General features: G+C 34.4%; 14 protein-coding genes, 1 non-coding gene and 2 pseudogenes across 19 annotated transcripts; 10 read left to right on the forward strand and 7 right to left on the reverse strand.

Annotated features, from left to right (window-relative positions):
• Window positions 1-23,436: 23,436 nt before the first annotated feature.
• Window positions 23,437-28,491, forward strand: LOC106346043 (transcription factor bHLH123). 2 transcript variants are annotated; one of them, XM_013785295.3, is made up of 7 exons: window positions 23,437-23,849; window positions 23,959-24,589; window positions 24,663-24,776; window positions 27,158-27,223; window positions 27,677-27,742; window positions 27,859-27,909; window positions 28,100-28,491. In XM_013785295.3, the coding sequence occupies exons 1-7, from the start codon at window positions 23,623-23,625 to the stop codon at window positions 28,247-28,249; spliced, it is 1,305 nt and encodes a 434-aa protein (XP_013640749.2). In that variant the 5' UTR covers window positions 23,437-23,622; the 3' UTR covers window positions 28,250-28,491. The 2 variants fall into 2 exon arrangements, with proteins under 2 accessions (XP_013640749.2, XP_013640744.2); XM_013785290.3 differs by having other exon boundaries at window positions 23,448-23,849; window positions 23,956-24,589.
• Window positions 28,492-46,420: 17,929 nt separating this feature from the next.
• On the reverse strand, window positions 46,421-47,293 carry LOC106379501 (protein NDR1-like). Its single transcript, XM_013819439.3, has one exon. The coding sequence runs from the start codon at window positions 47,176-47,178 to the stop codon at window positions 46,540-46,542; it is 639 nt and encodes a 212-aa protein (XP_013674893.1). The 5' UTR covers window positions 47,179-47,293; the 3' UTR covers window positions 46,421-46,539.
• A 2,801-nt stretch (window positions 47,294-50,094) lies between these two features.
• LOC106346098 (COBRA-like protein 10) lies at window positions 50,095-53,398 on the forward strand. The gene is made up of 3 exons (XM_013785352.3): window positions 50,095-50,903; window positions 51,309-51,787; window positions 52,306-53,398. Exons 1-3 carry the CDS (start codon window positions 50,306-50,308, stop codon window positions 53,245-53,247), a joined length of 2,019 nt encoding a protein of 672 aa, XP_013640806.2. The 5' UTR covers window positions 50,095-50,305; the 3' UTR covers window positions 53,248-53,398.
• A 288-nt stretch (window positions 53,399-53,686) lies between these two features.
• On the forward strand, window positions 53,687-54,570 carry LOC106346106 (early nodulin-like protein 3). The gene is made up of 2 exons (XM_013785363.3): window positions 53,687-53,913; window positions 54,001-54,570. The coding sequence occupies exons 1-2, from the start codon at window positions 53,748-53,750 to the stop codon at window positions 54,417-54,419; spliced, it is 585 nt and encodes a 194-aa protein (XP_013640817.2). The 5' UTR covers window positions 53,687-53,747; the 3' UTR covers window positions 54,420-54,570.
• Window positions 54,571-62,830: 8,260 nt separating this feature from the next.
• LOC106379522 (probable serine/threonine-protein kinase PBL23) lies at window positions 62,831-65,336 on the reverse strand. Its single transcript, XM_048737704.1, has 6 exons — window positions 64,705-65,336; window positions 64,459-64,640; window positions 64,195-64,384; window positions 63,729-64,123; window positions 63,299-63,648; window positions 62,831-63,208 (listed from the first exon to the last, which is right to left on the reverse strand). Exons 1-5 carry the CDS (start codon window positions 64,838-64,840, stop codon window positions 63,391-63,393), a joined length of 1,161 nt encoding a protein of 386 aa, XP_048593661.1. The 5' UTR covers window positions 64,841-65,336; the 3' UTR covers window positions 62,831-63,208; window positions 63,299-63,390.
• A 3,657-nt stretch (window positions 65,337-68,993) lies between these two features.
• LOC125577648 lies at window positions 68,994-70,442 on the forward strand. Its single transcript, XM_048739190.1, has one exon. The coding sequence runs from the start codon at window positions 68,994-68,996 to the stop codon at window positions 70,440-70,442; it is 1,449 nt and encodes a 482-aa protein (XP_048595147.1).
• Window positions 69,597-69,703, reverse strand: LOC125579314. Its single transcript, XR_007317300.1, has one exon. It is a non-coding gene; the product is annotated as a small nucleolar RNA R71 (small nucleolar RNA).
• A 13,922-nt stretch (window positions 70,443-84,364) lies between the features above and the next one.
• LOC125577051 lies at window positions 84,365-85,513 on the reverse strand. Its single transcript, XM_048737713.1, has 3 exons — window positions 84,876-85,513; window positions 84,753-84,811; window positions 84,365-84,690 (listed from the first exon to the last, which is right to left on the reverse strand). Exons 1-3 carry the CDS (start codon window positions 85,098-85,100, stop codon window positions 84,630-84,632), a joined length of 345 nt encoding a protein of 114 aa, XP_048593670.1. The 5' UTR covers window positions 85,101-85,513; the 3' UTR covers window positions 84,365-84,629.
• Window positions 85,514-89,432: 3,919 nt separating this feature from the next.
• LOC106379534 (reactive Intermediate Deaminase A, chloroplastic-like) lies at window positions 89,433-95,533 on the forward strand. 3 transcript variants are annotated; one of them, XM_048737723.1, is made up of 6 exons: window positions 89,433-90,224; window positions 90,470-90,585; window positions 90,686-90,730; window positions 91,106-91,179; window positions 91,270-91,319; window positions 91,431-91,747. In XM_048737723.1, exons 1-6 carry the CDS (start codon window positions 90,017-90,019, stop codon window positions 91,523-91,525), a joined length of 588 nt encoding a protein of 195 aa, XP_048593680.1. In that variant the 5' UTR covers window positions 89,433-90,016; the 3' UTR covers window positions 91,526-91,747. The 3 variants fall into 3 exon arrangements, with proteins under 3 accessions (XP_048593680.1, XP_048593681.1, XP_048593686.1); XM_048737724.1 differs by lacking the exons at window positions 91,270-91,319; window positions 91,431-91,747 and adding exons at window positions 95,080-95,129; window positions 95,218-95,533 and having other exon boundaries at window positions 89,434-90,224; XM_048737729.1 differs by lacking the exons at window positions 89,433-90,224; window positions 90,470-90,585; window positions 90,686-90,730; ... (1 more) ...; window positions 91,270-91,319; window positions 91,431-91,747 and adding exons at window positions 93,798-94,269; window positions 94,409-94,524; window positions 94,608-94,652; ... (1 more) ...; window positions 95,080-95,129; window positions 95,218-95,533.
• A 381-nt stretch (window positions 95,534-95,914) lies between these two features.
• On the reverse strand, window positions 95,915-97,968 carry LOC106346131 (probable inactive serine/threonine-protein kinase fnkC). Its single transcript, XM_013785388.3, has 6 exons — window positions 97,795-97,968; window positions 97,443-97,674; window positions 97,043-97,212; window positions 96,624-96,906; window positions 96,363-96,529; window positions 95,915-96,278 (listed from the first exon to the last, which is right to left on the reverse strand). The coding sequence occupies exons 1-6, from the start codon at window positions 97,919-97,921 to the stop codon at window positions 96,109-96,111; spliced, it is 1,149 nt and encodes a 382-aa protein (XP_013640842.2). The 5' UTR covers window positions 97,922-97,968; the 3' UTR covers window positions 95,915-96,108.
• Window positions 97,969-98,484: 516 nt separating this feature from the next.
• Window positions 98,485-100,579, reverse strand: LOC106346142 (probable inactive serine/threonine-protein kinase fnkC). The gene is made up of 6 exons (XM_013785400.3): window positions 100,411-100,579; window positions 100,019-100,253; window positions 99,772-99,938; window positions 99,225-99,507; window positions 98,963-99,129; window positions 98,485-98,853 (listed from the first exon to the last, which is right to left on the reverse strand). Exons 1-6 carry the CDS (start codon window positions 100,532-100,534, stop codon window positions 98,681-98,683), a joined length of 1,149 nt encoding a protein of 382 aa, XP_013640854.2. The 5' UTR covers window positions 100,535-100,579; the 3' UTR covers window positions 98,485-98,680.
• A 5,806-nt stretch (window positions 100,580-106,385) lies between these two features.
• LOC106366387 lies at window positions 106,386-106,715 on the forward strand. Its single transcript, XM_013805990.2, has one exon. It carries the CDS (start codon window positions 106,386-106,388, stop codon window positions 106,713-106,715), a length of 330 nt encoding a protein of 109 aa, XP_013661444.2.
• Window positions 106,716-107,732: 1,017 nt separating this feature from the next.
• Window positions 107,733-109,716, forward strand: LOC106379552 (annotated as a pseudogene).
• Window positions 108,669-114,524, forward strand: LOC106366393 (annotated as a pseudogene).
• Window positions 114,525-114,779: 255 nt separating this feature from the next.
• Window positions 114,780-124,205, forward strand: LOC125577055 (ethylene-responsive transcription factor 7-like). 2 transcript variants are annotated; one of them, XM_048737740.1, is made up of 2 exons: window positions 114,780-115,758; window positions 124,011-124,205. In XM_048737740.1, exon 1 carries the CDS (start codon window positions 114,993-114,995, stop codon window positions 115,665-115,667), a length of 675 nt encoding a protein of 224 aa, XP_048593697.1. In that variant the 5' UTR covers window positions 114,780-114,992; the 3' UTR covers window positions 115,668-115,758; window positions 124,011-124,205. The 2 variants fall into 2 exon arrangements, with proteins under 2 accessions (XP_048593697.1, XP_048593694.1); XM_048737737.1 differs by having other exon boundaries at window positions 124,015-124,205.
• On the forward strand, window positions 115,766-119,805 carry LOC106367936 (uncharacterized protein At3g43530-like). The gene is made up of 6 exons (XM_048737735.1): window positions 115,766-116,667; window positions 116,741-116,821; window positions 117,389-118,147; window positions 118,221-118,382; window positions 118,475-119,354; window positions 119,436-119,805. Exons 1-6 carry the CDS (start codon window positions 116,131-116,133, stop codon window positions 119,699-119,701), a joined length of 2,685 nt encoding a protein of 894 aa, XP_048593692.1. The 5' UTR covers window positions 115,766-116,130; the 3' UTR covers window positions 119,702-119,805.
• LOC125577688 lies at window positions 120,795-124,003 on the reverse strand. Its single transcript, XM_048739323.1, has 2 exons — window positions 123,603-124,003; window positions 120,795-123,112 (listed from the first exon to the last, which is right to left on the reverse strand). Exon 2 carries the CDS (start codon window positions 123,105-123,107, stop codon window positions 120,795-120,797), a length of 2,313 nt encoding a protein of 770 aa, XP_048595280.1. The 5' UTR covers window positions 123,108-123,112; window positions 123,603-124,003.
• Window positions 124,206-129,029: the final 4,824 nt, after the last annotated feature.

A 129,029-nucleotide genomic window follows, 5' to 3' on the forward strand; every position in this document is an offset into this window, starting at 1 on the left:
ACTTCGGACTTTCTGATTGGACGATTTTTTGTGCCTACGTGGACACTCTAAGGGGCGCTTATATCCTCCTTTTAGTATAGTATAGATTAATATGTAAGTATCAGTTTAGCAAAAAAAAAAAAGATAAGAAAATATGTATGAAAAACTACTTTGTATGTAATATCTTTCTGCAACTTAAAATATATATGCGATATCAAGTGATGGCCCAGTGCAATAAACTTTAGCCTAGATGTAAGATTATCTTCACTGGGAAGTTTTCAATTATTTCTTAAATAATAAAAATATTTTAAGATATGTATTTTTATCAGTTAAAAATTACATCCAAGAATATTTTTAAATATATCATTTAAAATATTTTTGAATAATATGAAATCCTTATCAAATAAAGTAATATTTATATTGTGTGATGGATGCTTCAAAGATGTTTATTTGAAAACACTAAGAGTGTGATTGGTAAAAATAGAATAAAATAGAGTATAAAAATTTGGTGAAAAGAAATGAAAATAATTAGAGTAATATGGTGAGAGAGAGAGAAAAAAAAGTGGAGTAAATGCTTTTACTCTGATAAATTATGGAGTAAAATTGAGTGTGTTTTTCTTTGCTTGAATAGTAATTAGAGAAGAAAAAAGTGGAGTAAATGCTTTTACTCTGATAAATTATACAGTCAAAGCCTAATAGAAAATAAGCAAAGTAATATGTCGACTCCTAAAAAGGATATGTTATCACATATTTATCTGCTGAATTGTAAGTTGTAAACCTGTTATGTGATTTTCAAATTAAAATAAGTGGATGTTTTTTTTTTTGATGAAATGTTTAATTTATTGATCAGAGCAAAAGAATGTATATGTACAAAAAAAATGATCCTCAAGACTTCATACTACTTCAAACTAGTGTACTAAACTGTAAAAGAATTAAGGCATGTGAGCTTCAAACCAGCGGCACATCAGACCTTGCAGCTTTTGTTTCTGATAATACTTGGTCGACATTATCCGGCTTCTCATTGTCCTGTCTATAATGCGGCCAAGCTGGTCCACAGTCTTAACAGAGTTGTTGTGTCTCCTATCATTTCTTTCCCTCCAGATGTAGTATATGGCTACTTGCAAAACCAGTCTCAACAATATGAAAGTAAGACGATCATATGTACCTGTGATCAGCCGCGATATAGTGATGCCCCAATCCGGATCAGGCTCAGCACCAAATAGATTCCCCACAACTTTCAACCACAGAGTGTAAGTATACGAACAAGCAAAATATAGATGATCTCTCGTCTCATCTGGCTCGCCACAGAATATACAAACTTGCGGTTGACCCCATCTGCGCATTCGATGACCTGTTGAGAGCCTATCACAGAGAGTTAGCCAAGTGATGAAAGAGAACCGAGGTACCCCTTGGGAAAACCAGACAATCGTGCTCCACTGAACTTCATCTTTACTCTGTCTGATCTGTTGCCAAGTACCAGAAGCGATGAACTTATCCCCATAGTCGTCAGGGCCGTTCCTCCACATGACTCCATCAGGGACATTTACAGTCAGCGATAAAGGGAACTGGCGAATTACCTGCACCAGCTGCTGTATGTGCTGATCGCGTGATGCCCTTAGGTTCCAAACCTCCCCATCGAAAACCTCACAAATTTTCGCATTTCTCGGAATGCCTAACTTTTGAGTTCCAATCTCACCAGCAAGGTCAATCAGTCTCCCTGCAGGGAGCCACACATCAGTCCAGAACTTCACTGTTTGGCCATTCTTAATGTCCATACGCAGGAATTGCTTCGCGAGCGTACGGAACTTGAGGATTTTACGCCAGACCCAAGAACCCAACCCTGTGTCCTTCACATCCCATAAAGTCTCACCTCGCAGTAGATATTGTCTCACCCACTTTCCCCAGAGCGAATATGAGTGAGCAGAGAGCCTCCATATAAGTTTCAAAACAAAGACGGTACCTACTTCCTGAATACGGCGCAGCCCCAGGCCACCTTCTTTAAAAGGGCAACAAACTTCAGCCCACGCAACCTTCGCCATAGACGTGTTGTTCGGGGATCCACTCCATAAGAAAGCAGAGCACATACTTTCTATCTCATCCATACAAGCTTGGGGGAGACAGAAAGCAGCGCACCAAAAATTAGTGATGCTCGCGATTACTGATTTTATGAGCTGCAACCTGCCTGCGTAAGAAAGAGCCTTGCTCGTCCAAGACAGGAACCTCTTCCTGATTTTTGTGATCAAGGGCTAATAGTCAGTCTTATTCATAAGCTTCGTGGTGAGGGGCAATCCAAGATACTTGATGGGTAGCGCAGAGATGGGGAGACCGGAGACCCCTGCTGCAGCTTCAAGTGCTTGTTTCCCTCTACCCGCAGCAAAAACAGTTGACTTTGCTACATTGATAGCAAGCCCCGACATACTTGCAAACTTATCAAACACCTCCAGTGTGTTCCTGAGCGATTCCGGGGATCCATTGGTAAAGACAACAATATCATCCGCAAAACTCAAGTGCGACAGGTTAATCTCTTTGCAGTGAGGATGAGGACCAATAAGACCATCTGTGGTCGCTTTGTCTAGGAGCTTTGAGAGAACGTTGCTGACAATAACATAGATATACGGAGACAGCGAGCACCCTTGTCGTATACCTCTGCTACTGGAGAAAAACCCTGCTAACTCCCCATTAACGAGACCGGAAACGCTGCAGTATCAATACATCGCATAATCCAAGTAACAAACAGATCCGGATAGCCCATTGCTCTCAAAGTCTTCTCAATAAACTCCCAACTGACAGTGTCAAATGCCTTTGAGATATCCAGTTTAATGGCTGATCTGGAGGTAACTGAGCTCTTGTGGTAGTCTTTGACAAGCTCAGTGGCTAGAAGGACATTTTCCAGGAGAAGCCTGCCCTCAACAAAAGCACATTGATTTAATTCAATAGCCTCAGGGAGTGTAGCCTTTAGTCTCCTAGCAATTAACTTTGAAACAACTTTGTAGATGACATTGCCGCATGCAATAGGCCTGAAATCAGTCATTTTCTCCGCATCAGTAGTTTTGGGGACCAGAGAGAGCAGAGTCGCATTAATACTACGAGGCATGAAACCGAAGATAAAAAATGATTGCACAGCTGTAACAAAGTCTCTTCCTACAACTGACCAAGCTGCCTTATAAAACTCCATAGGATAACCGTCTGATCCAGGAGCCTTGTTCGCTGGTATTGAGAAGAGGATCTCTTTTATTTCCGCAGCTTGGACCGGAGCTTGCAACTTCGCTACCATCTCTACTGGGCAGCGATACTCAATGAGCTCACTGATTTCTTCTTGAGAAACATGCTGCCCTGGAGGAGTAGAGCAGTTTAGGAAGGACTCAAAATGAGTTTCGGCCTCCATCTTGATATCTGCTGGGGCAGTGAGGATCCGACCATCCCCAGTGACAATCCTCCTTATCGTGTTCCTGATATTTCGACTTTGTGTGATCTTGTGGAAGAATCTGGAGTTCCTGTCCCCGAGTCCAAGCCACTGTACTCGTGACTTTTGATAGAAAAACTGCTCCTCAATCCCAGATATGTGATGCCAGTGTTCCCAAGCGTCTGAAGCAGCTTCAAACGTTAATGTTTGTGGATTCTGCATAGCTTCAGTTTGTCTAGCACAAAGCTCCTCATAAGCCAGCTTCACACGTCCTGGTAAGTCCCCATATAGATCTCTGTTTAGTCCTCTCATATCAAATTTCAGAGCCTTCAACTTCTCCTGAAACATACCAAGTGCCGACCGGGAGTGGAAAAGAGGTGGTGATTCATTCCAGACCCATTCGACCACCTCAAGAAACTTAGGATGGCCAGTGAGATGATTAAAAAACTTGAAAGGCTTCATATTAACCGGAGGAACATTTCGCAACTGTGTGTGCATCCGCATGTGATCAGAAACTCCCCCAGACTCAAAAGTAACGAAAGAGTGGGGAAACTCATTTATCCATACACTGTTTATCATCACACGATCAAGCTTTTTACTAATGGGATTGTCGTTCTGACAATTTGACCATGTAAAAGAGGGCCCCACTTGCGCTAAATCCATCATGTCACACTTCTCCACCACATCCTGGAACTCCCTGATCGCATTCATATCCATTCTAGAAGCCGTGGCACGGGAGTGTTCTTGCGTTGATAGAGCAACGTTGAAATCCCTTGTATAACCCAAGGGTTGTTACCCACCGATGAGCCTATCACCTCCATTTCCCTCCATAGCTCTCTTCTCTCATTTGCATAATTAGAAGCATACACAAATGAGCAGAGAAAAGTATCACCGAAGCCTTATACTTCACCCATACTGTGATCATCTGCATACTAGTGGACACACCTCAACCTCATCTGACCAGCATACCCAAATGCGTCCCAGTCTATGGTTTGCGTAGTTATGCACACAACTCCATCCCGGGAACGTCGCATCAAACACTTTTTGAAAATTTTCTTCCTTCACTTTAGTCTCAATCAAACATCCAATAGATAATTTAGCAGCTTTAACCCAATACCTAACTGCCCTTTGTTTGCATGGTTTATTGAACCCACGCATGTTCCAAGCAAAGATCGACGACATCAGTGCTTCCTGGAGGAAGTTTTTTTGCTTGAATTCTGCACCTTCTGTTGATGTACCACAGCATGTACCAAGCCCCTTGAGCTCACTATCAGACGTTTTGATCCTCTGCCTCGACCTCTGATAGAAGAAGAATTCTTCGGAGGGATTTTCGAGCCTATTGCCTCCTCTACCTCAGTTTGAGCTGCGGTGACAGTAGTGTTGCCAGCATCCTGACCTCCTATTCCCCGAGCACCATCCTCCTCCACTACAACAACTGCGCCAACCTCATCCACAGACTCATCATCATCCTCGTCATCCACATCATCCTCATTAATCTCACCTTCCTCTCTCAAGTCCTGCAGTATTTGGAAGCCGTTCAAAGAGGTGCAGCCCTGAACCGCTTTGACAACCTTCCCAGGTGATGCCATTCCCCCACTCTTCAGTGTCACTAAAGCCCATTCCTTCTCTTTAATTTCCTCTACCTGCTGCTCACTGTTCCGCAGATCCACAGCCTCTACCGGTGGGGTCTTACTAGACAGGTTCTCCCTTCCAGAAATTGACTCCAGTTCTGTGAGAAGCTTTGTTACAATCTCAGAGCTAGACCTCTCCACATTATCTTTAGAAGAAAAACCTTCCAGTTCTACTATGTCAGTTTCGCAGCCTGTAGTCGCATCTTCGGTCGGAGGCTGAACATGGGGAAGTGGCCTCTGCACTCTACAGCCCGTAGCAGAATGGCCCCATTTCGAACAAGTAAGACACCGAGGGGGAAGCCACGGGTAGCTGATCGGTACCAAGACAGGGAGGCCCTCCCTACTCTGGAAACTGATCTTGTTTGGTAACGGCTTGGTTAGGTCAACTTCCACCAAAACTCTAGCAACATCCATACGAATACAGCGCTCCGTGTTTGGGTGAAGCTTAATGAATTTACCAGAAGTTCTGGCAAGAAACTTTAGACCTTCCTTCGAATATAGGTATCCAGGAACATTCAGCAAATCAACCCATAGAGGCATAGCAGAGAGATCAGGAGGGGAGTGAGCCGTTTCCGGAGTCCACTCGCCCAACATCAACGGAACCTCAGAGATATGCCAGAACTTCCTGTTAAGGATTCTGTTTCTAACCGCCGCATCCTCAATTCTGAAGAGTACTGTCGTCTTCCCGATGAACTGGACATCAATTTTAGCTTTCTTCCCAGGTGGATTCCAAATCCTGTTCACTGTTGCGTGGATCGATCCAATATGTGGAGCATCATTCATAAAGTAACCAACAACAAAACACTTCCATAAAGGCTCAACATCTGCAAACACCTCCTTCGGAATCGAAACCTCCGCGACTCCCTCCTTAACAACAAAATCGGGTTGTAGATCCAACCCTAACTTCCCGTCTACCAGCGCAGCAGAGTACGAGACCTTTTCGGGTCCGATATCACCCGCTTCACTTCTCCGAACGGGAGATTCTCCTCTTCCCCCCTCTTTACTCTGAGAAACATCGAGATCTGTAATCTCCAGTAGTCCCCCATCTCCTTTCGCTATCGCGATTTCCGTAGAACCAGAGTCGCCGTCGCCTTCGTTATCGCCAATCATTCAGTCCTTAAAAGTTTATGTTCAATAAGTGGATGTTAATATGTTACTAGATTATAACCAGCACGTCTGTGCAGATATTTTTATTTTATAAATGTATTTGATATTATTATAAATATTTTAAATATATAATTTTTATTTTAATATTATATATTATGTAACTCTATAATATTATTATTTTTATTTCTTATTCGGCATTATTAATATATAGTGATTTGTTTAATACATTTTATTTAGTTATTAATTTTTATTATTTAATAATTTAATTTCTAGTTATGTACAATAAAATAAAAATATGAAATAATAAAATAGATAACCTCCTTTAAAATATGTTATTTCTTTAATTTATACATTTTGTTATACTGAATTTTTAAATTTTATTTATTTATATTATAGATAAGAAATATGTTTAAGATAATTTATATTTACATGTTGTGTTTAAAAATATACTTTAACATATATTATTTTAGTATTTTACGGGATTTATAAGTAAAAATACTATTTTGTTTAAATAATATAGCCCTAATATTTTAGTAAATATTATTGATATAGGATATTTTTATATGTTATGATATTAAGTTTTCTTTTTTTTTAATGAAGATTTTAAAAATATTAAAATGCTTTAAATTTTACAAAATATCTAGTTTCTTTTGTAAAATTTGAAATATTATCATTTTGAGTTTGAATATTTATTTTCAAAATTTTATATTTTTTCAAGAAAACTTTGAAAAATTACACTATAATTTTTAAGTTTGGAAGATTACATGAATTTTGAATTTGTTTTTGTTACTAAATTAATACATTTATTTTATAAAAATATTTGATTTTTTGGTAACTGTTTCTAAACATATTTTGTTATACTTAAAAATAAAAAAATATAATTAAAATGTATTTGTTATTAATATTTCAAATGAATTACTAAATTTTCATAGTTTTCTCATAACATATTTTTTTAAATAGTACTCCATCTGTTTCATAATAATTGTCATTCTAACATTTTTTTTCTTGTTACACCAAAAGTGTCATTTTACAATTACAATGCAAATTATACTTAATTTCTGCTGAAAATTAATTACAATCTGCATTGATTTTATAAATAATTTTATTTATCTCAAATAGTATTGGTTGGAGAGGTGTAATTTATAATAACTTACATATATTTCAACAACTTTCTTAATGTATGTGAAAAATGTCATATTGACACTTATTACAGATGGAGTATATGAACTAAAGGTTATTATATACTATTATATTTTGTATATAAACATTTAAAACAATATATTGTTGAGAGTTTCAAAATAAATAAAAAGATAATATATAGTTATAGATATAATAGTATAACCTATATTCATAAAATTATTTTTTATAATAATATTGTATAATTTACGAATTTTAACCCATTTTAATGATGAGTGATAATTTACTTAAATGAAACAATTAAAAAAATTCTTAATTTACCTATTTAATATATTTTTTTCATATTTAATTCATATAGCACTTTTGTTTCAATATAATACATAATATAATTATAGAATTTATAAAAACATTTATTTCTTATTTTATAATAAATTTTTAGTTAGCATTGGTTTATAACATATTATATTACTAATTACGAAACTAATTAATATGTTATAAAAATATTTAAATTTTTAAGTAAGATTTTGTTAGATTCTTTATCAACAGATTTTGTTATAATTAAAAAAATAAAATTCGAATTTATAATTAATATAAATAATCAAATGTATTAATTAATTCTTTAAGTGGTCCTACTATAACTTGTTAATGGTAGATAAAAATGAACTCTAATTTAATAGATTAGATATATTAACTAATTCTTTAAGTGATCCTACTATAACTTGTTAATGGTAGCTAAAAATAAAACTATAAATTAACAGATTAGATGTTAAATAAAACTCCTATAAAAATACATCGTGGACAGTAATTAAATATGTCCTAAATCACTTCAAAATAACTAAACTAGAGTCTCTATAAATTAATACTCGATAAATTAATCTATACTATTAAAGCAGAATCCTTCTTAGGATTATGCCCCTGGCTTTTTTAAAAAATTACAAAACATACCACTACTATTTTTAATATCTTTAATGATCTACAAAAATTTAAAGTCCTTTTGATAGGTCCAAATTGAACCATTATTAACCCATTAGGCCCATTTTGTTTAAAATATATTTAGTGAAAATCATTAAAAAGATTGTTTTATTTTTTTATATAGGGATTATACATTTAAGAGATAAACAAATATATTAACCCATTATGCCAATTTGTGTAAAATATCTATACTTAGAATCATAAAAAGCCAGTTTTATTTTTAAGCTGAGATTTTACATTTAAGAAATAAACAAATTAATATATGTGATATATTTAAGAATTAAACAAACGACAGATTTGCAGTCCTATATGTGTAAACACAATTTTACTAATAACACATAAATTGCATTACAATTTATAAAAATAAAACCATATTAGATAATAAACTATTCAAACACATACTCACACTAATTAGAATTACAATTTATAAAAATAAAACCATATTAGATAATAAAATATTGAAACACATCCTCATCTAATTAGAAATAATATTAAAATTGAAAAATGACATTTTAATAGATAAAATACCCGCCCTTTGAAAGGGCGGATCAATATCTAGTCTATACTATTAAAGCAGAATCCTTCTCATGATTATACCCCTGATTTTTCAAATTAATTACAAAAGGTTCCATTACCTTTTTCAATTAATTTAATTAATTACATAAATTTCCATTCTTTTTTCAATTGTTTTCAGAAATTAAAAGCCCAACACATTTGTTTCTGTCCAACTAAATAAAACAGCCAAATAATTTAAATAATTTATCCATCATTTTTTAACCCCATTTCGTGTATGTTTACTAAGTTAGTAATACTAACATATCCATATTCGTTTGTGTTTTAACCCCATACCCTAAAATTCTATTCAAACCCTAACTCTATTCAAGCCCTATTAACACCATCAAAACCCGTTGTCCAAAAAACACAAACCAAATATATAGATGTTCATTATAATGCTTGTGTCTTATATGGAATTCGCCTTTCAATAATATAGGGTTAGCATATTTTGAAATCATTGGTTCTCAATGTTATTGACCTTTTAAACAACAAATAATATTTAACACATTTTAATATTAATATTTATCAAAGTTGGTATATAAATATAAAACATAATAAATAGAAACTCACAAATTTTCGGATTCAAAACAAATAAATTCCAAGAATATTCTCTATAACATCCATTTTCGTAATTGCTAAATACAATAAATTCAAAAGATAATATATAGAAATAAAAAGTTTTGATTTAACTAAATTAACTTGATGACTACGCATAGAATATATTCTGTTTGACATGTTAACTGAAATTATATTAGTAATAAATAGAAACTCATAAATTTTCGGATTCAAAATAAATTAATTCCAAGAATATTCTCTATAACATCCATTTTTGTAACTGAATTTATATTAGTTGCCATATATTATGTTTGACATGGTAATTGAATTTATATTAGTTACCATATATTCTGTAAATCATATTAACTGTATTTAGTGATTAGTTTCATAAAATAAAAACTGACTATAAAAAAATATAAAATCTATTAAAATATAGATTAAACAAATATTTATTAATTTAAATAACATTTTAAAAAGAAACGATCCCGCGCTTTGAAAGCGCGGGTCAAATTCTAGTAATCTCTATAAATTAATAAATTTTGTCGGTCCCAACTTGGGCCGGATCAAAATTCGATACAAATCGATAAAATAATAAGATTTTTTTTAGAAAATTCTATGTAAATATATGGTCCTATTAAAATTATAAATTAATAATTTATATGTATATATATTTTATATAAGTAAGAACCTATTATTATATTGTTTGTTTTATATTCACAATGAAATTATCTTTATATTTTCTTAACACTTAATATATGTTTTAAGAGATTTAGTAATATTATTTCTAAAACACATTTAAGTTCTATGCAATATATATTACATACACCAAATAATATAATAAAATTAATATAAATGTCAAATTTCAAAAAAATAACAATTAATGTCTATACACTAAAATCAAATATTTTTCTTATCTTAGAATAAATATATTTTAAAATATAAAATCTAAACAAAGAAAGTTTTGTAAATTTATATCTCTATAAATTAATAAAATTTTGAAGTCCCGACATTATTAATTTATAGAGATTCTAGTGTATGTGTATTTCAATTTATCAGTATCAGAGTCAATAATATATTATTTACGAGGTGGTGAACATTTATTACTCAAATCGTTAATCAGCTCTACGAAGAAGAACTATGGTTTGGTCTACATGGCTTGGGCGGTGTGAAAGTTGGTGACGATGAATGCATTATAGTTTATTGATAAATTACAACTCGATTATTACTTGATCAATTAATTATTGATAAAAATATGCTAAATTCATAATTCTGATCATATTTAGGCTTAACTAGAAACCTCAATTAGATTTTATAGTCATCAGAAAAAGTTATGATACATAACATTATATTTTTATTATAAAACGTTTTGAACATTCAGTTATAAAATGTTTCAACATAGTTTTAAATAGTATTTAAAAGCAAAAGTGGCCAAGCCGAAGACAGTCATATATGCATAGGGTTTGTTTAGATTTTTATATAAACAAAAATAAAGGAATGGGGTTGGGTTTGTTTTCTTGTAGATTATTAAATTTGTTTTTAAAATATCAAATTAAAGGAAAAAATAAAAACAGTTATTTATAATTTATAAATGTGAGAAAACACCTTTTTAATATCTACCAACAAATCAGAACTAATATTGAATTATCCAAAGGTAGAAGTCATCAATCAAGATATGAACTCTAACACTAGCTGACCTAAATATAACTTTTACATATTATCTAATTCGTATACATTTAAATGTATTTATAACAGAATAATCAATTAATCATTACATTTATGTGGGGGAAGAACTAGAATAAGCAATAGGTAAAAACGAAGAGCTTCTCTCTCTACTCCGTTCTCTCACCTTTATCTTTCACGGAATTAGAGATCTGATGAAGCCTTTGTTTATATCGTCGGTTTGTTTCCAGCGTTTTTCAACCGGCTTCGGCTTTTCCGACCGGTCATCGCCTCCGAAGTCGCACCTTATCTCTTGGTGGACTTTTGGCTTTTGTCTCTGGCGCCTATCCCTTCTCCTCCGGTGATAGACGGCCGGCTTTTGACTCCGCGTCAAGCTCCCATGGTGTTTGGCGGCGGCTTATCACCGGGATCATCCCGGTTATGTTCGATTGGCGTTTTCTGCTTATTCTACTCTCAATCGTCTCTCTTCTATTATCTTCGATGGCTTCTTCCTCCCCTTTGTTAGGGCCGATTCATCTTCGAGCTTTCTTTTATCATTAAAGATGACCGCTTGTCATGCAGGAAGATTGAAGATTGTAGAGTTGATTGAAGACGATTGTATTTTCTTCTCGAGACGTCGATCTGGTGATCGATTTGGATCTGGTTGAAGACTGCTCCGAGTGAGCATTTCTTCTTCATCCTGTCTCCGCCGACGGCGGGGATCCGTCGCATCTCCTCTTTGGTACCGGCGGAAGCAAGCTGACTCCCAGCCTGACCCGTGTCTTCTGATCGCCGGGCGATCGAACACGTGGTGGTGACCTGTCGGCTTCCTTCTGCAACGGTTTATACATTTGGGCTGACAGCCCAAAGTCTGTTTGTTTCGGTTGGGCTTTTGAGCCCCTTTGTCTTTTAAGTTGTGGGCTTGGTTCTGTTTAGGGCTTTGACCCATTAATAAAACTCAGTTGACAAAAAAAGAACTAGAATAAGCAAGTACGGCAGAGATATGTCTGACAGAAAGAAAGAAAGAAAAAACAAAACTACAATAATACTCTATCCGTTCCTAAAAGATGTATGTTTTGGAAAAAAAAATTGTTTCAAAAAGATACATTTTTTACTTTTTCAGTGTATGATTTTATGAAAAATTGTAAGTTTCAAAAAAATTAATGGTGTTTATTAAATTTCTATTGGCTAAAAGTTATAAAAATTTGTTATTCACAAAAAACAATGCATATTTAATGAGTTTTTTTAGGCTCCGAATGGTAACAGCGGTTTGAACGGTGCGGGACAAGCGGATTGGATACTGCGGTGCGGTTTAGCTGCGGTTTGTATAAGAGAAACGCATGCTGCGGAATAACTGCGGTTCGTCTAAAAAAATGGTTCAAAACAAAGTATGAATGGTGACATATACCATAAATAGTGCAACTGCGAGATACATATGATATATTTATATTTTACAAACTAAAATCAGTGATACTAGTATAATTATTAAAAATATAAATTTTCTTTTAAAAATATTTTATATATCTCAAATATAAAATTTAATATGCTATAAATGAGATTTATAGGCATTTATTTTATGTTTAAAAAATTATAATTGTGCTAGTTGTCTTTAAACAAAATTAAATTAAAATATCCAAAAATATTTTATTAATTTATTAAAAGATTATAAATTTAGATACCAGTGATGCTGGTAGAATTTAAACAACTGTTATTTAATTTATAAAAATCTTTATATATCTGAAAAACTTTACAAATCATATCCACATATTTCTTCATCTAAATATTGTATTTCAAATTTTAAAATTGTAGCTAGTCATTGGCACATTTATCTGAAACAAAATCAAACCAAACCAAAAACTAGGTTTGGTTTGGGTATGGATTCTATCAATTATACTAGTTGATCCTATATTTCTAAAACTGAAAAACCGAAACCAAACCGAGAACCGAATAAGTACTTGAATTTATATAATATAGTTTATATATATAAAAATATTAACTATATTTAGATTTAAAATAATAAAATATTATTTAAACTGAACATGTATTTTCGTATTGGTTCCGGTGCAGGTTTTCGAGTTCGGATAAAATGTCTAAGTCTAATGTAAATAACAGAGAAATGTACGCATTAGCATTCATATTTTGTAAAGTTGATATTAGTTTTCTTTAGAAATACAATGATACATAATACAAGAGAGTATAGAGAAATTTGGTTTTATGAACATTTTTAATATAGAAACAAAAAATGAAAAATATTTAAACCACCTACAGTATAGCTAACCACACCTTATACATACATATTGACCACACCCTGCGTTTTACCTTGACAAGACTATAAAGTAATATTTTGTTTTGTTTATTATTTTACTTTGCCCATTACCCAAGAAAACAAAATGCATATGAATGGTAACACATAATTGCGGACCGCTTCGTCCCGCTACGGAACGCGTTCAACATTCATAACCTTAATATATGTGAAAAATCTAGAATATTCATCTTTTAAAAACAGAGGAAGTAATAATAATGAAGCAATCGATGAATTAAGTGCGCGAAATTATGATTAATTAACTAAGATCTTTAATATCCTAAGGTAGTTGGAAGAATTAAGAAATTAATAGTATTATACTATAAGAAAAGGGGTGGAAGTTTCCATTGCTTCACCGTCGTCGGCTCAAGTCCCCGGGAAGTGAAGGCTACCTCAGCTTCTCGTCGCCGGTTTCAGGTTTTTTAGTTGTCGTTATTTTGGTTTGGGGTTTGTTGTTGGATCGGGTTGGTCTTGGTTGGGGTTCTAGTTCTGATGCGGTGAAGCGTACGCCTTGTCGGAGAAGCTCTCGAAGAGTGATGATGCTCTCCGACGGGTAGATGGAGTTTCGAAGAACTGAGATGGGATCGGAGGATGCTCTACCGTTTCGGAGCTCCGACGAAAGTAAGTTGTGGTGAGGTGATTCCGGTGGTGTTTCGAGACGGCGGCGGTCGAGTCGAGGCAGATGCGACGCGTGTCGGGCTGATGGTTGAGATGCATCCACGTGTCCCGCAGTCGGCCTCCTTGACGAGTGGGTCGAGTCGTCGATTCACCGGTCGCGTGTTTGGGCCTCTGGCCCGTTTAATGTCTTCGGTTGTAGTTTGTTGTTTGTGGGCCTCGTTTAGCCGTTTATGTATTTGGGCTGTTTATCCGTGTACTCTGGGCTTGGCCCATTCCTTTTATTAAAAATCAACCAGTTGGGAAAAAAAAAAGGGGTTTTGTCACATTATGACCTTTATAAGACATATTAAGATAGACAACAATTATATTTGATCTGCCCAAGTGGAAGTCTTAGCTGTTTCTATTTCGGTCAGCTCTCATTTTGTTTTCTTCTTCTTTCGTCTAACTAGTGCTTATGGGCGGCTTATATTACTAATTTACTGTGTACTATATACATATATAATTTTGTATACATACATACTCTACATATATATATATTCTGAACAACTCCCTCGTACATGCACTTACTACGATTTGTTTTGATAGCGACGAGTTTAATGACAAACAAAAACAATAACAATAACATAAAGCTACAAACGATTTAATTGTATAATCATTCTATGCCTACATTTCCGTCAATATTTAATTTAGTACCTATAGAAAATGTTATTGTTAGGGCATCTCCAATTAAATACTATTTTTCTATATTTTATATTAAAATAGAATAATTTTATAATAGAGTTAAATTTATTTCAATAGTTTACTTTATAATAAAGTGAAATATATATTAATATTGCTTTTTATACTCCAAATATAAATTGAAAAAACAACACTCTTCTATATTTCTTCACTCTATTATAGAGTGTGATTGACAAACACTGGAGTAAATGAAAGTAATTAAAGTAAACTAACTTGGAATAAAAGTTATAGAGTAAATAAGATGTATAATGTATAATAAAAATAAAAAGTTAGCGTAACTGACATTTCCACTTCTAAAACCAAGAGAAAAATAGTTGGTGTCTTACAATCTGTTAAATAGTAACCGGAGTAAAAGAATAAACTAATGATTAAATTTTTATAAAGTAAACCATTGGAGTAAATCCAATTTTATAATATTATCGTTCTAAGTGACTTACAGTTACATTCATAGTGTAACCCTGTTATAAAGTAAACCATTGGAGTAACTCCAATTTTATAACAGAATTACTCTATTTTAGTATAAAATATAAAGTAAAAAATAGTATTTCATTGGAGATGGGTCTTAATCGCTGAATATATCTGACATTCACATATTTTTGTTTCTATGGATTAATTCATGTATTAATGATGAATGGACATTATAATCTTCAAATCGCTTCTTATGTGGAACTTAAAAGTTAGCCGTAATGAATTACAAATATTTTAATCTACATTGATTTAGTGTCAATAAGCTTTGTATACCGTTCTAATGAAATAAAAATCGTAGAAGTTTAATACTCTTACCCAAATTTTTCAGGCCAAGATCGTATTAGCTCAATGTTGTAAGAAAGTGATCATAAACATGTATTTACTGATTTGAAATCATTTTTTCACATTTCTGGGAAAAGGTAGTTAATTAGTTGAATAAAGTCACTTAAATTTTATATATGTATCTAATGATTTTTGGTTTTATATATAACTCCTAGTTAGAAAAGAAGTCGTATGGCTGTTTTGTATGTGCATATAAATGGCTATTTATAGAATAATATATATATGTATATAGCGAAATCATGGTGAGAGGAGAAACTAAAATTCGTGAAAGCAAAGATGTGAGTTTTTCTTTGATCTAATGATTAACGGAAGCATATATATATATATAACCTTTGACGACGACAATATGAATGGTGGTGCGACTTTGCTTCTTCGTGTCAATCAAATATTTACCTCTAAGTTATGAAATTTTACTAATCTTATTTAAATTTTACAAAAAAATATTTGGTTAACTATAATAAGACCTTTTGATCTATAGGCTCATAAATATATTTAAAATGCAGTTAACTCTATGTATATGTAAAAATAGTTACAGATATATGAGGACAAGTCACTTCACATGACATGCGTATCTAACCTTCACTTGGAATAATTTATCGTCGACGTCGAACTGATTTGCACCATGCACCATATTTTAAGTTCGGTAACATCCAAGAGCACTATATGAATTTGATTTCTAATTTCTATAATATCTATATATACATTTGAAGCACAACTAGAAATACTCCTGCCAAATATGTATCTACAACTAAAGTAGAAATTAAAGTCAAAAGAATAAAATACTAAAGCGAAACACAGAACGTGTAAACGATTAAATCACTCAGAGGTTGACTTCAAAAGAAGAATTTTGAGATTAACGTCAAACCGAGGCGACAAGAATGGTTGAGACTTGAGAGCATAAGTGTGTGTGTACACAAATTTTACAAACCAAAAAATGATGACGGTCGAGATCTGATTAATTTATATTGTTTCCTCGTGGAGTAATGATGATGATCGTTTTGGACTGTATATAACCATTTACTTTTATCTTACTACTTATTACTTTATATCTTTATGAAATTTCATCGACTGTGTTCTAATATGAAAACATGTGATGAACTGTATATTTATTATCTAATAACGTTAGTTTATATTTAAATTACAAAATCATGGGCGATTAGGTATGGAAACACAAACTCACATAATGATGTGTATATATATATATTTAACGTGCAAGATTTTATGCTGGTGTATCATATATATATATACATATATATGCATGATTTAGAAATAAGATTTTTTTTGAAAGATTAATTTTAAAGAGAGAAATATCTTCTCCAATTACTGCATAATATTTGTATATGTTACACGTTATACTCTTTATCATCATTATGTATAGTCTTTCTTATGGTAACTGAATTTTTGAAAACCTGATTTCATTCTTTTACTAAGGAAATGGTTAAACTCATGTTTATTAAAAAAACAGACATAATTTTTGGGTGGAAAGTACATCTTAAAGATGAATTTTCTCCCAGGTATTTAAATGGACCGTAAGAAATTTCACATGAAAATCTATCCATGATGTAATTCAACATAGCAACTCTTACTCTAGTAAAAACAACTAGACCACCGCGATACTGATTTCATTTCGGTCCTAAAAGAGTGGAAGCTAGACTAATAAAAGTGAACTGTTCTTTCTTTTTAAAAAAGGATAAAATGAAATAGAAGTAGTCGATGATCGGATGATGGAAGGCCATGAGGGAGGCCGTGTGGGTTGTCTCCGCGATATTCTCTTTCTCTCAGCTTTTTCTTTGCTTTCTCAAATGCTCTGTGTACAATTTTCATATGTTAAAATATTATTTCTCTGTATATTTAGTCTTTTTATTACACCGCATGCTTACGACATTCTGACGTTTTCCTCTACCTCATTCTAGCTCCCTACGTGTAATGTAAAAATTCAGACCAATTTTAATTGTTTGTATTTCTGAATATATAAAACTTAAATACGTTATACCAACGGATATTGCTACGAGTATAGTTGGACTGCCAAAAAGGAACTAATTAGCATTTCGTATGACACAAGCTGGTATATGTAACTATAACTTATGGAGTGATGATCGATATCAGCACAATTTAACAAGTTTAGTTTATATTCCATTGCGACCCGTCTCTTTTTCTCCATAAGCAGTAATACTAGTTTCTGTAGTGCCGTTGTCAATGTATAGCGAACAAAGTTGTATACAATGCAATGGGTGTTAATATAATTCTCAGAAAATAGTAGTATGTATACATCAAGATGAGTTGATCTATAATAAATAGTATAGCTAAGCAGTAAATTTCTAATGGTCATATGACTCATGACTTCAAGTTTCATGGCTTGGTGCTGTAAATTTAATTATCATATTTCCACTAGACTTTTTTTTCCAATATAAATAAATATATCATAGTATTTTATTCATGGTAGTATTTTTGTAAAACTTGTTTTCTAAATATCTACCTATCTTTTTGAGTTATGCCCTAACCAAATACTATAATGTTTAACACTAAAAATTCGATTATACGTAAAACATGAAAGATAAAAAGAAAGAGTTTGGAAAGGTCTTTCACCAAAGAAAATTATATATGTGAAAATGTTTCGTCTCAATAATCTTAGACGGTAAAATCAAGTGGAAATCAAAACCAAAACAATGCTAAAAAGCCGTCGAATGAAGTAGGATTAAATGGAATACAACTGTGGATCTCTTTTTTATTCTTCTAAAAGCATTTCCAATGTAAAATTTCATTTTCTTTCTCCAAAATAGAGTAAGAAAATGGAATAAAATTGCTTTAACCCAACTCCATATTCCACTCCATAATGAATAAATAAAAAATAGATTACTCTATTTATGAAATAAACTCTATTATGGAGTAAGATATAGAGTTGGATTGGAGCATTTCTTACTCAATTCTCTATTTCATTCTATTTTAGAATAAAAATGGAGAAGAGTTGGAGATACCCTAAGGCTATAATGTTGTAATAAGTAATAACTAGTACTTCAATCTTAGTAACTCTAGTAATTTTAATATAGTTATCTTAGAAAAACTAAACTTTTATTGAATGCCATGAGTCAAAAGAAGAAGAAGATATTTTAACACTTTTAAAATAAGGTAAATAAATAATCGGCGTTTGCTTAAGTTTTATACTCTTATGTGTTTGTTTTACATAAACCCTAAAATATTTAACCAAGATTATTAGCATAGCAGAATCATAAAAAAAAACTATCAGCAGCTAGCCTCTATTTATTATGGTGCAAAGATTTTATTTTGAACAGTATCCTAAATGAAAAACAAAAAGATTAAGATAAAAGTTTAGACTTCTCTTATATTACCTATGAATTTATGTATATATTATGGTTTTTGGATAGTTTTATAGTTGACTAAAGACATGTATATATATAGGTAGAGAGAGACTCGAATCTTTCTTTACTTTTTTTATCAATTTTAATTATCCATCAAACTAAAAGAAGTATTGCAAATTATTTCTTAATTTTGATGTAATTGGAAATATTCCTTGTACATGAATATGATTTTTTAACGCTGATTTATTATGATATTACAATTATGATATGAGAAAGATTATATAGACGACTCAACAACCGACAATACTACATGCCTTATGAGGATCTACGCCTAACTGCATCACATGAGCCGTCCTATGAAGATCCACGTCTGACCAGATTTACTTGCACCATGTTGAAGATCCCTTATAAGCTTTTTCGTAGTCTGCATAATTGTTTTTAATAAATCGTTTTTTCCGGGACTTGAAACCTGAATTTCCTGTAATGTACAAGAAATTGCGTAAAATGAGATTCGAACCCCAAAACTAGGTGTAGAAGTGTTTAAACCTTAACCACTAGACTACGGTGTTTCCACTACATGAATAGGATTTGCTGTGAATAATTGTTTGTTCTTGTATTGGAAATATTTATTCAAATACTTTAATGGACAAAATATGGACATGCCCTAAATAAATTTTAGTGTAAACAAAACAATGGAATCTAATTTAATTTTCAAAAAATAATGTGTTTACAAAAGAAAAAGTTAATTTTCTTACCGAATGTAATTTTTTAGATAGAACAGGATCATGCAAATAGCAAACATACTAGTAATATTTAGCGGCTGTAAAAGAATGTGATATATTTCGACACTGTTCCACTATAATCCAAAAACGGATGCCTAAAACCACAGCAGAATTCAATATTCGTGTGACTTTCAATTTTCTGTCGGACTCGTTGAGAATTGGAAACGTAAGAATTTGCGTAGAGAGACCAAAGTAATTAGGCCAATGAAAATGATTAGAGAGGTGGCCAGTGAAAAAACTAAAGATCTTATAAATCAGATTTAAATATTAATACAATTTTGTTAATTAGTAAACGTATAAGAAAATGATGAAGTGTCATATTCGGGCTCTGACTCTGAGAATGAACAAGTAGGGTCCAGATGTTACAGCACGCGCGCACGCCACGTGGAGCCCACTAGTTGACTTAACATGACTGGAAAAAGAAAGAGAAGATAACGGTGAAGGTCATAGCCAAAGAGGCAAATACTGATAAAAAATCATCGCAGTGGTCTGTGACTCTGATCGTGACGGTGACTGTGACACGTTCCTCTGGTCTAGTCAATCCGTTTCAAACCTCTTTCTTCCTTTTCAATTTATTTTATATATTTATTAAGAAAGTCAATTTGTAACTACATGAACAGTGTGATCGGTGAAGAAAGGCTGAACTGAGAACAAATGAGAGGAACAACTATTAAACCTTGAATGACTTTAACCCTCCATAAACAAATTCGTCTTTTCTGAACGGGAATCCCTTTAAATTGAAACGCAATATTTTGTTTAATCACTGGAAAATGACAAGAGATGCTTAAAACCCCATTTATCAATGGGCAGAGACAATCACAATTCAATCCAAAAAAAAAGAGGGTTTTTCTTCCTTTTCAAAAACCATGACGGTGATATAAATCATAAACTCAGTTGTTTCTAATCCTAATGCTTTATCTCTTGTTTATTTATTTATCAAAACGATGAATTTTGGAATGTTAAGTAACCTAGGTTATCCACATTTCCACACTTATCCCATCTCTCCACACTCCAAATTTTACCAAGAATTTATCAGGAAAATGAATTATAGATAAGATTTTACTGTGCAGTGAACATGAAAGAAGTGAACATACCTAGTTGTTGAAAGAAAGAAGAACCCTAATTTTGAGTGTGAAATGAATATAGATAAATGAGAGATCTTTTTGACTTATTTCACCTTCGATAGTTCTTGAAAGAAAGAAGAAGCCTAATTTTCATGACTGTCTCTCTGCCCATTGAAAAAATAGGGTTTAAGCATCTTGTGTTGTTTTATGTGATTAAATGAAACATTACGTTTCAATTTAACGGGTCCCCGTTCAGAAAAGATGATTTTTTTATAAAAGGTTAAAAGTATTACAGGTTTAATAGTTGAGGGTTTAAAAACATAAAATTTTAGTTTGAAGTTTTTCATCCGATTTAGAAAACAATTCGAGGTTTAAATCTAGTAAAATATATGTTGATTGTAAGCATCTCGTGTCGTTTCTGTAATTGCATAAAATTTCGCGTTTCAGTTTAACCGATCTCCGTTCATAATAGACAATTTTGTTAATGGAGGGTTAGAAATAGTTTAATAATTAATGGTTTAAAAACATAAAATTTTAGTTGAAGATTTTTCATCCGATTTAAAAATAGTTGGAGGTTTAAATCACTAAATACCAATATCCTAAAACCTCTCTCATATGTAGCGTAACTTTATTATTTTAAATTGTTTTTTTCTACTTGATTGGTGTCAAATGAGCGTAACCGAGGGTTAATTTTAGTTACTCTATTTTTCTTGCGCTAAATATGTTATACAGTCAAGTCCCTATAATTCATCACATGTTAAAATTTATTACTTTTTATATAATTCTTTTCGGCTATTCTATCGACTCCAAAGTAAAACACTAGTTATCTAATTTGAATTGGAAATGTTTACAGATTAATATCATCTATTATTAAGGTATCATGTAAACTGCATGAACCGAAATCCAAAATCTATTAATCAAACATCAACTTTGTTCTTAACATCGTGAATCAAAGAAAAAAAAAAAACTAACGCCGAGTCCTAAATTAACCCTTATCACTAAAATATTACTATTTAGTTATCTTTATTACTTGTTATATCCTTGTACCGAAGTTGATAGTGTTAAATAAAAGAATTGGTATTTGGTGAACGTAATATATATAGAAGTGAGTGTCTATTACAAATCTTTATGATGCTTATGGAAATACAAGTTTATTACAAATCTTTTTTATCTATGTTTTGTAATTAAAAAATTAAAAAACGTAATTACATTAATTCCAAAATTTTAAAACATAATTACATTAAAAAGCGTCTATTACAAATCGTTGGTCAAAAGAAAAAATCTCCAAGGGGGTGAATTGAATCTAAAATTTAAAGTGATTTGATTTTTAATGAGATTTTAGATGATTTCAATGAATTTCAGATATAAAATTAAATAATTTTTGTTAAATCACTCTAAAATATCACCTAAAAGTTCTGTTCGGGAACGCGCTAGGCACTAGTCGGGCAGTCAGGTAAAAAGAAAATCGGAGATTAATCGGAAATTATTGGGACAAAATTTTTAGATTGTTTACTATGTTATCAAACATGTTAATCTTTAATTGTGTATAATATTAATACATTTTCATGTTTAAGACTGTATAAAACACACAAATATAATATATAAACTTAATATAGTGTAATTTTCATCAAAATTATGAATATAAATGATATTTATAAAATTTTAGACCAAAAAAATAAATAAAAATATTATTAAAAATAAAATTAAAAAAATAAAATAATAAAAATAGATTAGGCGGCCGCCTAGGCGGTCTAGGCGGAAAAAATCGGATATCCGATTTTTTAAACCGATATGGCATAAATCGGGGTGGAAGAGTGACGCGTAGCGCCCAGGCGGCCGATTTTTTGAACAAGGCCTAAAACCATGGGATTTGGGTTTTTTTTTTTAACTAAGAAACTCCACCAAAACATTCTAAAGTCACTTAAAAACTTTAAATGGCGGGGGTGTATTCAATATAAAATTTAAGGTGATTTGATTTTTAGTGAAATTTTAGATGATTTTAATGAATTACAGAGATTAAAGTGATTTTTGTTAACGCATTCTAGAATAATATCACTTAAAACCATGGAATTTGAGTTTTATTTTTTTTGTAAACTAAGAAACTTCACCCAAATACTCTATAATCATTTGAAAACTTTAAAACTCTACAAGTTAAAATATTTTTTAATAAAAGTGGATTTTAAAGTACTATATGAAATGTCAAGTTCAATAAGAGTATATTTTAAATGAGTTTTTAAAATTTTTGTTTGAATAGCAATGAATTTGTAATTTTGATACAAATCACCTAAAACTCTTAGTTTAGTACGCCTCTTAAAACTCGACAACTTTAAAATATTTTCAGTAACAATAGATTTTAGAATACTTTATAAAATGTCAATTTCTGTAACACTGGATTTTAAATGAGGTTTTAAAATTTATGTTCGAATAACAGTAGAATTGTCATTTTGATACAAATCACCTAAAACTCTCTATTGAATACACTCCCCCTAGCTAGTGTTTCAAGTAATTACGTTAATTCAAACATGAATTAATCTGATCAAATGATGCTGTAAGAAGACAAAACCTAGTAAATATATAAAGAGTCGAAGGTCAGTATGAAAATAAAAATATATAACTTTACCAAAAAAATGACAAATGAAGAAAACTAGAAATGTATAGGAGAAATGAAATACTGGTATTCTTTGACAAAAAAAAGAAGAAGAAGTAGTAGTTGGGCATGACGTCTGCAGAAGAGTCAGCGAGAGCCACCTGAAAATATGTCAACCTAACATTAATCAGATGTCTTGGTAAATAGTTAACGAAAACCCTACCACAAACTTAACAAAAAAAAACTAAAAATATAAATTGATAAAATTTATAAGTATCTCTCTCGTGTGGCTCCTCATCATTTCATGTGAAGCACAATCTGAGAAGACACAGCAAATTAAGATCCATCATCCATCTCACCAACAACATATATATAGTATACACACATAGTGATAACAAAAAATACCATGGGAGATCATCATGATTTCATCAACTCAGGAAGCTGGTGGAAAGTATCTTCTTCTTCCTCAATATCTTCTTCCTCTTCCATGAGAGCAAACTCAATTGAATCTGGTGGTTCTGCTGCTTTCCATGATAAGCTTCATCATTCATTAGCTACTGATCATCATCTGCAGATGATTGGTTTAGGGCTCTCTTCACAATCACATGTAGATCAATGGAACCAATCTCTCTTGTGAGTATTCAATTTGTTTCCTTATTTTTTGGTTTCAAATCATAAAATTTATAAGCGTTAAGATTGTGTATTTTGTGTGTTTGTTTTACTTTGTGGGGAACAAAAGAAGAGGAGATAGTAAAGCGGAGACAGGCTTTGGAGTGATGCTTCAAGAGAATCTCAATTTAGATGCGACCTCAAACGCAAACGCTAACACAACGTCTTACCAGTTGCAAGAATCTGATCCCTCTCACCACCAAGCTTTGTGGCGAGACCCACACATCAATAACATCGATTTCAAACCGCAGCTAAACATGACGAGTAGCAACAACCGCGGGTTCTTCTTGGATCATCAGTTCAGCCCTCACGGGAGCTCAAGCACCGACAGTAGTACAGTGACATGTCAAGGTTTCTCTTCTGACAATCCGTCAAACACTTTGTACGGACCAACGGCAACAACTCCTAACTCCTCTTCAGCTATGTTTCATCATCATCAAGCAGCTGGCTTCAACATGCCTGGCTCATCCGATCAGCAGCCGTCTAGGACTCATCAGGCATCAAATCTTGGTTACTCTCAGTTCGGTTCATCCACCGGAAACTACGACCAGACGGCGTTGAGATTCTCTAACAACGCAACGTTTTGGAACCCTACTGCGACGGCGGGAAACGTGGGTCCTACTCATCATGACGCGTCGTCGAACTATTTTCCGGCGTTACAGCCGCCGCAGATTCACGCGCCGAGTTTTGACGAACAACCTAAGGTATGTATATATAGCTGCACGTGCTCGTTTGGGTAAGTATATGGATGTTTTATATGTGTTGTTATCGTCGCAGGGTATGTCGGAGATTAAAGATTTGAGTAGCAGTGAAGTAAAAAGAGCCGGAGGAGATCAGCCGGCGGCGAAAAGGGCTAAGAGCGAAGCAGCGTCTCCGTCACCACCTTTCAAGGTATATTTTTTGCTTTTATTATTAAAAATAAAATAATTAAGGCATATTTATTTATTTTGATATTTATCTTTATAATATTATTTGAGAAGTCAGTTTCTTATGTGTCGCGCTCACGTTAACTCTCACGATGGCTGATTACACTGATACCCTTAATGAATTAAAAATATTAGATTTAAATAATATTATTAAATTTTTTATTTAGTTTCCTTTTTCAAAATTTCCAAATAACATCTATAATAAAAAGGAAACATTTATAAAGTTTTTAAAAAAATTAAAAACGAAAATATATGTATATATTTAATACTAATATTATTTCATTAAAATGGAAAGTTCACAAAATAGAAATATTCCATTTAAAAATATTTTTAAATAACATAAAATATACTTTTGAAGTAATAAAATATTTCCTTATATCTATATTTTCTTAGATGAATATATATTTTTGCATATAATGTGATTTCATAAAACAAGATTCACACACATAATCTTGATATTAGGAAAAGAAATATTATTTCTTTTCAAACATAATTTTAAACAATACAAAAATATATATTTTCAAAGTAATAGAAATAATTTTTATATATCTATCTATTTTCTTAGATAATTACATAAAATAATTAAGTAATATAAACTAATCTATGTTTAATTGACTAAAAATAGTTTATAATTAGTATTACTGAAATGTTTTATTTATTTTTCATATATTTAGTTGCCTATAATATCTTTAAATTACGGTAAAAAATGTATACATTATATTTTACTGATATAATATAATTTTGCAAATACAATCACACAATTGTTTTTAACTGCTTATTTTTTAAGAGATGTTAAAAAATAAAAAGAATTAACAACAAATATCTTTTGATCAAATAATTACAAAATAATTTAAAATAACATAACGAGCTAGATATATTTTATTTTATCATTATTAAAATTATTTGTTTTCATAATATTAAATTTACTTTTAAAATATATGTTTTTATGTTTGTGGAATTTTATATGACTATAATTAAAATACCAAAGCAAATCTGAATCTCATTTTAAGATTCTTTAAAATAAATCTCAGTTTATCGGGTAATAAATCTAAGGCATAAAATTATTTAAAATTTATAAAATAATTTAATTATTGTAAAATATTGATATGTGTACACGAGCTTCCAAATTATTCTTTCAAATTCAAAAAATGTATTAGTTACTTATGTATGTAACTTCATATAAATTGATCATCACTTTAGTTTCTGATTTTTTTTTTAAACAAATAACACATAATTTGATAAATATTATGAAACTACATTCATATTTAAACGATAAATAAAATTAATTTGCTTTTACTAAATTATAATAAAAAATATTTATACTGTAGTTTCAATTTCAAAGAATATATGTCACTCAATATACTCACAATATGAGTGACTCGACTAATCCAACTTATATCTAAAAGCATAGATTTAACTACAATCAGAATATATAATTTTATAATAATAATTTACTTTATAAATGTAAACAATAGGATGACTCAAAACATATCAACAAATGAAAATAAAATATTAATCAATTGTTATAATTTAGTTCTTTTGTAAAATTTATATATATGAATGAGACTGTAGAATATTATCGTTATATTAATTTACGTAATTTAGAATCAGACACTTTACTTTATTTTATATTTCATTGTAAGCACAATATATCTTAAGTTATACATAATCTTCCTCAAATATATTTACAAATCTAAGACAACAATCAACGTAAATGCAAATAAGAAAATTAATCATAATTTTAGTATATTTAAAATAAAAAATATTATAATTGAATTTAGAGAAAAATATGCAATCTAATATACCCAAATGATAACTAAATCAACTATAAAAATAACAAAACCGACTAGATATAACATATCTAAAATCATATGTCTAATTAAAGTAATATAATATTATTAATATAAATTATGCAAACAAATTATAAATTAATTTAAAATTAAAAATAGATAACAATCAATTATTATAATATATTTATTTTATAAATATTTATACCCGTGCATGAGCACGGGAAAATCACCTAGTAATGTAGTTAAATGAACAAAACTTTCCATGTTTTTTTTTTGGTGCAAAACTTTTTTTTTTTGTAAACTTTTGGTGTAAAACTTTCCATGGTTTCATCCCAAAACAAACGAAAAACGAATCTTTTTACTCTTTATTTAAGCGAATAAATTAGTATCATTTGTATAATTACAAGTTTTAAGACATTCCAATTTCATGCTAAGTTGTATTTTTTTCGGTATTAACAATTCATTCTTCCATAAGTTCCTCCATAAGTTCTTGCATGATTCTTATGTTTTTTCTCCTGAATTTTTAATAGAAATATTAATTTTTTTCTGAAATTAGGTGAAGAAGGAGAAAATGAGTGACAGAATCGCTGCTCTCCAACAATTGGTTTCACCTTTCGGAAAGGTACTATCTCTTTTTAGCTTTCAGAAAGATGATGAGTGTATATTAGTATATTTGTCTACTGTCATTATTACTTATCATATTATTATATCTTTATTTATTTATTTTATTTATTTTTATTTATTTATACATGTAAAGTCTATTCTATAGATAATTTTTTTGGGGATAAATGATTCAAATACAACTCTAAGACCATGATTAAACCCCAGTCTCTTAACTAGAGTTTTTTAGTTTTGGCTAAGAGACGGTTTTTATCTTTTCTTAGATTTTAATTAAAAAAGCTAAGAATCGTCTCTTAAATAAGAGATATAAGAGCCGTCTCTTAGCCGGAAAATGTAAAAAACAAACAAAAACAAAAAAAATGTCAAATCATGAGTTAAAAACCTCTTCTAAGTGACTGTGGTTAATCATGCCCTTAGATTTTGTTTCACTGAGCCTCATGTGGTTTTGTGTCAGACTGATCAAGCCTCAGTGCTCTCTGAAGCCATTGAATACATTAAGTTCTTACACCAACAAGTTTCAGTAAGTTAGCCCATCCTTTATTTCTAGTAAATTACTTTTTTTGTTGCTACATCTCTAATAGTAGTTATTGTATTTCTACTGATCGATGTACAAACCTGCAAATGATTGTAATTCAGGCTCTGAGTAACCCATACATGAATAGTGGAGCTTCTTTACAGCATCAACAGGTAAAATTATTATACGACTGAAATACCGTGCGGCTCGTATTCTTTATTACATGTATATATATATATATTTATTTAATGGTTGCTTCATCTTCAAGATTTGACAAAGCATTATTCCAAGAAACAATGTAGCGAGACGGTGTGCAGTTATCAAAAAACTATATTTATGTTTTGTCTTTTTACAATGATGCAGAGTGATCATCCGAAAGAGCTAGAAGTATCCAAAGAACCAGATCTTAGAAGTCAAGGTTTATGTTTAGTACCAGTTTCGAGCACATTTCCAGTGACACACGATACTACAGTAGATTTCTGGACTCCTACCTTTGGTGGGACTTTTAGATAGATCGATATATAGATGAAAAGGTTGCATTAGATCTTGGTCGACATATTTTAACCTATATACATGAAAATTTGTTGATAAGAAAATCACCGCATTTTAAACGAAGAAGCAAAATAAGTCAATGGACAAGTGAAACGTGTTTGTCCAGTTATTTATATTTTGATTTACAACTAATCTTCAAATTAATGTGTAACTGAAGAATTATATAGAGGATATATATAAGAGTTACTGAAATTTGAGAGGTATGTTTTTTTTTCTTTTCACACGATAACGTCTCTAAACACATTTCGAAACACATCTAGAGGAGTCTTCTTTTATTGCTGTTATACGAAAATATAAATGATAGATATTAAGTTTCTCGTTATAGCAGAATGTATGGATCTATATAGCTCAAGTAGACTTCATTGCTTCAGAGAAGGAGAAAGAGCCATTTAATTATGGCGGAAAGGAGCTTTTGTTTCTTCCTTTTTTAGTATTTTATTTATTGGAAAGGAATATTAGATTCCATGATTAAAAGAGAATAATTGCTGATATGCATATTTTGATTGGTCAAGGGAGAAAATAAATCTTTAAGTAAGATATTTATAACTTTAGAATAATGTTAGTGGAAGTAAGATGATGGGCCAACGCCGGTTTTCATTTCTATTTCTATCAATAAGTTAAATTACTTGAGATATTAAATTGTTGTAGGAAAAACTAGTTCATACTAAATCTTATCAGTTAAAATATACGTCATAACTTATTTCATGTGTAATTTTTTTAATTTATACCATCATTTATAAATTATATTAAATTTATTTTATTAACACTATTTTAATCTTTGAACTATTTTAATCATAATATCTTTTGATATATTTTCATTTTTAAATATAAATATATTTATTTAGAAAATTTTAACAAATATGCTTAAAATTTTTTTTACAAGATCTTCATTTTCAAAAATTGCATTTAAATATCTTCACTAATTTTGAAATTAGTTTTAAAATATTATTATACATTAATATATTTAGTTATCATTTATAAAATGAAAAATAAAATTCTATCATATTTTTATCTATTATATAATCATAATCAAATTAAAATTAAATTATTATATAGAGATAAATATGATAAAATTGTATTAAATTGATAAATTTTATATTTTATTTTTATAAATATAAAATAAATAAAAATATAATACGTTGGTAAGACATATTAACATTAGCAAACTATACATGTATAAATATTAACATGTATTTCATTAAAGCTAATAATATAAAATCCTTGTAACTATTTTGATGATGATATATTTTCATAGATAAGATATATATATATATATATATATATATATATATATATATTTATTTATACTATATTTTAAATACTCTAATAAATCTGTTGAAAAATATTTTTAAAATATCTTAATTTTCAAAAATGTTTATGTAAATATTTTCACTAATTTCCTAATTAAAAATGAAATATTATAATGCATTAATATATATATTAAATTATGACTTATAAAATGAAAAATTAAAATTATATCCTTATTTTATCTACTTTATAATCATAATCAACCTGTTAAAATACAATTATTATTTTGAAAAAATATATTTAATTGATAAATTTATAAATTTATTTTCATAAATATAAACTATTTATGTTAAAAATATAATGTGATGAAAAAACGGCTTAAAATTAGTAAACTATATAATACATAACTAAAATTAACACATCTTATACTTTTGTATATACAACTATATATTATCTAAAATGCATAAGCATAAAATATATTGGTAGAAAGAAATCTCGCTTTGAAGTGCAGATTTCAAATTAGCATAAATTAAATACAAAATAATATTTAAATATATTTTTTCATGAGTATATTAATTTGTTTGATAACTAAATGCAAATATAATAATATAAATATATAATAAGAAGTGACAAATACATGTGACGTTTTAAATAGTTTACAAATTTAGCATCTATATTATAAAATTATTATATTTCAAATAGTTATATAAATATTTAAGTATATGATTAACATTTCTAAAACAAATATCTATATATATATAAACTTGTTATTATTTAAGCGGACGAAGATTTAGTTGTTATTTAAAATTGTGAGATATAGCGACGGATGTTATAGCACTGCCACTGACCCATCAATTTCATTTCGATCATAATATATTTTATCCTAAGAGTATCTGAAATTCAAAAATAAGATTATTAAATGGTACGTGGCTTCTTTTAGCAATAGTATTCATCGAAGTAGTATTAACTCAAATTCTGTGATGATAAAATTGAAAAATCCAAACTTCAAAACCGAATACAATATAAGATAAATGATGAAAGTTGCTATTCACATTGGACTTAACTTTACAATTGTGTTCGTGTAACATTTTTCTGTTTAGGATTGGGCAAATATACAAAAGTTGCTGTTGGATAAATACTAAACTCTATTGGGCCGTACAGTATTCTCGTATATATTATTATCCCAACTCTATCCAACGATTCCGTGACGTCAATTATGCTAATGTTTCTTAATTCTCCATGCATTTGTTCTCTTGACAATATGCAGGGCCGGGCCTGAATAGAAGCCCATCAAGCATGTGCTTGGGGCCCTAAATATATATATATATGTTTTAAGGGCCAATAATGAACAAAGAAACCATATAGCTCTACTGGTAACTTTGCTCTCAATGTGGAACTGGACCCGGGATCAAATCTCCCAGCTGCATTTTCAATATTTTCACTGTTTTTATTAAACAAAAAGGCCAAAAATATTTTCTTGCTTGTGGGCCAATATTTTTCAGGCCCGGCCCTGACAATATGCTTTGGTAATTTTATGACTTCGCTATTGCTCGGCTTTAGATTTACTGTCATTGGGGAATTTATTCATCAGGTTCAGTTCACCGTATTGTTAGTCCACGCAAAGGTCTACAAGTTGGTTTCTTTAAACGATCTAGGTGAAATCCGCTGTTGCAAGAGAGAATATTATGTTGATGTAAGATAATCAAGTTACACTAATTAGAACACACAGTAGCACATGGATATTTCTTTTCAATGAATTCAACTAGATTAATCCTTTTAAAAGTAACTACAAGTTCTTCTTAAAAGTAATCCTTCAAGCAAGCTCAAGACAAACCTTGACTCGTTGACTAGTCTTACTCGTTCACAAACTTCACGTAGTCTATGAACCACTCAAACCCTTAACCCCTAGTGGCTTTGCTTTTCCTTATTCGGACTTACAAACCTCCTATTGCTAAAAGCTCTCTATGTGTGTTAACCGGCTACACAGTGCCAAGCCTCCTCTTTATATTTTTTAGAGGATAAACTCTAGACATAAAATCTATTTAATGGAAACTTTCCATATGTTCCTCTTCAGCGAATAAGCCAATTTTCCTTTCTTCTGAGTTCAATTGCTTTTTCTCCAATTCTTCATTTAAACTGACTCCTTCAGTAATTCTTCCTTGAATGCTCATTAACTCATTCGACCAGCTTCTTGTATCCTCATCTGATGTCGTAGTTCATGTCGTGCTTCATGAACTACTACAGCTCCGTCTTGATTATACATCTTCATATTATACTTCATTGCTTTCTCATGAGAAGAGTTTGCCGGTGGGGACCATATGATATACCAAATAAGAATCATCAACTAAGTCAAGAGGAGGAAGAGATGTGGCCTTAGACCACTTCTAATGGGGGTTCTTCCCAATGAAGTTCTTAAAATATGTATCATGTATGTATATATATATGTTTTTTTTTTTTTTTTTTTTGTCGTCTACCCATCTAAAACTAGATCAAGTGGAGAACAGACGTGCCGATTCTCCGAAGAGCATCTCCATCTGTCCGGGTCTGATCTATATGGGAAAAAGCATAGCCTCTCGTTCTTGCTTCTTTTGCTAGCGCGTCTGCTTGGCCATTTCTACTCCGAGGAATATGAGACAGACTCACATCCTCGAAGTTTTCCTGTAACCTCTGGAACACCTCAATCTTTGTTGCGAATGCTGGCCAGTCCACCGGGTTTGTTGTCATGTCCACTAAATCTGAGCAGTCCGTCTCGAACCGTATCGAGGTTATTCCTCTGTCTCGCATACATGAAGCTGCCCAAAGTAAACCTTCCATCTCAGCATGCAAAGCTGAGAGGCTCCGGTTACACGCTCGTAATCCGCAATACTCCGAGCCCATTTCATCCCTAAGACTCCACCCTAAGCCACTAACGCTGCCATTATTGATCCATGATGCATCAATTTGACAGGTAGGGATTCGGGGTATCCAGGAGGGCTGTATCTCAACCTCTATAGTAAGAGGAACATCATGATCCTCATATGTTTCCTCCTTCTCATTAGCCTTCTTCCAACATTCTGCCTCGAGAGACGCATGTTGGAGAGTAGCCAATGGAGATACGTCTTTACCATTAAAGAGTTTGTCGTTCCTCGCCTTCCAAATGTACCAACAGATCCATGGGAAGGTATCGAATTGTGGTCTCAGCGGAGCCACCTCTTTTCTCTTCCAAAACAGATTGTTCATGTTTTGGTATACTGATGTACTCGGGAAGTAACCCGGAAGGGACGGATAGTCCGATAAAGCCCAAACCTGTAGAGCAGGGGGACATTCAAAAAGAAGATGATTAATCGACTCCACTGGGCCAGCACATCTAGGACAACTCCTATCGGTGCCCAGGTGTCTATACATGAGCCTTTCGGCAGTCGCCACACAACCCGAGATAACCTGCCACAAAAAATGCTTCATCTTACTTGGGGCCTTTATCTTCCACACATGACTCTGTAGGCTCGTGATACTTGGTTCCAAAACCCCTTCCTGTGAAAGACTCAACTTGGTCATCCGGAGTAGGTTATAGCCGGTTTTAACTGAATAAACTCCTGATTTTGTGTGGTTCCAAACATATCCATCCGGAACACGAGAGCGAGGAAGTTTCAGCCCAAGTATCAAATGGATATCATCTGGGTGAAAGAACTCACGTAAAAGTTGTATATCCCACTCCTTGGTATCATTCCTAATAAAGGACTGAACAAGAAGTTGGGGTAGTCTGTATACAATGTGGTCGGCGGGTCTAGGTGGTCGAGCCACTGTATCTGGAACCCAAGACTCACTCCAAACCCTCGTATCTTGACCTGTGCCGATCGTTTTCCGTAAGCCAGATATGAGTAGAGGTTTTGCTGCCATGATACTACGCCATCCATATGATGGTGAGTATGTACGTCTATCTTCCAAAGGAGAAGTGTGATTATAGTACCTTCCTTTTAGCACACGCGCTAATAAGGAGTTCGGGTAATGAATTAGTCTCCACAATTGTTTTGCAAGAAGCGCTATATTGAAATCATGAAGATCGCGAAAACCTAATCCCCCCAAATCCTTAGGGGTACAGATCTCGTCCCATGCTATCCAATGTAAACCTCTGCTGTTTTGTTTTGAACTCCACCAAAAATTAGACGTTGTGCTCCTTAGTTTATTGGTAATGCCTTGTGGAAGCAAGTAGCACGACATAACAAAAGTCGGGGCTGCTTGAGCCACAGACTTGACTTGAACTTCTTTTCCTCCTTTGGAAAGGAGTCTCGATGACCAAGTGGTGACTCGCCCATTGAACCGATCTTGTACAAAGGAGAATACTTTCATCTTCGAGCCACCGATTTGTTCTGGTAATCCAAGGTACATCCCCATGCCTCCTTCTGAAGAGAAACCTAAGACATGTTTTATATCTTGCTTCCGAGAATACTCCACTCGGTTTCCAAAAAACATCGATGATTTAGACGCATTTAGCCGTTGTCCTGATGCCTTCCCATATATATCTAGAATGTCCATGATCTCCTTGCATTGGCTTAATTCCGCCTTACAGAAGAAAAGACTGTCATCTGCAAAAAGAAGGTGAGAGATCCTTGGGCTCGCCCTAGCAACCCGGAGACCTACAATCTTTTTTTCTGCTTCCGCTCCATTCAAAAGTGAGATCAACGCCTCTGTACACAGGATGAACAAAAAGGGGGAGAGGGGGTCTCCTTGTCTTAAACCTCTCTTTGGTAGGATTCTCCCTCTTGGTTGCCCGTTGACTAAGACTTGATATGAGACCGACGTGACACAACACATAATGAGGTCAACCAGTCTTTCATCAAAGCCCATCTTCAGCATCAAAGCTGTTAAGAAACTCCACTCCACTCTATCATAAGCTTTGCTCATATCTGTTTTAATAGCCATGAAGTCTTCCCTACATCGATGGTTTGTCCGTAGGGCATGGAAGTTTTCTTGTGCTATCAGAATGTTATCAGTAATTAAACGTTTTGCCACAAAGGCAGATTGTGTCTCTGAGATCAATCGCGGGATAACTCTCTTAAGTCTCTTGCATAAAAGCTTAGATATAATCTTGTAGCTAACATTACAAAGACTAATAGGTCTGAACTCAGACATGTCTCGAGGTTTCTTCTTCTTCGGAATGAGACAGATATTGGTTTGGTTCAATAATGGGTCAAAACTACCCGTCGCAAAGAAATCTCGGACAAGTCTAATAATGTCTTGCCGCATCTCCCGCCAAAATTTTTGAAATAATTTACTAGTCATGCCATCTGGACCGGGTGCTTTATCCGGGTTAATGTCGAATAGAGCTCTTCTAATTTCTTGTTCCGACGGTTCCTCTAAAAGTAACCTATTGTCGGTATCAGACACCTTTTCCGACATAAAACGGAGGGAGGTATCTAGCTCTGTTGGCGAGGAGGTAGAGAAAAGATCTCGAAAGTATTGAACAGCCACGTTCTCCACTTCGATTTCACTCTCTACCAGCTTCCCATGTTTGTCTTTGATACTAACTATCCGATTTTGAGCTCTTCGTTGTTTTGTAGTGGCATGATGAAATTTTGTGTTCCTGTCCCCATCTTTGTGCCACTGATTCCTGCTTTTTTGTTCCCAGAAATAATTTTCTTCTTGAAAAGCCAAAATCAGTTGTCTCCTCAAATCCTCCAGTTCTTCTGTTGTGGTGAATTCATCGTCTTGTGCCAAGTCTATCTTATCCTTTAACTCCTTAATCAAAATAGAAGAGTTTGAAGGATTTTGCTTTTTCCACGAACTAATTTTTTTCCGACATGAGGTAACTTTTTGATGAAAATTCCTCATTGGAATTTCATCAAATTGTCCCCATCCCGAGATTACCGCTTCCTTGAATCCTGGTTTTCCGATCCATCTCTTGTCAAAGCGGAAATTTTTTCGTGTCCTCCTAACACTAGACTGAATCCGTGCTACGACCGGTCTGTGGTCAGATCCCCACAGTTGTAGAAATTCTACAACAGAATGAGTAAATAAAGCATGCCATTCTTCATTTGCCACTGCTCTATCGAGTTTACATTTAACTTTTCCGGATCGTCTTTTTCCTACCCACGAGAATGAGTTTCCTTTGTAAGGAAAGTCAAGCATTCCACAATTTTCTAACATGGTTCGGAAAGGGAGAAAAGAGCTCTCTAAACGACGTCTTCCTCCCCTCTTCTCATGGTTTCCAGTGATCTCATTGAAATCTCCAATCATAAACCAAGCTTTACTACGTGTTGTACTCATGCGTGACAATCGTTCCCAAACCAGGTCTCGATGCCTAACAACAGGGTCACCATACACAAAAGTCATGAAAATATCATGTCCTTCAAATCTTGTTTCAATATCAATCATGTGAGCATCCGCATACAAGATAGTAACCGAAGGATCATCCATATAAAAAAGTGCTAGACCACCACTTCGTCCACGAGGCTCAACGGTATAAACTTGATCATAACCATAAGATACTTGCAAATTTTGCAGAACATGTCGATTATTTTTTGTCTCTGATAGAAATAAAAATCTAGGAAGAAAACAATGATACAACTCATCAAGATGTTCCTTCGTTAGATCAGCTCCCACTCCTTGACAATTCCATGCCACCGCATTCATTTTAAAATTATTGGTTTCAAGAGATTTATATGTATACTGGACACATCAACATCGGTTAAAAAACTAATGTGATGAGCCAGAATAAACTACTTGTTGATATGGAAGCAAGCCTGTATGGACTTTATCACCGGGATGTAAGACCTGCAAGCTTTGTTGCTGCAACCGTAGTTTTTATCGTAGCTCCACGAAGATTCAATCACCACCAGGAAAAGAAATCTTGAGCGAAGAGATAGTAATTTCTTTTTCTTTTTTTTTTTTAAAACTACAAATCAGCTTTTGAGAATCAAAAAACTGAGAAAATCAAGTCATCATCTTCTTCCTCTTGCCCGTGAGACTGATTGGTTTGCATTATTATTCTTCTTTAGAATAAGATTCACCATGGCTACTCATTAACGAGAGTTTGGAATTACGAAGAGATCTTTGAAGTTTGATAAACTTTGTTCAGATCGAAGAAAGCAAAACGTTTTAGTCACCCACGACTTATAAACGTTGCTTTTTTAACAGTAAAATCAAATGATTCCCGAGCAGAACGGCGGAGCTCCGGCGAAGACCACCGTCCTTTTTAAGAGCTCAGACTTAACTTTTTTAGGAAAGCCAATTACTCTAACTTGAAAAGGACCTCGCTAGATCTGGATTAAGACAATGGAGAGAGTGAAGATGGAGGCGGTGGCTTTCACGGAGTTGGTTTCCAGCAAGATGGCCACCAGTGACAAAATGAGGATTTTGGTGTCCAAGCTTCACAGATCTCCGCCAAACTCTTCAGCTGCTAAGAGCGAGAGATGATGGGGAAGAATCAGTGAGGCAGAGACTATCCAGATCTGCTGTTTTCAGGCCAAAAAAGAGCCGGCACGGAGGAGCCGTACACTCGGTCCGTACTGTCGCCATTTACATCGCACGGAGGAGCCGTACACTCGCACCAAATATAAGTTAGTTAATAACTCCTGTATATATATATGTATATATTATATAAGTATAAGTATTTGTGGGGTCTACAATTTTTGTGGAACCCCATAGACAAAGGCTCCTAAAATTCTATTTTAAGAACCTTTGCTTATAGGGTTCCACAAAAATTGTGGACCCTACAAATATTTATACCTATATAATATATACATACATATATACATACATGATACATATTTTAAGAGTTCCAATGAGAAAAATTCTTATTGGAGGTGCTCTTATCAGTGCAGTTCTTGGAAATGAGTTCTAATTAAATAAATATTAATATTTTTATTATAATTTATTTATTTAACTACAATTTGTTTTACTTTAAATACTGTAATGAATGGAAACATGACACATGTCCCTAAAACTATCATAAGAGATTTTTAGAGCATCTCCAAAAAACACTATAGAACTTCAAATATGAAGTTTTTTGCTTTGAGCAGTTAAACTCTATATTTGAAATTTCATTACTCAAAACTTCAAATTTGAAGTTTCATATTTTTATTTGCATTTTGGTCCCTACAATTACACACACATTTATGACTCATAAATATTTTCTCGTTTATTGTTTTAATCCATATCTCATAAATACGTTAAATTTTGTTTACAGAATTTAACTTTTGCACATAAAGTTAAATAAAAATTTAAAATAAGATTTAAAATATTTTAAACTAGATTTAGACAACAATAATATAAAAATAAACTTAACAAACAAACTTAAAAAATGACATAAAGACATAACTATTACACAAATTTAAATATTACAACAACACTAATAGTCATATAACTTTGATCCGGATCCTTCAAAATTTTCAAATATTGTCTAAATTTTTGTTTGTTTAACTGAAGCTGGTTGTTGTTGTTGTTGTTTTTATGTCTTCTTCGTACACTTATTTCTTGTCCATATCGAATATATTCAGGAGTATTAATATCATCGATAAAAATTAGTTTTTTAGTAATATTTTATGTTTCTCTTTTACTTTCTTGTTATGATTTAATATATTTACAAGTATTAATATCATCCGATTTCAACAATTTTTACCTTGTAATCTACAAAGTAAAAATGAGGAGAGCCCTTTTTACTTCGAAATGCACTAGTAGATCATATGCATTACGAAAATCGTTTTATGGAATAATATGTATTTTGTTAATAGTTTAATATTAATTAAGATATTTTATTAAAAATTTATATTTTAATATAATATTTTATTAATTAATATTATTGTAATATATTTATATATGCGCTAGTTATTTATAAAAGTTTTATGAATTCGAATTAGTTATGACAAATAGAAAGACCATATTATCAAATACAAATAGTTTTAAAGTTGAATTTGAAGTTGCTTTTGAAGAAAAATACTGTTAAACTTCAAATATATAGTTTTAGAAACTTCAAAATAGAGTTTATTTTTGGAGATGTTTTACAAAGTCTGTTTTTAAAACTTTTCTTTTCATCTCTCTTCTGCTTTTTCCTTTTTGTAACTAATTTTCGACTAAGATATTCAATTAACACCTATTAATGGACATGCTCTAAATTGACATGTAATAGTTGTACGTAGGATTGACAGTTTTTTTTTTCTTGTGTACTTCCATACGTCATTGTTAATTAACAGAATCGATAAAGAGAAAATTGTTGAAAACTAGCTGCAAACAAATATTGTATAATTTAAATTGTATCACTAAACCAACTTACAATCTAGTAACAAGCAAAACAGAGGAAAGAGTACAAATAAAGAAATGGGAATCTTAAAGTCAACAAGGAATGAGTCACCAAGTAATTACTAATTTTCGGAGGGTTGGTATTTGGTTGGCTTGTTCAAGTAATTGTATTTTAGTATTTGGACTTAGAATTTGATAACGCAAGTATTTACAATATCAAGTACTCGACATAAAAGTTAATACTTACAAACTATTTGACCCGACTTGTTATTTGTCAAAATCAAGTACTTGTTTTTAAATTACTTATCACTTGCAAATAACTAAAATAAAAATACAGCTTCTTACCAGAATAATAATATGACTAGATTTTGATTTGCACGTCCGTGCGTAGGGGTGTCAAAATGGGTCATGACTCATGGATTGATCCAACCCAATTTGATCCATTAACCCAAATGAACTGTTTATTTTTGATCCAATGGGTTAATGGGTTAAAAGGTTAATGGGTTAACACGTTAATGGGTTAACAAGTTAATAGGTTAACAAGTTAATGGGTTTATTGGGTTGAGTCAACTCTGACCCATTTTGTTTTCAATTAAAAAAAACCATGAGTAAACTCAATTCTAAGGTTTGATAAAATTGGAAAATCATGAGTTTCTCTAAAGTCCAATCATTTATTCGGTGGTAAAATGCGTTTCCCGCCAAAACCGCAAAATACGTTTTTCCGCCAAAACGTGTTTTCCTGCAAAAACTACAAAACAAGTTTTCCCGCCAAAACTGCAAAACTCGTTTTCCCGCAAAAACGCAATTTCCCGCCAAAACTGAAAAACTAATTTTCCCGCAAAAACGCATTTTCCCGCCAAAACCGCATAAACCCATTTTCCCGCCAAAACTGCAAAAACGCATTTTCCCGCCAAAACCGCAAAAATCCCATTTTACCGCCAAAACCGCAAAAACCCATTTTACCGCCAAAACCGCAAAAACGCATTTTCCCACCAAAACCGCAAAAACTCATTTTTCCGCCAAAACCGCAAAAACGCATTTTTCCGCCAAAACCGCAAAAATGCATTTTCCCGCGAAAACCACAAAAACCCATTTTCCCGCCAAAACCGCAAAAACGCATTTTCCCGCCAAAACCGCAAAAACGTATTTTCCCGCCAAAACCGCAAAAACCCATTTTCCCGTCAAAAACGCATTTTTCCGCCAAAACCGCAAAAACGCATTTTCCCGTCAAAACCGCAAAACATATTTTCCCGCCAAAACCGCTAAAATGCATTTTCCCGCCAAAACTGGGAAAACCCACTTTCCTGCAAAAATGCAATTTTCCGCTAAACCACAAAAAACATTTTATCATTTTGATCAACTTGGTCTTAACTTAAAAATAATTTATTATAAAGATATTGGGTTGATGGGTCAACCATTAACCCATCTAACCTATTTAATTTAATGGGTCATGGATCAACCCAACCTATTTAATAAATGGGTTGGATTGACCCATGACCCATTAACAGTGAACCCATTTGGGTTTTGGGTTGGGTTGACCCATTTGACCTATTTTGACACCCCTATCCGTGCGGTAAATATATAATTGTTATATTATCACATTTAAAAAAAATATGATTTATATTTTGGTGTTATATATTGTGTAACTCTATAATAGTATTGGTTATGTTTTTTATTTGATATTATTTTGGTATTATATATTGTGTAACTCTATAATGATTTATTTTATAGATTTTACTTTGTTATTAATTGTTATACATACTAATATATTATCGAGTTCAGTAAAATAAATTTATATTGTGTAACACCAAAATACATATTTAAAAAAAAATATGATTTATATTTTGGTGTTATATATTGTGTAACTCTATAATCTTATTGGTTATGTTTCTTATTCGATTTATATTTTGGTGATATATATTGTGTAACTCTATAATGATTTATTTTATACATTTTACTTTGTTATTAATTGTTATACATACTAATATATTATCGAGTTCAATACAATAAATTTATAATATGAAATAATCAAACAAAAATCTCCTTCATTTTTTTAACAAATGATTTTGGAGTTATAGTCTTAATTGATTTTTATTAATATCTTCAATGAATTATTGAAATTTTAAAGTTTTCAAATAGCATATTTTGTAATAACACTTAAATTAAAGGTTAGTTACATAATATTATATTTTGTATATAATAATTTTTAGATAATGTATTGTTGTGATTTTCAAAATAAATATATAGATAATATGTAGTTGTAGATATAAAAATTTAACATATGTTAATAGCTTTTTTTTTGTATAAAAAATTACATAATTTACGAATTTTAATTCTTATAAAAGGTGAATTATATCATATTTATTTATTTAAATGAAAGAAATGTTTAAAATATGTTAATTTACCAATTTAATATCAATTTATAATTAAATCATACATTTCTTCTAATTTAATATAAGATATACTAAAATTATAAATATTATTAAGTAGTATATAGTTTTTTTTTGTTTTATAATTAAAATTTATTTAGTGTTAATTTATAATAATATTATATTATAAATTACGAAATTAATCAGTACATTAAATAAAAAGAGATTTTAAATTTTTAGTAAAATTTTGTTAGATTTTTTTCTAAACTGATTTTGTTATAACTAAAAGTAAAATTTAAATTTATTGTTAAAATTGATTTATTATTAATATATCTATAATAATTAAGAGTTTTAGAAATGATATATATTTAATAGATTAATGTAAATAACAAAATATATGTAATAATGAAATAGACCTATTATGACTTTTTGTAGTAGATAAAAATGGTACTTCTCTTTTAATAGAGAAGATTTTGTTATCTTTTTCTATAATGAACTTATTATCAAATCTAATACTCTTATCAATTTTTATTTACAATATAAAGTAAAAGATAAATATTTTTAGCAGATAATGATTTTTTAACGGATAAAAATAATTTTTAGAACAAATATTAGCAAATAATATATACCAAGTAAGTAACGAGAAAGTGAATGATATAAAAATACTTGATGCTTAACTTACACTTGCAAATAATAATATTTATCGGCTTATTACCCAATTTGATAATGTCGAATACTTGATTTTTCAAGGAGTAACGAGGGAAATAACATGTATAAGCCAAGCAAAGAACAATCATGGGCAACTAATTTAAATCTTAAGTGGACCAAGATTTTGAGACTTAAAAACTCATACCAATGTTGTTTAAAAAAAAATTGAACAAATAAGAAGTCCAAACAAGCCGAGTAGTTTTTTTTTTGTTTTTAATTGGTATTTGATTTGTACTTGTAAGTTTTCAGTTTAGTGCACTTGGTACCTGGCTTGATCGTTGCAAGTACATGATTTTACTAGATAAGTACAAGACGAGTAGAGGTTACAAACCGATTATCGAAAATCAGTGCCTACCCTTAAAAACAAGGGAAATTAGGTGAGATTATGCTATGAAAAAACATAATTCATTGAGTAGCTATTGCCCTAACTTTTAACTGTTTCACTTGTCTTTTATATAATATTGATGTATTACCGGGAAAACCTGCTGAAAAAAATGAAATTAATAATTACTATTTTGCAAAATATGTCGTGTCTCTTCCAGATTCACACTCTTTTGAATAGTTTCACCTCAGATTATCTCCGCCGCGTTTTCTATGATGACAATCCCGATGCTAATTCGACTAAGAAAAGGCGTTTGCGAAGAGGATTCAGTTGTCTGAGTTGCCAGTCAGAAGAGACGAGAAAGTAACATGCCCAACGGTATTTGCGTTGACTTCGCATTCACATCCCAATTTTTCTGACCATTGTCGACAAGACTTATGCAGTGGCGATTACTTCCATCTAAACCAACGGCACCATCATCACAATCGATTATTTCATCGTCACCACCGTATGTTCTTTTCTGTTTACTGTATCAACAACAAAATCCGTCTCTCTGATGCGGTTACATGTACTATCTCCATTGATGTTGTCAGATACACTTATATTTTGTCGCCGTGAATGACCTAAGTTGATCGGAGAAGATGAAAAGTTTTTTTTTTAATTTTTTTTCTATTCTATTCGCATAAAGAATAGAAATGTAAAACAATATGTATTAGGTTTGTTTTACTCCTATTATGTAATGTGATATATTTTGCTATTGTTCTATTTTATCATGTTCCATTATATTTGATGATTACTAAATAGTGTTTTATTTTGTTTAAAAATATAATTTTTGAACAAGTAAATATACTATGATCTAAATTGTATAGTTTAATATTACATAATATAATTTAATTTTACATAATTGTATAGTTTAATATTACATAATTTTATTTAATTTTACATAATATATGTAATTTTTTAGACTTTGATATGTGGGTTTAAGGTTTAGTGAATATAGTTTAGGGTTTATTATTTAGAAGGTGATGAGATATGGTTGAGATCAGCATTAACTTATTCCATGAAATCATAGACATTTTATTATTTCACCATTATATACATGCTATTTATTTTGTTCCATTCTATTTGAGTTTAGGATTTAGTGAATATGATTTAGGGTTTAGTATTTAGAAGGTCAGGAGGTATGGTTTGAATCATCATTAACTTCTTCCATGAAATCATAGATATTTCATAATCTTACCAATATATCATGCTATTTATTTTGTTTTATTCTATTTGGGCTTATGGTTTATATTTGGGTTTAGAATTTAGTGAATATAGTTTAAAGTTTAGTATTTAAAAGGTGAGGGAGTATGGTTGGGGTCATCATCAACTTCTTCCATGAAATTATAGACATTTCATAGTTTCACCAATATATATCATGCTATTTATTTTGTTCTATTTTATTTGGGTTTATTGTTTATATTTGGGTTTACGGTTTAGTGAATAGGGTTTAGGGTTTAGTATCTAGAAGATGAAGGGGTATGGTTGGGGTCATCATCAACTTCTTCCATGAAATCATAGACATTTTAATATTTCACCAATATATACCATACTATTTATTTTGTTCCATTCTATTTTGGTTTTGAAATTTATATTTGGCTTTAGAATTTGTATTTGAGTTTAAAGTTTATTGATTAGGGTTTAGGGTTTAATTTTAAGGGATTGGGGTGAGGTTGGGATAATGTTTAGTATATAGGGATTGGAGTTGAGGTAATGTTTAGTATTAGAGTATGTGAGTGAAGTTAGAAATTTGTATTATTTAGACGATATAGAATAGAACACTCAGTGCATATATATATGGTCATAAACGTATGACATGGTTCTTTATATTCTTTCAGATGTGAATTAAATATTAGTCATACCTCAATTTGTCTATGTCATCTAACATTCTATCCTTCACCTGCTACTTGTACAAGAAATGGTTAAAACCGATTCACTTGATGCATAATTGTTAGTTGTCTAATTATGTCAAAATCAATAAAATACATCTAATTTCTTCTTCAAACATAGCTATCTCACAAATTCTTCCTAAAAACAACGAAATTGACAACATCTATCAGAGTTAGCAAATAGCAATAAATACGAGGAAACTAATTAAAACACACAAAAATTCAAAGAGGTTAACTGCGTTGAAGAATACCATTTCTTCACTGTTTGACTTTGGTGGCTCATTCTTTATTGACTTCAAGATTCACAGTAGCCTCTTATCTGAACCTTCTTGTTTGTTTTTTTTTTTGAACAACAACCTTCTTGTTTCTTCAAAACATAAACTTGTACCAACTGCGTCTTCAAAGGGCCGAACCATGAGGCAAAACCACCCGAAAACGCCTGGTTGACATACTTTAGCTGATATGTCAAGTTAAGTCGTTGACACGACTATGTTACGCATACGTGTTGGAAAATAATTAAACAAAATAAATGTAAAAAGCGAAGGAAAAAAAATCAATCAATTTTACTTTATTAAAAGTCTATAGAGTTTTTCGAATTTAAGTTTTTCGAATTTAAGTATATAAAACTAGGGTTGACAAAGAAAATGTACATATGAAACTTGGAATATCTGATGATAATCGGTACCAAACCAGATAATGCGATTTTATATCGTAGTATTAAACCAAAACAATTAAATACGACCAACTATCTTTTTTTTTTTCTTTTTTGAGAAACAAAATATGACCAACTATCTAACCTACATATATAATACTACTACCACATGCTCATTGAAAAATTCGTCTGGGAAAAAGATTAAAAAGAGTTTATTTTTAGCAACTTTTATAGTAATCAATGACAACTTTCACAACCATCGAAACAATAAAGTTTAAAATATAAAAACACTAGTACAAAAGACGCCGTTAACAGACGAGTGGTATAGCATCACATTACTAAAATATAAGCATGATTACAATACAATATGCGATTGGTTATATAATAATACAACTCAAAGTTAAGATATTGTCGTACTGACAAAAACAAGTAAGACGACAGAGGAAGACAACTTGTTCTTCTATGGCGGCGCCACATTTTCGACTTGGCATAAATTTTTTTTTCTTTTCTTTTTTTTTCGTTATGGATATAAAATAATACTTTTAAAAGAATTTTATTTCAAACTGATAATTCATAAACTCACATTTTTCTTTTTATGGATTTAAATAGTTTATTTTGATACTTATAATACTTTAAACAGTTTTTAATGGATTTAAACAGACACTATTGACAAAAAAAAACAGACACTATTTATCTAATCACGTATTTAAATTCTATGGTATGGATATGAGTGGCATGTAAACTATTTACCATCAAATCATTAGCAAAAAGTAACGTCACCAATTTATTTACCATATGCAGAAAAAGACAACATATTTGTCAAACAGAATGGAAAACAAATATTCAGTATAATAAGTAACTTCAAATAGAACATAATCCTATAGATAATGCAAATATAATATAAATGTAACACAACATACGTAAATAATGAACCACCGAACCCTCCTATATCCAAACCCCTACTTAGTAAATCTAAACCCTAGGTAGGATCCTATAAACCCAAATACAATCTATAAATTACATTTGAAATCACATTTACTTGTTCAATAAATAATACCTAGTATGGATTTTATATAAAATAGTATATAAATATAAGTTCTATTTAGTATTTACATCAGTTGAACATCATATGTAAAATAGTATAAAAAGAAATAAGAGCATTTGTTGATGAAAATATCATCTTCTTCATCTCTTTTTTTTAGATACATCGACACTCTTCTGAAATCACAACAGAGTACAAACACGAGACACATGTAACATTAATCATTAATGATGATAATCAATCATAAAATCTTATTGGTAACGATGGTGATAATCTAGCAAAAAAAAATATTATGATTTATGTTTTCGTTGATATCAAGACACACAGATATCTGTAAAAGAAAAAATAAGAAGAAAATAAAATAAAACAAAAAACAAAATAGAAAAAGGTTATACCGGTCGATTGAAAGAGCATTTTGGAATATATGATAGAAAATATGTTGAATATTGTGGTCAACTTTTTTTTTTGGTTAAATAGTTAATTATAATTTGTTTGATGTATACCAGTGCAATTTCCCATATTAGTATGTACTTTTTGTCATGTGTTCTCTGTTCCTTCGTTTGAATCCCAATATATGATTGTCTTGTATAAGAATAATTGAATTTCAAAAAAGAATTTTGTTGATAGAGAAACTAATTAATACATCGTTGAAACAATAGGAATAAATAATTCAATGAGTAACTGGTCGAATTTATAAACAAACACACGACAAAACTCATAAGAATGAGTCAACAATATCGAAAAACTAGTAAGAATCAAGAATCAGTTAACGAATCACAAACAACACGAGCAGATTCATCAAAACACAAATCGGAAAATAGCTTCTTAATCTAGTAGAAGAATCAGATTTCTTCATCTTAAGCCCTTTCTTATGAGCTTTAACTCCATCTCCGTTGACTTCAACATCAGCACCAACTTCAATACCATACTTCTTTGTTTTCCAGAAAAGAATCTTGAACCTCACCTGCGTCTTCAGATCCATCCGGAAAACCACCGATCCATTAGTCAAAACGGCTCGTGAAACCGTCTGGTTGTTCACAGGAAGAGTCTGACCCCACTTCTTGGCTTTCTTCTTGTGCCCTTGGTAGAATCTTGGCACTGTGTAGTTAGCAACAGAGGAGTTGGTGTTGGAGAAAGAAAGGTGGACATCGTCGTAGTAGATGCCTTGGTCTCTGTTTGGATTAGCGAGACGAACCATAAAGTTGAGAGTGGTGTTGAGACGTGAATGTGCATCTAAGGATTTGTTGAGGGCAGGAACGTAAAAGTATTCGATGGAGCATTTGGGTTTGTCGGGACGGAGGCTAAGCCATAAGAAGAGAGAAGTGAGACCAGCAGTGAAGATGAAGCTGAGGCAGCAGCTGCAACAGCTTCTTCCACCATTGTCTGTGTCTTGATCTAGATCCATTGAGTTTGAGAATTTTTATGTTTATTTTTGTTTGAATGATTTGAAGCGGTTTTATAGATTAGATTACTCGGTCTGCTGGTTGGGGATTTCTTTAGCTGATATTTCAAGTTGACTCCAAGAGACGACTAAGTGACACACTCACGCGGTTAGCCCAAATAAAAACAAATTATTTGACGTAAGAAACTAAGAATTAAAATGCCAACGACTTTTAAATTATATTAAACTAAAAACAACTAGGTATGTTAAATAACAGAAACCCGATTCTTATTACATTTTTAATATTTTCGAAGGAAAAAACACTAATGAATTAAGCTTTAACACAACAAATATAAGAGCACAATCATTTGGAGGTTCTCAACATGGATATTAAACAAAAGATACTTTATTGAGTAGATGTCCACTCAAAAATATCTCAAAATTTTAAATGGGATATTCTTTTTTTTTTTTTTTTTGAATGAATGTTAAATTTTATTCATCAAAAAAGCCTTTTTACATCAAAGTGTAGACCTTAGTAAAAATATTCCTATATTTAAACTTTGTAACTACTAACCCACCTAAGTCTCCAAAATGTTCCCAAACCTCCAAACTTTCGAAACTCAAGTCCTAGTGCTAAACTAATATTGAAGGCCAGTCTCCATGCCCTTAGCTCCTCCTTTTCTCAGTAGACATAACTTGTTTCTAATACCCTTATCAATAAGCTTCTTCACTGCAGTCACAGGCATTGGGCTTTCTCCATGCTTAATCTTATTCCTTTCACGCTATATTACATAGATGGCGATTTGAAACCCATATCTCAAACAAAAGGATCTCTTCTTATCTCTATCAGACTGTTTAAGCAAATCCACAGTTGCATTCCAGTCAGTAGTATATGAACCCCTAAGGATGCCAAGCATAAGATACTCCCATATTTGAGAAGAGTAAGAGCACTCAAAATACAGATGACTTCGGGACTCTGCAGCATTCTTACAAAGAGCGCAAGTAACATCAACTCCACTATTCCATCTCGTAACCCTGTCCATAGTAGTTAGCCTATCCAGCATGGCTAACCAAGTAATAAAAGCATATTTAGGTATAATCTGCGAGAACCAGACAGCATGTACCCAATCAATATGATCATAAGAGGTACGAGTTAAAAACCAAGTCTCTTGGGTAGAGAACTTGTCTTTAAAACCCGATCTTCTCCTCCAGAGACTGACATCTTCCACATTAACCCGTAACCTCTCTTTAACAGCAACCATCTCAGACTCAATGGCATTTAACAACTCAGTACGATGCCTTCTTCTACGTCTAACACAGAGAACAGCTTCAGCTACTGTAGCTTCATTACTAATCCTCAAATCAATAACGCCTCTTGGCCCCAAAATCTCAACCAGGACACCCTTAGTAGACCAATTTTCATACCAAAAAGAAGTATTACATCCATTCCCAACTTCTTTTTTATAAAAACCCTTTGCAATATTTCGAAGTTTAATCATTTTTCTCCACATCCAAGAACCAGCCTGAGTGTCTTCTTTCACTTCCCAAAAACACTTCTTCTTCAGTAGGTTACGTTGTAACCATTGCCCCCATAATGAAACCCCAGACAGCAACCTCCAAATTATTTTCAACCCATAGACTCTATTCACTTCTTTTAATGATCTGATCCCCAAGCCACCCTCAGACTTTAGCTTACAGACATCCTTCCAAGCAACCTTAGCTCCTGAGGATTTAAGTGCCGGTCCCGACCAAAGAAACGAGGCACATAGCTGCTCAACCTCCTTAATACACTTACTTGGTAATCTGAAGACAGTAGCCCAAAAGTTTGCTATACTCACCAACACTGCCTTGATCAATTGTAGACGACCCGCGTAGGAAAGGAATCTACAAGTCCACATATTGATCTTGCTACGAATTTTTTCCACCAGAGGTAAATAGTCCTGCCTTCTCATAGACTTAGTCATAAGCGGTAAGCCCAAATACCTAACAGAGAGACTTCCTATAGCAAAAGGGAAATCCAACAAAATTCTACTACGCTCATCTGCTGAAACACCTGCCATATAGAGAGTCGACTTCTCAATGCTAATCTTTAGCCCTGACCATTTGGAAAATTCATCAAAGACTGATAAAGCCCCCTCAATAGAATGCTTAGACCCCTCCACAAAGACCATGAGGTCATCGGCAAAGCAGAGATGAGTTAATGAGATAGACTTACAACGCGGATATTCAAGACTTATCTAAAGAGTGTTTTATCTATTTATGAGATATATAAATTAAGAATCTATGAGATATATAAGTTAATATTTTTCAATGGGTGTATTTTAGAAAACCCTTTACAGATTAAGGCTTTGAATAGCAAGCAAATGAATGAAGACGAATATTAAATTTTGTATCATTCTTAAAAAATTACACCATTTATGAAAATCAAATTTTATATCCATTCTTATCATTCTTTTTTTTTTAAGTTTTAAGTATTACAGAACAAATCTGTTTTTCACTAAATTTGAAAACAAAAAAAAACATTCATAATTTTCGTTTCTATTAGTTTATTCTTATTCATTCTTTTTGTTCGTTTTAGTGTTTCTATTATAGTTTCCGGTTAGACCTTAAAGTCTAAAAAACGATGAAATTGTATAAAGATAATAAATGTCATATTTCTTAAAGCATAGGGTACAAACATCAGGTCATCACAACACATTTTCTTGTCCTGTTCGAGTCGACAAATCATTAGAGGTTTTCATTTCGTAAGTAAAATAACAAAAACAGAAAACAAAGTTTGTTTCATTTCGAAAACAAGCGAAGCGGTTTTTAGTTAACAAACAAATAAGAAGCTATGTTCCAAAATTAGCAATTGTCCTAAACACACATTCTTACATGTCCTCTCCGCGGGACCACCAAATAAAACCAGAGGCTCATATCAAAGCTACCTATTAAGAACCTCTTCTTGTCCAACCTTTTTCCCTTCTTTGAGTTAAAATCTTTTGGATTTTCAATCTTTTTTACAGGTTTCTTCACACTGAAACCTTCATCGTTTGATTCTATCATCACCCTTGTTAAAGGCTTGGTTAATTCCTTGTTTCTTTTTCTCTCGCTGCCTTGCGGTTGAAGTTTAATCACAAGGCGGTGAGGAAGAAAGAGTAAAATTCAAACGATGAAGGTTTTCGAAGTTAAAACGGGAATGAAGATACCTTGGAAGGCACGCTATTCATTAACTCTGTTGATTTTGTTATCATCAGTTCTTCTTCTTTGCAACGGCCAAGATTATGGAACACCGACCGAAGATGGAGCAGGAGGAGGTGAGCCACCACCTGAGATGGCGCGTTGCAACGGTATTTTCATGAGCTACAGCTTCGGTAGCCGCGAAAGAGAGTACCCTCACGTTAAGAACGTGACGGCGCAATCGTGGGCATTTAAATCGTCTGCGATGATTGTAAACGCGGGGAAAGAAGAGCTCACGGGATGGCAAATGTTTATAGGGTTTCGTCACAAGGAGCTGATCGTTTCTGCGACTGGTGCGTCTCCATTGGACGGAGATTATCCCCTGGATGCTAGCAACGGAACCACGTTCGTTGGTTCTCCAAACACGGATTTGAAAACCTCGATTTTAACCGCTGGTGATTTCACTCAGATATCGACCAATATCGAAATCACCGGGACTCTTTTCGGGGTTGCAAAGGGGGTCACACCCATGCCAAGAACACTTAAGCTCATCAACGACGGTTGGGAATGTCCTGCCGCCAAGAGAAAAGGTAAAAGATCATACTAACCTAGATTTCTTGAAACACAAGAAACTTATGTGTGCATTTTGTAGGATGTGTTTAACAACACAACGTTTAACTTTTATTTTATTTATTTCATTTCATCAATTATAATTTGGAAGTTCTTAATGCAAAGCAAAACATAATCTTCCGTTCTTTTTTTTTTTGAAACACTCTTCCGTTCACATTTGTAATTTATAAAGATGTTCTTATAAAAATTGAATGTGATTTTCAAAATGCTGGGTTTTATTGCAATGCAATGAAAAACTTAATCTTCCGTTTGCATTTGTAGTTTTAATTTTTTTTTTGAACACCATTGTAATTTTAATTTATAAAGATGTTTTGAACAAATTGAATGTGATTTTCAAAACGGTGGGTTTGTTTTTTCTTGCACAGGAGGCAGTATGAACGTTTGTTGCAAGAGAAACCCTAAGTTCAAGGTTAAGACAGGGCCAAAGACAAAGTTTGCACCGAGAAGACACGGTGATCTGAACATAGTCTACGATGTGCTGCAATCATTTGGCAGTAACTACTTAGCCCAAGTGACCATCGACAACGAGAACCCGCTCGGGCGTTTAGACCGTTGGAACCTAACATGGGAATGGACGCGAGGAGAGATTATAAACACGATGCGAGGAGCTTACACTTACAAAAGAGATCCATCTGAATGTCTTTACAGCAGAGCTGGACAATATTACAAAGACTTAGATTTCTCTCAGGTCATGAATTGTCAGAAGAAGCCAGCCATTTCTGATTTGCCTCCTGAGAGGAAGGATGATAACGTGACGGGCAAGTTACCTTTCTGTTGCAAAAACGGAACTCTTTTGCCACCTCTTATGGATCCGTCGAAATCCCGATCTATGTTTCAATTGCAGGTAAATAATCTCTTTGGTTGAAAATATATGTCCTGAATCGCATATAGTTAGGGTTGTGAAATTTTACTTTTTGTTCAATGTTTTTAAACCACTTTCTTGGTCACTGAGTTACTGAATAAATTTCTAAATTAAAATAAGCAAAAAAATATCAAAATAATAATAAGTTATCAATGAAAAAACTAATAAATATTTGAACAAAAAGATTAATAACTAATCGCAATTTTAGGTTTTTGATTATCATTTTTTTTCAGGCGGTTAACAAAAATTTCATCAAAATCCAAAAATCACAAATTCAAAAGATTTTTTTAGTTATTTAAATGATATTTTTACAAAATTGTTTTATAAGGTTACCTACCAGTAACTCAATATACTTGTCGTATTTTTTAAGTTTTTCGGTTTTCTAATTAGTGGTTTTTATTTAAATCTGAACAGAATTATACATCGCATAATCAGATTTATGTGTTTATTCGCGGGTTTTAGTTGGGTCTGAAAAAATGTTTTTTTGGTTCTTGTACTAGGTTTTCAAGCTACCTCCGGATCTAAACAGAACAGCTCTATATCCACCTCAACACTGGAAAATCGATGGAGTTCTAAATCCTCAGTACAAATGCGGGCCACCGGTTCGGGTTGATCCGTCACAGTTCCCTGATTCTAGCGGTCTGCCGGCAGTAACCTATGCCATCGCCAGTTGGCAAGTTGTCTGCAACATAACCAAACCCAAAGCTCAGGCTTCAAGATGTTGTGTCTCTTTCTCAGCATTTTACAACAGTTCTGCTATTCCTTGCAACACTTGTGCTTGCGGATGCAATGACATTGATACAACCACTTGCAATGCTGACCGTAACCCACTTCTCCTCCCTCCAGACGCGCTCCTTGTTCCATTCGATAACCGAACCCTAAAAGCCAAAGCTTGGGCCAAACAAAACCACATGCCAATACCCAAGAAACTCCCTTGTCCGGATAACTGCGGAGTCAGCATTAACTGGCACGTTAACACGGACTACAGAGACGGTTGGACGGCTAGGTTAACCGTTTTCAACTGGAGAGACTTCGCATTTGAGGATTGGTTTGTAGCGGTTGAGATGGGAAAAGCAGGTCCCGGGTATGAAAACGTTTACTCCTTTAATGGCACACGTGTTCCACCAAACAACAGAACCGTTATGTTCCAAGGGCTACGTGATATGAACTATCTTGTGGGTCAAGTTAACGGAACCCATCCACTAAGAGACCCTCCCGTGCCGGGCAAGCAACAATCTGTTATCTCCTTTAAAAAGAAGAACATCAAAGGACTGAATATACCAGAAGGTGACGGTTTCCCAACCAAACTTTTCTTCAATGGAGAAGAATGTGCGCTTCCAAAACATTTCCCAAAGAAGAGCTCAGGACATAGACACGGTATCAGTGTCTTGATGTCACTTGTTCTCGCTATGGCGGCGGCTTTTGCACTAATGATGGATTAATTACTAAAGACATAACTAAAGTTAGCATTATTGGTCAGTTTGGTGTTTTGATGCTGTTGCTGAATGAAGAATCAGAAGGAGCAGATGTGGAAAGATCTTTGTAATATGATTGATCTATATTGAAAAAATGGATATGTTGTATTATACTTTTGTTTGATCTTAGTCTTTTAATTTGGAGTTTATTTTTTGAAATATCTCTTTGTTCTTTGATATCTTTATCTGGAATAGTATTAAAATACAAAATCAAAAATGCAGAAGCAAGGAACAAAAGCTATATATGGACAGAAGAAACAAGTCACACAGGATTCCAAAATAAAAAACATTTCTTGAAAGCATGCATTTATGCTTTGCTTAGAATCTGAGAAAGACAAGGAAAAGCTTCTCTAAAACATTTCCTCAAAAGCCTCATCTTTATATATATAAACTCACTAACCTTTCATCATATCTCAACAACAACTATACCACACTAAGTCCACATACATCTCTCTAGCACAAAGAAAATGATGCTTCGTGGGTTAACTCTCGTGTGTTTACTCATGATTGTTAACAAAGCCTACGCTAGAGAGTTTATGGTCGGTGGTGCAAAAGGTTGGACCGTTCCTTCGGGATCTCAAGTTTACAGTCAATGGGCAGAAGAGAGCAGATTCCAAGTCGGCGACTCTCTGCGTAAGTTTCCACACTGTACTAACCAAACAATAACCGTAGTTTTTTTCTTTTTCATATATAACCCAAACAACATGTATATAATCGCAGTGTTCGTCTACCAACCAAACCAAGATTCAGTGTTCCAAGTCACAAGAGACGCTTACGACAGCTGCAACACTGATGCACCAACCGCTAAATTCGCTGATGGCAAAACATCCTTCGCACTAACCCACTCCGGACCATACTATTTCATCAGCGGAAACAAAAACAACTGCAACAAAAACGAGAAGCTCGTGGTCATTGTCATGGCTGACAGAAACGGCAAGACCACATCATCATCATCACCACCGTCTCAAGCCCCGGCTCCCTCAGGAGAAGCCGCTCCTTCTCCGCCTATCACAAGTAACCTTGAGCCCCCAGCAACTACGCCTACTCGAGAAACTCCAAACAACGCAGCTTCCTCATTTTCTTCCTTTGTCTCTGCTCTTCTCGGGGCTGCTCTTGCTTCCACTCTATTCCTACACTAAGAAGTTCATGTTTTTTCTTCCGTTCACACTCTGTAACGAGTCTTTTCCCATTTTCTTTTCACGTGAGTTTGTGTCAATTGGTGTTTGTTGTTTTGATTGTTTTCCCCTTTTGTTTCTCATGTATATGAATAAAAAGTTATACTTGTGTGCATAGTACTGAGACGTCATCTCTATTGCATATAGAGAAATGGAAAGATCAAGAAACTAAGATAGTGTCATACAAAACTTTCTTTCTATTCTGTGGTTTTCTCTGTAGAAAAGCTGTTTCAAATCAACACAGTCTGAGGTTTTCTTTCTATTCTCTGAGGTTTAATTACGTATATTTATTTTTGCAAGATATATAAGAAATAGTTTCTTATCTTATTCAATTTGAAGAATTTTTTAAATTATGGAATGTATGATTGATTGTAAACTGAAATCTACAATTAATTTTTATAATAGTTTTTGTTCAGAGTTGGAAAGTATAATGTCTAAACCATTTGAATGATTTTTTTTCCTCAATTCACTTAATAAAAATTTAAGATTTGTGAAGAGTTTTTTAACACATTTTCTATCTTACTTATTCCATACACAATCAATACAAAAATTCCTACCAAAAAAAAAAAATCAATACAAAAATTGATAAGCTATATCACAGAGTATTGAAGTGAAACCGTCAGTTTATCTAGACTTTTATCACCAATTTGATTTTAGAATGGTTGTATACTCTTTATATAATTAATTCTCACTTTGTAATGAGTAATGACGACGATCGTACCACTAAAATAAACCGGATATTTTTTAATAAAATGGACACTTCAATCATTAGACATCAGGGCTTATCAACGTACATATATGTACCTGATTGTACCAAGCGACACACACGGAAACAAGTTAACTTTTTTATTTTATTTTTTTTTGCTAAAAAGTTAACTTTTTTATTACACATGTTCGGAAATGTTTACAAATCTTACACTCTTGCTAGTGCATTTAATTTGTACATAAAGTACATGTACATCATCCAGCATTGATTCGACTTTCACTACATTTACTAGTCCATTCTATAGATTTTACAGACAAAAATAATTCACGATAAAAATTAAAAGATTATGACTGAAAAAACAATCAAAGTATCAACCAATATAGTTGGACAACATGGACAAAGGAACTAAGCAAAGTCCTCGCTTCTTCAATTCTGCGCAATAATCTTCATTTATTATCCCTTTCTTATTCAATCCCTTCTCCTATAAAACCCGTGAGAATATTTTTGTAGCTCGTCAGAAAAATTGTGTCAGAAAAATTGTGTCAGAAATTATGACTGAAAAAACATGTTGAAAGTTTCTTACCTCAGTTTTAGTATTGCTCATGCTTTTTTCTTCTGTGGTATTGTCTTCCATTTCACTGTAACCCTAAACGAACAGGCATAGCCAAGATTAATATACATATATATAACGCATAAATCATCACACAAAAGCACATATATATGTGCATTGCTGTTTAGGCCTATGTCTGGATCAATGTATGTATTGTCTTCTCTTTGGACTTACCTTGGTTCTTTTGGAAGGAGATGAAGCCGTGTCTTCTTCGACATAGGCCATAGGGGACGCAGCGTCTGAGATCATGGAAGAATCATCATATTGGCATGTACGATCTTCGGTTTCAAAGTACATTGTCCAACTACTCTCTTCTAGACCCTCTTGTATTGTTCTCTGTTGAGTAGAGAATATCGTACGCCTCACGCAGTTGCTCAGTGCTGAGTTTTCCATTTGAACTTTCTTAGAGAAAAGCTTGATGAAGAGTGGTTGGATATTGTAGAAATGAAATATGTGAGAAGCTAAAAATGGGATTTAGACTTTTGTTTGCCCAAATAATTCTTTCAAATGTGACAACTATATAGTAAGGGAGGTAGAGGTCATGAAACTTGTAGGTTTAGCACAATTTGGCCCTTTAGTCTAATTATTGTTTATTTTATTGCTTAACGATATAATATTATTTGTTGCTGGCAGTTGAGTAGTTTTATTTCTTTGTGTGCAAGAACAAAGAAAGATATACAATGGAAGTGGAGCACCTTCTGGTTGAGTTAGTGGAGAATAGAAATGTACACATCAACTTTGAGACTTGCTAGTAGCTACATTAATTAGTTTCATTAGTTAAAAGTTAAGACAAAATTGACATTAAATATATAAATAAAGAAGGTACTTTTAACAGGTGAACGCGAATACAGTTTTTGGTTGTTGATTTTCCAATAAAAGTGAAGCAACTAAAATTTAAAAGAACTTTCCTAATGACAATCATCACACATTAATTTCGTATATTGTCAGTTAAGAAAGTAATTTCAATAACATGATAAATTATATTAATTTGAGCTTAAATATTCCGTTTAATAATACTTTTCTTACTCTATATATGTGTAATCCAATATATTGTACTGTGCTTGGTATCAAACTTAGAAGTATATATGCAAAATGTACAACAATTTTTGATATAGAGAAAGTGTTCTTCAAATATGTATATATAATGCAGTCAACGATGAATACATGTAGTTCGTGGGGAACTGATACTAAGTGTTTAGCGATAATATGGTTTATAACGTGACAAGCAGATTTAATCTTCGCTTACTTGAAAAAAAAACTCAAACAGAAAACAGAAAACGTGATGAAGGCAACACTACACCCTAGGCTAAAACTCCAAATAGCTAATTATAAATAAAACGATAAATGTATATAATATATGGCCCTACATAAAGTCGGTCCATGTTCTTGAACCTTTATAGTCCGGCAAGATAATTATTTTATTATCATATTGGTATTTTGGTTATAAAGTATGTACAAACATATCTGAGAGGCATGAAGTGTGCGAGTTTGCAAGTGTTGAACCGAATCTTTGATGGGTGTTGTTAGTGTTACAATGATCGTGTCCCTTCTCCATCAGCCATGTATGACGTAAGAGGTTCCGTAAGCTTTAGATTTTTGACGACTTTATCGTGGTAAATGTTTGACACGATGTATTACTATGATGGTGATATATTTATAAGTAAAGGCTATCCAAGATTTTGCAGATCCAAGTTTTGTTTCGCATGATGCACAGCGAAAATATAAACAAAGCCAACATTTTTGTTTTAGTTGTCATTTGTCAATGAAGTTTGTTGACAATTTAGATATCATCGTTTAATAGTTGGTATTAGAACGTTTGTAAATGTCAATTTTATATTTTGGAAAGTATCGTTTCTAAATCAACAAAAAATTGCATTCTTTTACGATTATTCAAAATCTCGTGAAAGGACGAAGTAAGAGATGTTATTAGCAAAGTTCAGAAAAAATGAGATGTTATTAGCAAATTTATGACGATGATGGTATGACTGAGAATCATGATGACCATTATACGTCTATAATCGATGGTTTCTTAATTACAAAAACCGTTTTGTCAAACAAATTACTCTTCTTTAATGTGGTCAAACAGATTTACTTAAACTAATACCTTCGGTAGTGGATGTAAAAGTTACTTCTTCGTGTGCTCGATCGCCAAATATCTTGTCACGTTGAATGCATATGTCATTCATTCACACACATATCTCATGACATGTAATTCATTCACACAGGATTCTAACATTATGTTTTCTGTAAATTGTTTTGAAAACCGGACCAGATACCGATTTGGTATACCAACTAGTTGATTGAATTGACTAATTCAACCAGTTGAACCGGGTTTTCTGTTTTTCTTTTTTAAAGAAACTATATATATATAATTATATATTTACACTATATGCACAAAATAGTTCTATATAAGATATTTTTTCTATTTTTTCATTAATTGGAAAAATAAACAATAAACATAAATCTAGATATTTATATATATACAGTTAACAAGTGAAAACTATGTAAACTGAAACTGATAAAAAAAACAAATGATTAATTGTTCAAATTATCATATTTATTTATTCTTATAACTAAAATCCTAAATTTTATGAATATAACAAAAATGAAAATCTATACTATTATTTGCGAAGTAAATTTTTGGAATCGAGCTCTCACGTTAGAAGTTCAAGTGGTTAATATCATTTATACCCTTAATGAATAAAATATATAATTAAATTAAAAAATAAAAACGAAATTTTAATTGATTTGATTAGATATTGATTAATATTAATAATAGTAAGAATTATCCAAAATCTGAAAATATAATTTAAGAAAGTGATAATTTCTGTATATATTGTATTGTTATCTGAAAAAAGTCTTTTATTAAAACTTAAAAACATAAATTATATAACTAAATATTAATCAAATAAAATTCTTAATTATATAAAATAAAATATTAAATTATCCAAAATCTAAAATATAATTAAAAAATATAATTTCTATATATATATTGTATTGTTATCTGAAAAAAGTATTTTAGTAAAACGTTAAAAATATAAATTATATAATTAAATATTAATTAAATAAAGTAATTTTTGGAATCGAGCTCTCACGTTCAAAGTTAGAGTGGTTAATATTGTTTATACCCTCACTGAATAAAATGTATAAATAAATTAAAAAAAATAAAAAATTTTTTTTATTGATTTGATTCGATAATTGATTAATATTAATAATAGTAAGAATTATCCAAAATCTGAAAATATAATTTAAAAAGGAGATAATTTATGTATATATTGTATTCTTATCTGAAAAAGTTTTTTAGTAAAAAGTTAAAAACATAAATTATAAAACAAAATATTAATTAAATAAAATTCTTGATTATATAATTAAAATAGAATATTGAATTATCCGAAATCTAAAAATATAATTAAAAAAGAAGATAATTTCTATATATATACAGTATTGTTATCTGAAAAAGTATTTTAGTAAAACGTTAAAAGCATAAATTATATAACTAAATATTAATCAAATAAAAGTTTTTAATTATATAATAAAAATATAATATTGAGTTATTTTAAGATTTATTTTAGTAATGAATATAGTGTACAAAAAACTTTTCAAAAATTTATGAAAATGTTTAAGCCCGCATCGCACCTAGTAGTATATAAGAGACAAAGAGAGTTTTTACGTTATTCTTTTGAAAAGTAGAATTAACTAGAAACCAATTAAATAATGATAATTAAACATTGATTGTGAAGTACTAAAGTTTAATAATAACTGAAAATACATTAATTATGTGTTGATTATTTAGAACCAGATTTCCAAGCTGACATGGATCACCAATTTTACCGACTTTTAGCTGGTTTTATCATCTATCTTATTAAATAGTAGTTAAAAAAAATAGTACTGTTTGGAAACATGGATAGTAGTAAGTTAGAAAAAAATAATAATGGGCTTATGCTACTAAAAAAATTAAAAGTCCATTACATTATATTAAAAAGTAATGGGTCTATGTTACTTGATATATATATTCAAATCAAAATAATAATTTAAAATTGATTTATATCAAAAATTTATTCAAAAATATACATATATTCAAAATTTGATTTTTACTAACATATTTTCCAATAACTATTATAAAAATGTTTTCAATATATATAATAAAAATACAATACAAAGCCCAATTTCAAACACACACTTAAATTATGGTTTTTATATTTCACATTAAATTTTAAAATATAATATATGTGATTATTTATATTATTGTACTTATAAAATATTATTAATTATAAGAAAACTTATTTGATGGTACGTATAAAATACGATTAATTATATGATAACACAAATTTTGTAACCTATGATAACATATATATGGATATATATAATAGTGATTATGGGTAGGCGTTCGGGTTTGTTTTCGGGTCTTTTTGGGATTTCGTGTTCAGTTCAGATTTTTGAGGATTTGGTTCTGATTTGGAATAACCAATTTAAATAGGTTTGGTTTAAATATTTGGATACAGAATTAATAATTATTTAAGTATTTTTGAAGTTTTGAATATTTTTTAACTATTTAAGATATTTACGTTTAATTATTTGTATATATTTTCAAGCATTTATGCGAACTTAAATGTATTATATATATTAAATCTAAAAATAATTAATATATATAAGTATATAAATCTATTTTGGATACCCAAAATAATTCGGTTCGGATCGGATTAGGTTTCAATTCTTCAAATACCAAAATTTTGAATAATTCGGATATTTAATCAATTATGGTTCCGATTTAGTACTACTTATTCGGATTGAGATCGGTTCGATTCTTCGAATTCGAGTTTTTTGCCCAATCCTAAATAGTGACATAAAAAGCAAGTAGCATCATATTTTTGTAAAGAATACATCCGCACGGGCGTGCGTGTCAAAATCTAAGTCTTTCTTTAAATCTGAGTTTTAAATTAACCTAAACCTAACTTTTCCGATATGTCACTGTTTAACTAGTTCCACCGGCCAATTCGCTCTGGGTTTTTAAAATATTGGCTACTACACTAAAAAATCAGTATTTCACAGAAAAGTGTTGATTATTAATAAGTGACTTCAAAGTTTCTAAACATGTTGAAAGTTTCACAAATAAAAGTTTTTATTCTTTTTAACATTTTTTGATAATATCTTTTATTTTAATTTTTGTCTTTTTCTAATTTTTTTGTTTTTAAAATGAGTCTTAATTAAGATATTCACCGATAACAATATTCTAAAAACATAAATAAACTATAGTGTTTTTACTTGCTATGTCAGCAGCACATGAAATGTGTTAGAAAAACGAAGACCGCATGTAAATCTTAACTTCTCCGTTTAGTATTTTTTTTACAACGAACGAATATTCTATTAGAGGTGGTCTACGTAAACAGACCGGAATTTTCTCCGTTTAGGTACTTAAGTTGATACATTATCAACCAATTTTATTATTGAACCCTCATTCTCCTTTTATTTTATTTTTTGGTAAAATCATTCTTCTTTTATTCGCAGTAAGCACCCTATTATTTTTTCTTATTATTGTTTTTGGCTCTTTTATCTTTGATTATTATTATTCATTCACACTCTCCTTCCACGCTGCTCTCCGCCAGTGCAGGCCGACCAGGTTTTATTAAACGTCACCTTCTTTTTCCGAAGTGTTAGATTCTCCAAGCCCTAAATTACACTGGTGGTCGAATCCTGTAGCTTACGTTTCTAGAGAAGACGCTCACGGACAGGGAGAGAGACGATGAGAGACAAGCTAGAGGAAGACGTGAGAGGTCTACTTCACCGTTAGATAGGAGTCACAAGAGTAGGCCTTCACAAGACAGAGCTACTACTGCCTCAAGGAATGATGAGGTATCTGGTCTGTACTTTTGTCTGCTTGAAATGATTATGTGACTGAAAACTTTTTAGCTTTATTGTATGCTAGTAAAGGTTGTCCTTTGCTGCTGATGATGCTCTCATGTTTCACATAATATATAGTTTGGATCCTGTAATTTAGCCTTTCTATCGCCTTGGTCTGTAACTAGAACCTAAGTTTATCCATTTCTTGCTGAGTTTGCTGTTAAATGACTTGAGAATTGAGATAGTTTCTTTTATGCCCTTTTCAATTCCCATGGTTTCTCTTCTGTTAATGAAAGCTCATTATTTAGACTATGTTTGCTTTGAAGTTTTCATTATTTTCCTGTTATATTTTTAGTGCATAGTGATCTTATTTTCTTCCTATCATGCTATCCATAACCAAAAACCCTTCATAATTTTCTGTGAGCCATAAGTCACTTCTTCAGTCATTTTGATCTTTTTCTCTTTATCTTTTCAGGGATCTAATGCAAGAGGGAGCGGTGCGGAGCCGTGAGTTTTTTTCTTATTATTAGGTTAGCCTTTTACAATATTGCAGTATTTTGTTTAACCATGTTAGGGGTTTTCTTTAACAGCAATGATGAGGTAGGTTCAATTGCGAGAATAAGAGCAGCTGAAGAAGTTTTGGCAGCAAATAAAAAGCTATCCATTGATTTTAGATTTCCATTGTCGTTTTAGTCTCTTGGCTCATCCATGTCAGCTTCAGAGCTAACTTTGCTAAATTTTTCAGGAAGAACCATCTTTTGAGCTATCAGGGAAACTTGCGGAAGAAACCAACAGATACAGAGGTGATGTTTCAATCTTTGCATTTCAATTGCTAGCATCCCCTTGTCATGTTGAACTTTTGCTACAGTGATCTTCGTGTATGTGTGAAACATGTCCCTTTATTATTAAGGGTGCCCCTTTTCTTTAATTTCACATGCGTCCCTAATTTTGTTGAACCCTTTGCAGGTATCGCTTTTCCCTAATTTAATTTCTATTAATGTCACCTTGCAGGCCTTACATTATGGATCTTGGCAGCACCAACAAGACTTACATCAATGTTTCTGCTATTCCATAGCTACTGTGCTGGAGCAATCTCAACATTTTTATACTAACATGTAGAAAACACTTTCTTATTGATCGAATGTTTATAGAGATTTTAGTTTCTATTGTTGGATTTCTTAGGTGACCCTTTGCTAAGAGAAAGAGGTTGGCTTTTTGGTAATGAGATCAATCTTTATTTTAAAGCTGCAGCATCTTTAGACATTAGACCAAACTTAAAAGTAACACATAGAGACAGAACTGAGATTTATCAAGTAGGTACCAAAAACAGACATGACTTCTCTGTAAGAATAACCTATTGAAGATTTTGTCAAGCCTTTTGAGTGAGTCATCCAAGAATCATATCATGGATCTACTCGCTGCAGTTCTTCCATCAGCGTCTAGAACTGTGAAGTCAACGCCGCGCTCTAAGAAGCTCCTCGAGCTTAGGCTTGTCTTCTTACGCTACTAACTTCAAAAGTATATCTACAGGATGAATGTTTTGGTCTCCATCTTATCGTAGGTCCCCTCAACCGCAAGCATCCCCATGTAGTTGGAATACTGCAAAGTACCAAGTAGCAACAAAGTTATTTACTCTGTTTCGAAGTGTTAAGAAGCAGCAAACTCTTCAAGAAATGTCACAAGCCTAACATTTTGTGTATGATAATGCTTGTTGTAACTCTAAAACCTAACTCCATGATGATGAGTTACAGATTTGTGCAACGTATCAAGACAAAAAATGCTTAAAGGTTAGATCTTTCATCTTCTCCTCCTTCTTTGTTGTTGTTATCTGTTTCATTATTTTCTTCGACTTTGGTCACTCCTAAGTACTCAAGCGCGGTGACTACATCGCTCATCGTTGGTCTTGTTTCTGCTTCTTCTTGTAGACACATCGCTGCAACTGCAAGCGCTTGATACAATCCCTTTGTCGGATACTTCCCTTCAAGCAACGGATCCGCCATTAACGTGAACTTTCTCTTATCTTTAAACAATGGACTTGCCTGCGCATTTTAGCAAACCATATGAGAAAAACCAAACAAGAAATCTTAAAGCTGATGAACAACTTTGCATTACTTATTACCCAAGTCACTAGATTCTGTTCTTGAGTTGGTTTCTTGGTGTCGATGACTCTTCGCCCTGTGATCATCTCCAAGAACACGACTCCGAAGCTGTAAACATCGGATTTCACAGTGAGCTGTCCCGTGAGAGCATACTCAGGCGCACAGTAGCCGTACGTTCCCATCACTCTCGTCGACACATGAGTCTCTCCACCGGTCGGACCAACTTTAGCTAAGCCAAAATCCGAAAGTTTTGGGTTGAATTCTTCGTCAAGTAATATGTTTGAGGCCTTGAAGTCTCTGTAGATCACAGGAGGATCAGCCGTCTCGTGTAGATACTCGAGCCCTCTCGCTGCACCTGCTGCAACTTTCATCCTTGTGTCCCAATCCAACGGTTTCTTCTTGTTCCGCACCAATTCTGAAATAGTAAAGAGGTGATTTTCTTACAAAAACTATATAATCTATGATGTTTTGTAATGTTATGTATACCGAGAAGATGATCTTCTAATGAGCCATTTTGCATATATTCATAGACAAGAATCCGTTGATCACCGTCTGCGCAATATCCAACCAAATTGACAAGGTTTTGATGATGTAAGAGACTCAGCATCATGACTTCAACAAGGAACTCTCTGTTCCCTTGGTAGCCGTTCCTGTCTAGCTGCTTAACCGCAACAACCTAAATAATGCAAGAATCATAATCAAACCGCTTTAACAAGAATGTGAAGGAGATGTTGCAAAAGTTATATATACCTTTTCAGGGGTTTCTATGTGCCCTTTGTAAACCCTTCCGAAACCGCCTTCACCGAGCTGATTCTCAGGGTTAAAGTTCTTGGTGGCGACGCGGAGCTCTCTGAATGTAAAAATATGAGCACTGATGTTCCCTTTCCCAAGTTTTGCTATCTCTTCGGATATGTATCTTCGCCTACTGCTATCTACAAGTATATATGTCAGCTTCTTCTAGATAGAAAAGTTTAAAAAATATGTAACAAATGAGACCTGTTTTAAAAGAAATGTTGTCAAATCTAGAAAGATTGTTATTTGCATGAATGCAGTCTTTGATGCTTGGTATCGATGATGAACGTCTGGTAAATCGTCTCTCAGACATACAACAAAAAAAGCAATTCAGTTTCATTTTATAATGTATATGTTTTTTGTATCTTTCTGATTGTTACTACAAGAAGATTATTGGTTACTCCAGTTTCATGGATGATTTTTGAACTTGGAATCCAAGATGGCAAAAGGGTTTCCTGAAAAAAAAAAAAAGATCAAAATGCTTGGCCTTTGAAGAAACCAAAATTGAATCTGGTCTCTTTTGGCCCCAAAAGAAGAAGAAACAACAAAAATTAGAATTAATTTTTCCTACTAAGAACTTTTATATGTTGGATTGTTTATTTTATGTTTACTTGTTATTTTTATTGAGAAAGGCAAAATAAATTGATGGTGAAGAATCCATTGAAGATAATTAAGATCAAATAATCTAATTTTGATTATATATATATATGTTTATCCATTTCCTTTTTCCTATTAATACCCTTTCTTCTAAATTTGATATTTCAGATGTCTTGTAGGAATTTAAAAAAAAAAGAATTAATCTTCATGGATATAGTACCCGATTTAAAGTCAGTTACAAACATTTACACCAAAATGGGATATAAAGGTTCACAAAAACACCATGGTTCTAACCACTAAGGAAACATATATTGCTTTTGCCATCACCTTTTTTGGAATAGAGGCAGGAAGCTATCTGAGTCAAATTCATAACCACCATTGCCTAAATATTATCTCAGACTGGCTCAAGAAATTTTAGAGTAGCAAAGAGAGAAGAAAATCCTTTTTTACTACAACACAAAATACAAGTTTACTAAATTTGATTACTCCTAAGTTTAATCAAGATAGCTAATATCTAATGAAGTGTTTTATCATGTGGTTACTCCTGCTAAAGCTAGGTATATACCCTTTATGCATGTTTTAATGAGGTGATGAATATCATTTCCCAGAGCTTTAAAGCTCCCATAATCCAGAGTTTATGTTGTATTTGTGAAAATCATTGCGAAATAAACACTTGATATATGATTATTTTGTAAAATTTACCATATAAACTTTAAATATATTATAAGTATTATTGTATTAAATGTAATATTTAAAGTGAAAGTATGAACATGGTATAAAATTATCAAGAATTTTTTTTATCTATTTTAGGTTAACTTTCATAAGATGATATTGAAAAATCTAATAGTTAATAATGATAAATACTCATATTAAAGATGCTACTTGATTAACATAGGAATGTTAATTGTATATCAGAAACATTTCATTATAATATTGTGTGTACTAGTGTGTTCTTCAAACTGATCTGAGTTTTAAAACTTCTTTATCAGAAACAAAAATAATTAATTAAAGAGAGAGTGTTTTGTATAGAGGATTGCAATAGACATTACAAAAAGGTAAAATAGATAACTATGATACAAGTTGCTCTAGCTAATTCAATAATATTTCAAATTACATATGATATCTTCTATTTTGGCAATCAAAACCTCAATAATTTTATACTATATTGGATATTCTAGGAAGATATGAAAATTTCTTGTTAAGAAATTAATTTTAATAAACCTTTAGTTATGTTTGCTAAAAAGATATCTAAATCAACATAGAAAGTACACTTAAGAAATACAAGAGCCATAAGTTAAGTTTGGAAGGGATAAATAGGTTAAGTTTGGCAAGGATATAGTTATGTTATGTGGTGTACAATGATTGTGCAATTGAGAATGAAACATGTGCTGTATTTTTATTAGCTATTGTGATTCTTGATATTTTCATCCCAAAACAAACACATATATGCATATTTTGTTAAATTTCTCATATGAACTTCACATAAATCTCTTATAAGTTTTATTGTATTAAATGTAATAATTAAATGGAACATATTACAATGATCTAATTATTAAGAACCTAGGAACATCATATGTTCTGCATTAACAGTTAAGAAAAGTATGGATGAGTAACAACTAATCATGGTCAATAATAAGTACACAGCAAATAGTTCAGCTTACCAAGAAAATGGGCTAGCCCCTGTGCTTCCGGAGGATCAAGGAAGTTGCGAGCCCTTACGGCCGTAGATACAACTGCTGGCGAACCATTTCATTCTAAGTCTGGATCAGAGACGAGCAGAGCACAAAGTCTGTTCTTTAATTCTATCGATCTGAACAGTTTTTTACTGTTGGGAAGAGGAATTACGTCCTGAACATTCATGTTTGAGTTATGTCTCCTAACAGGGAGAAGAAAATAGAGGTAACAAAAACAAATCAGAAATAATAAAAATAATTAATTATTTTCCTTATTAAAAAAAAAGATGATAGGGAACAGAGAAGACAAGTGGAGCAAATTTCGCAATTTTGTTTGTTCGTTACTTTGATGGTCCACAGAGTTAAAAGTAGACGAATAGAATATACTAAACGTGATTTTTCTTCGTCAATAGCTTCGACATCTTTGATAATTACCGAAACCCCCAAAACCCTAGTCAATCTATCGAACAAAGGAAATCAAAATCCATCACGCAAATGCTAGAAACCAACGCATTTAACCCTACTTAATTACAGCTCTCTCTATAAAACAAATGTTAGGTTAGGATATAGAAATATAACCTCAAAAATCGTAAGAGATAGTCCGATCGTAGTCGTCACTTCTCGACAGAGACGCCCTGAAGAGAAGAAACCCCTTACCCTCAGTTCTTTTTTTGGTCCGACGCGTTTCTTTTTTTATGAGATCAGCTTGTTTCTAATTTAATTTAGCTTTAGAAATACTTTAAATATAATTAGAAATATCTACAGTCTTACAATTTTTCTTTTTAGTTATAAATGGAAACTTAATACTAGGGATGGTCATAAGTATTTGCTAGACGCTACATACCTACTACTTACAATTATTTGGTTTGATCAAATCAAATATAAAATATTATTTTTAAATTACTAAAACGCTACTAATGGAATGGCTTCCACCTTCTTTGGGTCGGTACTAGGGGTGGGACGGTGATATATGGTGTTTTTCACATCATTGTATAGGTGTTTTTGTATTGATTCGAGTCCTTAATCCGAGTCAGTCTAGTCCTTTTTGATCTTTTACAGGTCTGGAGTTGGTAGAAGAATGAAGAGAGCGTGCTTGAAGAGAAGCTGTCCTTTTGGAGCATTTTGCGGAGAACACTCAAGACGAACAGTCCCGAGACTGTTCTCAAGCAGAACAAGCAGACGGAGTGATCCCGAGGTTGTTCCCGACAAATAAGGAAGCTTCTATTTTTGGGAATTAAGGCCTTGTTGCCCTAATTTCTTTTCTACCTATTGGCGCCTCCATATAAAGACGCCACCTATCCTATTTTATTTCTTACGCTAGTTTTTACAAGAGAACTATTAGCTTTTGCGATCTGCAACTTGTAAGGGAGAAGAATCAATTCTCTCATAGAGAAGACCTTCTGAACCCTTGTTTACTACTCTTATTATTATGCAATTTCATTCAGTATCTATGTGTTTGATTGATTACATCATGATTGAGTAGTGATCTAGCTCGCCTAGGGTTTTTAGGGTGTTGAAATATGAGCTAAACATAGATAAGCTATTCTTGATTATTCTTCATCCATACTATTCTTAAGGCTTCCATTAATCTGATCACTTGATGTTAGATCCTAAGTTTATCGCCTAGCTAACCGCTTAGGAGATAGCTTGACATGTATTGAATGAGCTTAGTATCCCTAATCAGCGAAAGTAGATATTAGGGTAGTAAGTGAACTGATCGGACCTGACCTCTAAGGCTTGCAGTCGTTTCTCATCTCAACGACAGTTAGATGATGGGATCGACCAGCAAAGAGATCACCACCACGACAGTGGGGTGTTCCAGCTGAGTGATCCGAGTTCTAGAAAAGCACTGCACCGCGCTTGAATAATTGTTTGGCTCTCGCTCAACACCCAATGAAATACCCTAGGCTAGCCGCTTGTTAAATTGAATCAATCTCTAGTTTACTTGTTTTCCGCGTCACCAATTGAATTAAAAACCATTTTCTTCTTAGCTTGATATTGAAATTTATAAGAGTAAAGTGTAGACTGGTCCTCTGGATTGAATCTTAAGTACTATAATCACAACTGTTAACTTGGCAGTAGCAAGGATTCATATTTAGTGTATCAAGTTTTGGCGCCGTTGCGAGGGGACCAGATTTTTTTTACCTCTACTTTTCGGTTTCATTTTAAGTCTAAGATATCTAACTCGCCTCTGTTTCTTGTTACAGCTAATGATCCAGGTGCATGACCAGTAGACATACTCGGAGCAACGCACAAGGACCATTGCATCAGCTCACCAACGAAGAACTAGCGAGATTAGAACGTCAGAACCGTCAACTGCCTAGACCTACAAGCACCAACATGGGTGATCATCAGGATGATCTTACTGCTGCATTTGCACTCATGCAACAACAGATGCAGCAGATGCAGAAAACTATCCAAGCGAACGCTGCAAACCAACGGAATGCACCGGAGGAAGTTGATCAGATTGGCCAAAGGAATCTATTGCGTAATCTACCTGCTACACGATCCGCCATCAACCCTCCACCTTGCACTAGACAAGACTTTGAGATCAAGCCCGCCTTGATAGGTCTGGTGCAGAGGAAGATCTTCAACGGACTTCCTGCAGAAATACCGATGGACCACATTGAAAACTTTGAGAAGATGTGTGGGTTCACTAAGGCGAATGGAGTACCACCAGATTACATCAAGTGTACCTTGTTCCCTTTTTCTCTCGATGGGAAGGCTGCTCGCTGGCTAGATTCCCTACCAACTGGATCGCTCACCACATGGGAACAAGTCAGATCCGCTTTCTTGAGCCACTTCTACACGAAATCAAAGACGGCAGCTCTGAGACAGAAGATCGCCACCTTTAAACAGCTGGTAGATGAGCCGTTCTGCGACGCATGGGAGCGATTCAACGTCTACCGCAGAGAGTGCCCACATCACGGTTTTGAAGAAGATTATCTACTCGGAGTTTTCTACGATGGAGTAGGTTGGGAATACAGGAATGCTTTAAACTCAGCCAGTAATGGAGATTTCATGACCCAATCCACTCAAGGCGCTTTCGCGCTGATTGAGAACATGGCCTCAAGCTCAGCTGACAGCAACCGAGAGACAGACCGTACCCAAAAGGTGAACAGCATCGACAATAGCAAAATATATGAGCTCTCTGCCAAGGTCGATCAGCTGATTAAGAGTAATCAGAACCATGTCTTCATCATGGAAGAGTCTCCTCAGGATAAAGGAACCACGGATACTACATCAGAAGCGGACCAGGCGACTGAGGACCACCATGAGGTTAGCTATGTGAATGGGCAAGGATGGCAGTTTAAGAACTATCACCCGAACCCTAACGTGAGGAACAACCCCCACCTGTTCAACAACCCTAAACCCGATGGTAACACAGAAAATGCTCAAGGCAACCAGGTTCAGAACAGTGGCTACCAACGGGGGTATGGAAATCAAGGAAGAACCTTTGTCCTCAGCCCAGCTCAGAATACTCAGTTCCACAACCAGAAACAACCGACTAACCAGCAGCCTGCACAGCCTGCTCAAACTGCTCCACAGGACGAGATGAAAAGTCTCGCCAATATGATGAGCCAGCTGCTCCAAGGACAGCAGATTCAGGGAAAAAGCACTGAATCAGGTCACAAACGACATCAATACTCGAATGAATCACATGTTCAATGACCTGAGTGCCAAATATGATAATGTCTTGAGCCATATGAGGCAGATGGATATTCAGATTGCTCAGACTGCTGAGAGTGTGAAGAGACAGCAAGGCACTCTTCCTGGAAAAACAGATAAAAATCCCAAGGAGTGTAATGCAGTCACGCTTAGGAGTGGGAAGCAGTTAACTGATCTGGCACCCAAGAGATTCACAACAGCTGAAAAGGGGAAGCAGAAAGAATCAGAACAGCCACCTGTAACCGCACCAGCAGACGAGGAAGAAGCAGAGCTTCCTGCTAAACATACTCCGACCACTACAGAGCAGCCTACTGTGGTTGTTCGCCCAGCGGCATAACCTGTTCCCACCCGTGACTATGTGCCTAAGGTTCCGTACCCTGTTCCTGCTAAGGCCACACGCAAGGACAAGGAGGAGATGAAATGTAGGAAGATGCTGGAGGACTTAACAGTCAGACTACCTCTCATGAGTGCAATCCAGATGATGCCATCCATGAGTAGCTTTGTGAAAAGACTGATTTCTGGAAAGATAACCGATGACAGTGAGTTCATGGTGGTCTCTAAAGAGTGCAGCGCTGTTCTCCAGAACAAAAGGATCAAGAAGCTAGGTGATCCTGGAAAATTTGTCCTATCCATCCAAATAGGGAGAACAGTCTTCTCGTGTTCGCTAGTCGATCTGGGATCAAGCATCAACCTCATGCCATACTCTGTGGCTAAGCGCCTAGGATTCACGGATTTCAAACCTACCAGGATGTCCCTAGTGTTTGCTGATCGATCAGTGAAATCTCCAGTCGGAATTATCGAGGATATCCAAGTTCTGGTTGGGAACACCCTTGTCCCTGCCGATTTCGTTGTTCTGGAACTCGAGGAAGAATCAAAGGATCCTCTGATCCTAGGCAGACCATTCCTATGCACTGTCGGAGCTATCATAGATGTGCGACAAGGAAAAATCGATCTCCACCTAGGAGACATTGTGATGAGGTTCGAGATGAATCAGATGCTCAAGAAACCTATGCTGGATGGACAAACCTTCACTGTCCAAGAGGAGGGTGATCCGCTGGAACCGAATGACCAGATTATTGAAGAGATCCTTACTGATGATCCACTGGAACTAGCCTTGACTAGAGCTGAAGCAGAACAGAATGTCCAGAACATCGACGCTGATGGGTACGCTAAGATGTTGGACTCCGCCAGAACCATGGAAAGATTAGTGGCATATCTCAGTCTGGGGGAGAACAATGCTCCAGACTCATCGAGCTCGCCTGTTCCACCAAGTAGGAACAATGACCCGTGGAGTGAATCCAAAGCTCCAAAAGTCGAGCTCAAAACACTCCCTAAGGGGCTCAGGTACGCATTTCTTGGACCAAATTCTACATACCCAGTAATCGTAAATGCTGATCTGAACAATGCTGAAACTGCTCTTCTCTTATGCGAACTTAGGAAATATCGAAAGGCATTAGGATATTCTCTAGCTGATATACCTGGCATTTCACCTGATCTGTGCATGCATAGAATACACCTAGAAGATGAATCAATGACTTCTGTAGAACATCAGAGGAGGTTAAACCCAAATCTGAAAGATGTTGTAAAGAAGGAGATAATGAAACTTCTAGAAGCTGGTGTAATTTATGCGATCTCTGATAGTAAGTGGGTTAGCCCTGTTCATGTAGTACCTAAGAAAGGAGGGATCACTGTTATAACAAATGAAAAGAATGAATTAATCCCTACTAGAACAGTAACTGGTCATCGCATGTGCATTGATTTCCGTAAATTGAATGCTGCGACTCGCAAGGATCACTTTCCACTACCCTTCATTGATCAAATGCTTGAAAGATTGGCTAACCACCCTTACTATTGCTTTTTAGATGGTTATTCAGGTTTCTTTCAGATTCCCATCCACCCAGACGATCAAGAAAAGACGACGTTCACATGTCCTTACGGAACATACGCCTACAGGAGAATGCCTTTCGGGCTGTGCAATGCTCCAGCGACCTTTCAACGCTGCATGATGTCAATTTTCACTGATCTAATTGAAGACATAATGGAAGTTTTCATGGACGATTTCAGCGTCTATGGGAGCTCCTTTAGTGTCTGTTTGTCAAACTTGTGCAGGGTTCTGAAGCGATGCGAGGAGAAGCATCTCGTGCTAATTGGGAAAAATGCCATTTCATGGTCAGAGATGGGATTGTTCTAGGACATAAGATTTCAGAAAAAGGCATCGAAGTGGACAAGGCAAAGATCGATATCATGATGAGTCTGCAACCCCCAACTTCAGTGAGGGGAATAAAAAGCTTTTTGGGACATGCTGGTTTTTACAGAAGATTCATCCAGGACTTCTCGAGAATCGCAAGACCACTCACTAGACTGCTCTGCAAGGAAACAAAGTTCGATTTCGACAACGAGTGCTTAGCTTCATTTCACACGATCAAGGGAGCTCTTGTCAGTGCACCGGTTGTCCAACCCCCAGACTGGGACCTCCCTTTCGAGATCATGACGGACGCGAGTGACTTTGCAGTGGGAGCAGTGCTTGGACAGCGGAAGGATAAGAAGCTCCATGTGATCTACTACGCGAGCAAGACACTGGATGAAGCTCAATGTAGGTATGCCACCACAGAGAAGGAGCTCCTGGCCATCGTCTATGCTTTTGAAAAGTTCCGATCATATCTAGTTGGGTCTAAGGTAATAGTCCACACAGATCATGCAGCTCTCAAGTACCTGCTCACGAAAAAAGATGCCAAACCGCGACTCCTGAGATGGATTCTCCTCCTTCAGGAATTTGACCTGGAAATAAGAGACAAGAAGGGGGTAGAAAATGGAGTAGCGGACCACCTTTCCAGAATGAAAATAAACGATGACACAGTAATTGACGAAGAACAACCAGTGGAACACGTCAATGCGATTGGTCTTTGCTACGCGGAACAACCAATGCGCATAGAAACAGCTTGTTCTTCGCAACTAGAGCAGTTTGTGGCAGCAATCCAGAAGCAATATCCTGATCTACCGTGGTTTGCTGAGATTGCAAATTTCTTAGCTGCTGAAAAGGAGCCTCAGAAGTTCACGGGGAACGAGAAGAGGAAATTCTTAAGAGAGGCAAGGCACTACTTCTGGGATGAGCCTTATCTATACCGACAATGCAAGGATGGGATATTCAGACGATGTGTTTCGGAAGCTGAAATTCCAGGGATCCTACACCACTGCCACGGATCTTCCTACGCTGGACACTTCGCCACATTCAAAACAGTCTCCAAAATTCTCCAAGCGGGATTCTGGTGGCCAACAATGTTCAGAGATGCTCACGCTTTCATATCCAAATGCAATGCATGCCAGCGAATGGGCAGTATCAGCAAAAGGAATGAGATGCCTCAGAACTACATATTGGAAGTTGAGGTGTTCGACTGCTGGGGGATAGACTTTATGGGACCTTTCCCACCTTCTCACAAGAACGAGTACATCCTGGTTGCAGTCGACTATGTCTCCAAGTGGGTAGAAGCAATTGCTAGTCCGACCAACGACGCACGAGTTGTAACCAAGATGTTCACCTCCATCATCTTTCGAAGATTTGGAGTACCTAGAGTGGTTATCAGCGATGGTGGAACTCACTTCATCAACAGAGTGTTCCAAGGATTACTGAGCAAGAACGGCGTGAAACACAAGGTTGCAACCGCCTATCATCCCCAAACGAGTGGCCAAGTGGAAATTTCCAACAGAGAGATCAAGAACATTCTGCAGAAAACAGTCAATACCACGCGTAAGGATTGGTCCATCAAGCTTGACGACGCTCTCTGGGCTTACAGAACAGCCTATAAAACCCCATTAGGGACAATTCCCTATCATCTGGTCTACGGCAAGGCATGTCACCTACCTGTGGAGCTAGAGTATAAGGCAGCTTGGGCTGTCAAGCTGCTTAACTTCGATATCAAACCTGCTAAGGAGAGGCGAACAATTCAGATCCATGAGTTGGAGGAGATTAGGCATCTGGCCTATGAGAGCTCCAAAATCTACAAAGAAAAAAACCAAGGCATTCCATGACAAACGGATCATCAGCAGAAGCTTTTCTCCGAATGATCAGGTCTTACTCTTCAACTCAAGGATTAAGCTATTCCCTGGAAAGCTAAAATCCAGATGGTCAGGACCTTTCACCATCAAGGAGGTTCGCCCCTATGGAGCTGTCGTGTTGCTGGATACAAGAGGAGGAGAATTTGTTGTTAATGGGCAGCGCCTCAAGCCTTACCTTGCTGATACAACAATCGCTGAAGGTGTAGAAATACCCTTAAGTGATCCCCTTCAAGCCTAATCGGCTCACAAAAGTCAAGCTAGTGACTGAAAAGAAGCGCTTGGTGGGAGGCAACCCACTGGTGAGTGTAAATATTTCTTTTATTTCTAAAAAAAAAAAAAAAAAAAACTAACTTGCAGGAAGAAAATCAAGAAAATCGAGCACTTCTCAGCAGAACACTCCGGCGCTTGTTCCACTGATTGTTCCCAGGTAAGTGCTCGAACAAAAAAAAAAAAAAAAAGGAGGAAATGGGAAATGGCCTATTTAAAGCCCACTAACTTACCCCCCCCCCCCCCCCCCCCCCCCCCCCTTATATCTAGAGCCGCAAACCAACCTCAAAGAACCCTAAATCGAAAACTCTCATTTCCTATTCTTCTTCATCGATTTTGCTCTAATCTCTTGGATCCTCTAGAGATCGGTTTGGTTTTGCAGGAACACCAATCCAATCAAGGTAACCGCTCAGATCCCCTTCCCCTTCGCGCATCCAAAACGCGGTTTGGAAGTGTATCCTCGAATCCTCCTTACCTTTTGCTTAGCGATTGGATCTTAGATTGTAGCTATAGATTTCACACTTGCTACTAAGGTCTAAATTGTGCTTGTTAGGAACATATTTGTTGATTGCGGTTCTTGAGTAATTGCGATTGTGTCGGGAATTGATGGAAGTTGTAGGTTGTTTAGGAATTGATGGACTTGGGCCAAATTGAGAGATTGGAATGTCCCATCGTTTCTGAACAACCGTTGAGCATGGCTAATTTGGAAAATTGACTTTGTTTTGCAGATGCCTCCAAGAACAAGGAACCCTAAAGCACTCAAGGCCTCTCGCGGAGCAGCCACGCCTTCTCACTCCGCGAACGTCCCAACCTCCTACCCATGGCCGAACAAGGCTGAGGGTCAACCGATCAACATCAATGACCCACTACTCCTTGACTACAATTGTGAGGGGTGGGACAAGGAGTCCGCAGCAAGGTACAACAGGCTTCTCGCAGCAGAGATCCTGCCCACACGATTTGCTCACGCGGAGACCTTAGCTGCTCTTGGTCTCGAGTCTGATGTGTTCGAGACGCTCGACGTCATGGGCCTCGCTCCTCTCTGCTACCAAGCCCAAGTTCTCTATCCAGATTTGGTTCGCCAAGTGCTCGCAACAGCTCAGATTACTTACCAGAACCCAACTGCGCCAACGTACGAGAACTGCTACTTCTCCATCATGGCTGACGGCAAGTTCTGCTCCATCTCTCTCCACGATCTAAACGAACTACTCGAGATCGAAGACACGCCAAGAGAGGTCTCAGTTGACAAAAAGTTCGCGCCAGCAAACGCATTTTGGGATCTCATTGCGACAGGGAAGTTCACTTCTCGCAAGGCTTATCAATCACAAATCCGTAACCCCACTCTGCAAATCATTGCCAAGATCGTCTCGAACATCCTATTCGCAAAGGAACACACCTCCAAGGTCACAAACGGAGAGCTACAGGTTCTATACACCGGCCTCGAGGATGAGATCCGTAGAGACAGAGTCATACCGATACAGACTGTGAAAACAAACCCTGGATTCCTTCTCATCACGATGCTCTCTGAGCGCAAGGATTCCATGGTCCGAACGGAAGACAAGAAAGACCGCTGCAGCAGTGTTCTCACACCCTTGTTCAAACGCTTCAACATCGACCTGGATTCCTACACGGTTGTTCCTGAGCTTGAGTACATTGACACCGCCTACTTGATCACGTGCCACATCCTGCGCGACGAAAGCACATACAAGTTCGCAGACAAGGACGGGATCACTCTCTACTGCAAGCTCCCTCTTCCAGGGTTAACAGACTTCACAACCTTGGAAAACATAGTGTTCTTGCCCAACGCAGAACACTTGTGCGACGACCCCCGTGCGCCAATTCCAGATGGGAATGCGGCCAAGGATGATGTGGAGGACATGGCTCCACCTGCTGATGGTGCTTACGACCTAGAGGACCTCACGGATGTTACAGATGACCACGCCTACAGACGTTGGATGGTGGACTCCCAGAAGAAAAACAACAGCCTCATGAAGAGGATCCTCAGAGCACTCACTGGAGGCTGCATCAGAAGTCAGGTTGAGCAGATGACGCAAGGAACAAGGCGCCCAGGCAAAGAACCAGCGGGCACTTCAACTAGAGAAGAGAGACTTCCGAGGAACCGGAGAACAGCCGGCCACTCCAGCAGCGGCGATTCAGACTGAGTCCGAACGGACTATTCCTATTCCCTTGTTTTATCCATCTGAACAATTTATTTCCCTGCTATTTGTTTTCGGTTTGGTGTGTTTTAGCCTCCTCCGATTTATTTTCACAACCAGGGATGGTGTGAAGTAAGTCTGGGGGAGAAACTCTGTACGATTTCCATGTTTTTTTTATTGAGTCAGTCCCTAGGATCGAGTCAGTCCAGTCAAACTTATTGTGGTAATCAGGACCTTATTTTGTGATGATTTCTTAACCACCTCGTGCTTTAACCTTCTTATTCAGTGACCTTAGCAGTAATGAAAGACCCACACATGGACCTGGAACACCCTGACTTATCTCATTTGACACTCCAGAAGTTCTCCACCGATCAGGTTACACTGGGTAGACTCAACCCCACTATATCTGAACCTAATTTGGACTTTAATTCTTCTTGTTATGGGTACTAGATCAGGGAAACGAGACCTATACTCAGGACTTCTTATCCTTTATATCCATCTTGCTGTTCCTGAGTAGCTAGCTCATCTTTAGCTAGTTCCCACCTTGTACCTTAGCCTTCATTCCAACTTCAGGCATTTGTTTTTCAGTGTTATATGTGCAGATATGTGCAAAAAGGTTGGAGAGGAAAGGATAAACGCAGCCTCTTACTCGTTACTGCTGCAGAAATTCAATCAGAAAGGAGAACAAACAGATCAAGGGACCAACTGCTCCATGACCAATGAATCGTGCAAGTATAGCAGAATGATGCGAATCAGATCCACCAGTGGCCTTCTCAAAATCACATGCTACCTCCTTCTTCGTCACCTCATCTCTATTTTCATGCTATGCAGTATTAAAAAAAAAAAAAAAAAAAAATATTTTACCTTTCATTTTTAGCATTTGACGATGGAGAAGAAGATGAGTTCAAGGGAACATGAGCCACTGGGAAAGCCAAGAAAGAGTTTAGGCTAATTTTCGGAGAACATAGAAGGGGGCGAGCAGAGCAGTCTGATGACTGTTCCAGAACAGAGAGCAACCGTTCGAGAGAGGGCAAAAACGAGTAGAGGCTGTGGACATCAATGGATCCGTTCTCTCTTGCCATTTTGTGCGATAGCCTGCATCCTCTAAGAAATCGGTAACCCCTAAACACTCTTAACTCCACCATTAAAAAGCCTGTTCCATACCTAGACCGTCCACCCTGAGTAGCGCCCATGACAAGAAGCTCACGAAAATTCTAATTGAACAAATGGAGCTTGGTCTCGAAAGTGTCGCTTTTTCAGGTCAAGATGTAGAGTAAGGAGCCGATCTGTGAACAGCGATCAGGGGTTTCCAGTAAGTGTGTGTGGTTCTAATCTACTTCTTGTATGGTTCAGAGATTTGTGGTAAGAGTATGGTTGCTGAGAATAAGCGAGTTCCCGCACTTTCAAACTTTTCTCCTGTTCTTGATACTTGCCTTGTTCGAGGACAAACAAGGATCTAAGTCTGGGGGAATTGATATATGGTGTTTTCACATCATTGTATAGGTGTTTTTGTATTGATTCGAGTCCTTAATCCGAGTCAGTCTAGTCCTTTTTGATCTTTTACAGGTCTGGAGTTGGTAGAAGAATGAAGAGAGCGTGCTTGAAGAGAAGCTGTCCTTTTGGAGCATTTTGCGGAGAACACTCAAGACGAACAGTCCCGAGACTGTTCTCAAGCAGAACAAGCAGACGGAGTGATCTCGAGGTTGTTCCCGACAAATAAGGAAGCTTCTATTTTTGGGAATTAGACGGATCGGATATCCGGGGTATTTTAGGATATCCGGATCCGGATTCGTCGGATCCGTAAAATTGTCATTCGGATCCGGATTCGGGCTTCCCGGATATCTGGGGTTCGGATATCCGGACAAAAACTCGAATATCCGCGGATATCCAGATCCGTTTAAAAATAATTAAAATAAATTAAAAAAATAAAATAAATAAAATAAATTAAATTAAAAATTAACAAAATTAAGCATTTATTTATCTAATAAAAATTATTTTTTCGTAAAAAAAGTTAAAATTTTAATAAAAACTAATTTTTTTGTTATTTTTAATAGAAATATATATAATATACCTATATAAATAAAATTATATTTTAAATATTTTTAAAATATTAGTGGGCCCGGATCCGGATATCCGGACTAAAAATTTCACTATCCGGATTCGCCGGATCGGTAAAATCAATATCCAGATCCGGATCGGACCCCCCGGATATCCGTTTTGTCGGAGCGGATCGGAGCGGATCTGGGATCAGATAGCGGATATTAAGTCTCAGCCCTAGTCGGTACTAACGCCTCAGCTGATATTAAGTGTACAAGATACTCATTGCGTTATATAATAGTACTTATTGGATTAGCGTTTGATTATTAAACGACTTTGAAAGATTAACTAATTTAAAAGTTGTTTTGTAACTCATTTATCATTTAAATATCATACAAAACTATAAGTAATAGTATCAAACTAATGAATTTAATAAAAATTGCATTTTATGACAATTTCATAATATTTAAATAAACTAATTTGAAAAAATAGTATTAATTATTTATATTATTAAAACATAGTTAAAATTACCATTAAATTAGGTCTGAGATGTTGAACCGAACAAAAACCGCCAAACCAAAAATTTGGTGAGATTCGGTTCAGTTTGTCAAATTTATTTTAAAATTTGGTTTCGGGTCAGTTCAGTTCGGCAATTGGTTAGTTTCGAAAAAATATATTTGAAATTACCCGAGTTTAACTAATTTTTAACCGAAATATAATTGAAATTAAAACAATTCGGTTAGTTTCGGTAAAAATTATATTTTCTATACTAAAATATTATATAACAATATTACATAACAATACTATTTTACATAAATTTTTTTTGTATTTTTCAGAAAAGAATTGTTTTGTAAACATTATTATGTAACAATACTATTTTACATAATTTTATGTTTTATTTCTAAAATTTGGAATTTATATGGAAATTAAATTAAACTGAACCTATATAATAGAGATGATGTGCGTGTTTTATTCTTTCTATACTAAAATATTCTATAACAATACTATTTTACCTATTTTTTGTATTTTGCAACAAAAAAAATGTTTTGTAAACATTATTATGTAACAATACTATTTTACATAATTTAATGTCTCATTTTTAAAATTTGGAATTTATATGGAAACTAAGTTAAACTGAACCTATATAATAGAGATGATTTTTTTTGAGATACTATTAAAAAGAACAAAACTTATTAAAAACTATAATATTTTGTACTTGCAAAGTAATTTTGTAATAAAGATCCCATTTGAAAAAAAAAACTCAATTAAAGATATTCTAACATATGAGTTTAGGGTTTAACAATTATTGTTTACGATTTATTATTTAGGTGGTGAAGTTGAGTTTATAATCTTCTGTAACTAATTCTTATATATCTATAAATGTTTTGTGAGGGTTAATTTTGTCTTTCAATAATAAATTTAAGATATTTATGAAAAATGATAATAGTTTAAAGGTAAATTTGAAAAATAGTATCAAATCTGAAGTAAAATTAAAATTTGTTGGAATTATGTTATATACACATTAAACCAATTTGATCAATATGTATTCTCTTCATATAGAATAGTGTTGGAATATTAATCTTTTTTGATATATATAAGTCATTCATGCTATGATATTAGTATGCATATAGATGATAAAAGTGTGTTCGTGTTTAATGTATTCGTCCATGTATATATTCATTTTGTATGTATATTGATTGAAGAATGCAAACCCATTAGGACCAAGTAGTCTATTAGGTGAAGTGGTTGTCCTTGCTCGGGTTTGAATCCCTATCATAACAGTTTAGAGATTGTTTTTTCCAAACACAAAACGACGTTGTTTTTATCTATTTTAGGTTAACTTTCATAAGATGATATTGAAAAATCTAATAGTTAATAATGATAAATACTCATATTAAAGATGTTACTTGATTAACATAGGAATGTAAATTGTATATCAGAAACATTTCATTATAATATTGTGTGTACTAGTGTTTTCTTCAAACTGATAGATTGACATTGACTCTTAAGAAAAAAATACTTATCTATTTTACAAAAAAAAAACTGTAGAAATTTCAAAATATCTGAGTTTTAAAACTTCTTTATCAGAAACAAAAATAATTAATTAAAGAGAGAGTGTTTTGTATAGAGGATTGCAATAGACATTAGAAAAATGTAAAATAGATAACTATGACACAAGTTGCTCTAGCTAATTCAATAATATTTCAAATTACATATGATATCTTCTATTTTGGCAATCAAAACCTCAATAATTTTATACTATATTGGATATTCTAGGAATATATGAAATTTTTTTGTTAAGAAATTAATTTTAATAAACCTTTAGTTATGTTTGCTAAAAAGATATCTAAATCAACATAGAGAGTACACTTAAGAAGTCCAAGAGCCATAAGTTAAGTTTGGAAGGGATAAATAGGTTAAGTTTGGCAAGGATATAGTTATGTTATGTGGTGTACAATGATTGTGCAATAGAGAATGAAACATGTGCTGTATTTTTATTAGCTATTGTGAGTCTTGATATTTTCACCCCAAAACAAACACATATATGCATAATTTGTTAAATTTATCATATGAACTTCACATAAATATCTTATAAGTTTTATTGTATTAAATGTAATAATTAAATGGAACATATTACAATGATCTAAATAAACAAACGTTAGGTTAGGATATAGAAATAGAACCTCAAAAATCGTAAGAGATAGTCCGATCGTAGTCGTCACTTCTCGACAGAGACCCCCTGAAGAGAATAAACCTCTTACCCTCAATTCTTTTTTTGGTCCGACGCGTTTCCTTTTTATGAGATCAGCTTGTTTCTAATTTAATTTAGTTTTAGAAATACTTTAAATATAATTAGAAATATATACAGTCTTACAATTTTTCTTTTTAGTTATAAATGGAAACTTAACACTAGGGATGGTCATAATTATTTGCTACACGCTACATACCTACTACTTACAATTATTTGGTTTGATCAAATCAAATATAAAATATTATTTTTAAATTACTATAACGCTACTAATGGAATGGCTTCCACCTTCTTTGGTCGGTACTAGGGGTGGGACGGATCGGATATTCGGAGTATTTTAGGATATCCGGATCCGGATTCGTCGGATCCGTAAAATTGCTATGCGGATCCGGATTCAGGCTTCCCGGATATCCGGGGTTCGGATATCCGGACAAAAACTCGAATATCCGCGGATATCCGGATCCGTTTAAAAAAAAACTAAAATAACTTTTAAAAAAATAAAAAAAAAATTAAAAGAAAATAAATTAAATTGAATTAAAAATTAACAAAATGAAGCATTTATTTATCTAATAAAAATTATTTTTTCGTAAAAAAAGGTAAAAGTTTAATAAAAACTAAATTTTTAGTTATTTTTAATAGATAATATATATAATATACCTATATAAATATAATTATATTTTTAATATTTTTAAAATATTAGTGGGCCTGGATCCGGATTCGGACTAAAAATTTCACTATCCGGATCCGAATTCGCCGGATCCGTAAAATCACTATCCAAATCCGGATCGGACCTCCCGGATATCCGTTTTTTTGGAGCGGATCTCGGATCGGATAGCGGATATTAAGTCTCAGCCCTAGTCGGTACTAACGCCTCAGCTGATATTAAGTGTACAAGATACTCATCGCGTTATATAATAGCACTTATTGGATTAGCGTTTGATTATTAGACGACTTTGAAAGATTAACTAATTTAAAAGTTGTTTTGTAACTCATTTATCATTTAAATATCATACAAAACTATAAGTAATAGTATCAATCTAATGAATTTAATAAAAATTGCATTTTTTGACAATTTCATAATATTTAAATAAACTAATTTGTAAAAATAGTTTTAATTATTTATATTATTAAAACATAGTTAAAATTACCATTTAAATTAGGTCTGAGATGTTGAACCGAACAAAAACCGCCAAACCAAAAATTTGGTGAGATTCGGTTCAGTTTGTCAAATTTATTTTAAAATTTGGTTTCGGTTCAGTTCAGTTCGGCAATTGGTTAGTTTCGAAAAAATATATTTGAAATTACCCGAGTTTAACTAAATTTTAACCGAAATATAATTGAAATTAAAACAATTCGGTTAGTTTCGGTAATAAAAATTAAAAACCAAATTAAATTCCTACTAGATCTTGATCCGCACATCCGTGCGGATTTTATTTTTTCTATACTAAAATATAGGGCTGGGCAAATAAACCGAACCCAAAAACCCGAACCGAATCCGATCCGATAAAAATGAATCTGAACCGATCCGAATCCGACGTAAATACCGAATGGATCTTGTTTTGTGGTATTTCGGGTTATGGGTATTATCCGAACCGAACCTGAATCTAAATGGATATCCGATAGAATCCGAAACATTCAAAACCTCGAAAAGATCATGTATCAAACATGATCTCAATTCCTAATATGTATCCAAAATACACTAAGAAATATTAAACATTGAAAATACTTATCTATTACATGAAGGTTGGTGGTTCTATTACATGAAGGTTGATGGTTAAAGATGGCCGTTGAATCTTGAAGTATTTATATTTTGATTTTGTTTTCGTTAAACAATGTTTCTCATTTCATGAGAACTTGGTTTTTGTTTTATGCTTTTATTTATTTGGTTTTCTTTTTATCAGTAAATATGTTTACTTTTCGTTTGATTTTGAATGATCACGGTTGATGTTCCTTATTTTTGAATCGATTTTTACTTAAGTTTTGGTTACAAAATAGGTACAAACCAGGTATTTTAAAACTGAAGAACAAATTTTACTCATATTTTGGTTATAAAATAGGTAAAAATCAGGTATTTTTAAACCGAAAACCGATTGGGACCCGAATCCGAAAGTATATTAGGTTGTACCGGTTCTTTGAAGAGTTACTAACCCCGACCCGAACCCGATAGAACCCGAACCGGTCCCGAACCGAGCTTTCATATAATCCGAATGGGGCTGATTTTGATAAACCCGAAAAACCATAACCCGATTGGTTAAAACCGAAACCCGTTTGGGACCCCGAATGCCCAGGCCTACTAAAATATTCTATAACAATATTACATAACAATACTATTTTACATAATTTTTTTTGTATTTTTCAGAAAAAATTGTTTTGTAAACATTATTATGTAACAATACTATTTTACATAATTTTATGTTTTATTTCTAAAATTTAGAATTTATATGGAAATTAAATTAAACTGAACCTATATAATAGAGATGATGTGCGGGTTTTATTCTTTCTATTCTAAAATATTCTATAACAATACTATTTTACATATTTTTTTTGTATTTTGCAAAAAAAGAATGTTTTGTAAATATTATTATGTAACAATACTATTTTACATAATTTAATGTCTCATTTTTAAAATTTGGAATTTATATGGAAATTAAATTAAACTGAACCTATATAATAGAGATGAATTTTTTTTGGGATATTATTCTAACAGTTTAGAGATCACCTTCACATAAGTCCAGACGAGAACATTTCGGATAACTAACACAAGACCCTGAGAATCCAACTCGTACATTTATTTCTGGTTGTAAGTTTACAAAGCACTAGGAAATTAGAAAGCGACGGTAGTTCTGGTGATTATAGGATAAACGGAAGCCTTAGGTGCTGGATTTGCTCTCGAATGCCTTAAGCGTTGGTGTCTTCTTCGTGTTCCTCATCTTAATGTGATTCTTCTTTTCCAAAGCCAAAATCAGCCATGCGGATGGATTGGTCGTGCACGCTGAGTCATATAACACACAAAATATGAAAGCTCTACATCAATCCCAATAATCATCACCATACCTTGACCTTGACAGAGGTGGTGGAGGCGTGGAGGCAGTAGCCTCAGAGATCTTCTCATCCTGTTATATAGAGAGATTAGTGAATAAACCAGAATTGACTGAAGAAATTACAAGAATTACAAACCCGAGTTTCTGTTTCAGATTCAGATTCAGGTAAGTTGCTTAGCTCATCAGAATTTCCAATCTGAAGCTCCTCCTTTGGCCTAGAAATGTCAATTGGACACACTGTCCATTGGTTACCGATGTCCAAGCCCATTTGGACTAACCAAATTAGACCAATAAATAAAGCTGTCCAGTTGGTCGAAACCAAATAAACTCCAAATCCAATGGGCTTAAACCAAATGGACATGGGGGCCCAATGGGTTTCCAATGGAAATCACTCTATTTTTCGGCTCTCGTCTCTGCGATTCTCATCTCTGATTCCCGTTCTCTCTCGATGAAGTCGACTCACGGCGACTCTCCGTTCTCTCTCCCCTTGGCGTCTTAATCCTCGACTCTCTCTCTCTCTCGGCGTCTCGATCCGCCTCTCTCTCTCTCGGCGTCTCGATCATCTCTCTCTCTTTCTCGCGAGTCGCGACTCTCGATCCGATCTGCCTCTCTCGTATGTCTCTTCTCTCTGTCGCTCTGTGTAAACTGATTGTGCATGTTGATGAATTTTCTCTTCTCTGATTGTGTACAGCTTCTCAGTGACTCTCTCTCTCTCGGCGTCTCGATCCGCCTCTCTCTCTCTCGGCGTCTCGATCATCTCTCTCTCTCTCTCTCGGCGTCTTGATCATCTCTCTCTCTCGGCGTCTCGGTATGATGGGTTTCTCTGATTTGTTTCTCTGATGCGTTTGATTCAGTTTAGTTTTGATGGGTTTCTCTATATAGCTTGCGTTTGTATATAGCTTGATGGGTTTCTCTGATTTGTTTGATGGGTTTCTCTATATAGCTTGCGTTTGTATATAGCTTGATGGGTTTCTCTGATTTGTTTGATGGGTTTCTCTATATAGCTTGCGTTTGTATATAGCTTGATGGGTTTCATCTGTTTATTTGGTTTCTGATTGTTACATCTCTGATTGGGTTTGTGTATTTAGTTCACTTGATGGGTTTGTGTATTTGGTTTCTGATTGTTACATACTTACTCGCTTTAGTTGTTTGTTCTCTTTTGTACTGTTTCTAGACCTCTAGTATCTAATGAATCTCCTTTGTCTTGTTTGCTTTCAGATGGATTTATTGAGTTTGAACAATGATGATGAGTATGCGAGTGAAGATGCAGGTTCAGAACAGGAAATGGACGAGAACAATCCTATTGTGGACGAGTCTCTCATGAGCACAGCCGAAGGGAAAGGTAAACACAAGCGTAGACACTCTAAGTGCTGGAACCACTTTACTATAGAAGGAGATAGGATGCCTGATGGGAAATTCAAATGTGTCTGCAACCACTGTAGCCAGTTTTACTACCTAAACTTGCATAAAAGTGGAACCAATACTATGCTTCGCCACTCTGAACGCTGCCCCAAAACCCTTAGTAGTACTGTAGGTTGTAAGAAGATCGATCAGTTGGTGTTTCGAGATATGATTGTTGTGGCTATTGTTGAGCATGATCTCCCTTACGCCTTTGTAGAGTTTAGAAGGGTTAGGGAAGCCTTGAAGTATGCCAACCCCACCATAGAATTCTGGTGTAGGAACACAGCAGTAGCCGATGTACTTAAGATATTTGAGGGGGAGAAAAGGAGACTTAAACAGGTGTTAAATGAGCTTCCGGGTAGAGTTTGTCTAACCACCGATCTGTGGAGAGCTATAACCATCGAGGGTTATCTCTGTCTCACTGTCCATTATATAGATGCTGAATGGAACCTTAGAGCTAAGATCCTTTCTTTTTGCGCCTTCCCTCCACCGCACACTGGTACTGCCATTACCATGAAGCTATTGGAGTTGCTAAAAGAATGGGGTCTGCTAAAGAAGGTCTTCACTATAACCGTGGACAATGCCTCTTCCAATGATAATATGCAAGGAGTAATCAAGAGGCAGCTTAAGAAAGATTTAGTCTGTGGTGGAGAGTTCTTTCACATCAGGTGTGTTGCTCATATTTTAAACCTCATTGTACAAGATGGTTTAGCGGTGATAGGTGAGGCGTTAGAGAAGATCAGAGACAGTGTTAAGTATGTCCAGATAACTGAGTCTAGAGAGATATTGTTTCAAGGCTGTGTGGAGTCGGTTGGAGTTCGGAAGAAAGGGGATTTACTTTTGGATTGTCCCACGCGGTGGAACTCTACCTATCTCATGTTAATTAGAGCTCTTCACTATAAAGAGGCATTCAAGAATCTTGCAGAGATTGAGACAAGCTACCAGAGCTTACCTACAGAATCTGAGTGGTTAAGCGATGTCCTATCCATCCCAATAACAACGGTATCATCAGAGTCATCATTCAGTGCCGGAAGTAAGGTTCTCAGCAAATACAGGAACAGACTTCTCCCTTCAAATGTTCAAGCTTTAATCTGCACTAGAAACTGGCTCAGAGGTTTTGAAGTGATTGGTGAGTCTGTTGCATTTATAATCTGATGGATTTGTGTATCTGATATGTGAAATTATTGATTGAACTTCTTGTTTTTGATAGCTGGATGCGATTTAGATGAGGAAGGTAAAGAAGATAAGCAAGATACCAATGTGGAAGCAGAAGGAAGTGGAAGGAAGAAGAGGACCCGACTCAACTAAACCCTAAAGGTATAATCATTAATCTCACTTGAACTGATGTCTGTGATTAAATTTACTGTCATGTTACTTTGTGTGATATGAATCTATAAAATGTTTGATGCCTTGTTGAGTAGTGTTTTATACATTGAACTGATGTTTGTGTGATATGTACTGTCATGTTACTTTGTTTGAACTGATGTTACTGTCATGTTTAAACCAATGTATTTTACTATCTGCTTGTGTGATAACTTATGTGTTTTAATTTGATAGGAGAGGCTGAGAAGATAAAGAAGAGAAGGGCAATCAAAACTTATGCTTTGGATTTTTTATTTTTATGTATGAACCATTATGTATGAACTAATATATGAATTTTCTATGCTTTGGATATGTAAAACTTATGAAACTTAAGGTGTAAAACTTGAAATTTATGTTTTTTATGGATGTTTCAAAAAAAAAAAAGTTTTTTTTATGGATTTAGCATATTAAAGCAGAAATTGTATTTGGGCTTTGTGGAATGCCCATTTGGACTTGGGCCAATTTGGTCTGGACAATTTGGTCTAGTACACTTTGGGCTTAAAAAAATAATATCCATTTGGACTGTTGTGTCCATTTGGACAACCCATTTGGACTTGGGCAGCCCAATTGACATCTCTACTTTGGCCTGACCACCCTCTTCCGTTGCGCCAAAGGAGTTTCACAGATGTCGTATGGACGACGTGGGAGACTACGGCCATGACCAAAATAAGGATTGAGGAAAGAGGTAGGTTTAGGGCTGGGCAAATAAACCGAACCCGAAAACCCGAACCGAATCCGATCCGATAAAAATAAATCCGAACCGATCCGAACCCGATGTAAATACCGAATGGGTCTTGTTTTGTGGTATTTCGGGTTATGGGTATTATCCGAACCGAATCCGAATCTAAATGGATATCCGATAGAACCCGAAACATTCAAAACCTCAAAAAAATCTTGTACCAAACATGATCTCAATTCCTAATATGTATCCAAAATACACTAAGAAATATTGAACATCTAAAATACTTATTTAAAATACACTAAGAAATATTGAACATCTAATACACTAAGAAATACACTAAGAAATATTGAACATTCAAAACCTCAAAAAAATCGTGTACCAAACATGATCTCAATTCCTAATATGTATCCAAAATACACTAAGAAATATTGAACATCTAAAATACTTATCTATTACATGAAGGTTGGTGGTTCTATTACATGAAGGTTGATGGTCAAAGATGGCCGTTGAATCTTGAAGTATTTAGATTTAGATTTTGTTTTCGTTAAACAATGCTTCTCATTTCATGAGAACTTGGTTTTTGTTTTATGCTTTTATTTATTTGGTTTTCTTTTTATCAGTAAATATGTTTACTTTTCGTTTGATTTTGAATGATCACGGTTGATGTTCCTTATTTTTGAATCGATTTTACTTAAGTTTTGGTTACAAAATAGGTACAAATCAGATATTTTAAAACTGAAGAACCGATTTTACTCATGGTAAAAATCAGGTACTTTTAAACCGAAAAACCGATTGGGACCCGAACCCGAAAGTATATTGGGTTGTACCGGTTCTTTAGAGATTTACTAACCTCGACCCGAACCCGATAGAACCCGAACCGGTCCTGAACCGAACTTTCATATAATCTGAATGGGGCTGATTTTGATAAACCCGAAAAACCGAAACCCGATTGGATAAAACCGAAAACCGATTGGGACCTCGAATGCGCATGCCTAGGTAGGTTTAATTCTCATTATTGCTTGCCAAAAAAAAATATCAAAGCCGATTCAGGGACGATGATGGATGGAAGCCCAAGCAATCTCAAATATGTATATATAGTCTGATGGGCTTTTCACCTCCTCATTCGGCCCATACTGTTATAAACTCGGATATAACTCGATAAACCGGCGTTGAAAATTGAAACCTTTCTTTTCTACTCCCTGTAGTTTAAGATTAAACCGGTTTTTGTTTGCCCTCGTAGAGAATAAAATGGACATGTTATGGATAAACTCATGGGCTGTATGGCCCAGTGGGTCTGATGACTATAATTAATTTTTAACTGTAAAATGAAAAATCCGATCGCATCGGTCATATAATCGGGGACGGAAATGTCAAAAACGTTTCCAACAAAGAGTTGGGAGAAGACAAAGGAGGAGTAAAAGATACGACACAAGAACATGTGCGCTAAATCCGAGATCCTCATCCCATCAAGTCTTATAGTAGTACTAAAATGTTTCGAACAAAGAGTTGGGAAGAAGACAAAAGAAGGAGTAAAAGACACGACACGAGAATCATGAGCGTTAAACCCGAGATCCCATCGCGTCTTATAATAATATTAAAACGTTTCGAACAAAGAGTTGGGAAGTTGACAAAGGAGGAGTAAAAGACACGACACGAGAATCATGTGCGTTAAATCCAATATCCCATCGAGTCTTCTAATAATAATAAGTACGAACTATTCTTCTTCGTCTTCAGTCTTCACCTACATTTCTCTCTAAATCTGTCTCTATATACTACTAATTTGCTCCGAGTCCTTTTTGTAACTCTTGACGCTGCCTGAGAGAGAAAGTGAAATGACTTGGTCCGTCATGAGATCCATAAACGCTCCAACACTCGACCTCTCCGCCTCACTTCTTCGCTCTTCCACTCGTACCCCATTGGTCGCCGCTGGTGCAACGTCCACTGGTGTTTCCATTTTCCGAATGTCTTCGAGCTCTCTTCGTTTCGCTTCACTCTCTGTCTCAGCTTCTGCTTCTGATGATAACCACTTACCTATCATTTGTACGTCCTTATAGTTTTGATAGAATGCGTTGACTTTTTTTAAAAGAAATTTTATAAATTAACCCAAAGGAATTAGGATTAGATTACAAACTGACTCGAACAAAATAACCCGATCCTAAAGATTCTTGAACTAGTTTCGCTAAACCCCGGCGTTGACTTTTCTTTTATCTCGTTTATCTTCAATGCATCAAGTTATTATTAGTCTTGGGTCAGTGTGAGAAAGTGTTGAATCTAAAAATGTTCAGGTAAGAAGGAAGTTGTGTCTACAGATAAAGCACCACCTGCTGTAGGACCATACTCTCAGGCCATCAAAGCCAACGGTTTCGTTTTCGTTTCAGGTGTTCTTGGACTTGTGCCTGAGGTTTGTTTCACGTCTTTTTAGTTTATTATGTAACATGCATAGAGTAAATTCACCATTACTCTCCGGCTTCTTAATTTCTCATTTTGTTTCGTGTGTGTAGACTGGAGAGTTTATTTCGGACGACGTTGAAGATCAGACTTACCAGGTGAAGTAGCTTTTAAACTGTCACCATGGTCTTTTTAAAGACTACTTTTGCTTACACAGTACTTTCCCATGCACTTTCAACTTTGTTGTGTTTAGTGATTTTTATCCAAAGTAAATGGGTTCTTAGATTTGCCATAGATGTTGTTTGACCAGTGAAAGGTTAATATGTAATGGATAATATAACTAATGTGCCTAACTCAAGCTGAGTTTAGTCTCTGGAAATTATGAGGTTTTACTTTTGAACTGCTGATTTGGTAAATATTAGTTTTCAAAATAAAGTTCTAGTGTACGTAGCTATATAGCAAGGTTTAATTGCTTCTGTGAGTGCAAAAAAAAAAAAAATATTGCTTCTGTGATTGTTTTTGGAATATCGAAGGTACTCAAGAACATGGGGCAGATATTGAAAGCTGGTGGTGCTAAGTACTGCTCCGTGGTGAAGACAACCATCATGTACGTTTTGTTTCAACAAAGATCATTTATTCACATGATTTTTGAATCTAAAAATACAAAATTTATATCTTTGTTTTTTTTTGGTCACAGGCTTGCTGACTTGGCTGACTTCAAAAAAGTGAACGAAATATATGGCAAATGTGAGTTGTTTAACAAGATACATTAGTCTTCAAATTTTGTTCAAAATGCATAGTTGTAATGGTTTTAAAGTTGGTGGGAAACATTTTGAACTATTTTTCTTTCTGGTGCAGACTTCCCAGATGCTCCTCCAGCAAGATCCACATATCAAGTGGCGGCTTTGCCACTAAACGCCAAGATCGAGATCGATTGTATTGCAGTACTCTAGAACAGCATCAATCTCTGTCAGAACAAATAAGATGAAAGCATGGTTTAGGGGCTTATCTTATCAATTCATCTTAACGTACTTTTCAACCATTAGGTTGTTGCAAAACCTAAAGCCCCTTGGCTTAATCAAGAATAAGTGATTTCCTGTTGACTTGATATGTATTGAGTACAATATTTGATAAGAAACCGTTTAAGATTTAAGGTTCTTATATGGTTTTTTTAATTTAGAATTATATCTCCGTTCGTTTTGAAAGTGAGAGGACAAAAACCGTAACCACGCCAAATGTGACTAAATAGTTTTGATTGTGTTCCCAATCGGAGCTGGTTAAGGAGCTGATTAAGAAGTGATCTCGGTCAAAAACGGATCACGGTTTGAAGTCAGCTCGGTAAGAGGAGATTAAATTCTGTTTAGAGTAAACAAGATTGTTACTTAAAATGCTCAGATTTTTAATATTAGCATTTTCACCAAAAATTATAATTTTTATATATATTCAAAAATATCATTTAATCATAAATTTTCAAATTTGGTTGAAATAAAACAACAATTTTTATATAAACTAAACAAACACTTTTTATTTATTAAAATTTTCTTTTTAATTTATATTATAAATTTATTTATTTTTTAAATCAACGCTTTTTCTAAAAAGTTAGATTTTAACTTTTAGAATAAATTAATTAACAACTATAACATTTTATAAATAAAAACATTGAATAAATAAAAATACTATCATCATTATTATTCAAAATAAAATTTATATAATTTTCATTCATATTATAAATTTTTTATTTAAGTATCATTAGTTTACTAATTATTTACGATAACCATGAATCACTTTTGTAAATATTCATATAGTACTAATTGGATTATGTTTCATAATTTTATTGTCAAAATTTTAAATTTGCTTGTAAAATAATATTCTATTTATTGATTCTCATACAAAGAAAATTAATAGTAGATGCCTACATGGATTCTTCATGATTCTGTTGATGTAGTAACACTTTGGACCTTACAGTTTTTTGGTGAAATTATTCTTCTTAAACAGCTTTTGGTGAAACTTCTTCTTCATTAAAACAGAAGGAATCATGTAATACACTTATCAAAATTAAATAATTTTTTTTTGGAAGATTTTTCTTAGAAATAGAAAGAATCATGAATAATCCATCACCAATGACTCTTTTCGTTTGGGAATCATTAACATTTCAAAAAAATAAAATAGTAAAACTATAAAACATATCCAATTGGATTAAATAAATAGTTATGGAAATTGATCATAAATAATTAGAAACTTCTTCAAAATAATTTCACAACTAATTACTTAACTAATGGCATGTTAACTAATTATTTTAGAATATAAATAAAAATTATAAAAATTTGCTTTTGATTTTTTTTTAAATTATATTTTGGTTTGAATAGTTTCTATTTTTTATTAGTTTTATAGTTATGAAAAAATTTATTTCAAAATTTAAAATTCATTTTATGAGAAAAGTGTTGATTTATATTTTTGCCAAGAAAAACATCAAATTTAAAAGCCATTTTAAGCTTACTATTGTTAGTCAATTGATTTACGTCATGACTAGAATGGTACGACCAACAAAAGAATTATGATTAATATGACTCATTAACAAATGTTGAATATATTTCTTTTTGTTTTCGGGTTTTATTTCAAGAAAATTTGAAAGTTCATGATTTGAATGATATAGTTGATCAAGTCATTGAACATTTTTTAGTTGTTCGATTTGCTTACATGTGATTAATTTTCACCAAATTCATCTCTGAATCACACGACATAATTATAATTTCATCATCACATTTGTAACCTTAATGCATATCAGGGGTGGAAGCGTGTTTAAGGAGTGGGTCAGCTGACGCCATTATTTTTTAAAAAAATATTTATTTTTATTTAAGAAAATTTAAATATTTACTTTTACTTAAATTTTCATTTATCCCATTAAAAATGAAAATATGACCCCATAAAAAAAATTTGACCCACTGCAAAAAGTTTTTGGTTTCACCACTAATTAATATACATTTCTTGGGTGCCAAGGACTGGAAAGAAAGACAAGCAAGAAGAAAGCTAGAGATATGTAGCCACATACCACATACTCCATATGATTTTGCAAAGATGAGTGGTTGCTTAGGCAAGCGACTTTCATAACACACTTGTACATATTCCATATCGATGAGGAATCAAACATGTATTTGTCCCTAGGAATTCACATATCGATGAGAATAAAATGGACATGGCATGGATAAACTCATGGCCCCGTGGGTCAAGAGACTGTTTTATATATAACCTAACTAATGGTGGTAAACTCAGAAATAAATAAAAAACTTTTCGAACAGCCAGGAAGAAGACATAGGAGTAAAAGACACGACACGAGAATCATCTGCGTAAATTCCGATCGGCATAAAGTCTTATAATAATAATACTATTCTTCTTCTTCGTCTTCACCTACCTTTTTCTCTCTCTAAATCTCTCTCTCTTGTACTATTTGGCGTGAGTCCTTTTTGTACCTCTTGACGCAGAGAAAGTTAAATAATTTGGTCGCTCTTCAGATCAATAAACGCTCCAACTCTCGACCTCTCCGTCGCACTTCGCTCTTCTACTCGTACCCCATTGGTCGCCGCAGGTGCAACACTCGCTGGTGTTTCCCTTTTCAGAATGTCTTCTTCGAGCTCTTCTTCTTTCGCTTCACTCTCTATCTCAGCTTCTGCTTCTGATGATAACCACTTACCCATCATTCGTACGTTCTTGAAGTTTGATTTTTTTGAATGCCCGGATCAAAAGCGTTGACTTTTTTTTATCTCGTTTATTGTGAATTCATCTGGTTATTATTAGTCTTGGGTCTGTGTTTGATAGTTTTGAATGTAAAAAATGTTCAGGTAAGAAGGAAGTTGTGTCTACAGATAAAGCACCACCTGCTGTAGGACCGTACTCTCAGGCCATCAAAGCCAACGGTTTCGTTTTTGTTTCAGGTGTTCTTGGACTTATACCTGAGGTTTGTTACTCGCTCGGCTTTAGTTTATCACTTTATTGTATAACCTGCATAAAGAAAATCTTTTTTTTTTTCTGTGAGCGTAGACTGGAGAGTTTATATCGGACGACGTTGAAGATCAGACTTACCAGGTAAAGTAGCTTTTAAACTGTCACATTGGTCTCTTTAAAGATTGATTTTGTATACAGTACTTTCTCACTTGCAGCTGATCTGTTGTGTTTAGTAATGTTGTCTGACAAATGAAGGGTGAAAATATAATAAATGAATAATATAACTAATGTGCCTAACTCAAGTTGGGATTAGTTTCTGGAACTTATGAGGTTTTACTTTTGAACTGCTTGGTTTGGTAATATTAGTCTTCAAATTGCATTTGTTTTTGGAATATTGAAGCTACTCAAGAACATGGGGGAGATATTGAAAGCTGGTGGTGCTAGTTACTGCGCCGTGGTAAAGACAACCATCATGTACGTTTTTGTTTCAACAAAGATCATTTATCCATTTGAGTTTTGAATCTAAATACTTACAGTTATTGATATCTTTTGTTTTTTTCTGTCATAGGCTTGCTGACTTGGCTGACTTCAAGAAAGTGAACGACATATACGGCAAATGTGAGTTGTTTTAAAAAGATACTTTAGTGTTACATGCGTAGTTACTGGTTGTGTAGTGGTTTCTGAACTATTTTTCATTCTGGTGCAGACTTCCGAAATGATCCTCCAGCAAGATCCACATATCAAGTGGCGGCTTTGCCACTAAAAGCCAAGATCGAGATCGATTGTATTGCAGTACTCTAAAACAGCCTCAATCTCTGTCAAAATAAATAAAGAGGAAACCATGGTTTGGGAGGCTTATCTTCATCAGTTCATTCTTAACGTACTTTTTATTTTGTTGCGGATTATAAACCATTAGGTTGGTTGCAAAATCTAAAGCCCCATTGGCTTAATCAAGAATAAGTGATTTCCTGTTGACTTGATATGTATTGAGTACATTATTTGATAAGAAACCCTTTACATGATTTTCAGTTCTTAGATGGTTTTTAATTTAGAATTGTAACATCCTCTTCGATTAGAAATTGACGTATACCTAACCACGCCAAGGTGCTGATTTAAGCTCATTGATGAGCTGGTTAAGTGGTGATCTCGGTCAAAAGGAATCACGGTTTGAAGTCAGCTCGGTAAGAGGAGGTTAAAATCTGTATAGAGTTAAACCAGTTTGTTAGGAAGGTGGACTAATGGTTTGTTTTGTTTTATAATTCTTAAAAAGGTGACTTCTCTGTATGCTTGATGAGACAAGATACTCAACAGAGTTGACATGATCATGAATGACTTTGTATCCTTTCTAATAAAAAAAAGAAAAAGAAAAAAGAAATAAAACTTCATTTCGTTTTCAAGTCAAAGGTGAAAAGGACTAGCCTGTGCTTAAATCTTCAATATTTTGAGATAATTAAGAATAATAACTGACCGGTGATGTTTTGATATTTCTATGAGAACAACAACAAAACAAAACAAAACAAACACTCTTTTTATTATTAGATGGCTCATGAGAAAGCAAAAACATGGAGGCACAACATGTTCCTCGGCTAGAGACAATCTAGTTAGGTAAGTACTTGGTTGAAGAAATGTCCTCGAGTTCGGCCTGAACCATCAACACGTCGTTCACAACAAAACCCTTAGCTGAATCTCTGAGATCGGAGAAAGAGATAAACTCATGGTAACCCCAGCTGTATTCTCCATAACCTGGACCCTGGTACCAGATATCCACTGGCCCAAAAATAAAAAGAAACAATTAGTTATCGCCATGACATGGTATGTCTACATATCGATATACATATATCATTTGCTTACGTTGCCTTTCGATGTTATTGAGTCCACGTTGGTTAAGAACTCGAAGCTTGCCTCGAACATAAATCTTCTCGTAGGGTCTGAATTTCTCATTCACATCAAGGTTAAGATACATGGACAAGGCTTTTCCTGCTCCCGTGCCACGACCACTTGGATTCACTTGTATAGTCCTGATCATCACATTTAATACTTGTTAACTACTACACGTGCCGCTACTCAAGGATCTAAAACAGAGCTTTTCTTTTTGAAATGATGAACACTCACCAAGTTCTCCCTCCAATGGAGAACAGATCTGAGTAGTAAGTATCTTTGAACAGCGTGGAGAATCCCCTAATGGTCCAGGTGAACTTGGGGTTATAGAAGTTGTCAGCAATAGAGAAAAGTTCTGATATTTGATACGTAGTGGGAATGGTCACATCAACACCAAACTCGCAGTGGTCTCCATCGTAGAGGTATCCGTTTGCCGGGTCTTTGAATGTAGCAACAGGGAGGACTTGAGAGAATCCCCACATCGTTTTGAAGACATTAAAACGCCACACATTGGTATCTGAAGTAACATAGCATCATTGTTTTTATACCCGACCCGGACCGCAGTTGAATCAGTAGACCAAATTGATCATGTATAATCCGGTTCCAATGTAAAGAAAATAATTTTTGTTGGTAAAAAGATTTACATTATTTACCTTGGATAGTAAAGTACTTCCTCTCGTTGTTGTTGAATACGTAAAATCTGAGATCTGCGTAAACCTCTTGCTGTCCAGCGACGAGAGTTGAATTGTCTATGGCTACGTAAAGTGAAAGGTACCCTGAACCACTATCCTTCTTGTTACCATTGGGGTACACCATAAGTGTCCTGTATGCATATTGCATTTTGAGATCCATCAGTATATAAGTAGGGACAGTTCCAAGATTTTATAGGTTATAAACATTTTAGTATAGATTTCAATAATTTTTAATATAATTTGGAGGTTATGTTTATTAATTTTTTAAAATTTAGGGATTAAAATGAATGTTTTATTTGGTTATGCCCAGACCAGTCCTGTTTATAAGATGTGATTCAAGCAAATTAAAATATTGAATTACCAGTTGTATCCACCAACTGTAAAAGGACGAGATTGGTATCTCTCTGTGTAAGGTGAGTTAAGGAGCTTGTTGAAAGACTCCATCTTGAGAGAGTATGAAGATGGAATACGATCTCTTAGACCATTCACCGTACTTGAAACTGAGACTTTGTGATCACGTGATGAGATCTCTTGATGTTGATGTAAGTGATCTGCTTCACCCACGTTTGGATTTGGTCCTGCTCCATTCTCCTCTGTTTGGAGACAGAAAATAGAGGATGTTACTTTAAAATGTTTCAATACAGAATCAAAATGACATAAATGGATTTTCTTGAAAAATTGATCAAAATCCAAGAGCAAAGAAGATTGCATACGCTGAAGATTTGTGTTGAAGTCATCTGTGAATTGTCGTAGGAAGGAACTTGCAGAAGAAGATGTAATGAAGATACAACAAACCAAGAGATAAACAACAGAAATGGTGTTTCTGTAGTGACTTATCATCTTTTAAGGTTTTGTTGTGAAAGAGGTGTGCAGAACAGAGACTAGGGACACTTGTATATATAGTGAGAGGTCGATGCTTCGAGATGCAATAAGAACCTAAAAGCTAATCAATGAAAGTTTCACATGATAATGTTAACAAATTTTATTATTTTGACCTAGTTTGCAATGGCAAAATCAACGTCTCTCTCTCACGTTTCATTAAATAGATGTTTATACAGATAAGCCTTTGGATGTAATTATTTTATTCCTCACTAAAACAAATCATTCAGATTTTGTAGAATCAAGTTCGAGTTGTTGTGTTTCAAAGAAAAAAAAGTTTCACATGATAATGTTATTAAATTATATTTCTTTGACCTAGTTTGCAATGGCAAATGCAAAGTGTCTCTCTCACGTTTCATAAAATAGATGTTTATACAGATAAGCCTTTGGATATTATTATTTTATTCCTCACTAAAACAAATCATTCAGATTTTGTAGAATCAAATTCGAGTTGTTGTTTTCACCATTGTTTATATAATATTACACGATCTTTCCATGAACACAAGTAATATTTAAAAAGCATATATTAAATTTTCTTTTATATAGTAAAACGTCTTTTAAAATTATTGGTACATGGAAGAGAAGAGATGATGTTTTGATATATGCATAAGAATACAAACTTCATTTATTGAAGCAAACACAAACTTCTTATTTTAGGTGGTTTTGATGACAAAGCAAACGCACATGTAGTTGAAAGTTCCATCCATGGTTAGATAAAATCTAACTAGGGAAATACTTGGTTGAAGAAATGGCTTCAATTTCGACTTGAACCATCAACACATCATTCACAAGAAAACCCTTTGATGAATCTTTGAGATCAGAGAATGGAATAAATTCATAATAACCCCAACCAGATCCATCTCCATATCCCGGACCATTGTACCAATTATCAACTGCCAAAAAAAAAGAGAAAAAGATCACAAGAAATTAAACAATTAGTCATCCCTCATGTATCTATCTATAGTCATGAATATGTGTAGATAATACATATCATCTGCTTACTTTGCTTTTCGACGCTATTGAAGTTGCGTTGGTTAAGAACTCGAAGCTTGGCTCCAACATAAATTTTCTCATAGGGTCTGAATTTCTCGTTCGCATTAAGGATAAGGAACATGGATACAGCTTTTCCCTTTCCCGTGGCACAACCACCCGGATACACTTTTATATTCCTGATCAACATATGGAATATTTGTCACGACCATGCACTATATATATACATTAAGTAAAGCAAAAGAGCTTTAGTTTTGAAATTGTGTGGACTCACCATCTTCTTCCTCCGATTGAGAACACATCAGAGTAGTAACTATCTTCGAGCAAGGTGGAGAACTTCTGAATACTCCATGTGTACTTCGGGTTATAGAACTTGTCAGTAACAGTGAAAAGTTCTGATTCTTTAAAGACAGTGGGAGTGGTCACATCAACACCAAACTCGCAGTGATCTCCATCGTAAAGGTATCCGTTGTTCGAGTCTTTAAATGTATTAACAGGGAGAACCTGAGAGAACCCCCACATCGTTTTGAAGTAACTAAACCTCCATCCATCGGTATCTGACAAAATACATGGCCATTTTGAGATTTTAGAAACCACAATTTAGTAAGAAATTTTAATAATGTTTTTAATAATTTAATGGTTTATATGGCTATTAATTTTTTTAATAATTTGGGATGCAAAGCTAATGTTTCATATTGCTCCAAACCCGCTCTGCTTAAATACATCACATTTTGTTAAAAGACCACATTTTGTTGTGTTGTTAAAAAAAAAAAAGTTGAAAGACCACATTTTCTTGGGGTGTTTTAGAATTAGAAAAAGACCTTGGATCGTGAGGTACTTCTTCTCTACCCTGTTGAACACGTAAAACCTGAGATCCACGAAAACCTCTTGGTGTGGAGAGAGTGTTGAGTTGTCTATGGCTACATAAAGCGAAAGGAACCCTGCACCATTATCATTCTTGTTCCCGTTTGGGTACACAACAAGTGTCCTGTTTGTTTTTGAGACCCCATAGAAGATTTTTTAGTATATATAATTTGAGTGAAGAACGAATCAGACTATCAAAAGTACCACTTATAGCCAGCGGCTGAGAAAGGACGTGAAACATATTTGTCTGCGTTGGTTGACTTGAGGAGCGTGTTAAAAGACTCCATCTTCAAAGAGTAAGAAGATGGAGGACGGTCTCTTAGACCCTTCACTGTGTTTGAAGCTGAGAGTTTATAGTCACGTGATGAGATCTCTTGTTCATGTTGACGTAAGTAATGCGCTTCTCCCCGGATTGAGTCTGGTACTGCTCCATTCTCCTCTGTTTATAGACAGAAAACACAGTACTTAAAAGATGCACAGCAGAGGATGTGTCACAAATGATTAAAAAGTACAGAGTCTAAACACTAGAAACACACAAATAAAAAATGGTTTATGGAAGTATTGGATCAGATCTAAGTGCAAAAGAGATTGCATACGTTGAAAGTTTTTGTTGAAGCCATCAGTGTATTGTCGTATAAAGGAACTTGAAGAGGCAGAGGATATGAAGAGGAAAAACAAGAGTAAAACAGTAGAAACGGTGTTTGTGTAGTGATTACTCATATTTTAAGGTATCTAGTTAATGAAGTGTAGAGAACATAGACTGGTGAGACTTTATATAGCAAAGTGGGATAGACAGTGATGGACCCATAATTTTTTATTGGAGTTATTATATTTTATTATTTAGGGCCTCACTGGTTTAACTGCAGCGGTTGCGGTTGCGGTTGCGGGAGTTTGCGGATGCGGGTGGTTGCGGTTTCTAGCGGTTTTAAGAGATTTGTACGACTGGTTATGCGGTTAGAAATTTGTGCGTTTGCGGGATACTTATGACTGGTTAACTACCAAATGCAGCAGCAGTTAAATAATAAATTAACAATATTTACATTTTATACAATTATAAAAATATCAAAAATAATAATATTATAATAAATATAAAATTTATATTTAGAAAGTTATAGTTTAAATTTTTTAAAAATATAGAAAATATTTTTATTTTAAAGTTTTATAATATTAATTAAAATTTAATTGATATATTTTAGCATTTTTATAATTTCAGTTTAATTTTTTTATTGAATTTTTTTATTTTTGTATTTATATTGCTTGGAAAAAAAATAATTTTTTTTTATCCTCCCGCAAACGCCCGCAACCGCAAACGCTAGCTGGAACCAGCTTTTGAATTTATGAGGTTCAGAGCGATTTGGAGCGATTTGGAGCGGTTTAGAGCGGTTTGAGCGATTGTTGCAAAACGTCAGCAACCGCTACCAACCGCAAAAGCTGCGTTCGCGGGTGGTAGCGGGAAAACCAGTCATACCCTTAGTTTTATAGCTTTAGAGCATCTCCAACCCTACTCTATTTTTCACTCTAAAATAGAGTTTAGATTAAAAAATGCTCCAATGGCATTCTATTTCTTACTATAATAGAGTGAAAAATAGGTTTACTCCAAATATAGAGTAATTTGTTTTTTTTTTGTTCATCACTCTATTTTTTACTATATTTTAGAGTAAAAAGAAGAGTAAGCCATTGGAGATGGTCTTAGAGGATCTTAACGCTATTTATCCTTTTAATTATTTTTTGAAGGATTTTACATTCTAATACACTTTCAGGGAAATTCTAATTTACCACAAATTTGATACCATTTTAAAATTATTTTTAAAAGATGACTACTTTCATAAATACCTTAAATTTTTGCTGAAAAATACTAAATTATTTATAAATGTTTAATAATCATTTTTAAAAGTGTATAAACTCAATTCTACCCTTTAAATACTAAATTCTAAACAATAATCAATAAACTCTAAACTCAAATGTTAGTGTATTTTTATTGAATGTATTTTTTTTAAATGATAGCCAACATATGGTATTTTAAACAATTTCTCTACATTTTTTTTATCTCTTTAAAACATGATTTATTTTTATTTTAGTCTCTGTGAGTTCATACATTTCACAATCATATGAATAACTTTTTATACGTGGAAGCGATGTGGCTTAGTGGTCAAGAGTTTAAAGGCTTCTATACTAGGTTTGTATTTGATGCAAGCAAATTTTTTTGTTGTGGTCATATGTTGCGGAGAGAGTTTGTCCATCAATTGTAAAACCGTTCAATTGTAAAATAGTGCAATGTGCACACAAAAAAAAGGTGCAATTGTAATCAAATTACAAAAAAAAAAATTGAAAAGAGAAAAGAGAGATTTTTAAAAATGTGGGTTCAAAAGAGTATTTGAAATCGTCTTTTGAGTAAAAGAAGAAAAAGAAAAGGAATTCAAATTTAATATTACCGGGTTCAACTTTGTCATTTAACCAAATGAATTAACATTTAACAACAAAATTGCCTGAAGCAGGGAATAATTGATATTTATAGGGGTGAAGTGAACGTAGGTCCGCCTATGGGGTATAGGTGTTTTTGAATGATTAGTGCATGATTAGAAAACTCCAGATACTTGCGAAATTATTGCATGGCACTGTTGATTCAATTATTATTATTTTATTACGTAACTGTTGTTGTTTTTCTGCCTCGTGTTTGGGATGCAAAAATTAAAAGTTGATTGTCATGATAAGGTGGTTACATTTCCATTGCAAATACCTCACATTGCAATCAAGCTTGTGAAAGGTTTTGGGCTTCAGCTATTTCCACATGGGCCAGCGACAGCAACACTCTCCTTGGGCCAAGAAGACACAAGCCCACTCCAGCTTACTTTACCTAATCATCTACAAAGCATATATAATGTGAAGTATGATGATTAAGGTTAGCAATAAGGAAACACAGAGAACGTTTACGGCAAGAAGGATCAAATCAATCAGTCAATAAGCAAGAGGAATGAGACAACAATACAAGATACATAGCTTAGGCCTAAGTCTATTATCTAAGGGCTTTGTTGTATTCTCTAGCTTGGAGTATTTAGTTCTTTGTAAACAAACTATCTAGCACACTGATTTGGTGTTGCTAGAGTCTCTTTGATCTAGTGAAGTTTGGAAGCAGAAGTTCTCCCACGAGACGTACTGTGCCGAGGGCCGGGAACTCGTTAAATTGATTGTGTTATTACTTTCAGTTTAAACCTAGATCTAAGACATACTTGAAACCTAAGTAACCTAAGATCTATTCTTCTACAAAGCTATATGTTTTCTCTTGTTCATCCTCAATCTACGAAGAAATACAACCCAACCATCCATCTAATTCAAAATACCAGCAATAAAAAAAACTTGTAACGTTTATTAACGTTACTTTTTAACGTTTATTTTACAACCGAGCTATATCGGAGAGAACGACAATCTTGGTTAAATGTTATTATTTTTATTATTATTATTATGAAATAGATTATAAATAGTTATATGCAAATATATATTGATGGAATAGTATATTTTTGAAATTATGCATATCTAATAATATTATGATGAAATGAAAAGAGAATTAAATATGTTGTTAGAATTTTATTATGAAAATACAAAAAAAATAATGTAAGAAACTTTCTAGAGGATGGTTCATTTAAAATATCACACATAAAAAAATTATAACTTCTATTTTAATAATATAGATGCATTATTAGTTCTTAACGTTTGGTTTCTGTTCTCACTATTTCTATGTTTTAGTGTTGTTCTCCGGTTTTGGATAAATGTGTCCATATCAATACACTATTTTATATAGAAATTCATATAAAAAATTATTTAGTTTTCAAAAATAAATTTACGCTTTCTAAGCGCGGTTCAAAATCTAATTGCTCGTTACATATGCATGTGTGGGTACCGTGCGATGTGTGCGCGAATGTTAGGTGGATCTTTGATTAAATAAATAAATGTTGATTATAACTTAAAATGTTGTATTTACGCCTCGGAAGTTCTTATCTTTTTTTCATCTTAACTTACATTTCTATTTTGTCGAAACTCTAAAGACACTAGATCTTAATTAGTAATCTAACAATAAGTCTTCAAGTGGACTTAGTCACCAAATCAATATAAATCATATATAACAAAAAATTTAGTTTGAATAGTCAATTTTTGTAGGATATATGTTAACGAGTTGTTTATTTGAATCAATGATCGAACAATCATACAAGTTGTTATAAACTAATAAGTTTTTTTTTGTAAGACCAACTTTTCATTAAACTTAAATTCCAAGGTTCATAGGAGCCATTACAGAAGATTCATTCTAGAGAGCCTGTTTTGCCAAAACATTGACATATCTGTTCTTACAACGTTGAATCCAGATAAAAGAGAGAGTCAAAAATTGCTGATAAACAAAGTATATCAGCTACAATGCCGTAGAGTTCCGCCATCAGGGGGCCTTTGTTGAGCGCCTTGATTAGTTTGAGTTAATCTGACTCGCAGCATACATGAGCATGACGGAGTCCTTTTTCAATGCTGCATATTAGAGCTTCTCGTATAACCAGTCCCTCTGCTACCAGCGGGGAGTTAACGTAACGACAGTGTGCGAGGAAAGAGTTCATGTCTTCTCCCATTCCTATAACCCAGCCAAGCCGCATCGCCAGGCAGCATCAGATTGGATCAGGGTTGTGTTTGCTCGTCGGTTGGGTTATGGGTGGTGCGTTGCTGCATGAGGTCCTTTGGTTGGGTTCTGTTCTGTCAGCCGTTCTCGAGCCGCAGCTACTGCCTTGGTGATGATCATCTCCGGAGTTGCCTCTTTGTTGTTGAACACATATATAGTCATTCCTTGCCAGCCACAGGGACCAAAATATCCAAGGAGCCAGTTGGCCTGAGCATATACCTGTAGGTGGGAGACATGTTTCTTCGCAGAGTGCAGTCCAACAGCCAGCTAAATCTACCAATCCTCTGTTGTCAATGCAATTTGAGAATGGGGCTAACTTTCATACTTTTTGTGCTATTCCGCAACAAAGTAACAGATGATTTATAGATTCTATGGTGTTACATCTCTTGCATTAATAGCCGACATATATTGTAGTATCTAATCTTAAAATAAGAATCTGAATATATACGGATATGTATATAAAGCATATAAATAATGAGATGATCATTTGTCGTATCTATATAGTGGTATGAACACCAAGATTCTATATCTTATTTACAAATCGATTTGAATTAACAATCAATAAGAACAAGAGCCTAAAAGGTGCAGTAGATCGATAGATCAACCAATATATGCTACAACTAGTTCATTTAGAAAAATAAATCTCGAGTCTATAGATAGTGTGATCAGCGATACAGACACAAAAACAAGAAACTAGTTAGTAGTGGGATAAGTTCGATGTAACACCAACTTTGAAATTTTGACTTTCAATAAATAATAATTATGGTATATTTTTTTTTTCTTGAAACTGATAGTTATGGTATATTAGTTTTTTTTTTGACTGAATTTTATGGTATATTAGTTGTTGAGTTACGTTTGAATATGTATGTCTGTAGGGTAACTGATACTAAGATCGATTGGTATGTGAAAGTTGACATGTTCCCACGAATAATAAATAAAACTTGCGATTAGTCTGAATTTTAAGGATCATCTTTGGTAAAACAAATAATAGTACTGATTAATGTAGAACAGGAGTTGAATAGTAATATAAAGCAGGAAATCTTATGTAAACCGAATTATTAAAGGTAATAGAAAAACCATGGGTGGAAGTTAAAGGTGGGAGACGTGCGTGCGTTTAATAATAATATGTACTCATATGGCTTAATCGAGTAATTGAAACTGTGGGGTGAGCATCTTTGGCCTCAGAGATTCTGTTCCCTTTGGTTGCGTTCACACTTTGAAGATCCCTCCCCAAGTGCCGTGTTCACACTTCACTTCATTCGGCTTCCTCTTAGCTCGGCTCCATCTATATTTCTAAAAAAATGATATATTTTTTAAAATAGGTTTTATATATTAAGTAGTAGTGCTAGTGGTTTACTAAAATTAGATGGAAATTATATATTATTACTAAATTTAACATTAAGAAACGGACAACATGAAATTTTGTTCATAAACAAATAATTTTCCTGCAATAATGAAAAATGGAGGATTGGACTTGTCATTATTTATTCTTTATACATGTTCCTCTTTAGTCATGTCCTATACAAACTTTTCGTGTTATTTCTGTTATCTTTAGATGTCACGTTAGGCATTCAGTTCTTCTTTTTTCCTTTATTCATGGGCTTGGCACTGCATTTTCACCGGCACACTGGAAAACAAAAACCAGCAAATATATCCAAGCCGAGCTGACTAGCCGAGAAAGACACGTGGAACGAAGCGCCGAAAATGAAAAAAAATGGCAAAAGCTGGTGACGATGAGTTCAACAAACACATGTCCACGTATGATAAAAGTACTATAAAATCTGACGTGGTATTTGATCTAATCTTTATCTCCTTTTAATGATTTTAATATCCCACCACCTTTCTACCTACGTTTTATATAAACCATCATCATCTCTAAACCAGACACTTTACCTCCAAAGAAACGAAAAGGAAAGAATGGGGAATTGTCTAAGGCATGAGTCAGAAACGCACTGGTCTGGTGAAGATTGGGATGATGATTTCATCACAGAACATGAAGAAGAACAAGATCATCATCATCATCATTGCTCCAAGACGACATCCATTAAGGCTAGTAAAACAATAATTGTCACGCAAGACAGTAACTCATCTCATCATGAGATCAAGATCAGGCTCACGAAGAAGCAACTCCAGGATCTACTGAATCAAGTCAACGTCCATGACCTGACCGGCTCTGATCGTAAAACTGAAGAAGGCAACCATCACCGGTTATGGACACCGGTTCTGCACAGCATACCGGAGGTTTAATTGAATATTTTTCCGGGAGATGATCAGACCATGTTTGTATATTCTTTAGAGGTTAAGTTAGGATTTCGATGTAAATTTCCGAATTAGTACACAACATTTCTCCTTTTTTGTGTTGTCAGATTGTAAATATGAAATATAATAAATCTAGTTGGGCTTCACATTAAGGAGAATAAATAAACTTATTGGGCCTAATAAAGCCCATTAATAAAAACAAAAAGAAAAAGCTTTATTTTTCTTCTTTCCCTCCGCTATTCTTAAAAAAAAACGTCTCGAATTCATCATCCCTACGCTCCTCCTCCGGCCGCCGCTGCGTTTCCCATCGTCAGTTCTCTGACTTAAGAAGCTGTAATTTATCTCCCGGCGTTATTGTAACATCCCGAGTTATGATATATAGAAAGGCTTAAGAGAATTTATTTGGCTACCTATGTCACCAAAGTTGACTTACCTTTTCCGGAACACATCCTGAAAGAACTCTAGAGTTAAGCGTGCTTGAGCTGGAGTAGTGGAAAGATGGGTGACCTATCGGGAAGTGATTCGCGATAGCGTGTGAGTGAGGCCAAAGCACGGGGAAAGGTCGGGTGGTGATTGCAGGGTCAGTAAACAATGATTTCGAGCCTTTGGAAAATTAACGGACCGAACGTCAGACGGGATGGGGCCCACGGGCCGAGAGAGCGGTAGTGGGTGGCCCATTAGCCGTGGACGGTCGGGGCGTTATAAGTGGTATCAGAGCTGGTTAGCCATCTCAGTTCCGACCTGAGAGGCGTCTTGAGACCTGTCGGGGGCGCAACGAGGACGTTGCGTTCTTTGAGAGGGGGTGAATTGTAACATCCCGAGTTGTGATATATAGAAAGGCTTAAGAGAATTGATTTGGCTACCTATGTCACCAAAGTTGACTTACCTTTTCCGGAACACATCCTGAAAGAACTCTAGAGTTAAGCGTGCTTGAGCTGGAGTAGTGGAAAGATGGGTGACCTATCGGGAAGTGATTCGCGATAGCGTGTGAGTGAGGCCAAAGCACGGGGAAAGGTCGGGTGGTGATTGCAGGGTCAGTAAACAATGATTTCGAGCCTTTGGAAAATTAACGGACCGAACGTCAGACGGGATGGGGCCCACGGGCCGAGAGAGCGGTAGTGGGTGGTCCATTAGCCGTGGACGGTCGGGGCGTTATAGTTATAGATTGACCATCTCTCTACCTCACTGCTCTAAACGATCCTTAAGGTCTGTGCAAGTTTATGATAAGAGAAAGCATAATCATTATCTTCTTAATTAAGATTATGGCTACTTTAAATAGATTATTGAAGGTTTTTGAGTCTACCCGTGAAAGAAAATATATTTCCTTTATACACTTGCATTCAGGACTGAAGCATGTTTGGTTTCTTAGACATATCATACGGACACAACTGTAAAAGCACTTGGCTGTTTTTGTTTTTGTTTTGCTTTTTTTTGGTGTGTCTGTAAAGTTATGTGTAAGATAAGTAAACCAATGTAATCTTTGCAGGTTCTATTCTTGAAGTTGTTGTATCTAAGCACATCCCTTCAACGAAATGTCTATCACATCATCACTTACTTCAGCCACACTTTGCGGGAGCTTGGTTTCTCCTAAAGCTTTAGCTTGCAGCAATGCGTTCCCAAGCAATCATCTCTCGGGTCCTCTCGAAAGCTCAAAGATTTGTGTGACTCCATATCTCAAGAAAAGTATTGCTCAGGTCCAAGGAATCAGGTGTCACGCTATGCAAGTTGAGACGAGGGAAGCCTTTACAGCTGGGAAGAAGTTTCAACTCAGTGATGTGATCGAAGGACAAGAGTTTGACAGGGAGATGCTAAGTGCTATCTTCGACGTTGCACGAGAAATGGAGAAGATAGAAAAGAGCTCTTCTCAGAGTGAAATACTGAAGGGTTATCTAATGGCTACCCTCTTTTACGAGCCTTCCACACGCACCAGGCTCTCCTTCGAATTCGCCATGAAGCGCCTGGGAGGTGCAGTCTTAACTACCGAGAACGCTTGAGAGTTTTCGTCTGCTGCTAAAGGGGAAACACTAGAAGGTATCCCATCTTGTCAGCTAAAGTATCTAACATGTTGATTCTGTTTAGATTGAATTGAATTCGTGTGGGACACTTTTTTCAGATACCATAGGAACGGTGGAGGGTTATTCAGATATAATTGTGATGCGACATTTCGAAAGCGGCGCTGCTAAAAAAGCTGCAGCTACTGCCAATATACCTGTCATTAATGCAGGTGATGGTCCTGAAGAGCATTCCACTCAGGTTTGTTGCGTTCATCAATATCATTAGTGTTTTTAGTTATCCTGAACAAATGTATTGGTTTTGTTGCTGTTGTGAAGGCTCTCTTGGACGTGTATACAATCCAAAGTGAAATAGGAAAGCTAGATGGGATAAGTGTAGACTTAGTTGGAGATCTTGCCAACGGAAGAACAGTCAGGTCTCTTGCATACTTGCTTGCCAAATTTAAAGACGTGAAGATTTACTTTGTTTCCCCTGAAATTGTTAAGATGAAGGTTTGTGTTACTAAACTTGAAGAGTAGTATCATTTGGTGTGTTGCTTAAATGTTTTTATTGGTAATGGTTAGGATGATATAAAAGACTATCTGACATCAAATGGAGTGGAATGGGAAGAAAGTTCGGATTTGATGGAAGTAGCATCAAAGTGTGACGTAGTGTATCAAACCCGGATCCAGAGAGAGCGATTTGGAGATAGGCTTGACCTTTACAAAGCGGCTTGTGGGAAGTATATCGTAGACGAGGCACTGTTGGGAGTGATGCAGAAGAATGCTGTTATCATGCATCCTTTACCGAGATTAAATGAAGTGAGTTTATATCTAACTTCTTCTTCTTGACACAAATCCTCACTCTGTGTAATTCTATATATGCGTAGATCACTGCGGATGTGGACGCTGATCCAATAGCTGCTTTCTTCAGACAAGCGAAGAACGGTTTGTTCATTAGAATGGCTCTTCTGAAGCTACTGCTTGTCGGTTGGTGATGGATGGTCTAGAGTTAAATCCTTTAATAAACTGAATCTCAAGACGTATCTTATGTTTTGTTTGTGTGTTGAGCAAAAAAGCTGTGATCTTGATGTTACTCAAAAGAACATAAACGGTCAAAGCAGTTGTTTTGTTGGTCTTTGAGATTACATTAATCAATTCATATGAGGAAGAGTCTTTTTGCTGAACTTTATGAATAAAATTGATTCCACCATTTACGGTCAAAAGCAAACACTTTTGTGTCTTAACGCTCCTCCAAAGGGCGAAGATAAAAGAGTTTTAGTTCAGTTTCACTGTATACTTTTAAATTATTACGTAAATACCCCTCCCTTTACAGTTCGGAATTAGTTAATTTTAATTATTGTTTTATTATTTAAAAATAACAAATAAACACATGGGAGATCATCAGCAAAGTTATTGACGTCAATCTCAGATTCAGGACAACCGGTTCGGTAATTAAACTTCGAGCACAAGTATCTCTATCTAATCTCTCTCAAGAAACCCTAATGTCGACTTGCAATTCAATTGATTAAAGTAGAAGGAAGTCTCACGCAATTCACATGTTCTTACCAGCTGCAGCTCGGAGAGATTGCAACTTCTACTACATAAAAGATGATTGGGAGCCCTGTAATGTCATCATCTTCCATGATCGTCTGCCCTTGAGTTTATCCCAATGGGCTTCCTCATCTCCCACCGAAACCTAGAACTAGGCGTTTAGTTATCAGAGCTGCATCCCCTTCCAGTCAACCAGAAGGGAAGAGCCCTCTCATGGTTGTTTTGGATGTGCCGAGGAGTATATGGAGACAGACTTTGAAACCTCTGAGTGATTTTGGGTTTGGTAAGAGAAGTGTTTGGGAAGGTGATATCTTGCATATTTCTATTGTTTTATCCATTCATCCATGTGCATTTTGATCATATAGATTAGGATTTAGCCATGTTTAGGTTGCATTTTGCATACATGAGTCCTTATCAGGTATTGGAGTACCACATGGAGTTCTTGGAGGCACTTGGAGGCATTTGGAACTCAAAAAGGAGTGTTTAGAGTGGTCACTGGGCGAGCAAGGCATGGGAGCGACCAGTCCGGAGCGACACCACCAAGTCGCTCTGATCTTCCTACTGGAGCGACCTTACCAGAGAGACAGGGAGAAGTCGCTCGCGGTTTCATCACTCGGAGACGCGAGAACGAGCCCGGAGCGATCTCTCGCAGCGACACAGCGAGGTCGCTCCCGAAGCCTGGAGCGACCTTACCAGAGCGACAGGGAGAAGTCGCTCGCGTTTTCATCACCCGGAGACGCGAGAACGAGCCCGGAGCGACCTCTCGCAGCGACACAGCGAGGTCGCTCCCAAAGCCTGGAGCGACTTGTCGGAGCGACGGGCTGAGGTCGCTGCGCGTTCTATTTCTGCTCGAACTTGTGATTTCTCAAGGGCCTTTTGGTCATTTCATTATGCACGTTTTTATTTTCTAAACCTATGTTTTAATACTCTAAGAGCCACCAAGAGGGGGATCATCTTTGTTCTTAGAAAAAACCACCAAAAACCTTTGGAAAGTCATCTCTTTGAATCAATTGATCAGTTTATTATTGAAATTCTGTGTTCTTATCTATTTCCTGTGTTTCTCTACATGATTAATCTGAAATCCAACATGGATTTAAGAGGAATCATGGAGATTAGTGAGTAATCACCTTTTGAATTCATGGGTTAGGGAGATTGAGGGTGATTAGGTTAGAACTAGGATGTTTTAGTGTAGATCATTCATATTTCCTTGCTAGTAGAGTGAGCATAAAGCATCTTCTGAGTTGGCCACTCAGTAGTTGAACCTTAGGCATTTCCCCCCGAAAGGTGTTCGAGGAAATGCCCGAGACAACTCTTCTTAGCTTTTAGCATACTTTGCCAAAGACATTTGTTGTTAGAGGTGCTAAGATAGCCATTGGACTTGCTAGTTATGATTGCTTTCATATTATTCAACCAAAGACATTTGATGTTTGAATTGTGTTAAGTAAATGAACATTCATCTAGACATAGAGTTTGTTTAGGATTGTGTCCAAGCTTAAGGTTAATAGATTGATTGATCGTTTGCCATCTTTAGTTCGAAACTTGATCACCCGAGGTCTAATCCCTATATCCATGAGTTCTCTTTTCCATTAGTTAAGAAAGTATCATTTAGTTATTTCTTTTAATTAGTCATAGTTTAAAAACCCATCTAAATCATTGGTTGCACTTAGATTAAGTGATTACTTGCATTCTCGGTGCTTTGATATCTCTCAGAACTGGTTCGACAATCATTTATACTACAACATTTGTCTTAGGAGCCTTGAAAACTCCTAACATCAGAAGGTGGGGTTGGTTTGTTTCTCGTTTCCGGAGCTACTCTTCTTGCTCTTAGCTGGGCTTGGTTAAGAGGGTTTCAAATGCGTGCCAAGTTCAGGAAGTATCAGACCGTGTTTGAGCTTAGTCAAGCCTCAGGCATTTGCACGGGAACGCCGGTTAGGATCCGTGGTGTGACCGTTGGTTCGGTTATCCGGGTTAATCCGTCCTTGAAGAACATTGAAGCTGTTGTTGAGATTGAAGATGATAAGATTATCATCCCTAGGAACTCGCTGGTTGAGGTGAATCAGTCTGGTCTTCTTATGGAGACTATGATCGACATTACGCCGAAGGATCCCATACCGGAACCTTCGGTAGGGCCTCTGCATCAAGAGTGTGGCAAAGAAGGTCTGATTGTTTGTGATAGGGAGAAGATAAAGGGAGAGCAAGGAGTGAGTTTAGATGAGCTAGTTGGGATATTCACTCGTATGGGGCGCGATGTGGAGGAGATTGGTGTTGCCAATGCGTTTTCTCTTGCTGAGAGAGTTGTGTCGGTTATTGAAGATGCAAAGCCGTTGCTCAAAAAGATGATTTGAGTTTATTTTGGTGAATCGTTTTGATTGAGAAGAGTTTATTTAAAAAAAAAATGTAATGTATTTCTCATGCGTGAGCGTTGGGTTTTGATGTAGTGATGTCACAGATTCAAGCCATGGCTGAAGATGCTCAACCTTTGCTGTCTGAGTTTCGTGATAGCAGCTTGCTCAAGGAAGTTGAGGGTTTGACTTGAAGCCTGACCCAAGCTTCTGATGATATGAGGTAATGGCTCTTACTCTTAGTCACCAAACTTAGGCTTTAGGTACTATTACTAATAATCTTGGCATTATTGACTGTATATCGTTAGAGCCACACTTTAGATAGTCTTTCTGAGGAAGTTCACAGTGCAAGTGTCAACTTTGAATTGCATCTCAGTTTATAGCCTTCACGTGCTATTTGTGGACTAACTTGAGAACAATAACTTTTTTTTGTAAAACATAAAGATCTTTTTGAGTTTTAGCACCATATCAGATGAAGTGTCCGATTTGATCTATTGTTTTTAAAATCTGCATTAGTTGATGATCGTTTTTGCATGTTCTTATCTTCTGAAACCAAAGTGTGCTGCTTCTTATCAGTTAATGTATGGATTGGAAACTTGTCTGTGGCAATATTAAAGCAGTACTAGGACCACATATATATATGTCAAAGTTTTTGATCAAAAAAAAAAATATATATATGTCAAAGCTCGTTTACATACACTAATACTTACTTAGAAATAAACTCTGTGATTAGATAATGTGGTAGATGACTGTGAGAATGTAAATCTTCTTGACCTTATGTTACATTGCAGAAAGGTTCATTCGTCGATTTTGACACCTGAGAATACAGAACTAATACAGAAGTCAATCTACACTCTGGTTTACACTTTGAAGAACGTCGAGGTAACTTTGCTAGACAACAAAAGTAAGAGCTCTGAACAAGTTAAAGAAATGTTTAACATGGGGTCTTGATTGTTTCATTGTAGAGCATAAGCTCAGATATTCTAGGATTCACAGGCGATGAAGCCACCAGAAAGAACCTTAAACTACTCATCAAATCACTCAGTAGACTATTATAATTATCAAGGTGAGCAACTTTTATATTTGGGCAATTGTCAATAATAGCACATTTTTAAGTTTATGTCTCAAAAATAGCACCAAGGAGAAAGTCACAAAAATGACATTCATTAAAGGTAAAATATCTCTAATACCCTTGGTTTAAAATTAAATAAACAAACAAAAATAAATAAAAATAAAAATAAAAAAATAAAAAAGAAGAATTTTTTTTAAAGGTTCAGATTATATGTTTTCAGATTCGAAATTTTTATAATATTTTTTTTGAAATTTTTTTTTTATTTTTTTTTTCAAATTTTCTTTTTATAATTTAAAAATACTTTTTGAAACTGTTTTTTTTTTTTAATTTTTAATTTTTATTTTAGTATTTATTTTTTATAAAATTTTAAACTATAATTCCAAAACCCCACCCCTTAACTCTAAACCCTAAGGTTTGGATATAAATGTATATTTACCTTTTTAATGAAACTTATTTTTGTGATTTTGAGTATTGAGTGCTATTTTGAGAACAAAAACTTGGTTTAGTGCTATTCTAGTCTTTTTCTCTTTATATTTTTCTTTTTTAAAATGTGTGTTTTTGTGCATTTACTCAACAGCATTTACTTTTCACACGGGAGAGACGATGATGACGATAAGCGCGTCTCGTTTTCTTTGTAGGGTCTCCCAAGGAAGGAGAAGGAAGGCCTCTCACTTAATAATTTCGTGAGGTTTATTATTATATATTATTATATTATTTTAAATTACAAAACAAAATAGACGAGGATGTTTTAGTCATTACATATGGACAATTTGGTCTTTTTAAGCGATTAATTTAATAATAATGGTCGGGGTCAGGACAGAAGGCGCAAGTGCTTACCCTCTTTTGCTTTCTTCGCATTTCGAGACATATAGCTCTTGTCCTGTGAACTCTTTTAAAGACTTTCAAATTTTTGTTTCAAAACTGAAAAATGAAAATTATTTTTTTCATACATTATATATAAATGTATATCGAATAAAAGTTTAAAGCAAAAGGAAAAAGAATCAAAGTTTGGAAAATGATATACTCCATAAATAAAAATAAAGCGAAACGATTTGGTCGGTCTTGTTGGACGGGCGTGAAGGTAGAGAAAGAAAAAAGCTATTCCAACCATAAATAATTAAATAAAAAAAATACTTGAGTAAAATTTTAAAAAGAAATGATAAATAATAATAATTATTTTTAAAATTTTCCAACTCCTACCCTTTGTTCCACCATCTTTCCTCATTACAACATTCTTTCTTCTCCATCTTCAGACACAGATCTCTCTTCTTCAAATCACATTACTTCTGGTTTCTTCTTCTTCACCATGAGGAAAGGGAGAGGCTCTTCCGCAGTTCCACCCGCCCTTCACGGATCCGTGAAGGAGCCGAGGTATAGAGGCGTCAGGAAGAGACCTTGGGGCCGTTTCGCCGCCGAGATCCGTGACCCCTTGAAGAAATCGCGCGTCTGGCTCGGTACCTTCGACTCCGCCGTGGAAGCCGCACGCGCCTACGATGCAGCCGCGCGTAACCTCCGTGGCTCCAAGGCCAAGACTAATTTCCCCATCGACTGCTCTCCTTCCTCTCCTCTCCAGCCACTCAATTACCAGAATCATCATCGGAATCTCGCTCCGAATCAGAACCAGATGGATCCGTTTATGGACCACCGGTTATACGGCGGAGGCGGTGGTAGCTTCCAGGAGCAGCAGCAGGTTATCAGCCGGCCGGCGAGTAGCAGCCTGAGCAGCACCGTGAAATCGTGTAGCGGACCGAGAGCGGCGGCGAAGGCGACGAAGAGATATCATCCCCGGACGCCGCCGGTGGCTCCGGAGGATTGCCACAGCGACTGCGATTCGTCGTCGTCGGTGATCGACGACGGAGACGATATAGCGTCGTCGTCTTCGCGGCGGAAAGCGCCGTTTATGTTTGATCTTAATTTTCCGCCGTTGGATGGTGCTGACTTGTTCGCAGACGATCTCCACTGCACCGATCTACGTCTTTGATTTGCATTTTTTTTTTCTTTTATTAAAAGAAAGAAAAAAAGTGAGCACGATGATTTTATTACCACGAAGATGATGATGACGATATAAAGAGGAATCAAATGCTGAGATCGACCAAATGGGCACACAAAAATCTGGAAAAGGACACTTCTGTTTTTATTTTTTTAATGAATTAATAATAAATCGAAATTAAGCTGAAAATACTATAAAACCTAAAACTTTAACTTATTTACATATCCAACCAACCTACCCCACCCACTAACCCGACCCGCGTGCCCTTCCCGGATCCTTCCCCCTAAATCAAACTAAATCCCTAATTCCTCTTCCCCGACATAACCAACAGAAAAAAATTCACGATCTCTCCCCCTTCCCTCTATCTCATCTCACTAATCAAACTCTACCACAATCATCACGATCTCCCTCTATCTCATTTGTTTCTCTATTTCGTGTTACTCTTTGAAACACTATGGCTCCAAAGACTCGTTTCACCGAACAAACGAACAAAGAAGGTGCGCCGGAGAAGAAGAAGAAGAATGAGTCAGTGGTGGAGAAGAAGAAAGCTGCGGTGGAGAAGAAGAAAGCTGAGGCGGAAAAGAAGAAGAAAGACTCTGTGATAAAGAAAAAACAAGCAGCGGTGAAAAGGAGGAGAGAAGCCGTTAAAAAAAAAAGAGATGCAGAGAAAAAGAAGATTGAAACCGCAGAGAAGAAGAGGAAGCGAGACAGTGGTGTAGACGATGAGTCCTCGTCCAATCCAACCAAGCGGCCTCAGACCGCATCTTCACCAGAACATCAAGCCGATCCTGATCATTATCCGCCACTATCAACGGAGTTACCTTCGCAGGATGATAGAGAGGGTACGCCAAGCCCATCAGTTCCGATTGAGCCACAAAAATCACCTACTCAAACACCCAATGAGGCGGAGAATCCACTGCAAGCTCCAATAACTTCTACCAACAGAGAATCAGGCTCACCCGAGGCTGCCATTAACAATGACGGGCAAACGGTAAACAAATCAATTAAAATGGTTTTGGAATTTTTATGATAAAATTGGACTAACAAATAGGAACCGTGAGCAGATTGGATCTAACAACATAGATTCAAATTCACATGAGGCTGCTATTGGATCTGCTGCCATTGACAACGACGCTCCAAGAACGGTAAACAAGTCAACTTAAATGGTTCTAGAAATATTTATCATAGGGTCGAAAAAAAAAATAAGTAGTGATTATATAAGAAGTGTAACTAGTACAACTAAAAGAATGAAACTAGTTCAACTGGTAATAAAATGTTGTAAAACAGAATCAATGGAACTAGTATAACTAGTACAACCACACTTCTTATAACTAATATAACTGGTATAACTATGAAAAGTATAATTAGTCTAACTAATACAACCGAGTATTAAATTACTAGTACAACTAAAAGAGTGAAAATGGTGCAACTGGTAATAATATGTTGTAAACAAATTCAGGATAACTAGTAAATTTTTTTTTATAAGTAATATAACTGGTACAACTACGCTTCTTATACGTAGTCTGACTAGTATAACTAGAGAAGTATTTTGTATAACTGTTTAATGAGATGGTGTTGTTGTTGTATAACTAGGCTTGCTGGTAGAACTAGTAATATTATTTTTAATTTAATTAGTGTAACTGGTACAACTAAGTGTTTATGTGTTGTATAACTCAGTTATTTATTCTTTGTATTTTGTTTGTATTTTTCAGGTTGAGAGTGATGATATGACCGTAGAAGCTGACAGACCTGCTGGTTTTTTCTTCAATCCGAGCAACTATGGAAAGGGTTGCAAGCTCTCCTCAAGGTGCCATCAACACGATTTTCTGAACAAGACGATTGGTAAGTTGGATGCCTCAGAGAAGAGTTGGTTTCAGGAACATCCTCAGTTCAAGCATATATTCCACATGGATTGTACCTCAACAAGAAAAGTGATGGGATTGTGGATGTTGCTACTTCGTACTATGCATACAGAGAAGGGTCGACAAGCTTGGTTTGGGGTAAACGGTGTTCCAATTAGATACTCTATCAGGGAACATAGCCTCCTCTCTGGTTTATACTGCCACTCATATCCAGAAAACTATCAGAGCATAGGGAGACTGAAGTTTGCGAGAAAGTATTTTAAAGTGAAGAAGACAAAGGATGGGAAGGAAAAGGGTCTGCAAGTGACAGAAGCGGATGTTAAGGAGAAACTTCAGAAGATGAAATTTGATGGTAGTGGCGATCGTCTGAGGATGGCGGTTCTTTACTTTCTGGCTACAGTTTTAAGAGGAAGGTCCAAAGCAGGATACTTCATTGAGTATTTCCTTCTCCAAGCAGTAGAAGATTTGGAGTTTTGCACCGAATTTCCATGGGGCCGTTACACCTTTGATGATTGCATGAAGGAGATTTTTCATGTAAGGGATCATTTTCGTGATGGGATCCCAGAGCATGCACAGTGGGTATTTCCTGGGTTTATCAACCCTTTGGAGGTATATGAATAACATTTTTCATAAGCATATTTGTTATAATATAACTAAAGTGATTGTGTGAAATGATGTGCAGATATTAGCATTTGAATGTATCCCTGTCCTTAGGGAAAGATTCAGAGAGCCTGTTCCAAACTGTTTTGATGGTTGTCCAAGAATGTGCAAATGGAAGTTCAAGAGGACCGGAACAACAGGATTTCCACTTGACATGATTTATCGGACGCTAGGAAACACAAAGGTAAAAGCTTATAATTTTTTTAAGTGTTGTTTATGTCATTTTCTTCAAGTTCATAGTTAATTAAATGTGTAATTTGTTGTTGGTCATTTCAGGAGATTATCAGTGTTTTGGAACCAAAAGGAAATGAAGTAGACCTTTTGTATGAAATAATGGATGAAGGGACTTTTGAAGACTTGGAGCTGATAGATGATTCGGATACGCTAGACATAGCTGTTGACAGTTGGAACAAGATCCTAATGGAACCAGGGAAAAAAATCTTCTGGCCGGATCTATATGAGATGGATGTGAGAACCCGAGAGCAACAAGAGGAGGCAGGAGGCGAGGCAGGGGGCGAGGCAGGAGGCGAGGCAGGAGGAGAGGCAGGAGGCGAGGCAGGAGGCGAGGCAGGGGGTGAGGCAGGAGTTCAAACAGGGGGCGAAGCAGGTCGTGAGAGTTTAAGAGAATTAGAGTTGAAGTTGAACAAAAGAATGGATGATGGATTTGCATTGAGAGACGAAACAATTCGTCTTCTGGAAGCAAGAGTAAAGGAGTTGGAAGAAGAAAAAATCCAGAGAGAAAGTTGGTCGTTCCAGGAGGGCGAGATGTATGGTGATAAGGAGGCTGAGATACTTGGTGATAAGGAGGGCGAGATGCATGGTGATAAGGAGGGTGAGATACATGGTGATAAGGATGGTGATGAGACTAACAAGGATGGTGATAAGGCTGATAAGGATGGTGATGATGAGCCTGATAAGGAGGGTGAGGATGGTGATAAGGCTGATAAGGATGGTGATGATGAGCCTGATAAGGAGGGCGAGGATGGTGATGAGGCTGACAAGGGTGATGAGGCTGAGAAGGATGGTGAGAAGCAGATTGAGGCAGAGGCTGACAAGGGTGATGAGGCTGAGAAGGATAGTGAGAAACAGATTGAGGCAGAGGCTGAGAAGGATGGTGAGAAACATATCGAGGTAGAGGCTGAGAAGTTGATGCAAGGTAAGTCATGATAACATATAACTTCAAATTTTATTTTTAATGATGATGATCTAAGTCAGGATGTATTTTTGTTCAATGTAGATACTGAAGATGGAGATGAGCAATCTACACTTCAAATTATGGCAGACACTGCAGAGAGATTTGAGAAGGCTGCTGCGGAAAAAGCTGTTGTGGACAAGACAGATGAGGTTGTAGATGATGATGCTTTGGAGAAGGAAGGTGAGGTTAGAGTTGATGACGCTTTAGAGAACACAGCTTCGGTTGGAGATTCACAGGATCCTGCTGAGATGCCAAAGAGGGTGCCCAAGCGTTCTCATTTGTTGAGGTCTCCTTTTACGCCAAACTGATTTGGCTGAACTATGTTGTTGTTTTTGGAACTTGTATGTGTTTGTTTTAAAACCTAAAACGGATGAACTTGTATGTGTGTGTGTTTTAAAACCTAAAACTTGTATGTGTGTGTGTTTTAAAACCTAAATCCAAACTTGGTGGTTGAACAGGTTGCAATTACAGGTGGGAAGTAAAACAACATTACAGCATCAACTATGCCAAAAAATATGAAAGTAGTATAACTAGAAAAACTAGTACACCTAGTGTTAAATTAAAAAGTGTAGGACTTATCTGGGAATCCACTTATTTGAAACTCATTATGCACACAAAGTTGTTTTAGTTTTTTAGTTGTACTGGTTTCTACAAAGTTGTACTAATTTATTAGTTATACTGGCTTGCACAAAGTTGTACTAGTTTATTAGTTATACTAGTTTGTACAGAGTTGTACTTTGGCAGTGAAACCTGAATATATTAGTTGTACCAAAGAGAAATACCATTATCTAAGTTGTACCACTCATTTATGTTAACATGTGTTTGCCCGGATACAATGAAATCATCACTATTGTGAAAATACTTGTCATGTATGTTTTTCAAAAAATATGTGGACAAATATGTTAACAAACCTTAAAAGTATAAGGTAGATCAAGCAAACTTTTGTGATGGAGGTAGAAATCCAGAAAAAAAAAAAAAACAATACAAAACACAAAGAAACCTATCCAAACACTTAAAATTAGACCATTTGAATGTTTTATTAATATGAAAAAACCTAAAATAATATTTAAATTTCAGATCCTCCATAGTTGTACTAGTTATTCCAGTAGAACCTATTTTAGTAAACTAGACATAGTTGAACTAGTTATTCCAGTATAACTTATTTTTAGTTTTACTAGTTGTACCAGTATAACAACACAAAAACATGAATGTTAGGTTTAATGAAGTTTTACCAATTGTACCTGTTGTACCTGACAGAAACAACACATTACATAAATAAGTTCTACAACACATAAATAAGTTTCATAACACATAAGTAAGACTCACAAGACTAAGCAAGTTCCATAACACATAAGTAAGACTCACAAGACATAAGCAAGTTCCATAACACATAAGTAAGACTCATTCATCAATTCCATCGCTTCCACTTTCATCGCTGTCAATTCCATCATTCTCACACACCAATGGTGGATACTTCTTCTTTTTCTTCCTCCGATATTCCCCAGCTGATGGAAATCTAGTTTCTTGTAGTCTTCCTTTCTTTCTTTCCACATGCGGAGGGTAGACAACCTGAGATAGGATTTCATCTGGAATTTCATAACTTTCCCATAATGAATGATGAGGCACTGGATATATTGTCTTGTAATATGCCAAAGTCCACTGCTCCATATAATAATACTTAGAACAATAGTCTTCAGACATTTCTCCACGCGCGATGATCGCAGCCTGTGCATGCACACAAGGATACCGATCAATATCAAAACACTTGCACTGGCATGTTCCGTTGCCTAAATCAACATAATAACCTTGACCATCTTTGCCAATCACAGTGTACTGACGTTCAAATCTGTTTAGCTCCATCACCGTGAGCTTTTTTGCCTTCGGATAACTGTGATGCAATATCCCATGCACGTAGGGAATTAGTATCTGTCTCTCTGGAACGCGTAAAGATAAATCACGATATTTGTTCACATCAAGCATTGGCAACAATGCATATTTCCTTGGTTCCTTTAAAACACCATTGATTGATTCAACAGTGTTGGTTGTATCTATGTTGTACCTTTCTCCCGGAAATTGACATCTTGCCCATTTGGTCTCATGAACACTCTCATCTAGATACTCAGCGGCTTGAGGCAACGTTCTCCTGAAATCATTGTAGCTTTTTCTGAACTCGACCTCTGTGTACATACCAGCAATTTTTCTAAACTTTCTGGCAACCCCTTTCTTGTTAACTTTGCTGCATGCTCCGGCAACATTATTAGACAAGTGAAAAATGCAATATCCATGGATCGCCATTGGGTACACCTCGTGCACCTTCTTGATGATGCATTGGTTTCTATCAGTACAAAAAACAAGCTGAGGATCATCTGGTATCAAAGTTTTCAGTATAGTCAAAAACCACTCCCAGCTCGCATTTTTCTCACCATCTACTACCGCAAAAGCGAGGGGATAATGATGATGATCTGGATCCTGAGCAGTGGCAATGAGAAGCACTCCTCCATACACACCCTTCAGGTGAGTTCCATCCATTATTATCACTTTCCTCATTGCTTGAAACCCTTCGATGCAAGCTTTAAGCGCAAAGAACATATACTTAAACTGCTTCTTCTCATCCACTACTAATCTTGTGATGGTACCAGGATTCATTCTTTCTAACATGTACAAGTAAGATGGAAGTCTAGCAAAACTCTCCTGAGGGTTACCACGCAAATCACTGACAGCTTTGTGTTTCCCTCTCAAAGCTGTAGAATATGAAACCGTGACACCTAGTTTGTTCTTCACCAACTTTATGAGAGACTTTGGATCTGGAGTCTTGTATTGGCCTGGATAATCTTCATGCACCACTCCTGCGACCAAGCTTGGTGTTCCTCTTTTCCCCCTCTTGGTTACACTTCCCTCTCCCCGAGTACACGTATGCATCTTTCTATACGTTCTGACACTGAAAAAGGCTGAGTTTTTCAGCCTTGCAGCTCGTAAATACCATCTGCATCCAACCCCACGACATTTCAATACATAAACAGTACGATTCGTCTTGATTATATCAACCTCAAAACAATTCGAATGCACTCCTGCGTCCACTAAATTCCTCAGCTCTTCCTTAGTCGCAAATTCTTGATACAAACTCATATCAATACCATCATCCCACTCAGCATTGACAATTGTGTCTACAGATGGTGTAACAGCCGGCAACTCCTCCCTATCATTCATTTCATCACCCTCTTCATTGCAATCCTCATGCTCATACCTATCTGATTGTCTTGGAGGAACAATTGCTAACTCCTCATGATTATACCCATCTGATTGGTTTTGAGGAACAATTGCCAACTCCTCAACTCCAGCCATACCATCATTAGCTCTGGCATCAATCTGAATTTCCTCGTTCATAGAAAACTGCTCGTTACTCTGATTTTCTGAGATATTTTCGGAAAACTCCACATGCAAAACACTACGCCGGTTTTTCCTATCCACCTCCATTAAATATCCTAAAACATCTTCATCATCCAAAATATAACAAGGCCTCTTATTATCCACGACCAGGGGATAGTAGCTCAGTTGAAGCTTCGTCGCAGCTACATCGATATTCATTTTCTTGCCTATTCTATCAACCAAGCGAGAATAGGTTATCTCCTCATATTTTCCTCTCATTACTAATGTATAAATATTTTTGTCTCCACCATGATCAAAATGTATCACCACAGCTCCAGTACCATCCATAGTTCCTGAAAAGAGTTAAAACCAACATTACAGCTTACAAGTTATATCAGTTATACGAGTTCTAAAGTCGCTAAAATACGGGTTATACTAGTATTACCAGTTATACTGGTTTACATGTAACAGTCGTTTATAAGTTATACTAGTTATACTAGTATTTGACTTGTCAAAGGACTACTAAGAGTTATACAAGTTTTACCCATAGTCTTATTCAGTGTTACTTAGAGTTGTACCAGGTTTACTAGTTGTACTAGTGTTATTCTTAACGAGTTTTACCAGGTTTACCAGGTGTACTCAACGTCTGTTGTACCAGTGTAACCAATGTAAAAAATGATTTAATCTACAATATCATGATTCATACTATAAGAACGTTATCTTAAACCATGGAACCTGACTCATAATGGTAACATACATATTATGGGACTAAAACTAAACAGAAAACAAATAAAAAAGAAGAGAAGAGTGAGAGAGAAGGAGAGGGAGAGAGTATACACTTACCAAGCGATTTCAAGACCAAGGACGAGGCACATTTGCTGTTTCAAGGACGAGAAAAGCTGTAGAAGAACCCTAAGAAACAGAATTAAAGGTTTGTGGATAAAAACTTGAAGAAGAGAACTTTGGTTGGTGATTGAAATGAATTTTCGTGGGTGGTTGAGTAATGAAGAAGATGAAGATGTGAGGGAGTTAATATGGATTTTGGGTGGGACCCAGGCGAGAGAAAGAGAAAGGAAGAAGAAAATTGGACGACCGAGATTAGAGTTTCCATTATTTGATCCAATGGTTCACATGCCACTTTCATTAATGGCAAATTGGTAATTTACCAGCCCTTGGTCCATGATAGATCACAATTGGTCTATGTAGACTTCTTTTTGTCTTTTTGGTCTGTTATAGATCATTGTCCTATAAAGAGAGAAAGAGAGAGAGAGAGCGGTTGTGTTGAGATCTGTTAACTGTAAGAACCAGATCTGAGTTTCGTTTGTCTGTTTCTTATTTAAGATCAACCCTTTGTTACATGTAACATTTCTATAGCTGATGATGATGATGAATGATTCTAAATCCAAAAATCTGTAGATTTTATAGAGTTCCCCCCCAGTTTGATTATTATGGTGAGTATGAGCTGCATTTTTACAAACACAGGACCAGACACTACTTGTTTGTCTATTCTACAAGTAAACTTTAATGTTCCTTGTGATCGAGTTTGGCTCTGAAATTGAAGCAAGCTATGTGGACATATATGCAGAAGATCTGATTGGCTTCAGTTTGTGGTAGTAAGAAGCCTGAAGAAAGAAAGATGGTGAAGCTGCTCCTTTGCTAAGCTTCTGAAGTGTTTCATTCACCTTGTTAGGTGTAGCAGGGAGACGAGAAAGGCTTTCCCTTTCGTGTACCCAATCAAATGTTTGGAGATGGGCATGGTCAATGGTGTTTTAGGTGATGGATAAAGCTCAATGGGCAAAGGCCAACTCTTTAGGTTGAAGTTTGGTGGCTGAGATGATGTTGATCTGTAAATGCTGTTGCGTGGTAGAATTTCACTGTATGTGTTTTGACCATTTGATTAAAGTTTGCTGGTCGAGTTGTCTCAAATTTGGTATCTACTTTGCTTCTCTGCCACGGATTCAGACAGTGAGTGAGTCTCTTTGGGTTTGAAGAAAGAACGAGCTTTTTTGTTTTTAAACCGTTGTCGGGTAGGCTTTATTTATGGAAAATCTTTGAAAGATATTGTGGAATTTACGAACTCTTGTTCTTTACTGCAAAGATTTATTACTTGAACCTATTTCAACTCTTAAGTCGCTTTCTCTTTTCATTTTGGGGTTCGAATTCTGGTCCAAAAAGTAAAAGCTCCGAACTGGAATTCTAAACCAAGCCGGACAGAATATTTTGTTTTGTTTATTTAAGTTAAATTGATCGGTGTAAAATAGACATAGAAAATTATTTGTACCGAATTATATTGGATTTAAATAAATTTTATTTAAAATTCCAAGTCAAAGAAACGAATTATTAGAATTTAATCAAAATTTTAAATCTAAACCATCTGATACCTAAACCCAACTGAACCGCAGTTGAATTTGGTTATTTTGATAGACTTTAATTTGGCTATCCAAGCTACCCGAAAACTTCGAACAAACCGAACTGGTATGCCTTTCCTTATCATCTCTAAATTTTCACAAACCAGAAACGAATTGATTCCTTCTTATCCTAACCATCAAAACATATCTTATCAAAGATGTGTAACAACAAAACATACGCATAAAACTATAAAAAATGTCAGTTGTTGGAAAATCAATAAGACTTTTCTGACAAACGTCTGAAATATGTCTAAATACAATATACATAGGCTTAGTTGGCTTGCGTGTTACCAGCACGACTTATATTTCTGTGACGGAAATTCTGTTAGCCCATAAAAGCTTGTGCCGGCCCGTGTCTACTCTTTTACTTGAAAGTTTATGTTCAGTTTAGTCACAAATTTTACCTCTTCTACGGTTCTACACGATATCACCCGTTCCAATATTTATTGGTTTACGAGTTTTAGGTCCATATATGTTTGTCTGTTAGGAGCATCATTACGAGTAGATAACCTTTATATCAGTAAAAATTCAACTTATTTTAAACCAAAGCTTAAACCACATAACTCGAATTTATACACTGTAAGAATCTCAATGTGTGTTCATTCGTTTTTCGTATATACTGTTAAATTGTGTGTATTATGGTATAATTGCTTTCAGAAAAAAAAAGTTTATAAATATCCCTTATATATTAATTGAGAAACATTACAACATTTAAGTGTAGCCACGTGTCATCACCAGAATAGACACCAGAATGAAATTCAGAATCCTTAGAAAATATGTTGATCCAATTAAGTATATATTATACTTTTCATTAAACTAATCATAAAATTAATTAAAGTGTACAATTACTATTTTCTTTTCTTTCCTTAAATAAAAGGCACGGAATTACCAAATATTACTAATATATATATGACAATTAATGATTCTAATAAGGGCAATTGTCAATAATAGCACCTTTTGAAGTTTATGTCTCAAAAATAGCACTAGAAGGAGAAAATCACAAAAATGACATTCATTAAAGGGTAAAATATCCTTAATACCCTTGGTTTAAAATTAAATAAACAAAAATAAATAAAAATAAATAAAATAAAAATAAATAAAATGAAAAAATAAATTTTTTTATAGTTTCAGATTATATGTTTTCAGATTCGAAATTTTATAATTTTTTTTTAATTTTTTTTTTAAATTTTTTTTCAAATTTTCTTTTTATAATTGAAAAATACTTTTTGAAACTGTTTTTAAAATTTTTATTTTTTTTTATTTTAGTATTTATTTTTTATAAAATTTTAAACCCTAATTCCAAAACCCCACCCCTTAACTCTAAACCCTAAAGTTTGGATTAATTAACCCAAGGGGTATAAGTGTATATTTACCTCTTTAATGAAACCTATTTTTTGTGACTTTGAGCCTTGAGTGCTACTTTGGGAACAAAAACTTGGTTTGGTGCTATCCTAGTCTTTTTCTCTTCTAATAATAAAGATATATAATTGATAACAATTTATATCTCATAAATTAAACAATAAAATTATCTATAAAATTAAAATATAGATTTTTTCATATATGTTATATTTTAAATTTTTTTAAATGACAAAATTACTAAAACTGTTAAAATTATTATGTTAAAAATTAATGATCAATTGGTTAACATCCCCAATATATTAATAGAGAAACATTTAAAAATTTAGAACTTGTAGTTTGTACTAATTTAAAAAAAATTCATGTTGAATTGTCATGTAATTGGAATGTTAATTTGTTTACATGGCAGCTTGAAAATCAATAGAAAAATTTGTTAGTCCAAAATTAAATTGCTAGAAAATATTATATTATATAGTATGTCCATTATGGACCATTCATTTATTAAATTAAAACTTATTATATATTATTTTTTTTTAATAAAACCTACGGAATTACCTAATATGATTATGATATATATAGTAATTAATGATTTTAAATAATGAAGATTAGCTAATAATATATATATTTTCTATCATTTTTGTTTAATTCTTTATTATTAAAATAAATTACACAATTACAGTAATTATATATTAAAAATTTAGATTTTTTGTATATATTGTATTTTGAATTTTTTAAAACGAGTATAAATTACTAAAACTGTTAACGGTCTCACATAAACTTTTGTGATCAATGTTTAAATTTTTTCTTATAATAAGATACGATAAATAAGATTGATTGTATTGAATTATTTATCTTAAAATGATTGCGAATAAACAAGAGCGGTCATTTGATTTATATGTGCAAGCCAATTTATTGCATAATAGTAACTGATTTTTTAGTTATTTGATATATAATTATTATTTTATTATTTCATAATATGCAGAAAATATAAAATAAATAAAAAATAAAAAATATTTATTCTGCACAAGGCACAGATCTTAACCTAAGTATGTATTTTTTTAATAATTATGAATCTTAAACATTTTCTAAATCTCACGCAAATATAAAAGAAATAAATAAGAATAAACTCAAAAATCAATATTTATATCGAGCAATAACTAAAATGACACAAAAAGGAGAAAAATATCAAAGATAGATATGATTGGCACGTGAACGTAAACTTCTCATAACCATAATTAACTTTTTAAATTGCTAAATCATGATATAAAACCGAGTTGGCATAGTTTCATTGTAACGAAATAGTTGGCATGGGATTCTTCGGCCTAAACGTTAAGTTTTTATACGATAAATAATTTTTTGACCTAAAATATTTTTAAAAATGGGATCAGTTTATTAGTAAACAAATTATGTAATTAACAAAAAAGTTTTTAAAAATTGTTTAAGGGCCAAAAATATTATTTCGATCAATAATATAAATTTTATTTTTCATACGATATTTTTTAAATAATTTTTATACAAATTTACCCTGCGCAAAGCGCATATCTTATCCTAGTAATTAAATAAAACGACTACAGTCAGCATGGCTTGATGATATTTAAACCTTCTATAATTTTCACTCTACGTAGACATGGATGGATGGCGATTCACAAGGTCACCACAAGCAATCAAAACCCAAGCCCATGAATTATTCAAATAAATTGACAATTTCTTATTAAAATTGTATTGTATTCTTTTGTTCTATTTGAACCCAATAAACTTAAAACATGCCGCCAAGGACTTAAAATCCCCTAAGTAATCTTAAAAATTAAAAATTAAGGGAACAAATTGAGAGTTTACTTGTTGCGTTTGATATAATTAATTATATATTTTGTTTCTTGGTTAAGACATCTAATTAGTTTAAGATGGCAAGTAGGAACAGCTTAACAACATGTACGTGGCGCCGTATGTACGGTGATTTCGTAATCTACTACCTAAATTTTACACATCACATGTTATTGTCATACAGCCTGTTTTGTTCAGTATCATCTTGTAAGCTTGCAACTCTTCATGCTTTTAATATTTTTTTATTGCCACGTATTTTTCCACTGATGAATGATAATAATTAAATTATACTAGTCTATAAGACAAAGATAGTTTGTTTTTAAACAACTAAAAAAATGTGGACGAGTTAAAAAAGTCATTATAACATCAATTTTGTTTTGTTTTTAGCAAATACCGATTTATTGTTTACCGTGCAAATTAACTTTCTGTAAATAAGTCCCGTTGGAGTTGAAACTATTTTCAGTGATATACTAAATGGTAAAAAATCCATCCTATCAGTGAAAAAACTAGATGGAAGACTTGCTTTTAATTCATGACAATATTTAAAATTTGTAGGAAATAGTATCAGTAGTATCCCGTGATTGTCAAATCAGGATTTTCTCATGAACACATTATCTACATTTCTGTTGTTTTATGAACACATATCTACAATATTTATGAAGACATAATTACATTTTTTTTTATT

Source organism: Brassica napus, chromosome A1 (genome assembly GCF_020379485.1).
Source record: "Brassica napus cultivar Da-Ae chromosome A1, Da-Ae, whole genome shotgun sequence".
NCBI lineage: Eukaryota > Viridiplantae > Streptophyta > Magnoliopsida > Brassicales > Brassicaceae > Brassica > Brassica napus.

Bases quoted from the DNA above. Each gene is read 5' to 3' on its own strand.
- LOC106379501 (XM_013819439.3), bottom strand. From the start codon at position 47,178: ATGGATCTAGATCAAGACACAGACAATGGTGGAAGAAGCTGTTGCAGC.
- LOC106379534 (XM_048737723.1), top strand. From the start codon at position 90,017: ATGACTTGGTCCGTCATGAGATCCATAAACGCTCCAACACTCGACCTC. The intron at 90,225-90,469 runs GTACGTCCTTAT...AAAAATGTTCAG, and splicing joins TAACCACTTACCTATCATTT to GTAAGAAGGAAGTTGTGTCT. The intron at 90,586-90,685 runs GTTTGTTTCACG...TCGTGTGTGTAG, and splicing joins TTCTTGGACTTGTGCCTGAG to ACTGGAGAGTTTATTTCGGA.
- LOC106346043 (XM_013785290.3), top strand. From the start codon at position 23,623: ATGGGAGATCATCATGATTTCATCAACTCAGGAAGCTGGTGGAAAGTA. The intron at 23,850-23,955 runs GTGAGTATTCAA...GGGGAACAAAAG, and splicing joins CAATGGAACCAATCTCTCTT to AAGAGGAGATAGTAAAGCGG. The intron at 24,590-24,662 runs GTATGTATATAT...TTATCGTCGCAG, and splicing joins GTTTTGACGAACAACCTAAG to GGTATGTCGGAGATTAAAGA.
- LOC106346098 (XM_013785352.3), top strand. From the start codon at position 50,306: ATGAAGGTTTTCGAAGTTAAAACGGGAATGAAGATACCTTGGAAGGCA. The intron at 50,904-51,308 runs GTAAAAGATCAT...TTTCTTGCACAG, and splicing joins TCCTGCCGCCAAGAGAAAAG to GAGGCAGTATGAACGTTTGT. The intron at 51,788-52,305 runs GTAAATAATCTC...TTCTTGTACTAG, and splicing joins GATCTATGTTTCAATTGCAG to GTTTTCAAGCTACCTCCGGA.
- LOC106366387 (XM_013805990.2), top strand. From the start codon at position 106,386: ATGGGGAATTGTCTAAGGCATGAGTCAGAAACGCACTGGTCTGGTGAA.
- LOC106346106 (XM_013785363.3), top strand. From the start codon at position 53,748: ATGATGCTTCGTGGGTTAACTCTCGTGTGTTTACTCATGATTGTTAAC. The intron at 53,914-54,000 runs GTAAGTTTCCAC...ATATAATCGCAG, and splicing joins CCAAGTCGGCGACTCTCTGC to TGTTCGTCTACCAACCAAAC.
- LOC125577688 (XM_048739323.1), bottom strand. From the start codon at position 123,107: ATGGATGGTACTGGAGCTGTGGTGATACATTTTGATCATGGTGGAGAC.
- LOC106379522 (XM_048737704.1), bottom strand. From the start codon at position 64,840: ATGAAACTGAATTGCTTTTTTTGTTGTATGTCTGAGAGACGATTTACC. The intron at 64,641-64,704 runs GTCTCATTTGTT...ATATACTTGTAG, and splicing joins CAACATTTCTTTTAAAACAG to ATAGCAGTAGGCGAAGATAC. The intron at 64,385-64,458 runs GTATATATAACT...TGCATTATTTAG, and splicing joins ACATAGAAACCCCTGAAAAG to GTTGTTGCGGTTAAGCAGCT.
- LOC106346142 (XM_013785400.3), bottom strand. From the start codon at position 100,534: ATGAGTAATCACTACACAAACACCGTTTCTACTGTTTTACTCTTGTTT. The intron at 99,508-99,771 runs GTCTTTTTCTAA...GTATTTTGTCAG, and splicing joins GAAGTACCTCACGATCCAAG to ATACCGATGGATGGAGGTTT. The intron at 99,130-99,224 runs GTGAGTCCACAC...TATGTTGATCAG, and splicing joins TCAATCGGAGGAAGAAGATG to GAATATAAAAGTGTATCCGG.
- LOC125577648 (XM_048739190.1), top strand. From the start codon at position 68,994: ATGACCAGTAGACATACTCGGAGCAACGCACAAGGACCATTGCATCAG.
- LOC106367936 (XM_048737735.1), top strand. From the start codon at position 116,131: ATGGCTCCAAAGACTCGTTTCACCGAACAAACGAACAAAGAAGGTGCG. The intron at 118,383-118,474 runs GTAAAAGCTTAT...TGGTCATTTCAG, and splicing joins GGACGCTAGGAAACACAAAG to GAGATTATCAGTGTTTTGGA. The intron at 119,355-119,435 runs GTAAGTCATGAT...TGTTCAATGTAG, and splicing joins GGCTGAGAAGTTGATGCAAG to ATACTGAAGATGGAGATGAG.
- LOC106346131 (XM_013785388.3), bottom strand. From the start codon at position 97,921: ATGATAAGTCACTACAGAAACACCATTTCTGTTGTTTATCTCTTGGTT. The intron at 97,675-97,794 runs GTATGCAATCTT...GTCTCCAAACAG, and splicing joins CTTCAACACAAATCTTCAGC to AGGAGAATGGAGCAGGACCA. The intron at 96,530-96,623 runs GTGAGTGTTCAT...TGTGATGATCAG, and splicing joins TCCATTGGAGGGAGAACTTG to GACTATACAAGTGAATCCAA.
- LOC125577051 (XM_048737713.1), bottom strand. From the start codon at position 85,100: ATGTCCATTTGGTTTAAGCCCATTGGATTTGGAGTTTATTTGGTTTCG. The intron at 84,812-84,875 runs GTTTGTAATTCT...TCTATATAACAG, and splicing joins AATCTGAAACAGAAACTCGG to GATGAGAAGATCTCTGAGGC. The intron at 84,691-84,752 runs GTATGGTGATGA...TATATGACTCAG, and splicing joins CCACCTCTGTCAAGGTCAAG to CGTGCACGACCAATCCATCC.
- LOC125577055 (XM_048737740.1), top strand. From the start codon at position 114,993: ATGAGGAAAGGGAGAGGCTCTTCCGCAGTTCCACCCGCCCTTCACGGA.